We start from the raw sequence: 122,545 nt of genomic DNA, 5'->3' as shown, positions 1-122,545 counted from the left end.
TTTTTATTAATTTATTCCTTTATTTTTATTTTTGGGTTTATTGGGTCTTTGCTGCTGTGCGCGGGCTTTCTCTAGTTGCGGCGAGTGGGGGCTACTCTTCGATGCGGAGCATGGGCTCTAGGTGTGCGGCTTCTCATTGCGTTGGCTTCTCTTCTTGCAGAGCACGGCTCTAGGAGCACGGGCTTCAGTAGTTGTGGCTCTCAGGCTCTAGAGCGCGGGCCCAGTAGTTGTGGCACACGGGCTTAGTTGCTCCGCGGCATGTGGGATCTTCCCAGACCAGGGCTTGAACCCGTCTCCCCTGCATTGGCAGGCGGATTAACCTGCCTGTGTCACCAGGGAAGTCCCTTGGAACATTTTAAAGCAACATGTCTTCGTAGGCAAGAATCACATTCCAGGCTAAGTCACATTGAATCCAAAGAAAGCTTTCCACAAATCACCCATGGCCCTGGTTTTGGGTTTTATTTTGGTTTTCTTTGAGGAGAACTGAGAATCCTGCACTGCCTCCTAAATTGAGATCATGGTCATTGTTCATAATTTGTTCAACAAATATTTATGAAGTACCTGTTATGTTCTAGGCACTGTGCTAGATGCTGGAACAAGATAGGCAAAGTCTGAGCACTCCAAGGGATGCATACACAAAAGAGAATGATCATGGATATTGATGAGAATTGTCCTGGCTTGAATCTAGATATTTCTAAAAGAAATGACTAAGAATAAGATAGGGTCTAATTCTGCCTATTGTAACAAGCTTTAGCGTAGGAATAGGTTAACAGTGGTGGCAAGGTATGGGGTTAGAATACCTTGCCCATTCACATTTATTATCTTGTTCAGCTTTCAGGTGGGAATGTGGGGCAGGAATTCTCTTTGCATACACTGGAACTAAGGTCTGAGAAATGTCAGTTGACTCGCCCAATATGACACTGCCGGAAGACTACTCTGTACTGTTCTTACTCTGAGAGGCATTTTTAAAATTCTTAAAATCCTCTTCACTGGAAGCTCTTCAAGGTAGGAATCAGTTTCAAACCTTCAGGGTAATGGTTTAAAAATGCTTCTCAAAGGGAGATACCAGGGACTTTCCTGAACCTGAATTACCTGGGGCGTATTGTAAAAATGCACGTTCTTGGTGCCCATCACGGACCTCTCCAACTAAACTCACTGTGGATCCTGGGAATATGCATTTTTAAACTCTCAAGGTGATTCTTCTACACATAAAAGTTTGAGAACTACTAGAAGAGTTTGGGTGGAAAACCTCAACCTTAATGCAGGGCTAATATTTACCTTTGGGACAGATTTCGTCAGAATTCCGAAGAGTAAGCCGTGTATGTCCTTGAGCAGATGGGACTGCAACGGCTTTCTGGCCGGAACCTTCCTCTTTATTATGCAAGTATTTCTTGGAAATTGGGGGTTCTGCTGAGTAGGTGCTCGGCTGCTGGTGACTACCCGCAGCCGCAGTTCAAAGGTCTTTTGGCTCTTTTCCCGACACCTTGTTTGTCAATGTCGCTTTCCACCAGGGAGCCAGGCGTTTGCCCCGCCGACCACGGTGGGGCGCACGCGGCATGTGTTGTCTGCTTATCCCCTCCTTCTCGGGTACCCCTTGGCGCCCTTAGGAAGAGCAGTCCCTAGGAGTTCCTGCCTCTGGTGGCCAGCTGTTGCTCTCTTCTCGCGAGAATTGCTCCTCCCATCCTCTCCTCTCATCAACCCCCTCCCTTGGGCAGGTTCCATATTGGGTAAAATCTCGGCTCGCAGAGAGGCTCGGGAGCTGTTCTCGCGAGAGTACGGCGGGAGGCTCCTGTTCGCTGGCTGTGGAACGGCGACCACTGGAACCTCCGCGGGCGCTGCAGCTGGAGCCGTAGCCCCGCGGCGCAGCCGGGAGTCGGCCTGGTCTGCAGAGGGTGCAGCGAGAACGTGGCGGGCGCAGCCTTGAGCCCCTGAGCGTGCCCCTGCCCTTAGCAGGGCTCACCCCCGTCGCGGAGGAGCGTCCAGCCTCTGCGGCTGACAGGGGCCGCGCGCGCGGGAGTCGTCTGTATCGCGGCACTCACACCTGCGCGGGCGGCCAGCGCAGGGTCCCCGCCCGTCCGGCCGGGCGACGAGGTCGGGGAAGCGGGTGCGGGCGCAGGCGGGGCCCCGCAGGGCCAGCTCCTCGCCCCGCGGCCACCGCTGGAAGATGTCTCAGGAGAGGCCCACGTTCTACCGGCAGGAGCTGAACAAGACAATCTGGGAGGTGCCCGAGCGTTACCAAAACCTGTCCCCGGTGGGCTCCGGCGCCTATGGCTCCGTGTGGTGAGTGTCACCGGGCTCGGGGCCTCGGTGGGCTGGGTGGCCCTTTATGCCCCAGAGCCAGGCCTGCACCCACGGCTCAGCAATGCACCAAGCGGTAGGAATTTCCCTTGGGGGAGGGCATCCCTGCCCCTTCGACCCCTGTCCTGCCCTCCCTGTACCCCTTGTACCCCTCACCCTGCACACCCACATAGGTGGTCAGCTGTGTGTAGGACGCAGGTCCACGGTGGGCGGTGGGTGATGGTGTTGGAGCCTGGCCCTGGCTCGCACCCTGCGCATTCCCTTCTTGGGGGGTTGCTGCTTTGGGGACAGGAACAGGAGGGCCCTCTTTGGGGGTCTCCCTGCTGGCATCGAGCAGAAGGACTCTCTCCCGAGATGTGCCCCTTGGGCGCCGGAGCCTGCCCTCGGAGCAGTCAAGCCCGGGGAGCTGCCTGGAGAAACAGAAGGGCAAAGCTCGACCGGGAGACTGCCGTCATCTGAACAAAACTGAGGACGAAGGGCGTTCAGTGCGGGCTTTTTTGCAAACCTCTGTCGAAATCCCATTTTGAGAAGCGTTCTTTTTGAGTTCGCACTTGAATTAGTAGCTATCCATAGAGCTTAAAATACCGACTTTATCTCAGTGAGTCCTGTGCCAGCTTGAGTGGTGTGTTTCCGATTCAGTTGAAAGCGTATTTCCTTTTCGCAGAGTGGGGGGTGGGTGGTAGTGCCTGCAAACACACTGCAGCTTGAGAAACTGGCGGCCTCACTGATTAGTCACATACCACTGCTCGTTTAAGTATTGTTTGACAAAACAGTTTTCTCCTTTCGAGCAAGTGAGATTCAGATCCGATGCATGCCCTCAAGATCAAAAAGTTATTAACAATGCCGGGAGGTATTGTAAATATTTTTTAATTGCGATAATTCTTGTGAAATACTGTGTTTTTAAAGTCCCTTTGAGAGTTTGCAGGGAACTTACCCACACTTAGAGCCTGAGGTACACGATATGGATATGGAATATATAGCAAAGGAAGGAAGAGACACTTTGCAGCTTTAATTCACACTGTGAATGTGTTTTCAATTAAATGATACTGTAAAATGTTCAGACCTGAAATATTTCACTAAACTTTTCTAACTTTCAAGGCTTTAAACACTATATTTTAGATGTACTGAAATTTGAGAGCTCCTGATCTGAAGCTAATTCATGTAATTCCTGTGCATGCATCATTTGAAGAGAGGTCTACAAAATTATTTTTTTGTTTTGCCACAAATTCCAGGCTTTTGGACTTGTTAATCTTTAAATATAATTCCTGTGTTTCTTAAAGCCCCAGCATGAATTTCCGGTTTATAGAATCTTCTGGGTAATTGAGATTGTGCAATTGTGTCCAGCAACAGATCATATTGCATTTTCTGGTTCAGGCTGTTGGAGTTATGTTGCTGATGGCACTATGCTTGACATCTTTTTTCCATTTTTATAGTGTGCTGTTGATTTGCTAATTTTCGAAGATGCGTGTGGATCATTGCTCCTTTAATAGCTCATGAGTTTACCTCCATTTTTCATTCTTGAATTGACACATTAATTTTTGTGGTACCGAGTTTTTGTTTCCAATAATGTTTAAACCTTAAGGAGTAATACAGCAGAACAGCTCAACTATGGGGAGTTTAGTGACCTTGGAAAGAATTCCTTGCAAGGTTTCCCTACCATTGGTGTGAATAGCTCTGCCCTAGCTCTGGAGATCCAGATTTACAGCGAAGTGCCATTAAAATGAACTCCCATGTTTTTTTAGTACTATACTTTTCTGGTTTTTAGAAACCATCAATATCTGACACTTGGAAGTAACTTTGTTAAACAGGTTTTTAAAGGTAGGTGATACATTCACATTGTATAAAATTCAGAAGGTATAAAAAGATAGTGAAAAGTTGCCTTTCCTTTCTTGTTCTCCAATTGTGCTATTCCTTTCCTCAGAAACAACCACTGTTAAGTTTCTTGTGTGTCTGTCCATGGAGGCAGTTCTGCTAAGGGTATTTAAGATGTAACCTATAGCATATTGGTGGAGAAAAATAACCGATATTATGTGATAGCTGGCCATAAACAAACGTAACTGATTTTGGATTGAAAGTATCAGAATTTAGATGTACAAGTGTTATCTCATTCAAAGTAGTTATTTGAAGTTGTTCTTTCAATTAGCAACTTTCAGGTGTGGCAGAAAACTTTTTTTTTAACTTCTCTTAGAATCCACTTTGGAGCCTGTGTTATTTTTCACTATCTTCATTTTCTTGAGAGCAGATTTAATTTTAGGAAATAACAAAATCAAATTGAATCTGAAATAATTTAGAAAATTGGACTGAAGTCTGGTGAAAAAGATTAGGCAGCCAGGTTGATGATACTGTTTGAGGTCAGATAGGAGTTGTAACCATAAAGTAATGACACAGAATTTCCTGTGTGATTTGTAGAATTAGATCTGAAGTCTGTTCCAAAAAAGAATCTCTGAAAGTATTTCAGGGAATGCAATGTCACTGAAATAATCTGTGTCAGTTTCCTAATTTGATTGCTCTGAAGTGTGATACACTTTGATGTGGAACTTAAAAAAAGTTTTTTAAAATATTAAGCCAATTTTCAGTATTTTAATTTGTACTAAGTATATAGTAAAGCAAGTATGTAGCAACCTGAGTGATAACCAACTGTGAATTAAAGATCAAGGAATCAGACTAGAAATTTGGGAATTGATAGGGTTTTACAAATATGCCTTTCCTTTTTAAGGGGTAAAGGGAACTAAACTAAGTCTTGCAATTTTAAGGAACTTTGTTGCCTGTGAGGGGAAATGAAGCAAATTTTTTTAAGAATACATTGTTGCACAGCATTGATTTTGTGGTTTGGGGACAGAAGGAGGGGGAGGAGCTTTGTGGTGAGTTTAAGGAAATATAAACAGGAACTTAAATGCCTTTCCTCTGGTGTATGGGTTTTCCGGACACTTGCCTCTGATTACAGGAGGTGGGGCACTGGTACCATAAAATAGGTGAGAGTTGAGAATTATTCTTAAATCATATTCAATCATTTATTAAACAGTATTTATTGAGCACCAACTCTGGACCAGATAGCAGGCTGGGTTTCTTGAGCTAGAGTGTTAAGCAAGACAGAATAAGACAGTCCATTCCCTGATAGGGTTTATAGCCTGATGCAAATAATAACTACATTTATGGATTGTGTTCTATGTTCCAGGCATTGTGCTGTGCATTTTATGTTTATCATCAGTATATAAAGTGTATAACAAAACTTTTGGTAAAAGGATGGCAAAATTTACTAAGAAATCAAATCCAACTTCCTAAATGCTTTGTGGAACAAGATTGTGTGTAAATAACTGTAATAAAAATAAGTGAAGGACTTCCCTGGTGGCGCAGTGGTTAAGAATCCGCCTGCCAATGCAGGAGACATGGGTTCGAGCCCTGGTCCGGGAAGATCCCACATGCCACGGAGCAACTAAGCCCTTGCACCACAACTACTGAGGCTGCGCTCTAGAGCCCGCGAGCCACAACTATGGAGCCTGCGTGCTATAACTACTGAAGCCCGCGCGCCTAGAGCCCATGTTCCACAAGAGAAGCCACCGCAATGAGAAGCCCGCGCACTGCAACAAAGAGTAGCCCCCACTCACTGCAACTAGAGAGAGCCTGTGCACAGCAGTGAAGACCTAACACAGCCAAAAATAAATAGTAAAAAAGAATTTATTAGAAAAAAAAGTGAAGCTAAATTTTTTTAGTATTAATGGCCCTTCACCATTTTAAATCTTTTCCTTTTTTTAGCATGAGCCAGGGCACGAATTAATAAAAGTACATCATTATTGAGTATGCAAAGGTGACTTTCTTGACTCCTAATGAGTGAGAGGGGTGTGCCGTTTATTTTCCTAGTGGTGATAATAGGCCCATGCTGATCTTGCTTCCCATTTGCTTTCCTTTGTAACCAAAAGCAAGGTGATTGGCTGGATGTTACCAATGCCAACCAATAAATAGTTAAACACAATGGCAAATATTTGTATTATTGATACAGACTTTTAAGAAAGAGTTCAGTCAAGTTGGCTATAAAGTCATCCTTTATTTATCGGATTCCATTTTCCACTGAAACCTTTCCACTGGCTCCCATTTTAAAATAAGGATATCCTGAACCTCTGGCTTTTCAGTTCTGCCAGTTTAATTTCTCGATACTGAGGACTATGCTTTTGATTTCCCTCTAAATCAGCCTCAGAAGATCTGCATTGACTTTGCCTTTCATGGGCAATAGTGCAGGTGGTGCTGAGACCCTGGGGCTTAGGATTCAAAGGTGGAAGAAGTCACTGAGTCTAGAAGTCGCTAGATCCCTCTCACTTTAGTATTAACTGACATTTTTATGGGATTTTACACTTCATAATGTATTTGCATTTCAAAGCATTATTATTCAGTTTTCACTGGCTCTGTGAAGGCTGGTGTTATTAACCCAGTTGTTTAGATGAGGAGCTGGACTCATTAAAGGAATGGCATACTTGTCAGTGCTACTTTGGATTTGGTTCTGGGGTTTCAACACTTCAGAATTCTCCTTTCCTGTACTTGTAGACTGCTAAGATTGTGTGGTGGCACCTTCTCTTGTGCTGTTTGCCTCTCCCCTCCCTCCTTTTGTGAAGAAAGGGGTTGCTGGGTCACTTGAAATAGTAGAACTATGACTAACCAATCCCACCAATGTCAGCCTAGCTAATCTGAGGTAATGACTTATTAAAGTCACATCTCTTCCTCAGAATTGATAGACCAAAAATGGACTCATTGCCCAGATTGCATTTTTTCCCAAAGGATCATCAGTGCAACTAGTTAATTCCTGAATTTATGAATCCCCTTGGCTTGAAATTCTTCTGTGCACATTTTGGAAAGTTGAGATTCTCTGTATATGCTTCTGTTATGTAAGTATAGTATAGGATATAAATAGAAATAACTGCCTCTCTAGGCCTTTGAAAATACACTGGACTTTTGCTCTTTACTGTGAAATTTGGTATTGATTTGTTTCTATCCAAGAGATATAATTACAATAGAGCTCAAAAAAACCTCATTATAAAGTGGCTTCCCCTGACTCTGGAACCTAGGAATATCATTTCATGGTTGCCATGTACTTGGAAGTGATGCACGAGTTTCTTCAGGACAAATAAAAACAAAACCTCTTTGGGCTTCCCTGGTGGCGCAGTGGTTGGGAGTCTGCCTGCCGATGCAGGGGACGCGGGTTCGTGCCCCGGTCTGGGAAGATCCCACATGCCGCGGAGCAGCTGGGCCCGTGAGCCATGCCCGCTGAGCCTGCGCGTCCGGAGCCTGTGCTCCGCAACGGGAGAGGCCACAGCAGTGAGAGGCCCGCGTACCGCAAAAAACAAACAAACAAAAAAAAAACTATATTCGAAGGGCAGGGGAATAAAAGTAGACAATAAACAAAAAATTAAAATTTATAACATGTCAGGTGATAAATACTATCGGGGAATAAAGTAAGGAAAAGAGAGGGAATACTGGGATGGCTGTGTTGCACTTTTAAGCAGGGTAGACCTCAGTGATAAAGTGACAATTGAGCAATGACCTGAAGGAAGTGATGTAGAACACTGGTTGGGCCTGAATGGGGAGGGGAGAACAATTCCGTGTTGAGGGATCAGCACATGTCCTGAGGCAAAGGCCTCATTCTCTAGCATAGCTGAAAGACCAGTATGGCTCGAACTGAATGAACCAGGGGCCAAATAGTAGTAGGGGAAGCAGGTGGAGGGGCTACAGAGGTGCTGGGATCATAAAGGGTCTTACTTGCCTTTTTAAGAATTGTGCCTTTTACTCTGAGACGGGAGACCATGGAGGGTTATAACCAGAGGGGAGACATGATCTAACGTATGTTTTAACAGATCACTCTGCTCTGGGGTCCCTGTTTTTTCATTTCTGTTCCTTACCCATTTAGAGGTGCTAACTGTAGTTTAGGGTAGAGTGGGGGAGTCGGATGAATTGGTGTACAGCCCTGATCTGTATTCAACAACTCTCATTCCAGAAGACTCAGTGTGCCAGAGCCAGTACTTTTGGTGGGCCCTAGAAATTCAGGGTATTCCAGTCCAGCTCTTTAAATAACATGTGGAGCTTAACTTCACTTTTCAGGTTTCTCTTGCCAAAAGGAAGGGAGCAAAGAGATTAGCTCTAGACTTCTGACAAAAGAAGATTAGCCTGCTGGCAGGTTGAATGTTTTCTAACTTCTTTGGGCTTCTAGGTTTTTTCTTACTATTGGGTTATTTTTAAAAAGTAATTTTTACCTTCTTTCAACTTTTAAGATCTCATTTATTTTCTGTTTTATTTGGCCCTGTATCTGCTTTACATTCCTCTGCCTTGCCCCCATCACAATAATTTTAGGAGAGGTTGGATTATTGTTACCTGTTAATAATGTTTTGGCTAGGAGCCCCCAATGACTTCTCTGTTAACTTGAATAAATCTTATAGATTGACAGATTCTACACATGTCACCGTATAAAAAGCCATAGGATTTATTTACTTTTCTGCCTTTATAGATACAGGTTTCTCTCTTTTATGAAAGCTATCCCCCTTTTACTGCTCTGTTATCTAGTTGCAGAAAATAAGTGTTCCTAAACACAGATTCCCATGACAACATAACAAAAAGGTAATAGAACAAATGTTTATTTTGTCTAGGCCTGCTGTCTGAGTAACTTTATACCCTGAACATTTTGACTTCTGTTACTTTGAATGGTGTTACAGGTTTCCTTGTTTTCCTCAAAACCTTCTCCTCTTAGGCCTTGGTGGCATTGTCACTACGCCTGTGACACGACGGAAGGTATGTGAGTGTGTGTGTCTTACTGTCAGTCTACCCGCAAGTATGCATTGGTTGCTTTACCAAGCTTACGGTCCAGAGTGTAGGCATCACACATCATTATGCAAAAAAAAAAAAAAAAAATCTAAACCAATTTCTTCTTTGTTTTCTTAAATTCATTAATTCAGTATGGCCAGTGCTAGGCACTGTAGTAGGTATTCTGTTTATAAAGACTGAAAAAACCAAAAAAGCAGGAAGGGTTCCTGCTTTTGAAAATACCAGTCTGGAAGGGACACATTTATGTTGCTTTCTCAGAGATTGCTTTGGAAGTCCTCAGTAGCTTTTCTTTTCTGCATTCTTTCAGCTTAAGTTGCCATCTCAAATCTACCTTATATTTCTAATGCGTCCCTTGAAATCTTCTTTTAGGTTTTTCTGTGTCTCTCTTGAATCTAGTGACATACTGGTCACTTTTTACATCTAGGGCAACTTTTTGCAAGGATGTGTGTTTGAAATCTGTGTCAGAGAGACCTTTCCATCTGATTCAGAACTAGAAAGCGATGACATCAGCATGTGCCCGCAAGAGGTCAGAACTTCTTCTTTTGATCTGCCAAGGACTCAGGGAGGCTGTGGTTTAGGGGAGGAAAGGGACAATGAGAGTAAGTGTCCTGTAGATCATTAACGCAGCCCTATAATTCCACATGGGGTAGTGTCTCTGCTGTGACCGTCTTCTCACCTGCAAATTATGTGCCCCTAATAATCATGCCTTTAGTCCGTCCTGTGACACTGAACTTGAGGTGTCTGGTTTACCCAAGTATTTTCTGAACTCTTCATTCTTGTATTTCCTTATCCCTGTAGTAGATATAACTTTATTCTCAGAAATAAATGCTTTATTCTTAATCCCCAGTAGCTATTTCTTTTTTCCCCCTTCATCAAATCCTGCATCTAGGGCTTTAGGTAGCTTGAACCTTCTTGAACTTAGACTTTTGAATACTAGTTTCTATTTATGTTTTCTTCTCCAGGCTACCAAATGCTTGTAAAAATCTTAGTTATCTTTCTCACTTGGTATAATAAAACATGACTCCTTCATGATTTTAGTATTAAATTGAAGTGAAATTTTGATGTTGGTATCTACACTGATATGCTTTTAATAATTTCCTCATCTGACATTATAAGTTTGGCTTGGTTCATTTTCTGATACCTAGGTTAGTGGCCTAAATGCCTTATGCTTTGAATGATCTGCTTTGAAATTAGCAGTCTCAATGATATTGATGCTAAAGGGAGCAAAAGGGAAAAAATAGCAAATTAAGAGAACATGCAGTAAGTATTATGAGCATCTATCAAGCCATGCTTACATTCCCAAATATAGTATAACACAAGGGTTACTCCTCCTGTTGACATCTTGGGTTGATAATTTTTTTTGTTGTGAGGACTATCTTGCATTGTAGGATATTTAGCAGCAACCCCGTACCCTACCCACTAGATGCCAGTTGCGGCCTCCAGTTGTGACAACCAAAAATGTCTCTAGACATTGCCACATGTCCTCTGAGGGCAAAATCACCTTTGGTTGAGAACTGCTTATATAACCCTATATATTTGGATTGATTGGCCCTGAGTAAAAACTAGATAGGATAACTTGAACCTTCCACCTGCAAAAAGAAACACTATACTTTCTGTGCATATTCCCTTTGAATTCATTGTCTGATATAGTCTCAACAGTGTCTTGTTCATATACTGTGCATCCAAATTTATACTTCCAAACCTAATATCAAGAATGTCTAACTCTGGATTTCAAGTCTATTGAAAGGTAATGTTTCATGCTTCCCCTTGATTATTTTTCTACATACTTCTTGAGGACAATCTCAGAGATGTAACACTAACTACCCTAGGATTAGATTTATGTTATAAACTTGTATGGTTCAGCCTTAGATATGTGGAACTGATATTTGAAGGAAGCTTATCATTAGCACTGATGAATGACAGTGGTCATGAAAATTACAATCGGAATAAGCCAATAGCCTGAAGATTTCTATAACTAGGTATTAAAGCAACATAATTTTGAAAGTTTGAAATGTGTATATTTTTATATTTATGTTTTAGATTTGCTGTAGTGAAAGAAATCTGTTGGTCATGCATCTGACTGTTAAATGCCCACCAGTGTCTAAACCAGACATAAAATATTAGTGAACTATGTATATATATATAAAAGTATTGATGTATACAGAGATGTGAGGGCCCTGTCGGCTGTAGTAGTTGGCATGTTTCATGAAGGAAGGATTTGAAGATTGGTTTTTTTTTTTTTTTAATAAATTTATTTATTTATTTATTGGCTGAGTTGAGTCTTCCTTGCTGCGCTCGAGCTTTCTCTAGTTGTGGCGAGCGGGGGCTACTCTTCGTTGTGGTGCACGGGCTTCTCATTGCAGTGGTTTCTCTTGTTGAAGAGCACGGTCTCTAGGCACGCAGGCTTCAGTAGTTGTGGCTCACAGGCTCTAGAGCGCAGGATCAGTAGTTGTGGCACACGGGCTTAGTTGCTCTGCGGCATGTGGGATCTTCCCAGACCAGTGCTCGAACCTGTGTCCCCTGCATTGACAGGCGGATTCTTAACCACTGTGCCACCAGGGAAGCCCTGAAGATTGTTTTGAGGGATGGGTAGTATTTGGAGCATTTCTAGAAAGGGAACTTTTTAGGTAACAGGAGAAAACATAACTAAGAGGATTAGATATGAGATGGACTGCCCTGACAAGGGTAGTATCTCAGATAGGGTGAACCCAGTTGTGGTTTTCATTCTGGTTGTGTTTCAGAATCACTTGTGGAGCTTTTAAACATACAGGTGCTTGGGTCCTACCCCCAGAAATTAAGAATTAGGTCTGGAGTAGGGTTAAGGCAACTGCATTTTTCTAGGCAATACAGAGCTAGTTACAGTTTCTTGAGTTGTTAAAGTAGGGAGGGAAAGTATTTTAAAATTGGTTTGATTGGAGTGTTACAGAATGGATTGGAGGAAGCAAATATATTGCTTTGTAAAAGTCTCTGGTAATTTATATGTGTATCTGTTTAATCTGACTCCCCAGCTAGGTTTCTCAATTCCTTGAGGTCAGGAACTATCTGCTTTGGTAAAAATTTACTAATCTTGCATTATGTTCCTGAAGATAAACAGATAAATAAACTATAGCTTCTGCTCTCCTTCCAGGTCTAAATTGGGAAACAAATATATACAGGAATACCTTTTTTTTCAGTTTAGTGTCTAAAGAATTGGCTACATTATGTTTCTGATTGTAGTAGTTCCTAGATCCTATCCATTAACTGCTGAATAAATGTGCATTTTAACTTGAAAGGAAACGATATTTTAGTTTTCCGTAACATGACAACAAATGATCAAGGATTTGGGTCCTTGGTTATATTTTAATAACCTGCCCTATCTTACTGTTATTTCAGAAATATACTCAACCTCAAATTTGAGAGTAAGAGATCTAAAAATATATGTTGAGAATTTACTATGTGATAAACCCCATGCTGGAAGCTGATCATGAAACTATTATATAATAGCACGTTCATTTCCACTTGGAACATTTACTACTTGTCTTTTATAGTTCATAAAGTACTTATACATAATTATCTTATATGAGCCTCAAAACAGCATTGTAAGATAAGCAGAGCTAGTGACACCCCCATTTTATTGATCTGGAAACAGGCTCGTAGAAGCTTTGGCCAAGATCACTTGCTAGGAAGTTCCAGAACCAAAGCTAGACCTGAAATCTTCTCACTACTGATTTACTTTTTTCTATGTCAGACTGCCTATGTTTATGCTTAACAGAATTTTTTGAGATCAGATCATCGAAATACTGCAAACAGAGACCATTCACTAGGATGTAAAAGTAGCTTTGTTAAGTGGAATTTCAGAGGGTTTTTTTCTAGAGCAATAAAAAAAGTACTATCTAGTATTACCAAAAGTAAGCAAGATATTTTCCAGTGTTTTGATTTTTAAAAATCAAGTTGCTGGGCTTCCCTGGTGGTGCGGTGGTTGAGAGTCTGCCTGCCGATGCAGGGGATGCGGGTTCGTGCCCCGGTCCGGGAGGATCCCACGTGCCGCGGAGCAGCCGGGCCCGGGGGCCATGGCCGCTGAGCCTGCGCGTCCGGAGCCTGTGCTTCGCAACGGGAGAGGCCACAGCAGTGAGAGGCCCGCATACTGGAAAAAAAAAAAAAATCAAGTTGCTAAAAATAATGATGTGAAAATTATTTGATACTCCCCCCTTAAAGAGGTGGTGCTTTAATTCTCCTCCCCTTGAGTGAAGACTGTATTTAGTGACTCACTTCTCTAAAGTATAGACTGTGGCAGGAATGATGGAGTGTGACTTCTGCGGGTAGGTCATAAAAGACATTGTGACTCCTGCTTTGGTCTTTCTCTGAGCACAGGCTCCGGACGCGTAGGCTCAGCGGCCATGGCTCACGGGCCTAGCCGCTCCGCGGCATGTGGGATCTTCCCAGACCGGGGCACGAACCCGTTTCCCCTGCATCGGCAGGCGGACTCTCAACCACTGCGCCACCAGGGAAGCCCTGTACAAGACTTTTAATTGTAGCAGCAAGGCAAAGTTGATTGATGGTAATACTAAATAGTTACAATGTAATATATGATTAGTCTGTTCAGTATTTCAGATTTGCTTGAAAGGAGTTAAAAATTATTTAATGATAACTTCCAAAACATTTGTTATTGAAATTTTCAAACACATAAAAGTAGAGAAGGTATAAACCCGTGGTGGCAACATTCTAATGAGGCTTTGGAAAGTAATCCCCTTTAAAAGAAATGAAATAATCCATGTGTAATATTTTTGCATTCAATATGGGATAACTGTTGCTCTTGATGCAGATACATACTTCACATTTGCAATCAAAGATATATGTTAACTGACACCACTGCAGCTTTTAAAGCTTCAGTGAAGAAATTATTACAAAATAATTTCTACAAATTTCTATAAATTTCTACAAATCTTACAAAATTATTCTTACTTCAAACGGAGCTTTCAGCAAATGAAGATTAAGTGCATTTTAATCGCAAATGGTTTGGGATTTTTAGATTGTATGCCTAAGTGAATTTCTACATTGTTTGAATGTTAGTTTTCATCAGCCTAGTAAAAGTGGAAGCAGTTGTGAAAAACATTTTTGTTCCAGTAGTTTAGAAGCTTTTGCAGCAGGAATTGGATCAGATTAGTTAGGAATGGCAAGTATTAGCATATATGTTGCCATTCCCTGAGTGCCAGCCCCATGGCTAATGTCCCTAATAAATCCTATCACAAATACATTTTTCTATCTGAATGAGATTTTCATGAAAATACTGAATTTGCCTATCAGTTCTTGAACTGTAAGTTTCTGCAAGGCAAGGTAAGTGATCAATTAAATGACTCTTTTTTCCATTCCAGGCTGCTTCTCTATTGATAAGGTTTTCCGTGTGTCATTTGTGTTTTTTTTAACCTCTGAGAAGAATTTTTAGAAACTGAAAAGCTGGGGATTGGTCATATTGCGCGTACTTGTAACAACTGTATTAATAACATCTGATTTTCTTCCTATCAATATGAAAGTGTTATTGTAAGAAATTGAATTCCATTTAAAAATACTATATATAGTGCAAGTAGATCATTTTGTGATTTATTTTAAAAATGAAAGTGTAAGGTAGACATTCAAACAAGATATTTGAGAGTTAGTAAAGGTTTTTAAAGAGAGCTAACAATGTTTCAAATGGTAAGAGTTTTTAAAGTCAACTTTAAGTCCCTTGCTACTCTAAAGAATATTTTTTGAAGTTCTCAAATTAAAACTTGAGTTATTGTTTTTGCATAAAGTTGCCTTTATTTTCATGACATTGTTTCCAAAATGGAGGGGCAGAGCATAAGCATCAAAAGTACAGTGATACTTGCACATTTGTCTGAATTTAGAAGAAAGAAAAAGTAGGTTTCTGCAGTAGAGAGAGATGTGCTGAAAAATATTTCCAGTATGGTATTTGCTGATATTTTTGTCAAGTTGTTATAGGTAAAGAGAAAGTTCAAAGTTAGTCATCTGAATTACTTAGTTATTTAGAAACCCTTGAAAACTGTTATCAATTAACCTGAATTCAATTGGAAAAAAACCTCAAATTATATGGGGAAGAGATGTCATCTCTTTGCAAATTATTTATCTACATGTAGATATTTTAATGAATTCAATGTATTAATGACAATTTGTTAATTCATTGTAACTACGGATTTTAATATATTTAAATATGTCCATTGGGACTTCCCTGGTGGCACAGTGGTTAAGAATCCGCCTGCCAATGCAGGGGACATGGGTTCAAGCCCTACTCTGGGAAGCTCCCACATGCCGCGGAGGAACTAAGCCTGTGCACCACAACTACTGAGCCTGCGTGCCACAACTAATGAAGCCCACGTGCCTAGAGCCCGTGCTCTCCAACAAGAGAAGCCACTGCAATGAGAAGCCCGTGCACTGCATCTAGAGAAAGCCCACACGCAGCAGCAAAGACCCAACGCGGCCAAAAATTTAAATAAATAAATAAATAAAGTTAAAAAAAAATAAATGTTTCCATTAATTTCCAAAAATACATAAAATTGTGTTGTCTTCTTAACCATTACTGATGGTTCGTTTTTTCTTAACATCATTCAAGGATTAGAGAAGTTGTCTATGACCATTAAAAGAAATTGTAAAATCATTTATGATCCCCACAAATTACTCAGATACTTGCCAGGTGATTGCTCATTCTTCATTTTGTTGGGGAAAACCCAAATTGTTTTTTGAGGAAAAATCCTGATGCAGGCATTTATACTCTCATGCTCTGTGGACGTGGGCAGTTGTCCTGGTTAGGCAGCATCTCACCTTTCTTAAGAGGTTGTCTCTCTTGCTTTGCTCACTCAGCATGTTGATCTGCCTTTACCTTGCAACACAGACACTCTCCAAGCCAGGTTCCAGTCATGGAGCATAAATACAAAGTCCCTGTGTCTCTATATCTATCAAAAGCTCAGTTGATGGAAATCATCTTTGGAGGATTGTCTGAGGAATATGGAGCTTATTATCTATTTTTCTAGAAACACTTAAGATTTCCTCTTGGATTAAGTAAGTCTGTCAGAGAGCAGTGTGCCATGCTGTTTTGTCCTCTCCTTCCTGCCTTTGCTAATGTATTTTGGCCTTATGAAACAGTCTCCACTGATGGATGCTCTAAGTAAAGAACCATCTGAAACCCACTGTTATAATTGTGTAAGGATGCTGATTAGGACATTTTTACCACATTGTACAGTGTCTCCTTCATAAACATACACAGGAGGAACTCTTCTCAGGTTCTATTACAGGAGTAATTATGCCTCTCTTCAGTTCTCTGAGTACCTGCTTTGTTTTTATTATATGGTTCCTATGATTCATGTCTTAACTGGTTGTATTCTCTTTGTGATGGCTTCAGTGGGCTCAGAGCCAAATTTGGGGCCCACCTCTAACAGGTATTTAGAAAGGACCTCACAATAAACATTTGCACTAACCTCACCCATACATAATTTCCTATTTATCTTGTTTATTTTTCCCCTAATCATTTATTCTTATGTCAAGTTATAGGTATATAGTTCTAGGCTACTTTAAATCCATTGTGAAATAAAGCAGGGTATATGTAAGTAAATTTAGAATTACAATTAGGATATTAAGAATCTAGTAAGCCACTATTTTTTCAGGGAGAGAGGAGGCTGGTATGAATGTATAACAAAACATTTAATTTTATTTAATGAATATTATTTTGTCCTAGGCGCTGGATTTACAGTCAACAGTAGATACATGACGATGACAGTCTAATATTATAATGTTTTTAATGAATTTTATATTTCTCCCTTTACTTTTTTTTTTACCATAGCAATGTTTTTTATAAAGTATGAATTAATTTTAGAACTTTATGAGTTTACAATTGGGGGAAAAACTTATTGAGCAGTGTGTCCTGGATTTTATTCAATAGTTTGGAGAAACTGATCTTCATAAAGGTAATTCCATTTTATGATGTTGCTCATGAAAACACAGTTTAATTTGTAGTTACAGTTTTTAAAATGTGATTAAGAGGAATCTTCCCAACTGTAATACTAGTAAGTGTAATAATAAAGGCAAAGCCAGTAGCTGGGGTTGTCCTTATCTCAGGCTGCTTGGCATCCTGGAAAAAGAGCACTGAAATTAGGCAGATCTGAGTCTGAATCCCACTGCCTATGGGTTATATGCCATTCAGTGAGTTGTTAATGTTTCTGACCATTAGTTTCTTATTTTGGAAAGTAAATATAACTATCTCACAAAGTTATGAGGATTGAATGAAATGTTTCCCAAATAATATGTGGTATGATCAGGTATTCAATAACTTGAATTTCTTCTCCTCTGAGTATTCAGTTGGTTTTGTCAGATGATCTTTAAAAAATTATTAGGAATTTCTGCTTTGGGTAATTACAATGTTCAATTTAGGATGAAATATGTGGTTTCCTCTTTCTCCAAATATTGCTTTGATTACTGATAGAACAGGTTAGGTCAGAGCAAGTTAAATGCTTAAAGAGGTGGGGGAGGGGATGGATCATATATTCTTTGCTTTAGCAACTTTTGCCATAAGGATTACTAACTAACAAACAGAGCAGTTTCTCTGAACAATTCCTGTTTGCGCTCTCCTGTAAGTAAAGTATATTTTAAAAGGTGGGAATATGTGTCCTTTGAAGTAGAAATTATTAGTCTCTTCTAAGGAAATCATGCAATTATGGAAGAAGCAATGTGAGTGAAGATGTCCATTGTAGTAGTGTTAGTATTATTTGTGTATGTGAATGAATGGAATATAAGGCCCATCAATAAGAGAATGAGTAGTTTGTGGTTCAGATATTTTTGAAATTGTTGTGAATGATTGTTTAGTAAAATAGAAAATTCTTATGGCTTAGGTAAGGTGGGTACAAATTTATTTATATACTTTGAGTATAGCTATGTAAGGATCATTCAAAGGAAATATACCTGTCAGTAGTTTTATGAAAGTTAGAAAGCATGCCTCTTTTTGTTTGTTTTAGGGTAACAGAAAAGCACAGATGACTTATGCTTCTAACTTTACTAATAACCTTGTTAAAAGATATAAGCTCATTTTTTTAAAAAGTCGGGATAGAAAAATATACATTAAAAAGCAAAAGTGTTAAAAGTCCTGAGTATATTAGACGTTTATTCTCTGCTTATGTGTATATATCTGAATGAGTGTACATTTTTTTCCCCCACAGATAGGGATAATTCTTTACTTCTGAAACTTGTTCTCTTTCCCATCAGCAGTATAACAAGTACATATTAGTATGTGGAGAGTCTTGTTAATGGCTACAGTATATGGTACATGAGAATGTACCATAGTTTAAACTCTGCTGTATTGGATATTAAGGTAGTTTCTAGTTTTGTTCTTGTGAACTGGCTGCAATGAACATTTATGTATTTTGAACCCAACTTATATATTTTTAAACCCAACTTACATATTTTTGAACCCAACTTTTTAAAAAGTGTAATAGTTGCACTGTATTATTGGGCATTATTTGCTTTCATGTATGTTTCATCATCCCAGTTAGATGGTTAAGTTCTTTGATATCAGGTACTATGTTTAATGTTTCTTTTGTATCCACAAAGAATCTCATGCAGGAGATTTTTCAGTAAATGCTTAGGAAGTGATATTTTGGTATTTGTGAGATATTACATCATTGACTCCTTTAGTGTTTTAGAGTCATAGTATAACTTTAGGGCTTAAAAACTCCCCCTTGATAATGTATATTGAGTGAAAGTTATTTCTTATGAAATACTTTTCATTAATATTATCCTGAGTTCAATGTAAGATCACAGGAAAAACTTTTTCCTTATGAAATGCAATTAATTATAGTGGATGCATTTTAGAAAAGAAACAGAGTCCATACGATTAGAATCTATTTAAAATGGACTGAACTGCTGGCTAGGTTGAACTTGCTTTTCTGTTATGGTTAAAGAGTTCATGCTTGAAACACACCACTTGGATTTGAATCCCAGCTCTGCCATTTTCTGTCTGTGTGGGCACATTAGTTAACCTCTCGGTGCCTCAGTTCTCTCATCTGTAATATGGGAATAATAATAATGTCTTCTTATAAAGTTGTGATAAAGATGTTCATTCATATAAAGATTAAAGCCAATGCCTAACAATAATAAACACTCAACACACATGTAAGTTTTTAACATTAATATCAGTTTTTCGTTGGATGCTATTGAATTTATAAGAATTGAGGGCCAAATGATAAAGTTGAAGTTTTTCTTTCATATTTCATTTTATACTTTTGTAAAGCAGTTATTGAAAATGGACCACGTGCCAGGCATTAAGCTAAGACCTATGGAATACAATACTGAATAAAACAGAAGACACTTCCTGCCCTCAAGGTGCTTATGATGAGTGGAAAACACAGACATTATTATGTCTAATATTTGAGATTTACCATGGCCAGGCCCTTTGCTAAACCTACTGCAAAAATTATCACATTTAATCCTAACAAACATCGGACAGATTAGATATAAACGTTATCCTCGGGCTTCCCTGGTGGCGCAGTAGTTGAGAGTCCACCTGCCAGTGCGGGGGACACGGGTTCGTGCCCCGGTCCTGGAAGATCCCACATGCCGCGGAGCGGCTGGGCCCGTGAGCCATGGCCGCTGAACCTGCGCGTCTGGAGCCTGTGCTCCGCAACAGGAGAGGCCACAACAGTGAGAGGCCCGCGTACCGCAAAAAAGAAAAAAAAAAAGTTATCCTCATTTTATATATGAGGCCGAGAGAATTTAATTAACCCCCTCAAGGTTATATAGCTACTAACTGGCAGAACTGGAATTAAAATCCAGAGTCTAATACCAAAGCCCCAGTGCTTATTTAACCACTCTGCTGGGTGGTAAATAAACATACAGTAATAAATTGTGATTATTGGGGTCTGTAGGGTACTGATTAATCCTAGCTTGCCTTTTGCTTAATAGATACAGGAGTCAAATAGAGATAAAAATACGTACTTTATTACTGGAAAGCTAGCGCGGAGAATGACTTGGACAGGTGGCTCAAGTGGGCGTCTTCTTTCTTCTCCACTGAATTGAACTTGCACACTCAGTTGCAGGCATGTCAGCTAGAAACCCGATGGCATTCCTTGCTCCAAGAGGCCCCAACAGGCTTCCCAGCAGAGGAGAGGGGAAAATACTCAGCCTGCGGGTAGGCAGGCAGACTCTGAGATGAAGAGCTGAAGAGGATGGGTTCACACAGGAGGCCAGGAAATTGGACGTGCCCTCCACCTGGATGCTGAAGTTGCCAGGAATGATGATAGAAGTTGGGAGGGGCGAGAGACTTTAAGATAGGACTTTAAGATGGAAAATTCCAGGTCAGTGGATAACAGCAACAGAGAGGGAGAGATGTTCGTGAGCAGGAGCTTGTGTAAATCAAAGGGAAAGTTATGTTCTGGAAGTGGAAACAGTTGGCAAGGAGGACATCTACGCCACCTGCCAGCCGTGAGGTACGTGGGATATGAGAGTGAGAATCCACTCTAATGGCACGGCTATAAGAGAAGTAGTGTCTTCAAAGTACAGCCTGGTTTCAGTTAAAGCAAGGAGATGGAGGAAAGTTCAGAAGTGAAGATTTACAGGAGTTTATTACACATTGGGAGTTGAAGAGCAAGGACACAGGGTAAGGATTTGGGAGCGAAGGGAGGGGAACTTCTGGAACCAGAATCATACGGGAAAGAGAGTTTGGTGAGAATAGATGATCCAAAAGCCTTGGATGTACCCATTAGAGACTGGAGATAAACAGGATGAGACATGATAGAATTAGCCCAAACAGTCTCCAAAAATAATTAGAATACACATCATTTCTTGCTGTAGATGTCCTGTATGATCTGGCCTCTGCCTGTATCTCTGACCTCATTCTTTTCCTCGCTCCCCTTGCTCCTCGTGCTCCACCTGCACAGGCCATGTTTCTTTTGTCACTCCAGCATACCATATTTTTTATACCTCTGTTTTATTTTTCCTTTGTTTGCACTTGCTTTTCTTTTTCTTTTTCTTTTTTTTTTTTTTTTTGCAGTACACAGGCCTCTCACTGTTGTGGCCTCTCCCGTTGCGGAGCACAGCCTCCGGATGCACAGGCTCAGCGGCCATGGCTCACAGGCCCAGCCGCTCGCTCCGTGGCACGTGGGATCTTCCCGGACCGGGGCACGAACCTGTGTCCCCAGCACTTGCTTTTCTGAGAGGCAGCATAGGAAAATAGTTAATAGTGTGAGCTCTGGATCCAGACTTCCTGCACTGTCACTCTCTAGTTTTGTGACCATGGGCAATTTATTTATACTCTCTGTGCTTCCGTTTCCTTATCTGTCAACTGGGGAATGATAATAAAGACTCATTAAATGTTAATAATATTTTTTCTTCTGCTTGAGGCTCTTTTCCGCTATATCTTTATGGTTGCTACTTTCTGTTTTTGTTTGTTTGTTTTTGCTGTACTTTTTTTTTTTTTGCTGTACGCGGGCCTCTCACTGTTGTGGCCTTTCCCGTTGCGGAGCACAGGCTCCGAACGCGCAGGCTCAGCGACCATGGCTCACGGGCCCAGCCACTCCACGGCATGTGGGATCTTCCCGGACCGGGCACGAACCCGTGTCCCCTGCACTGGCAGGCGGACTCTCAACCACTGCGCCACCAGGGAAGCCCCGCTACCTTCTTATCATTCACTTCCCTCAGCTCAAATGTACTTCCTCAGACATCCTAGCTAATGTAGCATAACTCCACCAGCCTTCTGTCGCTCTTTATCCCGTTATTCTATTTTATTTATTCATAGCATTCATCACTGTTTGAAATTTATTTTATTATTCTGCTCTTCCCTTCTCCCCCCATCCCCTGAGGTCAGGGATATGTTGACTTATTCCGACTGTATCTCAGCTTCTAGAAAGTGACAAATACTTTGTAGGTGATCAAGAAATTTTTTTGCCAACTCATTGTCCTGAAAACATGGTGGTTTCCAAGGCCTCTGATCAGGCAGCATTTGGTGGCAAGGTGACACTGAGGCCTAGGCCAAAAAGACAGAATCCAGCTCTTTGTGTACCAGTCTGTTGGCTCATCTAGATCAGGTGGCTGCTGCTTTTGTGTTATGGGGACATAGCTACATTCATTTAAAAATTTACTATCTGCTGCTTTCCAGTTCCAAGCACAGAGTTGAGTAGTTGAGACAGAGACCCTAAGCCTCACAAAGTCTAAAATACTTACTATCCAGCCCTTCATGGAAAGTTTGCTGATCCTTGATTTAGATGCATAGAAAAAAAGACAAGAAGGAAACACCAAAAATAATTAATAGATTACTTTGGATAGTGGGATTATATGTCATTTTAATTTTTATCTTTATACTTTTAAAATTTGTTAGAGACCCATTTAATTTGGAAATGAAATAGCCTTATAAATACTGATTTTAATATATTTAGAGAACATTTAATGATGAGCTTTTTATGTTCTTTTTTTCCCTTAGTGCTGCTTTTGACACAAAAACTGGGTTACGTGTTGCAGTGAAGAAGCTATCCAGACCATTTCAGTCCATTATTCATGCCAAAAGGACCTACAGAGAACTGCGGTTACTTAAACATATGAAACATGAAAATGTAAGTTAATAATTCAAGGCAGGATAAATTCTGCTCTTTAATAGACTGGAAAAAATTGTGTTTTAATTACTGCGAATGGAAATGCATTAGAGTACATCAAACTTTGGACCGTCCTTCTTGTACTGGGGTATTAGTGACCACTGCATTATGTCAGGTAGATACTCAAAGCCTTGGGATGAAATTGGTGCATCTTCCTGGAGTTCCAGTTTTACCTTAAGATTTTTAGAGGGAAAGCATATAAAATTTTTTTTATAAAAATGAATATTGTGAGATAAAACACAACTCACAAGGATTTTTAACAGAAAATATTACAAAGAAGTTTCATATTCTCTACTTGGTTCACTTAAGACTATATTATCAGAATATGGGAATCCATGGTATTTTGTGTTGTTATGGGTTTCCTCAGTGGAGAAGTTTGAGGAAGAGTGCCTTAGGTTCACTGAATGTCCTATCAAAGATGGGTATTATTTTCTGGATAATTTAATATTATAATTTTTTCCTTTTAATTTTTAGAAGACAGCTTTTCTAGATTCAGGGATTTTAATAAATGTGACAAAGACATTGTTTAAGTTAAATATAATGTTTTCTTGTCTTTAAGTTTGGACATTTGAGAACAATGCTGTCCTGCAAAGGAGTGCTTAAAAATCCTAATAGCATAAATAAATGGATGCAGTTGGAATATTAACTGAAAGTGAAAAAACAATTGACTGAGGACACTTATTTTCCTGAATTTCAAAATCAAGTTAGAAAGGGTTTATGTGATTGCTGTATGAAAGGAACTGTAAAATTTGTAGCATTATAGAAACAATGGCCATAGAGATTTTAGAACTATTTGACCCTATTGGTAGTTACTGTGTAGAAAAAAAATTCAATATTTCAATTTATTACTTGGCTATTCAGATATTTTTCTGTTTCAGTAATTGAACTTTTTTTTCTTCATGGTAAGAAAAGAATGTATTAAAATACATTTGTTTCACGAAGTACAAATTTTTTCTAAACTGAGAACATTGTGACTTAAATTTGGAATTTAAGCTGTTGTAATCACAGCTGCAGCTTATTTATTTTCATATTTAAATTGCCTACTATTGAGAACATCCTGTTTTCCACAGATTATCTCCATTCCTAGGTATAATTTTTATATGAGCATCCATGTGCAAACTTGAGTTTTTAAAAAGTTCAGTGCAGAGCTGCACCCTTCCTAATCAGTGACGTGTTTATAAGAAGTTGAGATATGTGGAGAAAGCTGGCAAGAGAATCTTTATTCCGAAGTTTGCATAAAATCAAGGTGGTCTGGCAACTTAACTGATGGGTTTACATTTGGCTTTTAACACAGTTGAGTGTGTATGCTGTTTTTCATTACACGTTAATAAATGCGACAAAGATACTGTCATAGCTTTTTAAGAATACTTTGAAAATGCAATGCAAGCCAAACATTTATGGAACCCCAAAGCACCTCCAGGAGGCCCCAGGATCCCACTGATGTTGTCTATGCTAATTTAAGAACATCTACTGTAGAAGATTACCAGCACTGTAATTTATTGTTCTGCTTTATTTCGTAGTCAATTTAAGCCAGTGTTTAGGGCAAAAATTATTTTGGGTTATCTGAATCCATGCCTTGGCTTTTCTAGTGATCATTGCAACAAACCTTATTTAGTATGCTATATTTTAATTTTCTGTAATGAGATACTTTGAAATATGTCTTACGTGATATTGGGCTGGTTGCATTTGAGCCATTCTGTATTTGTAGACATGAAGAGGCCACAGTGATGGGATACAATTGTTTTAATTTAGGAAAGGCTATGCGACTTTAAAGAGGACTGACCGTATTAGGAAAACAGGATTTTAATTTATCTAAATTGTTTTATAAGCAGTTTGCTTAATAGCAGTCTTTTTTATATTAAAATGTTTAGGTTTTCACTGTATCGATGTAGAGGGTCACCTGTATTTAGATGGTGATTTGTTGTTTGAACAAAAGGAGGCAGATGGCTGAATGTTCATAGTTCTCCATTCTGTTGGCAAATGTTTGAAGAGGGACTGGGAAGGGGCCAGAAGACTTTGACTAAATGTAGAAAAATTCCGGAATTTCAGTCTGTTCTACAAAGGCTTGTTAGGTATGTACAGTGTAAAAGTATTTTTACCAGGTGAAGAACCAAGACTTCCAAGTAAGTTTAATCGAGGATTTTAAGAGGAATTCCTCTCCTTTATCTTCTCTTCCTCTTTTTCTTTCTTTTCTTTAATGACTGTTTTGGGCCACTGTCTAACTTTTAGCTAGCTGCCAAGACTCCAAAGACAGCAGCAGCAGCAACTTAAAACTCGTGAAAAACTTAAGTAAGGATTGGTAGCAAATAGAATTTTTAGGTGCCGGAATGCACATGTGATCTTTTACACAAAAATGCCTCTGACTTACAATCCGTAGTTCATTTTATTTCTTTTATTAGTGATAATGAATGACAGATATGTAATTTTCATATGGGTTATAGGAGCTAGGGGATGTTACTCTCTGAACAAATTTACCTGGCCCATTCCTGACTGAATTTTTGACCTTGATCTCATTGACACCTGGTCTAAGGAAAGATTGAAAGGAGGCAGCTGGCTAGCTGCATCCTTTTGCTGTCTGAGTAGGTACTGTACAGTTAAGGGCCTGGGGAGCTATACATTAAAAAAACTTTTAGTGATTAAGGGACTCCTTTCATAAATTTTATTTGGGGGCCTTAGATTTAATCTTACCATGATAGAACAAGTGGTTGTTTTGGTGTGCTTGTGTTAAATACATTAAATTTTGTCTTTGACTGGTTACTGACTTAAAGTGTTTTGTGAGTGTGTACCAATTTAATAAAGATATATGACTTCTGTTTGTCATTGTAGGACAGTCATCAGAGATATTTGCTGATTATTTATACTATAGCCATCTTTTCTAAATATTTAATTCCTGGGTTACTTTCTAAAGCGTCTGAAATCATATAATGGCAGATGGAGTAATGAAATAGGCTAAAATATGACAAATTAAAAATAAATTTCCATTTAAGAAATGAGAAGTGAATCGATTATGGAATGTTCCCCAAATCTATTTTAATGCTGGGAAACTTCTGTTTTACAGTATTTTCCTTATGATTAATACTCCGTAAATAGAATTAATAGAGAAGGGATATTTGTAAAAGCCCACAAAAAATTAAAAATACTTTGATGTAACATGAGTGGCTTTAATGTCATAAAATGTGTCCCTTTTAAGGAAATTAAAATTTGATAGAGTATTTGCTAATATGCTTTGTTCTATTATTTTTCTCCAAATTAGTCATTGTGCTTCTTGAAGCCATACTTTTTAATCATCTGAATAGTTGAATTTAGCTTTATATGTCATGTTTTGTTACTGGAAGTAGCTGCTTCAAATAGTTTGTTTCTGTGATTTGTATTTTACAATTCATTATAAAACTCTGAAGTTTCTGGTCACGATTTATTTTGGTAATCCACAGCAGGTCAGTCTACGTAATCTTCCCCAAAATACTATGAAAATAAGCAATGATATACACGTGTCTCTCATCTGAGGAAAATGAGGCTCAGAGAAGATACTTTTATTTCTGTAACAAATATTAATTGAACTGCTGTGTGCCCAGCAACATCCCATGTTTTGGGGTTATTGGAATGTAAAAGAAAGAAGCTCATGGGTCTAAGAAGTCACAGATTGATTGGGGGTTCAAATTTACAGCTGTTTGATTCTAAGATACCTATTGTGTTTTCAGATTGAAATGGGAGTTTTTATTTAAAATGCTTGGACTCGTTTCACTTTAGTGTGTTTGAGATAACCCTTGCATGAATAATCCTGTGTAAATTGGATCTCTAGTAGTTTAATTTTATTTTGATCTGAGGATATTTTCACAGCCACAATTCAAATAATAATGTAAAACAATGTAAATTGTTTTAAAGTTTTCTTGTTGAGAAGATGGGGCATCTCAAATAACAAGAATCAGTGATTAGAAAATATTGGAGCAGGTGAATAAAATTGGCTTCTAGATCTCAGCTATCAGAAGTACAAGAGGGTGTAGGGGGTAGTAATCAAAAGACCAGAGGTTGGGATTTCCCTGGTGTCACAGTGGTTAAGAATCTGCCTGCCAATGCAGGGGACACCGGTTCGAGCCCTGGTCCAGGAAGATCCCTACATGCCATGGAGCAGCTAAGCCCGTGTGCCACAACTACTGAGCCTGCACCCAAGAGCCCATGTGCCACAACTACTGAAGCCCATGTGCCTAGAGCCCATGCTCCACAACAAGAGAAGCCACTGCAATGAGAAGCCCACGCACCGCAACAAAGAGTAGCCCCCGCTCACTGCAACTAAAGAAAGTCCGCGCAGCAATGAGGACCCAATGCAGCCAAAAATTAATTAATTAATTAATTTTTAAAAAGACCAGAGGTCTTAAGCCAGGACTGTATCAAACTCAAGGAGAACAATTATGATTTAGATGGGAAAGGAAAAAGAAAATGATTTGACTTAATTTAAAGCACTATTCAGAGCTATTATAAGGTCATAGGTACACTATTGGTGGGATGTAAGTTGGCCTCATCTTTATGGAGGACAATTTGACAGTATTAAGATCCTTAAGCATATTGATGTCCTTTGATCTTGTTATTCTATTTCTTGAAATTTATTCTCTGGAAGAAAATACAAGATGTATATATGCACGCATGCACGCATAGGCACATATACTTGCAGTGTTCCTTAAATGTCCAAAGATAGGAAATTGGTTTTATTATGGTATATACAAGTGATAGAACATATTACTGAAAAACATTTGAGGACATGAGAATAGTCATTATTTGTTAAGTGACAAGGCAGGATATAAAACTGTATGCATAGTATAACCCTGATTTAATTTATGTACATCAGAAAAATCAAAGAAAGTATCTCAAAATGTTAATGATAGTTATAACCAGTAGTACAATTAGAGGTAATTTTCGTTTTCTTGTGTACGGTTGTCTGGATAAGGCGATGATGGATAAGTGTACCTTTCCTTTGGAATAAGATGCAAAGACTTGAAAAGCTATTCTTCTTGAATTCCAAGGCCTTTTTTTAGTTTGTTTCCCGTTTGGGTTAAGGCTGTATAATTGAAATTGCTTTTTTTTTTTTTTTTTTGGCGGTACGCGGGCCTCTCACTGTCGTGGCCTGTCCCGTTGCGGAGCACAGGCTCCGGACACACAGGCTCAGCGGCCATGGCTCACGGGCCCAGCCGCTCCACGGCACGTGGGATCTTCCCGGACCTGGGCACGAACCCGTGTCCCCTGCATTGGCAGGCGGACTCCCAACCACTGTGCCACCAGGGAAGCCCCTGAAATTACTTTTAAAAGTTGATATTTGTGTAGGGGTTTTGGGTTTTTTGTGGGGTTTTTTGGTCTTATAAATTTATTTATTTATTTATGGCTGAGTTGGGTGTTTGTTGGTGCATGCGGGCTTTCTCTAGTTGCGGCGAGTGGGAGCTACTCTTTGTTGTGGAGCACGGGGTCTAGGCGTGTGGGCTTCAGTAGTTGTGGCACACGGGCTCAGTAGTTGTGGCTCGCGGGCTCTAGAGCACAGGCTCAGTAGTTGTGGTGCACAGGCTTAGTTGCTCTGCGGCATGTGGGATCTTCGTGGACCAGGGCTCGAACTCATGTCCCCTTTGTTGACAGGTGGATTCTTAACCACTGTGCCACCAAGGAATCCCAAAAGTTGATATTTGGATGAGTGGTGTAACATTCTAATTTAAAGTGCTCTTTTTCATGATAATATATATATATATATATATATATATATATATATATATATATTTTTTTTTTTTTTTTTTTTTTTTTTTTTTTTTTTTGCGGTACGTGGGCCTCTCACTGTTGTGGCCTTTCCCGTTGTGGAGCACAGGCTCCGGACGTGCAGGCTCAGCGGCCATGGCTCACGGGCCCAGCCGCTCCGCGGCATGTGGGATCTTCCCGGACCGGGGCACAAACCCGTGTCCCCTGCATCGGCAGGCGGACTCTCAACCTCTGCGCCACCAGGGAAGCCCCCATGATAATATTTTGAGTGTTGGTATATTTTACTGAGTCCACAGTCATGGGTCAGTTTTCATGAAGCCCATTTAGCTTTTGTTTGTTTCATTTCCAGATACCCTTAAATCTTGCTGAGCATATTACACATGAATTATATGTCTTGTTTGCCTTCTTAGTGCCTAGCTTTGTGGAAATGAGTGGTCTGGGTTTTAGGAGGAACTGGGGGAGGGGGGGATGTTAAATTAATCAGTGTAAATTCATGACCAGAAAAACTGCTCAAAGACCATGGATTACTGAGTATTAAGTAGCTCTTTGCTTTATCCTTGTATAAAGATAGCTTTTTTTTTCATTTTTATAGTCTGATCTAAATACCTGATAGTGATTAATAATCTTAATATTAAGAATATTATAAGAATAATACCAAGAATATTCTGAGAAGATATATTGAGGCTTTAAAAATGTCAGTTTTGAAGACTATATAGTAATTTTTATTGAATAATAATATATTTAAAAAAGAAAAATGATACTATAACAACAGCTGTAGAAGTATGACTTTTTTCTGTTTGTTGTTCATTAGACTATCAGTGCATGTGTAAGTCAAGAGTCCTAAATCTTTTTGCTTCCTGATAAGCTAATGGCTATATGTGACCAAATTCTAAAGACATGAAGATTTTAGTAGTAAAATGGGTTATTATGAAAAGTGACATTTAATAAGTAAAAAACAAAAGCATAATTTGAGTAAAAAATAAGTTGGAGTTATTAAGTGTATGATAATGAAATGTTATTGAACTGAGAGCAGGATTTGGAATTAGTTCCTATTAAAATAACTAAGACCTGTTGGATAAGTTCAAGTGTTTATTTACTGTTTGATTTTTATGTTTTCTTATAGGTGATTGGTCTGTTGGATGTTTTCACACCTGCAAGGTCTCTGGAGGAATTCAATGATGTGTGAGTAAATCTTTTGTGTTTGCCTTCCTCTGCTAGAGGTTAAAGATTAGCAGCCCATTTCTGCTCCTGAACCACTTAGCACTATCAGACTTAGATTCTTTATTCCTGTCATCCAACTCTTCTGTGGAATGGGGAATGGATACAGAAGATGTATATTTTGGGGGGTGTAAATTTGTATTTTCATCATCTCAGGCACATTGTGCCCTATTTGGAGACACAGTGGTGGGTCCTGGCAACAGTTCCATAGAGAAGAGTATAGGGAGTTTTGACCATGATTTTTATTCTCAAATTGTCTGTCCCAGCTTTCAAAGGGACATGTTTATATCAAGAAACGTAGTGGTGGGCTTCCCTGGTGGCGCAGTGGTTAAGAATCTGCCTGCCAATGCAGGGGATACGGGTTCGAGCCCTGGTCTGGGAAGATCCCACATGCCACAGTACAACTAAGCCCGTGTGCCACAACTACTGAGCCTGCGCTCTAGAGCCCGTGAGCCACAACTACTGAGCCTGTGTGCCACAACTACTGAGCCCGCGTGCCACAACTACTGAAGCCCGCCTGCCTAGAGCCCATGCTGTGCAACAAGAGAAGCTGCTGCAATGAGAAGCCCATGCACCGCAATAAAGAGTAGCCCCCGCTCACCACAACTAGAGAAAGCCCATGCAGCAACGAAGACCCAACGCAGCCAAAAATAAATAAATAAATAAATTTATTTAAAAAAAAAAAAGAAAGAACTGTAGTGGAGTCCTGGTTCCATATAGATTCTTCCATTTCTTTTATCCTGCTTGTGTGTGGGAAATGCATGCTGATCTTTAAAGTATTGGATTTCTGTACTGGGACAAATGGTGAGCCTCATGTGTTTAGAAAGCTGATTCTTCCAGTTTTGTGACCATCTCTATTGTTTTAGCCTGGGGAACCCCCCTCTAGAAAGAGGGCCTGAGATTCTCAGGAACCAGTAGTTGAGGGCTAGGGAAAACGAAACAGAGAGGAAGAGAAAGTTGCTACGAGGATATGTTATTAAGTCTGTCACCATTGTGTGCAACTGGGCTGAAAACTGCCAGGGTCTTCAGTTTTCTAGAAGTTGTATAGAATGTACCTCAGATGGGGAGCATTTACCCACTGGCTTCTGACTCCATTGGCAAGTGTTGCCCCATGGGGCAGTAATGCCCTCACATGCCCAGGTTGCACCTGTATGAGTACAAGATAGATTCCAGCAAGTGTTGTGGATGTTGTGCAGGTGTTGTGCACGTATGAGTGCTCTACTGTAGCTTTCCCAATATCTGAATTAACATACCACCCGTCCCCAGTTCACAGGTGTACTATACCATAAGAGGGAAGGAACCCCTTAAATTTAGGGTTATACATTTTGTCCTGGTAAAATTTTGGCATTCCTAAGTGGAAAGGATGACTATTGTGAAAGTCCAAATAAAATTGCAGATCTTGGCTGTTCTTCCTTAACCTCTACTCTCCACTGTCCCCAGTGCTGAACTTAACTCCACCCTTATCCTGGGCTCAGTTTCTCCTACCCTTATCCTAGGCCAAGTGCAAGCACCATTTGCTCATTTCCCAAAGAACAAGTGGGAGGGAGTGGAGGAGATGTTTGAGCTTGTGTGTTCTGTCTAATGAAAGGGGGGGAAAATGAAAAAGAAATGTAGAATATTAAATGGAAAGAGAAGGAGGAAGGTAGCAAAAAAATCTCCCACCACTTGAACTTAGTTGGAACATGATATGACTGTGAGTCGAAGATGAAAGAAGGAGAATCTAGTCTAAGTGCAAGAACTCCCACCCACTTAGTTAACCTTGATCCTGCTAATGAAAGTTTAAGAAAAAACTTTGAACTTCCTTCAAGCAAAGGGGAATAAAAAGGCAGTAACTAAGAACAGCTGTGCTTCCTGAGCCCTGCGTGTCTCTAGAATGTGGAGGCTTCTAAAGCCTCCTTACTGGATGCCCCAGGCAGAAGCATGTGTGTTGCAAGTTGTTGAGCCCTGCTGTAGGCTATGCTTGGAAAAGAGAATATTGCCATGATGTTTTTTCCTTAACATTAATTCATTAATTTTTACTTTTTTGAGGATTTTTTTTTTAAGAGCAGCTTTAGGTTTACAACAAAATTGAGGGGTAGGTACAGAGGTTTCCTGCTTACCCTCCTGCCCCTGTACATGCATAGCTTCCCTCATTATCAACATCACTCACCAGAATGGTATATTTTTCACCAAGAATGGACCTATATTGACACATCATAATTACCGAAAGTCCATAGTTTACCATAGGATTCACTCTTAATATTGAAAAGTTTATGGATTTAGACAAATATATAATGACATATCATTATAATATCATACAGTGTATTTTCACTGCCCTAAGAATGATGGGTTTTGATATTCTGTCTAAATGTGGGAAAAAATGCTGAAGTAATATGTTTGTGAATTACTTTAGAAAACATTTGAATCAGGATTGAGCTATAGCCCAAAATTTTAGGTGTGACGAGGATTGATTTTTTTTTTTTTAAGAAAGGAATTGATAATTTGCTGACCTAGGCTAATGCTGTATTTTGCCTTAATCAGGCATATGGAACTGGATTATGAGCCTGTTTTTCCTATGTCAAAGACCTTATTTAAGGCTAGTGTCTTTGGGAGATTAAGTTTTATCCATTGTGGTGCCTATTGGCTCCTTTATCCATTTGAAGGCTCAATGACTACAAGCATACCCACTGAACTGAAATTGCATTTATTTCTTCATTCATTCATTCAACAAATACCATGGCTACTGAGCAGGAATCTATTCTTTCTTTGTAACTGTAGCTGGGTTCTGTTTGCTTATTTATTTCCAGCTTTACTGAGATATAACTGACGTACAACATTGTGTAATTTGGATTATGGTTTATAAATAAGAACTTAGTTCACCGTTTGGGAGCAAATCTCAGTACTACTTGTTGAATACTTGCTGAGCAGAGTGTTAGAACAAGGCTCAGGATAATCAGAAACACTAGTCTTTCCTTTGATGAAATAAAAATCTTGTTAGGGGAAATAAATTCAAAACACTTTTGTAGGGGCTCCCCTGGTGGCACAGTGGTTAAGAATCTGCCTGCCAATGCAGGGGACACAGGTTTGAGCCCTTGTCCAGGAATATCCCACATGTCACAGAGCAACGAAGCCCATGTGCCACAACTACTGAGCCTGTGCTCTAGAGCCCACGAGCCACAACTACTGAAGCCTGTGTGCCTAGAGCCTGTGCTCTGCAACAAGAGATACCACTGCAGTGAGAAGCCCATGTACTGCAATGAAGAGTAGCCCCAGCTCGCCGCAGCTAGAGAAAGCCCGCGTGCAGCAGCGAAGACCCAACGCAGCCAAAAAATAATAAATAAATAAAATAAGTAAATTAAAAAAAACAAAAACAACATTTTTGTAACCAAGGTATCAGTTGACTGTAAGACCTTGGACCAGGAAGTCACTTTTCCTCTCTGGGTCCCAGTTAACTTCCGTGTAAAATGATGAAAATTGGGGTGGTTCACTTCTGAAGTGTTTTCAGTCCCAGAGAATCTCTGAAAATAGAATGATGAACCTAAGGATACCTTTTGGAAAAATGTTTCATTGTTTACTTTTTTTGTTGTTTTTATTTTTTTTGCGGTACGCGGGCCTCTCACTGTTGTGGCCTCTCCCGTTGCGGAGCGCAGGCTCTGGACACGCAGGCTCAGCGACCATGGCTCACGGGCCTAGCCACTCTGCGGCATGTGGGATCTTCCTGGACCGGGGCACGAACCCGTGTCCCCTGCATCGGCAGGCGGACTCTCAACCACTGCACCAGAGAAGCCCTCATTGTTTACTTTTTTATGATGTATGTATCACTGAGAAAAAATTAGTGCTTGTCCAGGACTATGGTTATTTCAGTGTTTTCCAAAGTCATTTCAGAATTTGCATAAGAGATCAAACATCTTCACCTACAATTACAGGGTGTGCAAATTTAAATGCCTTTAGGGCCAGACATATAACATAAACTAGGCTCAGTGCTATACAACAGAATACCTGTACTTCCTAAAAGCATTCAAATTTACATTAAAACAAAATAAACAGACAAAGACCCACTGTTCTGGCCAAATCAAACAAGCTGAAGACTAGAGTGGTTCTACAGGCTGCCAGGTTTAGAGCAAACGGTAATTTTGTTTTTTGTTTCTGTTTAAAATATTTATTTATTCTTTTTTGGGGGGGTTGTTTGCTTGTTTCTTTTAATTTATTTTTTTTAAATTTTTGTTTGCGTTGGGTCTTTGTTGCTGTGCGTGGGCTTTCTCTAGTTGTGGCGAGCGGGGGCTACTCTTCATTGCAGTGCGCAGGCTTCTCATTGTGGTGGCTTCTCTTGTTGTGGAGCACGGGCTCTAGGTGCGTGAGCTTCAGTAGTTGTGGCACATGGGCTCAGTAGTGATGGCACGCAGGCTCTAGAGTGCAGGCTCAGCAGTTGTGGCGCACAGGCTTAGTTGCTCCGCGGCATGTGGGATCTTCCCAGACCAGGGCTCGAACCCGTGTTCTTAACCACTGCACCACCAGGGAAGCCCCAAACAGTAATTTGAACATAAATTTTCTGTACTAATTAACAAAATCTCTAATTACTTTTCATAGTTATAGTTGGCTTTTAATCATGTGTTATGTGTATTTGTGCCTTTATGTTTCAGTTAGCACTTTCCATTTATCATACAATTCAAGTTTTTACTGAATTTTAAATTTCTTAGTTAATAGGCATCCTACATAATTCATTAGTAAGACTATACTTTTGAGAAAGGAATAATAGGTAGTGAGTTTTGATCATTAGAAACAATGTGCAGTTACTGAATCTAACAGAGCTGGTGTTTGGAAAATGTGGAGTTAAAAGATGAGAATACAGTACCAAGTTTTCTTGACTGAGATATGATGTGGTTGTACAGCTGGAAAAATTTTATAAGATATATCTAGATCTTTTTAATGATTGGATATCATTTGGACATTTCTGTTTGCTTCTTTTTTTTATTTTTTTAAATTTTTGTCTGTGTTGGGTCTTCATTGCTGCGCAAGGGCTTTCTCTAGTTGTGGCGAGTGGGGGCTACTCTTCATTGCGGTGCGCGCACTTCTCATTGTGGTGGCTTCTCTTGTTTCAGAGCTTGAGCTCTAGGCGTGTGGGCTTCAGTAGTTGTGGCATGAAGGCTCAGTAGTTGTGGTTCGTGGGCTCTAGAACGCAGGCTCAGTAGTTGTGGTGCATGGCCCCAGTTGCTCTGCATGTGGCATGTGGGATCCTGCTGGACCAGGGATCAAACCCATGTCCCCTGCACCAGCAGGCAGATTCTTAACCACTGTGCCACCAGGGAAGTCCCGGGAAAGTGGATCCTTAACAATACAGTCAGGTCCTCACACACACACCAAGATGTAGAGCTTAGTGAAGCAGGTACCCACTAGGCAGCTCCATTGCTGACTGCTTTGATGTAATCCATACTCCTGCTAGTGTTGGAGGGTGTCCTGCAGAGGCGTGGGGTGGCCGCGGCTCACCGGGGGGACAAGGTCACCAGCAGCAGAAGTCATGGGAAGCACTCCTTGGCGTGAGCCCTCCCAGAGTCCGCCACCAGCCCCACCAAAGAGCCGGGTAGGCTGTCTGCTTGCTTCTTTATGGTAATATTTGGCAGGAGGTGGCATATATGTGCCATATGCATGCTGCAAATATTTAGTTACCAATAGGAATCCAAAATCTTGAAATAGCCAGTATTAGAACCTAACCCTAGAGTAAGCTGCAACTTCATGCTACTACAACATTGCCTTTTCTTAACTATAGTGTTTCTCTGATCAAGCTTAGTAGGCAATGAAGAGTTTTTAGACTCAGTGCAAACAACTTCCTCAAATTTCAGGAAAACTGAATTGCCATTTTCCCCCTTATTTTATAACTTCCCATTCCAGGTTTCTTATACTTAAGTTCCTTATCTCTGCTTGGTTCTTGAAGAGGGATATGGAAGTGGGGTTTTAGATTCTACCGTGATTTAGAAGAAGACCTACAACAGGGTCAGTCAGCAGCCATTGTTTTAGTGAAAGCCAATGGGCAGATAATCACCTAGCTTATTTAGCCTTCCACTAACTAAAAATAACTGTTCAACCACTAACTGTAGCCTTTTTTTATCAGTGTAAAAGCTGCTGAATGTACCAAATAGGTAAAGGAAGTTTCTAGATTTATATTTTAACCTGATTTAATTCATAAATATTTAAATACCCATCCTATGTTAAGCATAGTACTAGTCTCTGGAGAATATAATAAATTAGATAAACATGGTCCCTGATGAGAGCTTGAGACTCTTTAATTGGAGAGAAGAACAATTTAAATGACCAAACAAAATACAATGTGATAGGTTCTGGAAGATCCTACATGATTTTTATTACTGTTCACTCTCTGACCTCATCTAATACTTTTCCCACTCACTCTCTCCATTCCAGCCACTCTGGCCTCTTTATTCTTCCTTGAATACAGACATCCACATTCCCAGTAGAACCTTTGTACTGGTTTCTAATGTTGGCCTGGAACACTCTCCCCACATATCCACATGACTGGTTCCTTCATTTCCTTCAAGACCCTACCGAAAGGTCATTTCATCAGAAGCTTTTTTTTCCGTCTCCACCATAGCTGAAATACTACCCCCACTGTCAGGGTCTACTCCTTACTCTACTTTCTTCTTAGCAAATTTTATCATCATGTATTTATTGTTGTCTGTCTTCTCCCTGTGGCTTGTAAGCTCTATTAGAGCAGGGAGTTTATTTTCTTCCTTGTTGAGTCTTCTTTATTTGGCTGTGTTGGGTCTTCGTTGCTGCGTGTGGGCTTTCTCTAGTTGCAGAGAGCGGGAGCTGCTCTTCATTGCAGTGTGTGGGCTTCTCATTGTGGTGGCTTCTCTTGTTGTAGAGCATGGGCTCTAGGCTCGCGGGCTTCAATAGTTGTGGCACAGGACTCAGTAGTTGCGGCACATGGGCTTAGTTGCTCCACGGCATGTGGGATCTTCCCGGACCAGGGATCGAACCCATGTCCCCTGCATTGGCAGGCAGAATCTTAACCACTGCGCCACCAGGGAAGTCCCCTTGTTGAGTCTTTAGTAGTTAGAAATTCTCAGAAGTTGAGAGTGATGAACTGAATTGTATAATAGCACATATAAAATTGTACACATCGGGCTTCCCTGGTGGCGCAGTGGTTGAGAGTCCACCTGCCGATGCAGGGGACACGGGTTCGTGCCCTGGTCTGGGAAGATCCTACATGCTGCGGAGCGGCTAGGCCCGTGAGCCATGGCCACTGAGCCTGCGCGTCCGGAGCCTGTGCTCCGCAATGGGAGAGGCCACAATAGTGAGAGGCCTGCGTACCGCAAAAAAAAAAAAATTGTACACATCTTAGGTCTTTTTGGCTGTAAGTCTATTTCTAGTCACATTTTTCTCAATCCAGAGTTCTATTATTTGAAAGTTTGCTAACCCTTCTCATTGGGTAAATGCTGTGATAGGTTGTATGTAAGATGTCAAAACTAAAGGCCTTCAGTTGCATGTGGTCTCATTAATGAGATGAAGCGTAAATGCTTACCTAAAACAACTTAAAGGACCAAGTCAAATTTGCAGTGTCAAAGCAACATACAGGGTATTAAGTGATCTCAGAATATGAGAGAAGCTTAGTGGAGGAAAGCCTCTAAAGAAGGTAATAACTCTATCTGAAGAAACAGATAAATAAGGATTGGGTGTAGAGGTCGAAATATATTCCAGATAGTCAAAGAAATGAAGGAAATGTATAAAGTATACACAAAAGGAGATTTGTGTGGAATGGAGACCGTTAAAGGAGTAGATAACCGTTGATTTTTCTTTTGTACTTGGATAAAAATTGTGTTTTGGTAAATTCTGATTTTTTTTTTCTTTTTTTTGGTGGCAGAGGAGAGTTGTTTTCCTAATTTAGCTAAGAGGCACTATCTGCTTGTAAATAGTGCTTTCCTCTATCAATGAAAGAAATTCCCAAGCCAGCTGTTTGGACTTACAGAAATATTCTTCTTCCTTGAAAATAGGTTGAGTGCTCAAGATAGGTAATACAGAAAGAGAAGCAGTCTGGGAGAAAGATGAATGAGTTAACTGTATTAACAGTTATATTTGCAATTTTTTTCCGTATCAGAGAGGTCTGCTAAAATGAGGATAGAGAGTTGGTAAAGCATGTAGGTGTCGTCACTGACTCACATTTGAAATCTAAACAAATTACACATCCTTTAAGAAAATACCGTTCAGTTTTTGTCTGACGTGATCAGTAAGATGCCCCCTTTTTCTCAGATTAGCTGTTGTAAAAAGGTAAAGAAGCTTCAAGGTATAGTTTTGAGCTTGATTCTCTCAAGAAATTTTCCTGTAATTAACTGCTTCCTAAGTCTGGATTGGTGTCCTCCCCTGTGTGTTCTCCAGCACCTTGATGTACACTTTTATAACTCTAATTATGCTCTATTATGAGTATATGCCTTCCTCTCATCTAAATTCTGTATCTTTCTTTCCCACTGTTGTACTCCCAGTGCTCAACAGTAAATATTTGTTGATGGAGTGACTAAATGAAAGAATAACCTTGTGCTTTCTTGTTTATGACTGGTTGGCAATCTAGTTGTCTGATAGCATGCCCAGTGCATTCTCTTTAGACTAACTTTTTTGGTTTTATCTTGGAATATAGACCATATGGTAGAATATTGAATCTGGTTTATTTGATGCAGGTAATGTAGAGGGCACCTTTCAGTAATCTTTACTTTAAACGAGGAGAATAGTTTGTTGTGAAATAAGCTGGCTAAGCTGCCTACCTGGCTGCTGAATGGTGCTTTTACCCCTTACATTGGAACAGTCTGGTCTGCTTACCAGATAAGATCTTTGGCATGAGTATTCCAATAAGATATGCCCTTGCCTGGTCTTACTAGTAATACTATATGAGTTGTCCTGGGTCATTCAGTTAAATTCAGTGGTAATTGAGTGCCTGATATCTGCTACACAATGTTTTTAGGTACTTTAGATACTACAGAGGACAAAAAAGAAGCCTGTCTTCCTTGAACATTGTACAGATAGATAGCAATAAACAATGAGCATATAAAAGAGGAAATTAGCATGTTAGCAAGCAGTAATGCTATGGACAAGAAGAAAAGATAGAGCAGGGAAGTGTGAGGGTTGGGGGAGAGATGCAATTTTAAATGGGGTGGTAAGGATAGGCCTCATTGAAAAGGTGAATTTTGAGCAAAAATTTGAAGAAGTAGAAGAATTAGACTTGTGGATATCTGGAGGAAGAGCATTCCAGGCAGAAGGAACAGCCAGTGCAAAAGTCCTGAGGCAGAAGACTGCATGCTGTATTGGAATTGCATCAAGGGGACCTGTGTGGCTGCAGTAAGGAGGCCAGTGTGGAGCTAAGTGAGAGCAGGGGAGAGAAGTAGATGAAGAAATGAGAGAGATAATTGGGGACAGGATACTGGATTATGTACAGCTTTATCTGCTGCTGAAGGGATTTTTGTCTTTAAGTGAAATGGGAAGCCTTTTGGGAGGAGTGACATGGTCTATTTTTCATTCTTACAGAATCACTGCTGTGTGTTTTTTTTGTTTGTTTTTTGCGGTACGCGGGCCTCTCACTGTTGTGGCCTCTCCCGTTGCGGAGCACAGGCTCCAGACACGCAGGCTCAGCGGCCATGGCTCACGGGTCCAGCTGCTCCGCAGCATGTGGGGTCTTCCCGGACCGGGGCACGAACCCGTGTCCCCTGCATCAGCAGGCAGACCCTCAACCACTGCGCCACCAGGGAAGCCCCACTCTGCTGTTTTCAGAATAGGCTGTAGTGAGTCCCAAGGATCACTGGGTGTATTTCAGAAGCATGTGGTTACGAATTGTCAATCCCTATGATTATTTTAAATACTTTGTTTTAATATGGAAATGTTTTTTGCCCTCTTTGACAATTATTTTATCAAATAGGGCTGATGGTAGTAGAGATGCCAAACTATAGATATAGAAGAGATTTTTTTTCTACATAGGTTCTTTCTGATTGTATTATGCTTCAAAAAAAGAAAAGGCAGTAGAGTAGGAGTCTTGACAATTGGGTGTTATCCAAGAAGCGCTTAATAAATGAAGCTCTAAATGGAGTGCTGTCTTGAGTACTGAAAACCACTTATTGTAGACTTCTGCCTTTTTGCTGGTACAGTACATTTTACTTTGAGAAATGATGGTTTATGCTCTTTATAGTTTAAGTTTAAAGGAAACCATCCTCACAAGAAAAGTGGAAAACAAGATTTGTATCATCAGGCTGTGAAATCATATTTTCAGCCCTCTACCTAATAAAGTCCTACTTATTTAATTCCTTTTTAAAGATGGGGAAACTAGGTAGCTTTCCAGCTGTTGGTCAGATTTAATTATTTGAGGTGTTCTGAACACTGACAGTAATAGGCATGTCTTTACTAAAATGTAATTAATTAAGCAATTAAATATAATTGCTTTGTAGAGACTAATACTGTAGGAATTATGTGGCATCTGTTTTTTTTTAATTTATTTAATTTATTTATTTTTGGCTGCATTGGGTCCTCGTTGCTGTGCAGATTTCTCTAGTTGCAGTGAGCTGGGGCCACTCTTCGTTGCAGTGTGCAGGCTTCTCATTTCAGTGGCTTCTCTTGTTGCAGAGCACAGGCTTTAGGCGCATGGGCTTTGGTAGTTGTGGCTCACGGGCTCTAGAGCTCAGCCTCAGTACTTGTGGCATGTGGGCTTAGTTGCTCCACTGCATGTAGGATCTTCCCGGATGAGGGCTCGAACCCGTGTACCCTGCATTGGCAGGCAGATTCTTAACAACTGCGCCACAGGGAAGCCCCTATGTGGCATCTATTAATGCTCCTTTTGAGACTGGCTTATTTAAAATGTGCCCATCGACATTTTCCTCCCACTTCCTTGTTCACTACTTTTAGAAATTGGTATGTCTCCATAAGCATTCAGGAACTTTGCACAACACTTGCTTTTGTCCACTGTTGCAAAATTTATTTCGAAAACCTTTCTGTATGTGATGAGTTGGAATTTGACAATTGGTTTTCATGGATTGGTCTTTTGGGCTTCATGGAAACAACATATAGTGATTAGGTTAGTTCCTGCCAGACACATCTGCCATGAATAATGTGGTTCAGCTGATTTGATTGGAGCCTAGCAGCAATGTTTGATAGTTATCACTATATAGACTGATTAACCTTATGTACTTGTATAATGTCTTGACAGTCTCTCCCTGTGTCTGGAAACTTTAGGGATAAAATGGATGTGGTCTCTGATGGGGAGGGAACTTAAAGGGAATTACACAGGGGTAGAATATTCTTTTTTCTTTTTAAAAAAAATAAATTTATTTTATTTATTAATTTTTGGCTGCATTGGGTCTTCGTTACTGTGTGTGGACTTTCTCTAGTTGTGGCGAGTGGGGGCTCCTCTTCATTGCAGTGCGTGGGCTTCTCATTGCAGTGGCTTCTCTTGTTGTGGAGCACGGGCTCTAGGCGCGTGGGCTTCAGTAGTTGTGGCACGTGGGTTCAGTAGTTGTGGCTCACGGGCTCTAGAGCGCAGGCTCAGTAGTTGTGGCACACGGGCTTAGTTGCTCCGTGGCATGCGGGGTCTTCTTGGACCAGGGCTCAAACCCACGTCCCCTGCATTGGCAGGCGGATTCTTAACCACTGTGCCACCAGGGAAGCCCAGTGGTAGAATATTCTAACTAAAAACATGCTCGCTCTCTCAGGCTCTGCAGTTAGTGGTCTTCTGGCTGTATAGGGTTTTTTAAGTTATTGGTAACCATTTAAACACAATACTTACACTTGAAATTACTATGTTTGCTTTGGTAATACTGCTTAACATCTTTGTGAACTAGCACAGACATTAGAGAGTTAAGATTTTTAGGTTTTATATCAAGACAAATTAGGGTAGATTTCTAGGTAGAATCATGCAGAACAGTGTTTCCTTATTTTACCTTTTCTCCTTAAAAATATTTTTGAAAGTTGAAAGAATAATCCTCTTACTATTCAATGTCATAAAATGTAATTATTTGCAAAACAGTCTTATAAAACAAAAATTGGATTCCCTCTTCCTCAACCTGAGCCTTGCAAATTGTCATAATTGGTATTATGGATATGGCAACCATTATCCCAGATTTTCTGGGGGAAGTTCTGATTTCACAATATTAACCAGTTATTCACAACATTCTCGTATTTGTCGGATTTTGTATCAATTTGGGGTTAAAAAAATACAGTGACTGTGATTAGGATGGAATATTGCAACATTTATAAAACTTAAAAGAAATCATTCTCTTGACTTAAATTCTCTGTCAACTGGAAGAATTTGGAGGCAGTATGGGCTGTGATTTAAGATCATAGTCTCTGAGATCAAACAGTTTCGGATTCAGCCCCTGACATTACCACTCTTTTAACCTTGAGCAGGTTATATATACTCGTTCTGTCTTGTGTTTCCTCCTCAGCGAAATGGGAATACTAATGGAACTTAACTTACAGCGTTGTTGGGAAGAGTGTATGAGACACGGGCATAATAAATAGTACTTGACACAGAATAAGCACGAATGCCTTTGATTATGTCATGTTGAGCTTGGAGCATCTCTTAAATCAGAGCAACCTTTATGAAAACATTTCCAAAAATCTAATATAGTCTTTAAGTGACACTTAGAGTATACTCTTTCCTCAAGGCAATATAAACATGCAAGTTTTAAAAATATGAAGGGCTAAAAAATCTAACTTAAAGTTACATCTATGCTAAATCCTATTGCTCTTCATCAAATTGGGAACTGACTGTAGCAGCCCAACAGGTAAATTAGGAAACAGAAAAAAAAAATTTTAATTCTTCTTTGAGGAAAGAAAGTAATAAATGTGGTGGTGTGTGTGTGTGTGTAAAGAGAGGTTATACACATATATAGTCATGTAAGACGTTAATAGTATATTTAAATTTACTGACCTGGTTTCTTTTCTTCCAAATTTATCAAAAATAAAAATTGAAATGAAATGAAATCAGCATTTTTTATAGCTCAACTGATATACATTATTATTCAGCCTCAGGAATGGGTAATGATTCTCATACTAGATAAAACCTAACTGAATTTTTAAAAACTCTGCTTCTTTAGTACTGATTGTGGTTTTTATGTTCCCATAGCATTGTGATAGAGTAATGAGTGAGTAAGGCATTGCATCTAGAATATCTGTGGTGAACCTGTTGGACTTGAATGTAATCATTCCCTAATCTTACCATGTAAGGACAGGATACATATCCAGCAGCACACCTGTGGGGAGAAGTTCTAGAATGTCTTATCTTGCTTGCAGATAAATTGTGTTCCTCCTTCCTTTAAAGTAAATGCAGGAATATTATCAGTGAACAATATCCTTTTACCAGTCATTCCTGAAAAAGGAGAGGTATAATTTGAAAATTTAAAGATACTCCTATTTTATTTATTTATTTTTTAATTGAGGTATAGTTGATTTACAATGTTGTGTTAGTTTCTGGTGTACAGCAGAATACTGTACAGCAATATTCTGTTTATTTATATACATATATTTCTGAATCACTAATCCAAAACTCCTAATTTATCCCTCCCCCCCATGGTAATCATAAATTTGTTTTCTATGTCTGTGAGTCTGCTTCTGTTTTGTAAATAAGTTCATTTGAAGATACTCCTATTTTAGACCCTACAACTTGGAGGATATATAATGAGGTGAAAAATGTAATGGTGGATTTAAAAATATGGCCATGCATTTAGTTATACTGTGTATTTCTCATGCAATAATATCATTTTTAAGAAAAATGATACTAACACATATATCATTCTAATCTCCATTTTTGTTTCTTTTTTCTTTTCTTTAGAGAACCTAGGAAAAGATGTCAAGTAGGAACTAGTATAAAAATTTTCAGAAAAATAGACGACAGGTAGTAAAGTTAGAATAGTGATGTTGGAAACAAGCCGCACATGAGTAGCTACTAAGCTTTTAGCTGTCACTGCGGTACTTACTGAGTGGACTTCTAACAGTCTTATGAAGATCAGAGCTTTCTTAGGGTTCTGGATTATTGTGTAACTGTCCATTAATTTCTAGGTACCTGGTGACCCATCTCATGGGGGCAGATCTGAACAACATTGTGAAATGTCAGAAGCTTACGGATGACCATGTTCAGTTCCTTATCTACCAGATTCTCCGAGGTCTCAAGGTACAGACAGTATTAGTAATAATTTTGAGGAATGAATTCTCTCTCTCCCTCTCTCCCTTCTATTTAGGGCGTAAGGGAAAACAAACAAAACTTTTCTTATGGAAAATTTCAAATACAGAAATCACAAGTGCAATCATAGTATAATGAACCCCTGTGTTTACTCAGCAACCACAATTACCAACATATGGTTAATCTTGTTTCTTTTGTATTCCCCCAAACCCTGGATTATTTTAAGGCAAGTCTAGACATCATATCACTCCACCCATCAATACTTCTGTAGGCATGTCTGAGAGTTAAAGACTCCTCATTATTACATCTAAACAATAATAATAATTTCTTGATGTAATCTAATATCTGGTCAGTGTCATGTTGAAACTTTGAAAACATCCTCAAGAAGACTAATTTATTTGTGGCAGGGGCAGTTTTTAAATTAAACCACCTTTAATATTTAGCATCTTTGAGTCCTTATTGTGCTCCAGAGCACCTACCAGGAAACAGGTTGAAAGCTCTATGTCACTCATACTCCAGCTCTGTGAACAGGGTTGATGGTGTGGAAATCATAGTTATGATAAATGTACAGACTACTGATAATTACTTGTTCTGATTTCTAATCCTGCTGTTAATTCTAGCATTTCTTATTGACTCATAAAAATGTACTTCAAATATGTCATATGACAGTAGGAGGCTGGACATAACTAACTGATTTTTTGCTTTTTCACAGTATATACATTCAGCCGACATAATTCACAGGGTAGGTGTTGTCTTTTGATTAAATTATTGGGGTGCTGGTGGGTGGGGAGACTGGCAAGAACCTAATCTAAGCTTATTTTAGCCATTGAAATATTGAGTGATTGCAACTTTGCTCTAGGTTTAACTAAAGATCGAAGATGTATAGTTTTTACCTATTTAAGGCTAATGAGGACTAGATAGTGACTATGGAATGGAGATTGTTTATAGCTAGATGAAGTCTTTTTTTTTTAATTTATTTGTTTATTTTTGGCTGCGTTGGGTCTTCGTTGCTGCACGGGCTTTCTCTAGTTGTGGTGAGCGGGGGCTACTCTTTGTTGTGGTGCACGGGCTTCTCATTGTGGAGCACAGGCTCTAGGCGTGTGGGCTTCAGTAGTTGTGGCATGTGGGCTCAGTAGTTGTGGCTCGCCGGCTCTAGAGCGCAGGCTCAGTAGTTGTGGCGCACTGGCTTAGTTGCTCCGCGGCATGTGGGATCTTCCTGGACTAGGGCTTGAACCCATGTCCCCTGCATTGGCAGGCGGATTCTTAACCACTGCGCCACCAGGGAAGCCCTAGGTGAAGTCTTTTATGTTTAGCTCTTCATCATTACCTTTAGGAAGAGAATTTACCATGTGTCATAAAGTTGATCCTGTTCTCTCTTACTTGCTTCCTAGGACCTAAAACCTAGTAATCTAGCTGTGAATGAAGACTGTGAGCTGAAGGTAGGATGAAGTGACAGTGGTAATTGTTTCACCTTGTAACTATATGTTTAACTAACCAGGCAAATTTATATAGGGGATGTGTTTATAAAGCCATGACTTTTAATCTGAAAATTCTTATTGTCTTTAGGAATATCATTAGACTTTGAAATTTAAACCAGAGATTTAGTAAGCTTTAGTTTAAGTGATATTGAAGGTAGTGTCAGGTGTCTTTTTTTCATTCTAAAATAAAGTTAAATTGAAATTTAATATATTAGTTATAATAAAGGAGAATTATAGTGTGAATATCAAGTAAGCAGTCCTCTTGAAGAGTAACTATTAGATTTTATGGGTTTCTAAGAGAAAAAAATGGCAGAAACACACTTATTCAAAATAATTCAAATAAGAGATAAATAATCTATAAAGAGCAAGCAACTCTGGAATTTTTTGTTTCATTTCTTTTTTTACTCAATTTTTTGGAAACATAATTTACAATAAAATCCAACACTTTAAGTATATATTTGACAAACTTATATAGCTATGTAACCACCAACACAGTTATGATAAAGAACCTGTCCATCACTCCAGAAAGTTCCCTTGTGCCCCCTTCCTAGCCAGTCCCCACACCTCTACCCCTAACCCTCGCTTCAGACAACAACTGATCTGCTTTCTGACACTATAGAGTAGATTTATCTTTTCTGGAGTTTCATACAAGTGGAATCATACAGTATTTTTCTATGTGTGTCTGACTTTTGCTTAGTATAATATTATTGAGATCCATCTGTATTGTGTGTATCAGTAGTTCATTCCTTTTTGTTGCTGAATAGATCCATTTTATGATTATACCACAATGTATTTATCCATCCACCTATTGATAGACATGTGCTTCAATTCCATTTCAGGACTGTGTAAAGCTGCTATGAATATTCATGTGCAAGCCTTTCTGTGGCACATATATTTTCATTGCTCTTGGATAAATGCCTAGCAGTGGCATTTTTGTTTTGCTTTTTGTAATTTCATCTTTTTTAAGTTCTTGCTGTGTTCCCCATGCATTCTAAGCATGGACCAGGAAATATGTTTATGAAAGTGCTATATTCTCGCTTTTTATAAGGCACTGGAGTTTTTTCCCTCCTGCTTTACAAGCCTTAGGAGTTTGTTCCAGTGCCTGATTTCTCTTCTCTCCCTTAGATCTTGGATTTTGGACTGGCTCGACATACAGATGATGAAATGACAGGCTATGTAGCCACTAGGTGGTACAGGGCTCCTGAGATCATGCTGAACTGGATGCATTACAACCAGACAGGTACTACTTGCACTTGTATTTAGGACCTTATTAATACTATGTTGTGTGTATTTGGGGTTCTCAGAAGTGGAGATGGCAGGAGTAGGAAGAAGCATTTTTTTTCTTCCCTCAGTGATCATTTTAAGTCCACGAATAGAAAAATATTTCAGTTGCTCAGATAGAGAAAGTGGGGTTTTTCAAACTTTGTGATTTAGCAGTTGGCTTTTTATTTATTTATTTATTTATTTTTTGCGGTACGCGGGCCTCTCACTGTTGTGGCCTCTCCCATTGTGGAGCACAGGCTCCGGACACGCAGGCTCAGTGGCTGTGGCTCACGGGCCCAGCCGCTCCGCGGCGTGTGGGATCTTCCCGGACCGGGGCACGAACCCGTGTCCCCTGCATCAGCAGGCAGACTCTCAACCACTGCGCCACCAGGGAAGCCCTGGCTTTTTACTTATTTAATTTTCAGCATATTCTCTGAGTACTTCTGCCTGAAGACATTGGGTTTATAATATTAACCTCTCAATATTACTTGGGAGAATCCATCATTTCTACCAGTAAGAAACCTTTGCCCCTTTGTGAACAGCTTATTTCTCTTGCTATAACTATGTTTTGACTTAGCCCACTCATGAAGCCCTTTAATGTGGTAAAGGTCTTAGCTTATTTATTTCTATTAAAATGAGTATGATTGTTGAACCTCGGATGTCTTAAATATTAATTTGAGTATTTCGCCCCTTAACTATAGTTCCATTTATAGCCAAGTATGATAATAGTGACATTGTATTACTTTTATTTCTCTTTAATTTTGCCAGTTGATATTTGGTCAGTGGGATGCATAATGGCTGAGCTGTTGACTGGAAGAACATTGTTTCCTGGTACAGACCGTATCCTTTAAAAAGTTTTGTGTTCTTGTTTCTTGTCTGTATTTTGGTGTCCATGGTAGTATATTACTTTTACCTATCTCTAGGAAGGGCCTTCAGTTACTTGCTTTTATAGTCCAGATATGCATTGTGAGATCTGCCCTCTTGCTGAGTATCTTGCCTTGCCAAGAAAGAGGCTTCACTTTATTTTGAGAGTTGCAAAAATTCCTCATAATCTGGAAAGCCCTTTAAATCTTCCATATGTCATCTTTTTTTGCAGCAAGTTCCTTATTAATCTTCCCACAGCCCTTCTGCAACCTGAGTGTATTGGTGAGAAGTTCTAGATCTCAATGACTGGTTTAGTCTTCGTTGCACCAGTGCTCAATGAACACAAGATAACCATTTATAAATTGGAGATATCTTGCTTGTATGTTTGATTTACATATTAAAAAGGCTGTATTTGGTCCTTGTAATGATACACCTGCTGACTCGTTTTGTTTGTTGTCTAACAACAAATAATAAAAGCAAGGAGATAAGGTCACCCTGTCGTGTGCCTCTTTTTCCCCTCAGCATGACTTTATTTTTATCCCAGATTGTAGCCAAACCTTAATTTACTTCCAGAGTTATTGTCTAGTTTATGGTTTATCATGGCCTCTTTATTTTAGCCCCTTTCCTGTCTGCTGCATGCCCATTTCACAGTTTAGTAATAATACCATCAAAATGTGATTTGTTGTAACTCCCATCAGTTCCACTGGCGGAAGATGTTTAGGCAAGAAAGAATTTGGAAATATATGTCCAGAATTAGGTTTGTAGATTTTTGTAAAATTCATTTGACTAGCCCTCTGTGGGTTTGGTTGAGCTTTTAGAGATGCTGCAATTGCCTTTGTTCTATCATGGTTAGAGACCTAAAAGCTGTTTTAGCACCTCACCTAAGCAAACTCATTGAGTTTGTAAACCAGATTGTCAGTTCACTGGCTTACATTTGGGATAATACTTCTGTGGTGACTGTGATGTTCATGTTATCGATCCACATATTCTATCTTCTGCTAGAGTGTACTTTCCTAATGAACTGAAAAACCTCTTCCCTCAGCCATTTATTTCCCTCTGAATATTACTGGATTGATACAGAGTATAGTCTCCTTATATAGCTCACCTTATTCCTCCTCATCCCCAGATTCTAATTTTAATACCTAGTGTTTCTCCTTTGTCCTTTGCTTCATTTACCTTATACTTGTTTCTTAGAAATTTGATATATGCATTATAGTCCAAGCTAAGAGAATTAGGGAAAATTTGTAATTTTCCTTTTCCTCAGGTACATACCTTAGAGTCCCATTCTTTAGTCTGTCCTCCCAAGCACACTGCTCTGATGCTCTCCTCTGTTCCCCCTCTTCTTCCTCTTCTTTGTATCTGTATCTCCATCTACAGTCAGTCGTGGACACTCATACCTACATAGACACAGAAAGTGGTAGAGAGAGACAGACAGTAGAGCATACTGGTTAAGAGCACATGCTCTGGAATCAGACTTACAGGGTTGAGATCTTACTTAGCTCTTATTTACTCCCAGCTCTGTGACTTTGAGCAAGTTGTCTAACCTCTGTCTCTCGGTTTCCTTAACTATAAAATACTGATAATAGTACATACCTCATAAGGTGGTTGTGAGAATTCAGTGAGATGAAATCTGGAACGTACTTAGAACAGAGCCTGCCAACAGATGTTAGCCATCATCTTCATCAGTGATCTTTGATAAGCAGTTTCTCCCTTCATCTTCCCACTTTATTGTCTACTTGTGAATCATTTAAAGGCTAGTTTTTTGTTTTATTTAAATTCTGTAACAGGTAGTAAAGGATGGATCCCCTTGGCAGGCTACTGGTAGAAAGGTTTCAAAGCAGTTGTGTGTGTCCTATGGTCCTATCTGAAGGACAGCTGCCTACTGATGGCTTGACCCTTTTAAAATGCTAACTTTCAGCCTCTAAGAAGTCTTCTCTTTTTTAAAAAAAATAAATTTTATTTATTTATTTATTTATTTATTTTTGGCTGCATTGGGGTCTTCGTTGCTGCGGGCGGGCTTTCTGTAGTTGCGGTGAGTGGGGGGGCTACTCTTCGTTGCAGTGAGAGGGCTTCTCATTACAGTGGCTTCTCTTGTTGCAGAGCATGGGCTCTAGGCATGTGGGCTTCAGTAGTTGTGGCTCGTGGGCTCGAGTGCAGGCCCTGTAGTTGTGGCGTACAGGCTTAGTTGCTCCGCAGCATGTGGGATCTTCCTGGACAAGGGCTCAAACCCGTGTCCGCTGCACTGGTAGGCGGATTCTTAACCACTGCACCACCAGGGAAGCCCTAGAAGTCTTCCCTTTTATGCATACTTCTCTTCCTTCTATGAACTTTAGGTAGAAAACCTAGCATTTAAACTTTTTACTAGGAGATTCTCTTTTTAATATATGAGAATTCATTTCAAAATTCTTATTTTAGTAATACACTGTTTCTTTCCTACTTGACTCCTTCAGACAGATGTTCTCCTGGATCGGAACATTCAGATTCAGAGGATTGTATTTGTAATATACATAACTCCCTTCTTGTCAGTTGCCATCTATGTGGATATAGCTTTGGTTGCCTGACAAAGGGAGAGGAAAGTGTTTTCTATTACTTTTTCAAATTCCCAGTTGATTCTAGTGTGCAGCCAGGGTTGAGTACAACTAGAGTTTACCCCGGTTGGATTTTAGTTTTAATTTTTCAGGCTAACCCTGAAAAAGTTACTTAGTTAGCAGTTTTTCCTCATTTTTTTTTTAAAGTACCAATGAGATCAGAAAAATTAAGAATTTAGAATTATCCACTTGGGGACCTAGAAAGATGTTAGAAAACATCTAGTTGAATCCTCTGTTTTTATAGATAAGGAAACTAAGAACCCAGAAAAGATAGATACAAACCTCTGATCTGACTCAGGTATTAGTTTCTTTCCAATATTCTACTTGTTTGCCTGTTCTCCTAATTTCTGAAACTCATTTTCTTAAAACCTTTGCAGAATGTGCTGGCCCCACACACTCTTCTGTTGCCCAGAAAAGCATGCAGCTACTGCTTATTTATGATTTTAAGATGCAGCTGAATGCTGAGGCAACCTCTAGACTATGCTCTTTATTTGAGTGCACAGTTTTCTCCCTATTTTCCTCAATTATTTATCTTGCATTTGGAACTGATGGTTTTAGCTTCTAGTTAAGAACTATCTAATAGAACTTTCTGTAGGCTTACAAATGGTTTATGTATGTACTGTCCAATATGGCTGTTGGTAGCTACCAGCCACATGTGGATATTGAGCACTTAAAATGTGGCCAGTGAAACTTAGAAACTGAATTAAAAATATTTTTGTGGTTAAGCATATAAACATAAAATTTGCCATTTTAACTTTTTTTTATTGTGGTAAAATAAACATAACATGAAATTTACCATTTTAACCCTTTTAAAGTATACAGTCCAGTGGCACTAATTATATTCATAAAATTGTGCACCCACCACCACTATGTTCAAAACATTTTCATCACCCCAACAGAAATTGTACCCATTAAACAAAAACTCCCCATTCTTCCCTCCCACAGCCTGTGGTTATCTCTCTTCTACTTTCTGTCTCTATGAATTTGCTTATTCTAAATATTTAATATTAAGTGGAACCACACAATATTTGTCCTTTTTTGTCTGAATTATTTCACTTACCTTGTTTTCAAGGTTCATCCATATTGTAGCATGGATCATAACTTCATTCCTTTTTATGGCTGAATACTATTCCATTGTAGAGCTATACCATATTTTATTTATCCATTCATCTGTTCATAGACACTTGTGTTGTTTCCACCTTTTGGCTATTGTGAATAGTGCTTCAGTGAACACTGACATACAAGTATCTCTTTGAGTCCTTGCTTTCACTTCTGTTGGATATATATCTAGGAGTGGAATTGTTGAGTCATATGGTAATTCTGTATTTAACTTTTTGAGGAGCAGTCATTGTTTCCCAAGCAGTTTCACCATTTTACATGCCCACCAGTGATGTATGAGCAATTTCTCCACATCTTCACCAACATTTCTTCCTTCCTTTCTCCTTCCCTCCCTCCCTTCCATCCTTCCTTCTTCCCTTCCTCCCATCCTTCTTCTTTTTTAAATTATAGCCATCCTAGTGGGTATGAAGTGGTATCTTTTTGTGGTTTTGATTTGCATTTCGTTAATGACTAATAATGTTGAGTATCTCCCTGTGTTTACTGGCCGTTTGTATGTCTTCTTTGTAGAAATATCTGTTTGAGACCTTTACCCATCTTTTAATTGGGTTGTCTTTTTGTTGTTGAGTTTTAGGAGTTCTTTATATATTTTAGATATTGCGCCTTCACCATATATATGATTTGCAGATATTTTCTCCCATCTGTGGGCTGTCTATTCACTTTTTTGATAATGTCCTTTGATTTGCAAAAGTTTTAATTTTGATGAAGTTCCAATTTATCTATTTTTTTTCTTTTGTTGTTCATGCTTTTAGTGTCATTTCTAAGAATGTATTACCAAATTCAAGATTATGAAGATTTACTGTATTTTCTACTAAGAGTTTTGTGGGTGTACCTCTTATACTTAGGTCTTTGATCCATTTTGAGTTAATTTTTGTATACAATGTGAGGTAGGGGTCCAACTTTATACTTTTGCATGTGGAAATTCAGTTGTCCTAGTACCATTTATTGAAGAGACTATCCTCTCCCACTGAATGGGTTTGGCATTTCTGTCAAAGATCATTTCTATTCCATTGGTCTATATGTCTATCCTTATAGCAGTACCACACTGTTTTGATTACTCTAGCTTTATAGTAAGTTTTGAAATCAAGAAGTGTTAAGTCCTTCAACTTTGCTCTCATTTTCAAGATTTTTTTTTTCTCTTTGGGCTCCCTTATAATTCCATATGAAATTGAGGATTGGCTTTTCCATTTCTGCAAAGAAGGCTGTTGAAGTTTTGCTCGCGATTGTGTTGTATTTTTAGATCACTTTGGGTAATATTGACATCTTAACAATATTAAGTCTTCCCATTCATGAATATGAGATGTCGTTCCACTTATTTAGGTCTCCTTTCATTTCTTTCAGCAATGTTTTATAATTTTCAGTGGACAAGTTTTTCACTTTCTTGGTTAAAGTTATTCTTAGGTATTTTCCTAGCATCTTTAAGATGGTATTTTAAATAGAATTACTTTCTGAATTTCCTTTTTGGTTTGTTCATTGTTGGTGTGTAGAAACACAACTGGTTTTTGTTTGTTGATCTTGTAGCCTGCAACTTTGCATAGCTGAAAGCTGAGAGCTCTAGTAGCTTTTTTGTGGATTCTTTGGTATTTTCTATATGTAGGATCATGGCATCTGCAAATAGAGATAGTTTTACTTCTTCCTTTCCAATTTAGATGCTTTTATTTTTTTCTCGTTTCTAATTACTCTGACCAGAACTTCCAGTATAATGTTGAATAGCAGTGGTGAAAGTGGGCAGCTTTCTCTTGCTCTTATCTTTCAGCCTTGAGTATAATTTAGCTCTGCATTTTTCATAAATACTCTTTATCATGGCAAGGAGTTCTCTTCTGAATAGTTTTGTAGTTTCATAAAACTCATAGTTTTATGAGTGTATTTATCTGAATTTTAAATTTTCTTTAGATTACATTTAAATTTAATCACATGTGATTATTGGTATTGTATTGGACTATGCAGTTTTAGATCTTGACAAATCATCTTCCTATAATACCTTTTTCTCATTTTTTTTTGCGATTAGTCTTCTTGAGAGAATCTTTTGTTACTAGTTGTTAATAATTCCTGGAGTTCCCCTAAATATATAAGATATACTAATTTTTGTCTTAAAGCTAATTATGTTTTTAGGTTAGAAATTATTCTCATTTGTGACTTTGCAAAACCCTTCCAACTAGCTCAAAAATAGTACTCTTTTTTTTTTTTAAAGAATGGAGCCCTTCCTCATAAGTCTAGTTGACTGGGTATATATATATATCAAGTGGACACACCTGAGAGAACTGTATAATAGAAGAGAGTGGGGACACAGAATGTGTCTTCAGGTATTATTTCAAAAACCATTGATTCTGAAAAGAGTAAGCCAATTAGAAAATATTACTACTAATGCTTGACAGTCTGCAGCCTAAGGAAGAGAGACAATGAGTTTCCTAGCCCTGTTGCACGTCAAATACTGTTTTCTTCCAGACATCTCAGCCTTGGCTTATTGTTTTCCTTTTCTAGGTAATCAAATGAATTTCATTCATGTGTAAAACTTTTCTTTCCTTCTTTCGTTTTAATAGAAATGGTAACTAGACATTAACTAGACATTATCATTAACTTCGACATTAACTAGAAGATAATGAGGCCCCTGCCATCAGCTTGCTGCCCTACTTTATATGAATTTTATTAGTGTTTACTGGCTCCTTAATTCTGCTTTATTTATTTCTTCTTTTGATTTTTTTCAAACATTTTATGAACTACTTCAGACATACAGAAAGACAAGGAATAATAAATGAACACCTATGTTTATATGACCCAGATTATGAGATAAAACATTGCCAGTAGAGTTAAAACTTCTGGTATACCCCTTCCTGTCACATCTACCCCTTTCTTTCAGACATTGGTTTCAAACATTCTCTCATTTTAAAATAACAGTTGTACTTCAGACACTAAAAGCAAGTGTCCTAATAAATGTTGAAGAAGAAAAATATTTTATTAGGTTATTTGCCTTTTCTTCTCTAACTTAAGAATATATTTCCCCATTTGAAAAGGCTAGAACTCTCAGGCTTGTCCACAAATCTAAAGTACCTTAAAATTTTTTCCTTGTATGACAGTGAAAATGCCTATTTTGATGACCAAGAAGAGAAGGAAGTAAGCTAAGTCCCATTCTAGTCCACCTGTCTGTCACCAGGGTATTTCCACAGGTCTTTGTTCCAGCTTTGCCTCATATGGATTTTTTTTTTTTTTTGAAGACTGTAGCTCATAAGCAGCAGTAGTCTCATGTAGGTTCTGCAAATGGTCCTCTTATTCATCTTCAACTCTCCAGCCTGCAGAGGTTTCCTAGGAGTTGCCTAGAACACTTAGAAGTGAATAGAATATCCCTCTTTTACTTTCCCTCTAAATACCCCATTACCCTTAAGTTTTTTTCCTTGCCTTTTTCATTCTGGTCACCTTTTACTTTTGTTACAGAGGACCTAGTCTAAAGAGTAACCTTAAGCCTAAGTTGTTTTAGGAAAAATAAGGAGATTTATGATTTAAATTTTGACATTGTGATTATTACAATTAAAACACATTTTTGACTAACAGTAAAAATATCTGCTATCTAGGGAAAAATGGGTTAAACCTGTTAAGAAGGATGGCTTGCTGTGGAAATAATTGTCATAATGTGGTAAATTTTGCTTTGCTCTGCTTATATAGCTACTTGAAGCTCCTTCTGGCCTTAACTGCCTGGACAAATTGTAGTGGCCTTACAGTAGCTGGTATTATTGGAAGACTGACCTGTATTTCAATGGATTTGCCAGCTCTTGGAGAACCTATGGTGATTTCCTATGAGGTTTGCATGCTTTGACTTCCTTCATGCAAGTGCTTTTAGCTACTAAGTAGATTTTTATTTTGCATTGTGTGTTTACTAATCTCCTAAGTATTGGCTGTCATGCTGTACCAGCTCTTTGTCCATACCCCTTACACACTCATCGCACTGTATTTGTATACTCTTTATGGTGTAAACACTTCAGATGGGGCGTTTGCATATGAAATGAAGCAACTTTTCTGGACTTCTTTTTTGTATATAGACTTTCCATTAGAGTATGGTCATTCTAGATTTCTCAGGGCAAGGCAGAGGGGTGGAGCTGAGTTGGAAAGCATATTACAGGAAGTCTTTTCAAGTTAATATTTATTGAGCTACTCAGTGGGAAGTGCTGGAGGTAAGATGGTACCTGTCCTCCAAACCAGAATGATCGTACTCAGGAGAAAGTGAGTTATAGGAGTCACTTGAACAAATGTCTGCTCTCTGCTTATAAAACAAGGTGCAGTGATAAGAATACTATAATAGAGGTATAAATAAGTTACTGAGAAGAAGCAGAAATTAATTCAAACTCAGGATATCCAGGAAGACTTCATGGCAGAGTTCTTGTTTGAGCAGGACTTTGAAGAGTAAATAGGGAAAGAAAAGGTTTGGTAGGAGGGGAGGTTGGAGGGTATTCCTCTCTATGACTTGGAGAAGTAAGAAGTTGGAAGCTTAAAAGTGCCTGGAATATTTGGTGTGAGTTGAAGCATTGAGTGCATTAAGGAATAATAGTTTGAGGGAGAATCAGAAAAGAGTCTTGATGCCAAATCAGGGAAGGCCGTGAATTTGAGGCTGAGGAATTGGGGCTTTATTCTTCAGGCCTGAGGTTGTTTCATACTGGCTGAGGCAGAAGAACGACATGGGGTCCCCCAGGTCATTGTTGTCATAAACACTGTGACCAGTGGAAGTGGCATACTTTTCAGGTATGTTGGGGTGAAGTTAAGACACTTGAGAAACTGCCCAGAGTCTTCCTCAGAGGGAGTATAAAACTTGATTCTCATTTTCAGTAGTCAGAAGTCTTCTATATAAGAGTGTCAATCTCACTAGTATTATTTCTAGAGATCAATTTTGATGCAGTTTTTGTAAAACTACCTGTTTGAGAATTCAAGTAGTCCAGTTTTTTCTCTCATATGTGATATATTTTATCTTGTGCGATAGCTACCCTGTTAAATTTGTTCCTTAAGAATGTGAGGAAACTAAATTTTTGTAAACTGAATCATTTCAAATGAGCAAAGAGGATCCTATACTAAATTCTGTTGTAATACAGTTAATTTGATTATTTTAGAGCAAGATGGTATCTGTCCCCACTGCCTGCTCCGTCCCCATTAATGTATGCTTTAAAATTGTTTTCTTGACAACACCTTGAATTAAGAAATCAGTATTGAAATTTTAGCCTCCAGAACACATTGACTTTTGCCATTTGCAGAGGACAAAATTTTCTACTATTCTTTTTTAAATTTTTATTTTATATTGGAGTATAGTTGATTTACAGTTATTCTCTACTATTCTTTTTTTTTTTTTTTTTTCTGGTACGCGGGCCTCTCACTGTTGTGGCCTTTCCCGTTGTGGACAGGCTTCGGACGCGCAGGCTCAGCGGCCGTGGCTCACAGGCCCAGCTGCTCCACGGCATGTGGGAATCCTCCCAGACCGGGACACGAACCCACATCCCCTGCACTGGCAGGCGGACTCTCAACCACTGCGCCACCAGGGAAGCCCTATTCTCTACTATTCTTAATTCAGAAGTAACTTCTGTGAGGGGACTTGCTTTTAATTTATTTTGTATGGAACATAAATTGTTTGAGTCTACGATGGGGTTCTGCAAACCTTTTCTTAAAGGGCCACATAGTAAATATTTTAGGCTTTGGGAACCATATGGTTTCTGTTGTAACCACTCAATTCTGCTGTGTAAGTTGAAAGCAGCCACAGACAATACATAAACAATGAGCATGGCTGTGTTCCAATACAACTTTATTTTCAAAACAGACAGCAGATTGGGGTTTGCTGACTCCTGTCTAGAATTTTGTTGTGTTTAAGCCAGTTTCATATCTGGAGAAAACAAGAGAATGGGACAGGATATTATTGCGTAACCAATTCCTGTAACTCAGGCAACTATGGCTTGCAGAGGCCATTATTTTTAAGTTACACTGTACTGCCTTCATATGTATAATCATAAACAAATAGTTTCTTGCATTCTCTCTCCTCTCCATCCTGCCGTACCTTCTTAAATATTTTGAGTGCCCACAACGTAGCGGATGTTAGGCTAAGCACTGGGGATAAGTGGTGAACAGGCAGAGCAGCCCCTCTCCTCATAGATCAGTAGAGGTGACAGACAATAAGCAAACTAAGCAATTATAGATTGTGACGAGCCCTGTGACGTTATCAAGCACTGTGCTGAGATGGAGAATAACAGGGAGGGCAGTGCTTCTTCCATAGAGTGTTGGGGGAAGCCTCTCTGAGGAGGTGAAGTTCAAGCTGACAATTGAAGTTGAGAAGGATCTAATCATGCAAAAAACCTGACAGGTTTTTTTTTTTGACAGGAATCAGAAGATAGTCACCCTCTCCTCCTTTTCCCTCTGAATGTCAATATAGACTTGGATAAGCTATTCAAATTTTCATAGAGAATATTGAAAGCTATTTTATAAGATTTTTTTTTGCTCTCCTTTTAGCTTCTTAGGCAAGGCTAAAAGCAGTAAGAATAAATGGAAAGTTTCTGTCTTCTGGTCAATACATGTACATACGTAGTGAATATGCACAGAAGAGTTGGCTGCCACAATAAAGGTCTGGGCATTGTGGCCTATTATTTAGAGCTCTGGGGATGCGTGAGGTTTGTTAATGCAGTTATAAAGTTGAAGCCTCATATGCTCTATGTTATTATGGCGCTGTGCAGATGCAGTGAGGTGGAGGGGCCCTCTGCTGGCTGACTGTTGCTCACCGTTCTCTGCTTACCATAGTCAGTGTGGACAGAGAGGTTTTCTGGAGGACATCTCAAGTGGTTAGGCCCCGGGAGGTTCCCAGGCCCCTGTCGTATTACAGGCTCCTTACATCAAGCCTTAGGGGAATATTCGCAGGTAGGCTTGTACATCCCTAGCTCCTATGCTCTCTGCTTCTTTCTTCTCTGTGGCCTTCTGCTGACCGGTGCTCTTTGCTTGACTGGCTACTGGTGCTTTGGTGGACGGTAAGGAGGTAGGTGTGGGCTGAGCATATGGACTGAGTGATGCTTTTGTGTTTTCACATGCCGTCTTTGGCATCTAAGTACCCATCTATAGTTGCTTCACTTTACTGATAGGGGATGTTGACAGAAGCATAAAATGAGTATAAGTTGGATATGTGTGTGGTCGCATTTTGAATCTTTGTACAGGAGGAGCATGTTCTACTTGAAGTGACCGTCCTGCAGAAGGCTTGACCTAGATGAATTCACCATTTTGGCTTGGTTTGGGGTTTTTAATTTTTGTTATTGGGGTATTTTGTTTGTTTTGTTTTGTTTGTTGTTTGTTTTTCATTTTTATTTTGTCCCAACATTTTCCTTTATAGTCCACCATTAGATATTGATCAGTTGAAGCTCATTTTAAGACTCGTTGGAACCCCAGGGGCTGAGCTTTTGAAGAAAATCTCCTCAGAGTCTGTGAGTTGTTGCTTTGATTGTAATAATCTGCCCTGTTGGGAGCCTCTGCCACTTGCCTTCTGTCAGTCTGTACTTTGACCCGGGTATGTTTGTAAGCACATATGCCCTTTGTGTGCTGACTTCCGAGATGAAGGGTGTGTGTGTGTGTGTGTGTGTGTCTGTGTGTACATGCCTGCTCACATGCATGGGTGTGTTTTGTTTTCTCTCTGTCTGGGTATGTAATACTAGAGCATAGGAGCTTGTATTGGGCAGTAGTATGCCAGTAATGAGATCTGAGATTCTAATTCATTCCAAGAGATTAACGGAAAATTTGTTGTCTGCACTCTCCAGCCCTGACTTCATCTTTCTCAAAGTTTCACATATACTCAAGGGCTCCTTTCACTTTTTGGTTAGTGTTTATCCTCAGAGCATGAGCCTCACCATGTATTAGTCTAGCTTTATCACTAAAAGAATGAAATGTGCATTATCTGCACTCTCTTGCCCTTTTCCAGAAGTTACTTTCTTTTTATTATTTTAGAATAGACAACTCACACATCTTGTGTAAGGTGTTATCCCCCACAGGGGTCCCTCTCTACCCAGTCTCCAGACCATCAGAGGTAACAGCCCCACTCCTGACACCTCAGATACACAGGAGTAGGGTTGTAAATCCTTCTCCCACAGCCTGCCTTTGTAATTACAAGTTTGAGTAACCTGAGAAAAAGCTTTGGAGCTAATGCCTTCCTGCTTCTAAGCAGGCATTTAGAGAGAAGCCATGGGAATATGACTCTGGCTTACTTTGGCTCTCATTTCCTGCTGTTGGTCATTTTCTTGGGCCAGAGGCGTGAGAGAAATCATGAAAGCCCAGTCTTTCTCCCCTTTCCCTTCTGTCTGCTGCCAGGCAGTTGGATAAAAGGGAAAAAGAGCTGTGGAGCCAAGTTCCAGTTGTGCCTTTCTGGATTCTCCTCCCAGCGTTTCTGACTGAAGGGGTCCCTTTGCCCAATTGGAAAGACTGCTGGGTAGCCAGAGGCAGGCTTTTAATTTGTTTTCATTTGAGATGAGGAAGCAAAAGTACAGAAAGACTGTGACTTGCCCAAGTCACGCACTGAGTCACTTGACAGAGCTGAGCATACATCCCAGATGTTCTGATAATGTGTTCTAAACTTTAATCTCACGATTGCACACTGTTTTGAAAGTCGTTGTCAGAGTTATCAACCACAGTGTCAGCCTGAAGGAGTGTTTTCTTTTGCTTTATGAAATGCAGAAAGCTGGGTTGGAGTGAATCAAAGAAGATATGGGATGATGTTTAGAGAAGATGGTGCTTTTTTGTCTTACATGCATTTGCTTAGAAAGATTGGCTAATAGAGAGGACATGGGGCAAGGGGGAGTGGGGTTGGGGAGGAACTGTTTATTAATGAATAGTGCTCATGAGACTGAGATAGCAAATGCATTCCCTGTCTGAGGGTGGCCACTAGCAGCTCCTTCTCAGTCTCCTCGCCCACCCTCAGCCATCTGCCCTATAGGTATGTGCTGTTAGTCACAAGAATTTCTAAAAGAAAAAGTGTGGGTAAAATGATCGTGTTTGTCATTAATCCATCTTTTTTTTTTAAAGAAAGAAACAACACTAAGTGCCTGACCTAATAATGAAATGTCTTTATTTTATGTGATATAGGGCACATCAAACATTTCAACAGCTCTAGTATAGAGTTGGGCATAATAAAGTTGAGTATCAGAATACAGAGCTTAAGTAATATTGTATTGAGTATAGAAATAAGAAAATGTGTTTTTTTTCTCCTGCATAGTTACGGCTAGTGCATAAAAGTAATTTAAACACTGAAAAGGGTAGACAAGATGAATTTGATGTTAGTGATACTGCTCAAGTACTAGTTTATCTTAGAAGCACATGATTCGTGGAACACATGATGCATAAATAACAAAGCCAGGTGAATAAAATGGTTTAAAGCTTTTCAAAGTGAATTTAAAAAATTCATTAGTGGAGGAATGTAGTAAACAGAGAAAGCCAATGGCTATTTTCGTTACTCCTGAAAAGTAGTGAAGAAGTGATGCCATTATTTATTGATTGATGGAATTCAGTCAATAAATAATAGGACATTCTGAGTAAGAGAGTGCAGTAATAGATGGGCTGATTGAGAACAAGTTAGCACGTGCCATGAGAAGGGGGATAAATGGGTCACGATAGATGTAAGGAGAGAGAATTTTTTTTGTTGGTGACCCAATACCTATACTAATCAGTGAAAGGACAAAAAAAAAATCATATTAAGAAAGCAAAAGCCCTTTCACTGACTCACTCTCACATTTTTCTCTGGAAATATTTTCTTCCTAACTTCCTGACAAAAAGGGGATATAATAACCTATTTGACTAACGGAGACAAAAAAAAAAAACCGAAAATGTGCAGGCCAAGTTATTGTTCACAAGAAAGAAGAGAAAGGTGACAGGATTTTAACATTTAAAAGCCAGCTGGTATTCCTATTTCTGGTTTACTTATTGACCTCCTTTTGTTCTTTCTCTTGGCATGCAAAGTAGTTTGTTATGTAATTTATGTAGAGGTAAATCTAAACTTTATTGAGAATGTTAAAAGAACTTCATACCACCTTTTGAATTTGCTGGCTTCTGTCTTTGGGCCAGGGAGCATGAACGGCAGGGTGGAGCTCATGGCCCCAGCTCTTTCCTAATAGCCAGCCTTGAACATGTGTTTATAGTCATCTGAACACTAGGGAATCTGAGTTCAGAGAATGAGCTAAAGTGGAAAAATCATTGAGGGAAGCCACAAAGAAGTGAAATTACTTGATTCAGGTACTTATTGAAAATGATGCTACAACAGAAGGAGAGAATTAATAGGTAACAGCAAAGGGAATATGAAAAGGCTTTTATTGAACTGTGTTGAGGATTTTAAAAATCCCATCACTCTACTTTAATAAGCAACACATGATAAACTCACAATTCTTGTAGTGTTTGTGTTAAAATTGATGGGACAGCTAGATGAGAGAAGTTTAGAGTACAACCTACCTACGTGCGCATACATTTGGAAGGCCTCATAGTGCTGCTTTTGTCAGATACTTGCAGAGTGTTTTGCCAACTTCCTCCAGGATGTTTGTTAAGCAAAAGTCAGTCTGTTCACCTGTTAAAGAGACTTGTGGGAGAAATCATTGTGGCATGCTGTAATACTGTCAGCAGCTTGTGACTTCTGTTTTGTCTCTGTCATTAGCTTCTAACTTTCCCCCCATCTCCCTGTCACTTACCATTGTGTGTTTGTGGCATGTATTTTAAATGTATCACTAACTACTGTCTTTGAAACTTGGCACTGCTTATCAACCCACATACCACCTTGGTCTTACCTTAGGAGGGGTGGTATTTTGGAGAATCACCTGAACCTGTGCCACAAGAATTTAACCTCTACCTTAAATGGATATATTGGACATTTTATTATATCCAAAGTTGAGTCAGAATTTTCTGAATCCCCTCCATTTACCCCACAAGCAAACACGTTTTGGCCATCAGTACTTGAAAACAGTTCTCTGGCTGGCATCCTGGATCCAAGGGGCAGTCTCTTTCCAGGGAGCCTAAATATTTAATGTTAAAGATGATGCTAAAACCAAAAGAAAGTTTTTGTTCTCCGCATGGCCAGTCACTGGCCACATGCCTACTAACTCTCATGCCATTCACAGAAGCATGATTTCACATGCAGCCTTGGGCTCTGGCCTGGGGTGGGTGGGATGGGTGGAAGTAGGCTATTTGTTTGTTTGGGGGTGGCTTTTTGGCCTTTTTTAAAACTTGAGTTGAAAGTTATTTTTCGCATTGTATGCTTAACAATGCCCTTGACTAGGCATCTAAGATATTAACCAGCTTCAGCAGATTATGCGTCTGACGGGGACTCCCCCTGCTTATCTCATTAACAGGATGCCAAGCCATGAGGTGAGAACAAATAGACTGTGCAGGGATATCTAATTCAGAGGGCCGCATTCTCATTTTATTGCCACTGTATAACCAACACAGTTTTCAATGTCACTGAATGCTTGCATGTGCCTTGAGGGCTACTAAGGCAAAGACTGCCTGTGTGCTATTACAGAATGTTGACATTTGGGATAAAACGTCACCCAATCCTGTGAACTGAGAATATAATTTACAGGCTTGTACTTAGAAAATGATGTTACTTTTATATTTGAGTTTTATGAATTTAGTGCTCAAGAGGAAGTTCGTGTTTTCCTAGTATTCTATGCCTACAGTCAGGGTATGCTACCATCTAATGATTTTCAGCTGGAGGTGTATTAACTTAAGGCCATTAACATCCTTTCCTATTCATCCATTTTTTTAATGACCAAAAGAAGAGTCTTCATTTAAAAAGAAAAGACAAACAAACCTAAAAAATGTCTAATGCTAGCAAGTACTACATTTAAAAGAAGATACGCAAATAATATAAAATAAATTTGAACACTTAGATAGGGTTAGGTGCCTTTTTTACCAATGCTTAACTACTTAATCTAACTCTGGTTTTATCATCAGAGATGATTGGGGCACTTCTTTCTAAGGTGCCCTTAATCTTTTGGGGAATCAGGTTGGCAACACAGCTTTATTTATTATTATATACACAAAAGGTAGTCTTTTTATTTATCTTATAGGGAAGATTGTTCTCTGCATGAGACAGGTCTCTTAACTCTGTTTTCCCTTCATTCTTTTATCTACATGCTCAAGTAGGAAGGGATAACAGGCATGTCGATAATTCAATTCCTAGAGTTTTCTTTTCAAATCAGAAAGATTCTCAGCTGCTTTTCAAAGTGGGCCTCTCCTGCTTGCTCTGCATACAATGACTAAGAATGTGAAGTTATTAAGAGGTACAAACTACTATGTATGAAATAAGCTACAAGGATAGGTTATACAGCACAGGAAATATAGCCAATATTTTATAAATAACTCTAAATGGAATATAATCTATAAAAATTTGAATCACTGTTATATACCTGAAACTAATATAATATTGTATTATATGTATTAATATTATAGGTATAATTTATATATATATATATATATAAATTTTAAAAAGGTGAAGTTGCCCTAGCAGCTAGAACTTTTTCTAACCTTGTATGTGTGTGTATATACGTACATACATAACTATACATGCATATCTTTAAAGAAGTTTTACCTTAGCTACTCAGATGGACTGATAGTGGGATTTATTCTTTGAAACAGGGAAGGTCATAAACTTACTTTAATACCTAATATCTGAAACACACATTTATGAGTTACATTTGTGTTTATATGATTATTCTCAAGACCAGTGTTTGGTTTTGCCTTGATTAGAGCTGTCAGTCCTTGAAAGTATTTATTAGCACCTTAAGTTCCTTAGAATGAAGTCCAGAAATTGTCAAGCTTTCCTTTCTAAAGGCAACAGTGATAGCAGCTAATGTTTATTTGAGCTCTCCCTCTGAACCAAGTACCACACTAAGGAGGTACTGCTTTGTTATCGCTAGTCCTCACTCCAGCCCTGTGAGGTAGGCACTGTTACTAACCCTGTTTTATAGATGAAGAACTGAAGACTTAAAGAGAATAAGTAATTTACCCAAAGTGGTAAGGTCAAGATCCAAACTCAGGCCTGTCCCACCCCAAGGATCAAACTTATAAAACCTATATTGGTATATAAATTTTTGTGTGTCAAAATTTTAGTTGGAAGCTCTCATGAGTTTTATCTTGCTTGAGTATCACAATAACCATATGGTATAGGCAAGCCAAATACTAATATCTAATAGTAATACTAATATTTTACAGATGAGGTAATTGATATGCTAGTTAAGACTTGCCCAAGAAGATGTATCTTATAGGTGAGGGGAAGGATTTCTGCCTAGGCTGTGTAACTTATCCACTATTCTTTATTACTCTTATTAAATTGGTTTAGTATTTTTAAAATGTGTTTGAACCTCTTAGAATAATATATATAACGCTTACGTTTACTTTCTTGTCACCATGAATATTTTGTTAGCAAGGCTTAATACTGATATCCTTTTCATATACTAAGGGTACCTACTGAGATCAGCACCATCAAAAGACGGTTGATCCTAGACTTTCTTTGGGAATACCAATCCCTATGCCAACTGCAGCTTTTTTAGGAAGGCTGTCTCAGAAAGGTCTACTTCTTAGATATCTTTTTAAACTTCTGATGCTGTGACCAGAATGCTAATGAAAGGGAACTTAATTGGTTCGCATTTTTGTTCACTTGAAATTTAACTGTGAGTGATAGCAGGAGTAAATAAAGGTGCTGATCGTAAATCAGGAGGTTAGGATGGCAGTAAGAGAGAAGTATTTAAAGAATGTCAGTGACATTCATAAACATTGAAGCTAGCAGACCCTGTCAGTTAACACTCGTTCTTTGACACGACCCAGACTCTGAGAGCAGCAATAATACTGAACAAAGCCATTTTGAAAACCCTCTGTTTTACAGGCAAGAAACTACATTCAGTCTTTGACCCAGATGCCAAAGATGAACTTTGCAAATGTATTTATTGGTGCCAATCCCTTGGGTAAGTTGACCATATCCTCATCTAATGGGTTCAATATCAATATATTCAATATTGGTTATGACATAAGTTAGGGATTTGAAGAAAAGTTTTTCCTTTTGACTAAATATCGTACCATTAATTAAATCTTGGAAGGAGGTAAATAATGCCATTTATTATCCGTGTTTGTATTGTCAGGTGTTTTTTTTTTCAGTCTCATGACATGCTTATATATTTATATGATCACAGAATTTGATGGGGGAAATAGGCTGGGACAGTGAGGAAAGGAGAGGATGTAATGGGAGCACTAGGAGAACAGACTGAGGGATACAGGAAGAAAGAGGAACAGAGAAAAGCCTGTGAGTCATTCACCACTGCTGTTGGGGTTTTTTAAAAAAATAAATTTATTTATGTATTTATTTAATTTATTTTGGCTGCGTTGGCTCTTCGTTGTTGCACACGGACTTTCTCTAGTTGCAGCGAGCAGGGGCTGCTCTTCGTTGCAGAGTGCAGGCTTCTCATTGCGATGGCCTCTCTTGTTGTGGAGCATGAGCTCTAGGCCCGCGGGCTTCAGTAGTTGTGGCATGCAGCCTCAGTAGTTGTGGCGCGTGGGCTCAGTAGTTGTGGCGCACGGGCTTAGTTGCTCCGCGGCATGTGGGATCTTCCCGGACCAGGGCTCAAACCCGTGTCCCCTGCATTGGCAGGCGGATTCTTAACCACTGCACCACCAGGGAAGCCCACTGCTGTTGTTCTGCGGTGTGCCTCACTGAGGGAGAAAACAACCGAAGCACAGATGGTGGTTAGTAGACCCACCCAGGCGCTCCCTGCAGTGTGCCCTGCTCTACCTACAGGTCCCGTCATCCTCAGGTACTTTTCCCTCCCCCTCTTCTTGTTTTGCCCTTAGAGACTTAACCATTCTCTCTTTGCGAAGCTAATTTGCCACCCCAGACTTTAAGGAATGGCTCCATATTCCTTCCTGCCACCATCACTTCCAGGATCTTTGGCAAAGGGATGTAACAGTGGCAGCTGCAGGATGTGTACTGCCTTGGCTAAAAAAAAGAGTTGCTTTGTTCCTTAAAACCGGGGGCTGATGTATACTTTTTTTGGTCCCCCAAAGTGTTATTGCCTGAGGCTCTAATTCCCTGATGCTAGGAGAAGACAGGGGACAGTGCTATTTAATGACAGACACGGAAAAATCAGACCAGGACCTCCCTATGACAGGAGGGGAGCAATGCTGTGATAATAGTACAATCAACCTTCTTACTTTTCTGAAGATTGTATCTTAGTAGTATGTTTTTTTGTTGTTGTTGTTGTTTTTTAAATTTTATTTATTTATTTTTGGCTGTGTTGGGTCTTCGTTGCTGCGTGCTTGCTTTCTCTAGTTGCGGCGAGCAGGGGCTACTCTTTGTTGTGGTGTGTGGGCTTCTCATTGTGGTGGCTTCTCTTGTTGCAGGGCACGGGCTGTAGGCGTGCAGGCTTCAGTAGTTGCGGCGCACGGGCTCAGTAGTTGCAGCTCGCGGGCTCTAGAGCACAGGCTCAGTAGTTGTGGTGCATGGGCTTGGTTGCTCCCTGCGGCATGTGGGATCTTCCCAGGCCAGGGCTTGAACCCGTGTCCCCTGCATTGGCAGGCGGATTCTTCTTAACCACTGTGCCACCAGGGAAGTCCCTTAGTAGTATGTTTTTAAATCTCAGTTTTGGTCATCCCTCTGCTTAAGGGTCCCAGCAGCCGGGCTTCAGGTTTAGCTTTATCCTTCTGAGAGCTGACACCCGTACCAGCCTCTTTAGAAGTTGGAGTGAAGGCCAAGCGGCTTTACTTGTTTAAGTACTTCATCCACGGTGATTGTTTGAGGGCAGGTTAGTGTTACTGTGATAATTCTTACCATAGCAGAGTTGCTCGCACTCTGAAGTGTTAGGCAGCTATAGATGAGTCCATGTCGGCCTTGGAGATGGAGAGTATGTCAGGTCTCAGCTGGATCGCTCTCACATCTGAGAATAAATCCACAAACTCATCAGGGGTATACAGAACTCTGCCGGGGTTGGCTTGGGTTTGCATCTGCCCTGGTATGCTCTGGTTGGCTTTGTATGATTTGTTTATACTGTGTTATCTAGTTCAAGGGTCTGTGAGAAGCTCTCTCTGAGTCATAAGTACGGTAGGATGTTGGGAAATTATGTTGTATGCTGGTCGCTTCCCTGTCTGTCATTCTGTTATGAGTTCTTTCATCATATCAGCTCACGTTTTGACATGGCAATGCTTACTGTTTGACTTCCTGATGGCTGACTCAAAGAGATTTGTTAATTCATTTTTCCAAGGAAGGGGGAATATGTGTGTGTCCCAGCAGTTTATTTGGGTCACATCTACCCTGATAGGTGTCCCCCTTCTCTGGAATCATGACATTTAAGCATTCTAAAGAACTGGATACCACTTAGTATTGCAGGCTGCTAGTGAGTTGAAGGAGGCTTTGAGTCATCTACTGCTCAGCACGGCAGTTCTCAGAATTTAAACAGACCTATCAGTCCACTGCCCAGTGATGTCATATAAAGAGTCTCTTCTTGCAGGCAGAACATGGTGTTACTGACCAGGAACTTGTGCCCAGCATATTAACCGAGAAGGAATATACTAACACTGTAAATATTGACAGCTCTATTTTGTCCATTACTGACTTCATGTTTCACCATTATCCTCAAAACATGAAGTAAAACTTAAATTGCCCTTTGATGGAGTGTGTGTATTTGTATCTGTCAAGATCTTAGAGGAATCTTTTTCTTAACCTTGATCTTATTTTTTATCAAGGTATTGGTTATAAGGACATGGTTCTTTTTACCCTGGGGTGGCAAAGACTCATCATATGACCCAAACAACACCTAATAAGGTTATTTTTTCTAAGTAGAGAAGAAGAACGTATATCTAGGCAATTTTCCCAATGCTTTAAAGTGTAAACTTGTGAACTTGACACATAAATGTTCACTTTGTCCCTGTATTCCTCTGAAACCCACATTTCTCCTTTGGATTACTCTGGAATTGAGGCTGCGGGACAGGCGTCTTTCACATCCTCCAGTGTGTGCAGCATGGATCTCTTCGGGAAACAGTCCTCCCCTTCACTACCCATCCCTGCCCCCTTCCACATTTAAGGAGACATCGATAATTTGCAAAGCCTCAAATGCCTTTGTTACACCAAAGTGATAACTGTCGAAATGTCACTATTTGTCCTCCCAAGTGCCACCGTTCTGAAACTCAAAACATCCTCATTTGTAAGAGTTAGAAAAAAAAAACAAAACCCACTGTTTTGTGACCCCCTAATGAAATAGTTGCTGAGAAGGAAAAATCAATGGATGCTGAAAGCTGTAAGTGAAAGAAACTGTGTCCCACAGGGTACTTTCTTGGGGCAAAAAAGAAACATCTTAACCCAGTGATCAAATTTAGCATCATTATTAATGGGACAAATGGCTTTCATGTACCATTAAGTACATAGCATCACCTATGAAATATTCTTTCCAAAAATATTTATAACCCAGTTCTTACCAAATTTTCAGATCTAACAGGGTTCAGGAAATACAAGGAATAGAGGAAAACAAGGGTGTAAGTACACGAGAGCACAAGACAACTGGGGGTGGGTATTTTCAGGTCAAGTTAGGAAAAAATAGGGGTTAGAAGTGGGGGGATTATTTCGAGACTAAGGAAACTCAATCTAATGCATTGCATGGCCCTTAACTGGATCCTGGTTTGAACAAACTAGGTATAAAAAACAACTTTAGGGTAATTGAAATTTTAACATGTACTGGATTTTAGATGATATTTGGGAATTATATATTTGTCATATGTAATAACAGTTTTATGATTGTGTAGGAAGCTAATCTGTATGCTGAAATATTTAGAGGTAAAGTTTCACGTCTGTAATTTTATTTTAAAATGGTTTGGCAAAAAATATATGTATATATAGGTAAAGAAATACAGAAGGTTAATTGTTGGTGGTGGGCATATGACTGACTATTCACTGTCCTATTATTTTGTATACTGAAATTGCTCATAATGATTTTATCCAAATACCACGTCTCATCCACACACCCATAAAAAATCCTCAATTTGTTCATTAGACCCATTAGATGAATATTCACTTGCCTTATGTTAGTAAATAAACAGAAGGGACAAAACAGTAAGGAACCGGCCCTACTTACCTCTTGTAGATTACTTTAGTTATGGGCTTTCATTCTGACATTTTGACCATAGCGGTAGCAGTTTGACACTGACATTCCACAAAAGCTTGTTCAAACACAATCTGTTACTTTTTAAAATTCTTCTTTACTAATATATTCTTCTCTAGTTTTTTGGCGGGTTTGTTTGTTTGTTTGTTTGTTTGTTTATGGCTGCACTGGGTCTTCATTGCCGCGCGCAGGCTTTCTCTAGTTGCAGCGCGCGGGCTTCTCATTGCAGTGGCTTCTCTTGTTGCGGAGAACGGGTTCTAGGCGCACGGGCTTCAGTAGTGTGGCTCGGGGGCTCTAGAGCTCAGGCTCAGTAGTTTTGGTGCACGGGCTTCGTTGCTCCGTGGCATGTGGGATCTTCCTGGACCAGGGCTCGAACCCATGTCCCCTGCAGTGGCAGGTGGATTCTTAACCACTGCACCACCAGGGAAGTCCCAGTAATATATTCTTTTTTTTTTTTTTTCTTTTTGCGGTATGCGGGCCTCTCACTGTTGTGGCCTCTCCCGTTGCGGAGCACAGGCTCCGGATGCGCAGGCCCAGCGGCCATGGCTCACGGGCCCAGCCGCTCCGCGGCATATGGGATCCTCCCAGACCGGGGCACGAACCCGTATCCCCTGCATCGGCAGGCGGACTCTTAACCACTGCGCCACCAGGGAGGCCCAATATATTCTTAAAAAATACAAAATCCACCCACCCATCCATACACGCATGCAAGCATGCACACACATGTATATGTTTAAAGGAGGAAAGGAGTAATATATCCTAGATCAGATACTTTGGAGAATTCTTTGTTTGGGTATGAAGGGTCAAAACAGTGTGTTTGCTTAATAAGGCATAAATTTTTGGTAACGTGTTAAAAACTCTTCTTTTTTCCCTTCCAATCTGTGGTACTGATAGCTGTCGACTTGCTGGAGAAGATGCTTGTATTGGACTCAGATAAGAGAATTACAGCAGCCCAAGCCCTTGCACATGCCTACTTTGCCCAGTACCATGATCCTGACGATGAACCAGTGGCTGATCCTTACGATCAGTCTTTCGAAAGCAGGGACCTCCTTATAGATGAATGGAAAAGTAAGTCATAGCAGGATGAACATCTAGCTTGAGAACTTAGATTTAAAAATCTTTCCTAGGTGAACCACTATCCAAAAGCTGTGTTGGGGGGTGGTGGAATTTTTTCTGGTTATATCCAACTCGTTAAAACTTGTAATGAGGGTCTCTAATGCAGAATGAGTATGTTCCTCTGATGGAAACTGTCTGTTGTAGATGTCGACACTCTGGACCTTTGAGATGCTTCTGTCTGGTCTGATTTTGTGCACAGCCCCTCACGTCTGCATAGAGCTTTGAGGTTCTCAGAATTTCTGCATTTATACCATCTCTCTGAGCTAAGTAGGGAATAGGGAATTTTTACAATTGATAGAATTGGGGCGAAGAGAGTTTATATCATATCTCTTACCTTAGACATAGTTAAGGATGCAGCCAGAAATGGAACCCAGGTCTCCCATGCCCAATCTCATATTCTCTCCATAAAACACAAATTCAGAACTCGAGTTAAATCCCAAAAGCCAGGATTATCTGTTGCTGTAGCGTGTGGGATTGCTTTGCTACTCTTGAGCATCTTCTCCAGAGCTTTAAAGAGGAGGCACTAGATGGTGAAAGAAACAAGAAAAATGGTTCTTTTATATGTATCCTTGAACTTCTGTGTAATCACATGTTCCATTAGGATATTACACACAAGCAATGAGGCAATTATTTGAAGTAGCCCATCGAACCAGCGGCCTGAACAGGGAGGAAGGACCTTGAGCTTAGAAGTTAGGGTGCTTGCCAGCAAAGTGAATAGTCTAAACTCTCACACCGTACTCTTCCTTCCCAATTTCTAGGCCTGACCTACGATGAAGTCATCAGCTTTGTGCCACCACCCCTTGACCAAGAAGAGATGGAGTCTTGAGTATCTGGTTTCTGTTCCGTTGATCCCACTTCACTGTGAGGGGAAGGCCTTTTCATGGGAACTCTCCAAATATCATTCAAGTGCCTCTTGTTGCAAAGATTTCCTCCATGGTGGAAGGGGTGTGTGTGTGTGTTATGTGTGTCTGACTTCGTGGAGGGTAAGAGATTATGAGCAAACTATCACAGTGACTTTACGTGGAGTGACAGATGCTCTGTGGCAGCCTCTGCTTTGCTCTTGCTCGTGAGAGTCAGCTCGGCGGGCCAGAGCTGCCGTCTTGTAGGGTTTGTTAAATGCAAAGTGAAAGATATTAAATATCCCAGACCCCAGTCATGCTTTTGCCATTTTGGCCTCTCCTGTGGCCCCACCTTGACGGTGGAGGTTAGACTTGACCACATCCCACAGTGGCATAGAGAGAAGGCTCACACCTTCTGGTTGCTTCACACCTGGAGCTGTCCCTCAGCGATGCATCAGCCAAAAAGGACCAACTGGCTTCTGTGCACTAGTCTGTGATTAACTTGCTCAGTGTGATTCTCAGAACTCAACAGCTGTACCTGAAACTATAAATATGTCTGTGCCTTAAAAGGAGAGAAGAAAGTGTAGTTGGTTAGGAGAGTGCAGCGGATGAAGTTCTGAGCCAGGCAAGTAGTCAGGTTGTTGGACGGCCACTTGTGAACCCGAAGTGGCCAGGGAGCCTTCGGAGGCACCATGTGTGAGCGTGCGTATATGTGCTTCTCTCTTTTCCTCCCTCACGCCCACACCCCCACCCAGGTGTTGTTGCCATTTCTCTGCATACCCACCGCCTTCAGTGCAGAGGTTTCTTAAGTACTGGCCCCAGTAGTCAGAAGCTGGTTCTTGCTCTCAGTGCTCTTTATTCCTAGCAGAGTGGTGATGTGTTTTGCACGTCTTGCTATTTGAGCATGCACGGTTGCTTGTCCTGTTCTCTTCGGGAGGCCCTGGTGCCCGGCAAGTTTGCCAGTGAAGACCTTGTGGGTAGTTCAGAATCCACGTCACCTCAGCTGATGCTATGGGCAAGTGATGTCATCCTCTCTTCAGCCCCCAGTGCTATTTGGTGTTGAACACAAGTGATACTCCAGGTGTTTTTGATGTGAAAACTATGAAGAAATGGAACAGATGGATGTATAGCATTTCCATTCTTGCCATCTGGTTTTCAACAGACTATTTTGGGGGAGCCGTCAACCAGGAAAGATCAGGGCTTGTCCCAGGAATATCTCAGACTTTGGAGAACAAGTCATTCTCTTCACTCCCAATAACCAATGCTAAGAAATGCTGAAAATCAAAGTGAAAAATAAAAGCTCATGAGGCCAGAAACTCCTTTTGCTATCTTTGTCTAAATATGTCTTTTTTTTTTTTTTAAAGCAATGAGGTGTCTTTTCCACCCTTCTTTGGAAAAGGGTCTTCTTGGCAGCTTAACATTGACTTCTTGGTCTTGGTTTGTGGAGAAATAAATTTTGTTTCAGAATTTTCTATATTGCAGGAATCCATTGAGAATATGATTCCTTTTGATGGGGAGAAAGGGCAAATTATTTTAATATTTTGTATTTTCAACTTTATAAAGATGAACTATCCTCAGGGGTGGAGAAGAGTTGTTTTCATAATTTTCTGAATTTCAGGCATCTTGTGCTACATAAGGGCCCATATATTTAAACCTTTTGTGAAAGAAGAAAGTGTAGAGCCACTTCCAGTGTTGGCTGTGTGACAGAATCTTGTACTGGGGCCAAGGTGTTTCCATTTCTCTGTCACAGTGCAGTGATACCTGCACTCCAGAGGGACAGGGTAGGACCCCCAAGTGGACTGGAGCGAGAAGGAAGGAGGCAGCTGATGGTGATCACACCTCACCCGGGAGTCACCTGGGATTCGCCCCCTCTTTAAAGGAAAATGAACGCAGAGGCCTCATCTCCTTTATATGCAGTTCAAATCCTCGTGATCCACAGCAGGATGAATTTTATCAGCCATGTTTTGTTGTAAATGCTAGTGTGATTTCCTACAGAAATTCTGCTCTGAATATTTTTTTCATAGAGGTCTTTGCACATGAGACCATATACGTGTTAAGAGGCTGAATGCGCCAGGAGCCTGGACTCAGCTGGAGCCTGTGGAAGAGCTCCTTGGTTTCTGAGCATAATGCTCCCATCTCCTGATTTCTCTGAACAGAAAACGAAAGAGAGAATGAGGGAAAATTCTATTTTATTTGTACTCATGAACTTGGCTGTATTCATTTATGCCATATAGGATGTCATACAATACCACTGGTTAAAATAAAGCCTATTTTTCAAATGTAGTGAGTTTCTCAAATTTATTATATTTTTCTCTTGTTTTTATTTAATACACAATATAGCATTATATCAATTGTCTTGAAACTGTGGCCTGGCATATGTTTCTGACAGATCTTAATATTACTCCTAAAATGTAGAAAACATTTATAGAGCTCCTTGCTTGTACATTTTATGGTTAAGCAGGTCAGACTCTTTGATGTGGATGGCCAAAGCAAAGAGCAAATAAACAAGGTATAACACTACAGGCTACACTTGGGTGTCAGAGTGGCCTAGGACAGGGGTCAGCATACTATGGCCCAGGGACCAAATCCAGTCTACCACCTGTTTGTGTAGCCCACTAAAAGTGGGTTTTACCTTTTTAAATGCTTGAAGTCAAAAGAAGAATATTTTTGTAGCATGTGAAAAATAATGTAAAACTCAAATTTCAGTGCCCATAAATAAATGTTGAATCAGAACACAACCACACGTTATGTATTGTCTGTGACTGCTTTTGTGCTACAACAGAGTTGAATAGTTACAACAGAGACCATATGGCCTACAAAGTCTAAACTATTTACTCTCTGACCCTTTGCAGAAAAAGTTTGCCAACCCCTGGCCTAGGACTTCAGATTCCTCATCTGAAACATAAAGTTTGTTTAAATATGCTTGACTTCTTTTCAGCTTTGACATTCCAAGACTATCTGTAGAAAGTTATGCTTTTATTTTATAATTGTAGGGAGAAGGTTATATGTGTTCATTGTTTATAGACTTTTGAGCAAATGTATTTGATGACTCATCATATGGCCCTTGACAACAATATTCTTCAAAACTACTGGATTGCATCACAAGATTAAAGAGTCACGAGGTCTCACAGCTGTTCTCAGGGCCTGTGTTGGTGTGCTTCCTTCCTCAGTGGCCCTGGAATGCCAACTGACAGGGGTCCCAGGGTGGGTTGTGAGGCCCAGCCTGTGAGGATGTTGAGAGTGTGCAGCTGGGGGTTTTGTCCTGTGCTGTCTGGTCCCTGGCTGGCAGCTGGGAACGATGGCAGGGATAGAAGGCAAACCAAGCACAGGCTCTTGTCTTCATTCTGTCCTCAGTGACTTCTTAAGGGGGTAAGAGAAAAGAGACCCAGTTGTGACATGTGATACATCAGCCCCTGTAAGGATCAGACAATGGTAGGAAATATTTTGCCTTCCCATACCAGAATCAGCACTGTGACACAACCTTCCTCCCAGGCTCCTGAGAGCAAAGGGCCTGTTTAGCTCAGGGAAAGGGTTGACACCAGAAAAAGCTCACCTAAAAGTGAATCCACTTAAAACGGGGACCAGAATTTCATTGTATATGGTGGGGATTCGGGGAGAGAGGAAGTCTAATGGGGACTTCCATCATGAAAACCGAATGAAATTATAAAAGCTTGTAATTTTAAAAATATTCTTATAACAAAGAATCAAGTGTTTGTTTTTCAAGTGAAACTATGTTTAGTATCCTACAATATTCTTCCCATCTGATTTTTACAGCATAATCATAGAGGGAATTTTTTCAAAAATATTTGAGATCTGGGACTTCCCTGGCGGTCCAGTGGTTAAAAGTCTGAGCTCCCACTGTAGGGGGCACAGGTTCAATCACTGGTCAGGGAACTAAGATTCCACATGCCACTCCGTGGCAAAAAAAAAAAAAAAAAAAAATTGAGATCTTCCTGTTTTCCCATGAACCTCAATCTCTTGATATTCACATTGTCCTTTTTTTATAAGTGATCACCTTGGTGATCACCTTATCACCTCTCCCTTTATTGTCATCCTCTGAGTCTGCCAGATCCACATTTTTCAGTGGCTTTGCTTGAGATTTGAGTTTTCCAGCATTATTTGTCAAGTTCATCAAATCCACTCTTTTGCTAGATTTGCAATTATTGCAATTAATCTGCATTATATTTGTGTCATTTGTCATATTGCTTACAATATAATCAATTAGAGACTAAGAAGACTAGAATGGGTAGGATAGGCACTTGGTGCCTTATCTCGTGCAGCACACGCTGGGCCTCGCCCAGGTCCCAGCCCCCCTCCACTGCTTCCTTATCATCTGGTATAGAAACACACCTCCACCCTCCGGAGAGAAGCGGCCAACGAAGGGCTACAGCAGCTACCTTCTTCCCTCCCTCAGCCTCTCTTCAGCGCCTCTCTCCATAGCTTCACGTCACTTCCTCTCCTTCTCTGTGGCACTGCTCTAAATGCACACTGCTTTCTCTGTCTCCTGGTCTTTGTGCGCGATATTCCCTCTGCCTAGGACCCCCTGCCTTCTCCTGCCTCACTCCTCTGGGCCAACTTTTCCTATCACTCCCTCTAAGTCTTCCCTGAGCATCCCCAAGCTTGGATTAGGTGTGGCTTCTGTGTGCTTTTTTTTTTTTTGGTACTCATCTGCATTGATCAGTGGTGGCACTTGTCACATTGCTTTGTCATTGCCTGGTGTCTGTATCACTTGCTCAAGAGAAAAAACATGAAGCTTAAGGACACAGACTCTGGAACCAGTCTGCCTGAGTTCAAATCCCAGCCTCTCCATCTCCTATTGGTATAATCTTGGGCAAATTATTTTTCTCTCTGAACTTACCTCACAGATTCACAATCCTCATTGTGAGGATGAAATGAGTCAAGATACGTAAAGCCCTTGGCATACAGTAAGTGCTCAATAAAAGTTAGCTCAGGGCTGTATGTCCTTGAGGGCACAAACTCTCTTGTGCAGTACAGTGTCCCCATCACCTAGCATGGTACCTGACACACAGTAGGCATCTCATCTTTATTGACTGAGTCAGTGAATAACTATCATCTTTTAATCACTTGCAAATCATCTTGTCCTGTTTCCTGTTTTTCCTGTTTCACAGTCTGCAGTAGCAAAGACCATCCAAAGAAAGAAACCAAATATGTAAAGATTATCTGCCCTAAGAAACCTTGCTGTGTGCAAGTTCCCAGTTTAAGAAGAGACAACTGTTAGGATTGGTTTCTGATTCTCTTGGCTCCATCTTGCCTTGTAATTCAAGTTGGATGCACAGCGATTTAATGAATTGGAACAAGAATCAAAAGATTATTGAAGATGGCTAAGGGCCATGATCTAGATAATTTGTTTCCCCATCCATCTGCCACTTTAAAGTGAAAATATCAGGGAAAAAGAAGGGGAATTGGAAGTCATTAGGGTACCTTGCACCCTCATTCAGCCATTCCACAAAGAGCTATTGGGTAACTTTGATGTGTCAGGCACTGAGAACATGGGGAAAAAAAGGTTAGATTCCTGCCCTCCTGGAGCTGACGTTCCAATGGGGAAAGACTCGTAAACAATGACTGTACCATTTCCCTGGCACCATAGAACAAAACCTCTGGGCGTCTTTTGCTGGTGGCCATTTCTGGGCCAGATGCACCTTTGATTTCACCTCCATGGCACTCAGCAGACAGGGAGTGGGATTTTCTTGTGGGAGTCCTGGGTGTTACCGTGACCTGATCAGCTGGCTCCACTTGCAGGGCAGCCAACGCAGCCGTCTGTTGCCGGTCGTGAGGTGATGTCATTGTCTGTGCCAGTGCACGAAGGCCCGTTTCAGCCCCACCATTGCTCAGGCGTGACCCAACTTGAACCCACAGCTCTGCCTGGTGACAGAGGCATTGCCTATCTGATAATAGCTGCTGACAAAGTGCTTGTGGTAGGGAGTATCCCCATCTGGAAGCTGTTCTCTCCCCCGACAAGTCCCACCCCGCTCCACACCCCACCCAGCCTCTCCCCAGCCTCCATGGGAGCCAGGTAGCCACTCCACGTGTTTCTGTAACTTGCACCAAGCTGACTAGTGTCAAAGCACCTACCACTGTACTTTTTCTAACTACATATTATTCTTTCACAACACATGTAAAACATGTTTATTGCTGAAAATTTTTGAATGTAGCTAGGTAACATCTATTACCCCACTACCCGGAAATAAGAGCTGTTGGCAGGTTGGTGTAACTCCTAAAAAATTTCCTAAATCTGTAAAAATATATAACTTTTATAAACACAGATGCATATAATTCAGTCATCTGCATCAATAAATGGTGTTGAGACAACTGGACACCTCCTTTCCTCCCTTTAGCTACAATCACTTGCAGGCAGATCAAAGATTTAAATGGAGAAAGGCGTTTGAAGCATGTCACAAAGCCCAGAAGCCACAAGCGAAAGGCTAGTGATTTTGACTACACAAAAATTGTAAAACTTTCATACACTGGAAGCAGTCTGGCAGGATTTAGTAAAAGTGGAAGCTACACATCCCTATGACCCTGTGTTCTACTTCTAGGTAATTATTCTAGAAAAACTTTCCCATATGGGCTCAAGGAAATGAGTATGGGGACTTTTCACTAAGCATCATCTGTAATAGCAGAGAAGAAAAAAAAAAAAAAGCCTGGAACAAACTTCAAAGTCCATCAATAGGAGAATAGGAAAGGGAATTCCCTAGTGGTCCAGTGGTTTGGACTCTTGTACTTCCACTGCAGGGGGCATGGGTTCGATTCCTGGTTGGGGAACCAAGATCCTGCAAGCCCCATGGCCCGGCCAAAAAACAGAATAGAAAAATAAATTGTAGTGCATTCGTGTGATGAAAGAGTACACAGCAGTGAGAACAACTGAACTAGCATGACTTTGCCTCTGCTCTCCACCCCAGATTTCGTCTGTGTCCCAGGGACAACTGGCAATGTCTGGAGACATTTCTGTTTGTCACAGCTGGGGAGTGGAGGGTGAGCTACTGGCATCTAGTGGGAAGAGGCCAGGGACGCTGCTCTGATGCACAGGGCAGCCCCTCACCCCCGCCACACAAAGAATTATGGGGCCCCAAATGTAAATGTCACTGGTGCCAAGGCTGAGAAGTCTAAGCTAGATTAAATCAACATGGGTGGATCGCGCCAACAATCTTGAGTGAAAAAGGAAATTGCAGAATTATCTAGCTTGATATTTTTATAGATACATGCATATATAGCACAAGTAAAAAGCACATATGGGAATAATTTGCACCAGCTTTCCAAATCTGGAACAATCCATCCAGGCATTTTTTTTTCTTTATTCTTTTCTCACGATGCTGGAAACGTCTCTTTATTGATATAGAAGATAAACAATACAGTGATAGTGTGTGCCCCCTTGCCTGCTTTATGTAGACTAAATCCACCCATAATGGAATCATCAGGAAAAATGAGGTGCACGTTTTCACCCTTTTGATAGCACATGGCCAACCAGTTCTAACAGCTGGTACCACTTTACGCTCCCACCTGCAGGTGACAGTGTGTTGTCACTTCCTTGTTTGCTCTGCCTCCCTCACGAGGGTATGAGCTTCCTGAGGACGGGATCCATGACATCCATCCGTGTCTCCTCCGTGTCTTGATAGGTGCCCATTGGTGGAATGGATTAAGGCTTTACGACACATTGCTGAGTATGTACAGAGAACAGAGAAAACTAAGACACTCATGCCCTCAAGAAACTTACAGTTTCGTTTTGTTTGAAAGTTAACTGACAGTTCAAGTCTAGGCCTGCTGAGCCATGATTCTACAGGAGTCAGAGAAGGGAGAGCGCCCGCGGGCAGGAGCAGCCTGGCAAAGCCAGCCCCAGGAGGTGCTACTGAGCCAGGTCTTGAGGCACGAGGGTCTGCCCCATCTTGGGCAAAGCAGAGAAATGGCATTCCAGGCAGGCAACAGCTCAAGCCAAGGTGTGGTGACAGAGGTGAGTAAGGCATGTTTGTGAGATACTTAGAATAGAGGTCGTTTGTGCACAGATGCCGTGGAGGATCTGATTAGCAAGGCAAGGCCCAGATGGGGGCAATCCTTGTCCAACAGTCTAAGAAGTTTAAACTTTATCCCGAAGGCAATTGGGAGCTAACAGGGTGGGGAGTGACGAGGAGGCAATGCTGCTCTAACCAGGAAAATTAGTCACAGCTGGTTCGCCTGTCACACCTGCTCAGCCTGGCGCTCAAGCCGCCCAACTGGTGCACCCTCTCCAGGTGACCAGAGCTGGAGCCCCAGCCCCCTGCCTGTTAGGAAGGGCGGCCTCAGGGAAGTGTGAGGGAGGGGAGGCCTGACAGGGCCTGTGAGGCAGGGCCAGGGGTCCAGCTGGTGGTTTGTACCTGAGGAGTCCCTTACTCATCCCTGTTGCCAGACCTTTGCTTGGGCTGACACAGGTGCGCTGGAGCTGCTCGTGGTAGTTCTTGGGGGCTGATTTTATGTACCTCTTCTCAGTTCTGTGTTCACTGATGTCAGGTTGCTAGCGTGAACGTGGCCATGGTGGGGGTATTTATACCACAGAGATCGACAAACACTAGGCAGCCCCCAGCGCTGGTGGTCCCACATACCACCGGCTGTTTCCTTCTGGAAGTCACGGGGGTTCAGTTATTAGATATGAAGAATGGCAGGAAAGGAGTTTGTTTGGTTGGTTGCTTTTTTTGGCCACACTGCACAGCAGGCAGGATCTTAGTTCCCCGACCAGGGATCGAACCTGTGTCCCCTGCACTGGAAGCGCGGACTCATAACCACTGGACTGCCAGGGAACTCCCAGGAGATTCTTGTTTAGGGAAGCCAAATGGAGCCTTTAGGAAAATGAGTGTCTGCCAAATAATGGAGGCACCGTCAGGAGAAGAAATTCAGATTCCAAACAGGTAAAGGCTGGCCCTTCATAGGCACCGTCCAGTGCAGCTGAGCATAGTGGTTACTGGCACTGACTCTGCAGCGAGACTCCTGGGCTTGAATCCTGGCTCTGCTATTTATTTACTAGCTGTGTGACCTTGAGCAAGTCACTTCACCTCTCTGTGCCTCATGTTTGTCGTATGTAAAATGAAGGGTATTATTAACCCATTTCATAGGGTTCTTGAGAGAAATGAGTTATATGTACATAAGCTCTTTGAACAATTTTTGACAAGTAATTAGTGCTCTGTCAATATTTGTTAGATACATAAAATAGAAAACTAAGTATTCAGAGAGGCAGTGTGACTTACTTAAGGTCACACAGCAAGTTAGAGGCAGAGTTGGAATCATCCCTACTAGTCTTGTCTGGACTTCTTTGACCCTGACAAGTGTTGTGGGGATGATCCATGTGTCCCAGCATTGGATGTTTACATAGAAAGGGTGGAGCAGGCAGACCCAGTGGCCTCTGCCCTGGAAGAGCAGGCTGTTGAGGTGTCCTCTGGGTACACAGCCTCCTCTTCCTGGGGCAGGTCACACAGGAGCCCAGGCAGCACAGCGACCCTATTACTGAAGTTCGTTCATAAGGTCATTCAAGCCAGGACTGCACCCCAGGCATGAAGGTGAGTTCGGCCAACCTATCAGTTGCAAACAAATAAGACAGAGATGTATGGTAATAACAGCAGCTCCTGTTTATAAAGCCCCTACGACGTACCTGCCATTCAGTCAGTTAATGTATGCCAGGCATAGCTCTAGGAACTTGGGATTCAGCAACAAACAAAATAGACAAAACGCCTACCCTCGTAGGCCTGACGCATAGAAGTGTATATATAAAATAAATAAAGTCTTGAAGGAAACTGAGGCCGGGAAAGGCAGGTGGGGCATGGCTTGTGATGGGTCAGGGAGGACTCACTCTCAGAGGGGGTGACATATGGCGGTCCTGAAGGACGGAAGGGAGCACCACGCACAAGGCCTGCAACCTTGCCATCCACAGTCTCATTAAATCCTCCTTGCCAGGTGGGTGTCGCTCTCTCATTGTACTGATGAGGAAGCTCAGAGACATGCACTCACCTGCTCAAGGTCACACAGCTCTATGTGTTGGCATGAGATTCAAACCCAGCTCTGCTTCCCAGTCCTCGGCTACTCTCCACTGGCTCAGAAGAGTACAAGCCCACCCAAGAGAGTGGATGTCACAAAGCCTGGGGGTGCGTGGTGGGGAGCAGCTGGGGTCATCAGGTCAGCAGGGTATGTACAGGGGTCCTGGGGTAAGCAGGTCTGCCGTTCACTCAGGAACACCTGTTTGAAGAGGTGAGTTGAGAGCTGAACTTTGAAGACCAGGAAGGAAGGGCAATTCCAAAGGGTGGAGGGTCTGTCGTATCTAGAACCTCCGTGGGAGCAGTGAGGGCCATAGACAGGGAGAGGCCTGCTTTGGAATCAAGTTTGGTGCAAATTCTTGGGGAGAAAAGAGGTCCCCAAGTTTGGGCTGTGCACCCTGGTTTTTAATCAAGAGGTTTTTACCACCACACAGAGGTCCAGCCTTGCACACACAGCATAACATGCATGGGCCTCGCCTCAGGAAACAAGGAGAGAACAGTGAAAGCCAAATTTCCAGGACAGAAGGTGCCCAACTGACGGAGACCACTCCCCAGACGCCTCACAGTAGACGGATACCAAGAACCTTCCCCTACTGTTGCTCCCTCAGGTCCACCGTTTGGGTCCTCAAACCACATCCCCTCACTGCCTCTTGTACCCACAAGAGACACAAAAATCTTTGGTTCATTCCTTCACTAAGTCTTTACTGAGCACCTACTGTGGGCCAGCATGGTGCTGGGGGCTCAGCAGTGACCAAGACACTGTCCTTGCCCTCATGGAGCCATTTTTCCATTTGTGGAGACGGACACCTCACAGAGGACAATGCAGATTAATCAGAAGTGTGGTGAATGCTACAAAGGACAATGCAGAGATCAGAGGGAGCGGAGGCCTCGACATTGCTGGAATATTCCACTAGACGGACCCCAGGCCACGTCTTCACAGGACTGGGTCAAGGACAGGAGGGCCCGTCCAGTAGGCTGGGTGAAGGGAGGTGGCTCTTGGGTGGAGGAGAGGGGGCGTGAAGGACAGCGCGGTGTAGGGTGTGAAGAGGGGAGGTGTGCTTTCTGGGTCCCAAGAAGGCTGTGCAGGGAGCTGCCCCTCTAGCAGCGCTGTCCCTACCCCCATCTTCCACCAGGGGGTGCTAGTGCTGAGGCAGGGAGAGAGGATCAGGTCAAGGCAAGGGGTGGGGAGGCTGAGAGAACAGCTCTGCAATGGAGGGGTGCCTGTGAGCAGGGCATAGCTGATGTTCTGTTCTTGGGATGGATGTTCTGTTCTGGCCCTGAGTTCCCTAGAAGGGGAAGAGGTACTGCGGGAAGATGGCCCAGTAAGCCAGAGGCCAGTAAGCTGCCCCCAGGTGTGCTGAGCTGGAGGACTTACCAGAGACTTTTGGAGTGGGGAGGGGGGGCACAGGAGAAATGAGGCTGGAGGGCAGGTCGGATGTGGGAACAGAGCGGAAGCGTTTGGAAGGCAGGCGCCCGCTCCTCCCCCAGAGATCTGCCTGGCTCGCTCCCTTGCTCATTCAGGTGCTGCTCCAATGTCACCTCCTCATACAGACCTTCTCTGCCTCTCCCACTCCTCCCACATCTAAAAACAGTACTCACAGCCCTTCTTTATATCCTTACTTGGCAGTATTTTCTTCACAGCACTTACTGTTACCTGGCATTACATTTGACTGAGCCATATAAAATTGTCAAATATCAGCAATGCCACATGGTTCAACCCAATACTGTGTATTTGTTCACTGGTCTTTCATCTGCCTCCCCCACCAGAATGTCAGGTCCACCCGGTAGGGATTATTATCTGTTGCATTTCTTTTTTTTTTTTCTTTTTTTTTTTTGGCCATGCTGTGTGGCACGTGGAATCTTAGTTCCCCGCCCAGGGATCGAACCTCGGCCCCCTTCCGTGGAAGAGCAGAGCCCTAACCACTGGACCACCAGGGAAGTCCTATCTGTTGCATTTCTGCTACATCCTCAGCACCTAGATCAGTCCCTGGCACACAGTAAATGTTGAATGAATGGGTGTATGAATCCTTGGGCTGGGTATTTGGCAAAAAAAAAAAACTTGATATAGGAGCTGGAAGTGAGTTGGAGCTAACTAGGGAGCTGCTTCTGCAGCTGGGACTGAACAGCAAAAGGGCAGAGCAGCCGGGTACCTGGGCCAGGGAGGCAAAGCTGGACAGCACCGGGGAAGGAGCATCTGGCGAGCACCTACTATGTGCCAGGCACTGAATTAGACACTTCTGTCATCTCTTTTAGTCCTCATGACAGCCCCATGAGGTGGGTATTGTCACTTACTCTCCCATTATACAGATGAGGAAACTAAGGTTTAGCGAGGCTAACTAATTTGTCTAAGGCTCACTAATTAACTTAACAAGCCACAGAGTAGCCCCCACGTGCAGGGGGCCTTCCCTCTGCATCTACTCAACTCCCTGCAATTTTGATTGTTTTGTGGAGTTTCAAAAGGCCCTAAGGAGCACGGGACCCTCTCAGATTTGGGGCCAGAGCTCTCAGGCTGCCTTCCTGTTTCATGCTTGCGAGACCCCAGGTAGGTCATAATTTCTCTTTTTGTAGAGGCTTCATGGCCAATCATGGTGAGAATTTGAGTAGCTGGCCCTGCTGTTTGGGACCGCGAGGACTGTAGTGTTGGAGGAGCTGCCATATTTCTGAGTCAAGATGCAGGCTGGGAGGCGAGGATGGGCACCCAACCTCATAATCATGTGGGGCTTTTGTCTCAGTTTCTAAGAAGTCAGTCTGCAACCCCAAAACCATGTCCCTGCCCTCCAGAGGCTCACAGGCTCGCTAGGAAGACAGCACTACAAGAACAGGCACTTGCTGGGCACCAGGTGGCCCGGCTGGTGGTTAAGCATATAGACTCTGGAGCAGGACACCAGGTTTGAAAACCATGTCCACCACCTTCTTGGTCATGCGTGGCTTTGGGCAAATTACTTAATACCTCTGGGCCTCAGTTTCTCCATCTGTACTAGGGAAATAATGGTATCCTGACACCTGGGAGCTGCCCAGTCCCATCAGCCAGGCCCTGGCATTGCTCGGAGCTGGCCTAGCACAGCTCATCTTGATGTGCTCCTGTTGAATGCAGACAAGGCCATCTGTGACCACAACGGATCAAGACAAAAGCAAGACACTCTGTAATCACAGAGAAAACACGAGTATTGTCCAAACCACAAACGTGACCAAACACCCCATCTAGCTACCCTGAGTGAAGGCTGCTGCTTTACCAGTTACGGCTCTCTCCTCATCCTAGTTGGCCGTCCTTCCAGATAAGATTTCTTAAGACACCTAATCACAGAATCACCTCCACTTCCTGATGGCACCTCTGGAACAAAGTCCGGCTTCCTTATACCCTCTACCAAATTACCTAACGCAAGCCCCAACCTTACAATAAGTCCTTTCCAACACCCTCTCACTGAGACACACACCCCGCTCCCCCGCCCCCGGTTCCCACGTGCATGTTCTCCCCTCAATGTAGTGAGTGACAAACTCAGCTTGTTCACCCACAGGTGTGTTTCTGGGGATCTTTGGCTAGAGGCATTGACAGTCCCTACCTCATTGGGTTATTTGTTTTACTGCACTTGGAATGAAGCATTCCCAGGACCCTTTAAATATACTTATCATGTTTTAATATCATTTCCATTTTACAAGGAGGACACTGAAACTCAGAGAGGGGAAGGAACTTTGCCCAGGGTCACACAGCTGGTAGTGCAGAGGCAGGATGGAAACACAGGTCTCCATTCCAAAGTTGGTTTCCTCACCCCCCACCTCGACGTTGACAGGGCAAAACCCGACCACACTGGACCAGTGTCTGGGAGGAGGAGAGCAGAGGGGCCTCAGAACTCAAAGAGAAGAGAGCCCCGGGACTGTGGGAGGGGGCACCCAGGAGGTCCTCAGTGACCCCTCTTCTTCCTCTCCCATTTGTGACTTCCCAGACAGGATCGCCCAAGGCCATCTCTCCAAGGCTGCCTGGCTGCTGAGTAAACACAGGTCCAGCGGAGGCCCAAGGTGGGGTCAGTGTCAGCAGAGTCTGGGGCCTGAGTCACTTCCTGACCATTGCTTAAGAGGCATTCAGAGCCACAACCTGAGTGGCCAGCTCGTGCCCTTGCAGGATTGCACCCACTTGGGCAATAAGCACTTCCCTGGTATTCCTTACCTTTCTGGGCTCACCTCTGCCACACTCAGGTTTTTGAGACACACAGCACAGAGGCTCAAGGCCCATCCCTACCCTGGAGAACTGGATCCTCAATCCAGAAGGAAACCTGAGTCTCCCGGACAACTCTCTCTTGTCTGTGTCCAGCCCTAGACTCTGCCTTCCAGGATCCTGCCCCAACTTCAGAAGCAGAGTGCCTTCCACTGGCGCCACCGACCCCCAAGACCCAAAACTCCTGCAGCCCTCCCAGGCTCATAGCCCCTCACCTCCTCCCCCTATAGTGTCTCAGGGCTGGAGTAGGGGGTGGGGCAGGGGAGAGGGTGAGAAGTATGTCAGATTTCTAGGGCAGGATGTATGAGGGAGACATGGTTTGATCAGTAGACATGTCCTTATGATGGGTGAGGCAGATGATTTGAAACACAGGCCATCTCCTTTAAGAAGCAATGCCTCTCAACCCAGAGACAATGCATAGCCTTGGAGTCTCAAACCAGATGGTCTTAGCTTCTTCAACCCAGCTCTGTCCCTTACCAGCTGTGTGACCTTGGGCGAGTTACCTAACCTTTCTGTACCTCAGGTTCCTCATCTCTAAAATGAGGATAATACTACAACTGACTCATAGGCCTCTTACCGGGATTAAGGGAGGTGTGTGTGTAAAGCACTTAGAATAATGACTGGTATGTGGCAAACAAGAGGGTTCATTAAATAAATATTTTTTCACTTTTAATGGGCTGACTCTTCCATTCACTCTCCATATAGTTTAACACATCCTACTGTGTGCCAGATATGCATAAGACAAATTCCCCGTCTGCAATGCCTGTTGGGCATTTCTGTGGGATCCTTGCGTCTCCCTCCCCCAAACTCCCAATGGTCTGGGCTGTGCCCGATGCTGCAGGACTGCGTGGGAGGGGCTGTGGCGTAGGGTTTGGGTTCAGAAGACTCTCTAGGGAGGACCCCCAGCTTTCTGCAGGCCACGAGCAAGTTCCTTTCCTTCTTCTCTACTGTTGACAAAGTGAAGCAAGCGGTCCCCATCCCTTCCACAATCCCCTTCCCAGGCCAGGCATCTGGACCCGTTATAGCCATTCTCCACCCCTGACCCTGTTCCTGGGCGTTCTCGGTAATTTAATTTGAGCACAGAATCTTCTCCAGGACACACAAGCCACCAGACACAGGTGGCAGAAGGCCTTGGCTTGTCATTGCCCTCATGAGGCATTAGGAAACCAGCAAAAACTACATTCAAAACTGGAAATTTGAACCTAGACTGGATAGTTGTTATTACAGGATTACTGTTATTAATTTTAGGTGTAAAAATGATACTGTAGTTGTGTTTTTAAAATAATCCTTATCTTTTAGAGATACAAAAAATATTTATGGATGAAATGATATGATGCTTGGTTTTGCTTCAAAATGATGGGGGAGGAAGTATGTAGAGGAAACAGAACTGACTAGGAGTTGATGTAGTTGTTGAAGCTGTGGGATTGGGGCCATGCAGGGTCATTAGAACCTCCCTATCAAAGTGTGGTCCAGAGATCTTCGGAGCCTAGGAGCTAGTTAGAAATGCAGAATCTTGACTCCACCCCAGATCTACTGAATCAGAATCTGTATTTAATAAAATATAATTCCCAGGGGATTCGTGTGCACATTCAAATGTGAGAAGCACTGAGCTAGTCTGTCTACTTTTGTATATGTTTGAAACTTTCCATAATCAAAAGACGTGGGGTTTTGTTTTGCTTTGTTTTTTCCCAAAATTGTCTTCAGAATCTCCGGGGAGATCTTCCTACAGAGTCCCGCGCTGGAGGAATCTGGGAGGCTGTATCTTCCCGCCCTCCGCCATCCGTGGGAGCCCCTCGGGTCTGTCGGGCCCCCAGCCCCACCCCAGCACACGACGGGAAACACCCCTTCCCTGCAGGGCGGCTCACCTGCCTCTTCTAGCTGGTCTGTGGTCCGGGCGCCAAACTCCGGGACTGGCGGAAATCGGGCTCCCCAGCTTGCTGTCTGGCAGGCCTGGGCGTGGCTGCGGGGCGCACCTGGGCGAGCCGGCAGGTGGGACGCGGGGCCGGCCGGCCGGGGCCCCCGCCCTCGCACGGGGTGGGGAGGAGCGGGCGGCGCGGAGCGGGCGGCGCGGGGACCGCGGGCGGGGGCGGGTGCTGGGAGCCTCGCGGGCCGCGAACGTAGCCATCGCGCTGGGGCCGCTGAGATTGTGCCCAGGATGAACCTCACCTGGAAAAAGGGCTTCTACAAGCAGGACGTCAACAAGACCGCCTGGGAGCTGCCCAAGACCTACGTGTCCCTGATGCACGTAGGCAGCGGGGCGTACGGCGCCGTGTGGTGAGACCCCCGGGCCTGTGCGCCGGCGTGGGGGCACGGGGGGGCGGTGCCTGGGGCATCGGGGTGGACCTATGGTGGGCGCCCAGGCACCGGGACGCGGGTGGAGCCTCCGGAAGAGCCGGGGCCCAGCCAATGCCCCCTTCCCGGACCCGCCTCCGGTGTCGCCTCTCCTGCTGGCGCTCGAGGCTGTGCGCCCACCACCTTGATGGAGGACCCCAAGGCCCAGAGCCCTGCGGGCTTGGAAGAACTTCGCGGGTGCCTTTCCGAGGCAGAGGCCTGGAGCTGGGAGGAGGCGGCAAGCTGGGCAGTGAAGTGGAGCAGCAGCAGGGGCCTCAGGCTCTGGAGGCTGGCCTAGGGCCACTCCAGGCGCCATCTCTCTTTTCTTACCGGCTTGGTGGGAGTTTCTGTGGGTTGAATTAGGACTGGATCTGTTTCTCCAGGACTTGAACCTTACAGAGGACCCCAGAGTTCATCCGGGCAAATCCCCATTGTTACAAATGGGTACACTGAGGCCCAAACAAGAAGTGACTTGCCAAGTTGCTCAGGATCCTGTTGGCATTAACTTGTGTCTGACCCGGGGCAGTGCACCTCTCTCAGATTCTGCCTGCTCTCTCCCCCTTCTCCCAGCTCCACTGTGCTGTCAGCTGCTCACTCACATTCCAGGTGGTGGGCATCATCAGTGCCTCCCAGCTTAGACTGCTGGCCAAGAGGGATTGGGGTGAGGATGGCCATGGCTTCCTAGATGGCCTGGGAGTTACCACCCAGGATCTGGAGTCCCAGGGTTGTGATGGGGAGCCACTGCCTGCTGACCTGCCTTTGACCCTACAGCTCAGCCATCGACAAGCAGTCAGGGGAGAAGGTGGCCATCAAGAAACTGAGCCGGCCCTTCCAGTCTGAGATCTTTGCCAAGCGGGCCTATCGCGAGCTGCTGCTGCTGAAGCACATGCAGCATGAGAACGTAGGCTGGGCCTGGGGGCTGCTTCTGGGAGGCAGGGAGTGGAGGGCAGCGCCACAGATGGTCCTGACCAGGCCCCTCCGTGTGTGTGTGTGTGTGTGTGTCGCACACGGGTGATGGCCCACGAGGGTGCAGGGAACTCATAACAGGGCCAGCAGAAGGGGAATCTCCCCCCTGCTCCTTTGATCCTTGTTCCTCACCTAATTATTAAAATCAGGTGCCAGGACCCACCCTGCCTACTTCCCAGGAAGGGTGCAAAGGGAATTTTTGGCAGTGGAGCAGAACAAACTCGGTGAGGTGCGAACTTACTGTCTCACTGTTATGAGGAACTAGGCACAGAGGAACTTCGTAGTTGTTCTAGATCTAAGAGGTGGTGCCCAGAATCCTGGTTAGTGTTGTTTCCACATAATAACAACAAGAATAATAGATACTTACGAGCACTTATTATGTGCCAGGCACAGTTCTAAGAACTTTGCATAAACTAACTTGTTTAATCCTCACAATATCACATAAGTACTATTACCCCCATATACAGATGGGGAAACTGAGGCACAGAAAGACTCACAGGTTAAATGGTTTGTCGGTGGCAGAGCTAGAATTTGACCCTAGCCAACCTGGCTCCAGGCCCCAGTGCCTGACCTCTAGACTACCCTGTCTGATTGAAACAGCCAGGAAGACTAATGACCCAGTGCTGGGCCTGGAGCCCAGGCTTTTCTGTAGGATACCTAGATTGGAAGGTAAGCATTTAACATAATGATTTCAAAATATTGTTCACATTTTAAGCCCCATTCCTCTTCAGCAAACCCCTCCCCATGGCCTCTAGCCGGGGTAATCTTGCCCCCAGCTCTGAACCAGCCCTCTGGCAGGTAAGGTTGGATGTGGCGAGAGATCCTAGGTCAAGGGCAGGGAGCCTGCTGGCTGTAAGACCCCTTCTCTGTTCCCTCCTTGATTCCTTTCACCACTTGTGGTTCTCTGCTTGAGTTGAGAGTGGGTTTGTGCTGCTTGTCCTGAACACCAGACTTGGGGTCAGTGAGCACAGGAGTGTCCACCTCCCCCTCTCCCCAGCCTGACTCTCCACTGTGCACTGCAAACTCCCTCCCAATTAGAGGAATTCCTCTTCCACCTCTGCCCCTTTTACTGCTTCCCAGAAGGCTGGGAACCTGCCTCCTGCTGGAGATGGTGTTTTAGGAAAGGGCAGGTGGTCCTGTGCAGGCCTGGGGCCCCAGAGGAGGGGAGCAGAGGGCTGCAGCGGCTGCCCAGTCCTCACTGGCAACCTTCTCCCCAGGTCATCGGACTCCTGGATGCCTTCACCTCAGCCTCTTCCCTGCGCAACTTTCATGATTTGTGAGTCGGGCTGCGCTGGGTTCCAGGACATTTGCAGGCCTTAGTTGACACTGGGGAGCAAGTAAGGGGAGGGCCCAGATTCTCTCTTCTGGGTAGGGGGGCTTCCTGCCCCAGGAGTCCCTGTGCCTCTGGGCTGTGGAGAGATTCTTTCAGCCAAGGGTGGAGAGAAAGGCGGGCAGGAAGAGGTGGGAGGGGCTTTATATGGACCTTGCCTGACACAGAGCTGTCTGCTCATGTGCATTGCTTTACCCAGCTTTACCACCACAGAGACATTGTTGCCAGTCCCCACAGGGTTTGCATCAACCTACCTCACCAGTTCCTGGGGGCGCAGGTGTGGATCTGGACCTTGGGGCTCTTCCTAGCATGAAGCGAGGATCAGGAAGCCTTGGCTACCTCTGGCTGATGGGATGTTTGTCAGAGTCACACAAAATGAGAAAATTTAATTGCTAAATGCATGGCTTTGCTAGCGCAGTACCTGGTCTAAAATATAGGAACCTTTGGGAAGGTGGATTTTTTTTTTCCAGTCCTATTTCAAATGCAGCTGCAGGTCTCTGTTAGGATGCTTTCGTTTTCAGTTTAGTGCAGTGATTTTGAATGGGTTTTTTTCCCCTATAATGCCAGCTGCTGGGCTTAGCATTGGGGATTTTTTTTAAAATAAATTCATTTATTTATTTTTGGCTGCATTGGGTCTTTGTTGCCACAAGCAGCAGCTACTCTTCATTGCGTTGTGCGGGCTTCTCATTGTGGTAGCTTCTCTTGTTGTGGAGCACGGGCTCTAGGTGCACGGGCTTCAATAGTTGTGGCACATGGGCTCAGTAGTTGTGGCTCGTGGGCTCTAGAGAGCAGGCTCAGTAGTTGCGCAAGGGCTTAGTTGCTCTGCGGCATGTGGGATCTTCTCGGACCAGGGCTCGAACCCATGTCCCCTGCATTGGCAGGCGGATTCTTAACCACTGAGCCACCAGGAAAGCCCAAGCATTGGGAATTTAAAGTGGACCTCGGGGGCTGACAGTAGTGAATACTGACAGTGGAGGTCAGTACTCTAGGTCTGGATAGAGAGCCAGAAATTGCAAGCTGCCTCAGCGGGCTTCACAGAGGAGAAAACTTTGAACTCAGTCCTGAAGGATAAGTTGACATTTGCCTGAGGTAGAAGGGGCTGAAGGCAGCCCAGGTAGAAGGAACTGCATGGGCAAAGGCCATGATGCCTGAAAGAGGCTGGGCCGTTTGGGCAGTATTGACAAGTGCAGTGTGGCTAGTGGAGGCCAGAGGCTGGTTTGGTCAGGCTGAGTCCAGAATTGATCCTACAGGCATCCTCACGTCTATGGAGGTTTTGAGCAGGGAGATGCTGTGATGTGGTCAGATCAGATTTGGGGGATACCCTCTGGCGGCAGCAAGAAAGGAGCAGGGAGCAGCTCTGGGAGGTAGGAAACCTGGAGGGTAGTGTTCAAGACCCCGACCTTGATCCAAATAAAGTAGAGGTGATGGGGTCCTGAGAGCAGACTTGACACCCATCGAGAGGCAGGACTGTCAGAATGTTGTACCCCTTGGGATGCAGTGGCTGGGAGAGGTGGCATAGGTCAGGGGATGCCAGGTTCCTGCTCGGAATACAAGGTGGAGGAAAAACAGATCTTGGGAGAAAGATAATGAGCTCCATTTTGGACACTTCATTTTTGAAGAGGCTGTGAACATTCCAGTGTTTAATCAGCAGTTGCAAATAAACCTGGAGTTTAGGAAGGTCTGGGCTAGGGATGTGGATTTGAGCCAGAATAATCACCAGTGGATGATAGCCAAAGCCCAGGGACAGGCTAGTGTAGAACATGATTCGATACTGTTCATTAAGGTATCAACACTAAAGGGACTTCCCTGGTGGTCCAGTGGCTAAGACTCTGCACTTCCAATGCAGGGGGCCTGGGTTCGATCTCTGGTCGGGAAACTAGATCCTGCATGCATGCCGCAACTAAGAGCCTGCATGCTGCAACTAAGCCCGCATGCCGGAACTAAGATCCCGTGCGCCGTAACGAACATCCTGTGTGCCGAGACTAAGACCCAGAGCAGCCAAAAAAAAAAAAAAAGGTATCAACACTAAAGAAAAGGTATAAGAGGATGAACAGACAGAGCCTGACTAGAGGTAGAAGCAGCAGAGAATTTTGAGGGAGTGTCAGGCTTTGCAAAACTTTGAATATAAAGAAAGGGAGCCATGGGTGTTGTGTTGGGCTGGTGGGGTGGGAACAGATGCCAAGTTATCAGGAGACTGGACGTTAAGGCAGTGGGATCAAGAGGTGAGGACCGCTCGTTCTAGAAGTTTGATCGGGAGGGAAAGAGAGAGAAGGAGTGGTTACTTGAAGAAACAAGGTTAAGCAAGGGAAGGTGGTTGTATCACAGTGAGACTTCAGCAAGTTTGTCAGCTGCAAAGAAAGAATCAGGGTCCACACAGAGGTGAAACACAAAGGTGGGGAAGGGTCTGTGCATGAAGCAGGGTCCCCGTGCCTGGGGGGTTGTGGAGGAGGGAAGCGGGGGTGCAGTCAGGTGTGGGGAGACTTCAAAAGTCACAGGCTCAGGGAGATGGCCTCCACATCCTTTTTTTTTTTTTTTTTTTAATTCCTTCCTAAATCTTTATCCTTTTTTTGTTCTGGACTTTGCTATTACTGCCTTGAGTCACAGTTACATTTTGCTGACTTCGACATGTTTTGCAATCCCATTAAGAGGGTGTGTTGGCTCAACTACCTCCTTCTTCCTTCTTCACCCTCCTGGAAACTGTTTTATTGTTTCCTTCTTGGAAGGAGGACATTTTTGTATGTTTGAGGAGCCATGTTGGCGGGGGCATGACCCTCTGGGGGAGGAAATATTTGTACAGAAGCAGAAGGAAACACTGGCAAATGTTTCTGACTCACTGCAGTGGCTTTCTGTGGGGTGTGGAGGGCAAGCAGAGGGCACCTTTGAAGAGAGGGAGCACTGCTCCATTTGGTTTCCCTGAGCACAGCTCCAGCTGAAATACGTACCCTGAGCTCTGCCAACAGGGCAGCCACCAGGTCCAGGCTGGGAGCCAGGAGTCAGGAGGCCCACTGCATGGGGGTCTGGCTGGCTGGCTGTGGTAGGGCTGGTCCTCTGTTCTGCCCAGCCCCTTGCCCTCCTCTGAGCTCGGACCTGGAGCTGGGTGAGGCTGGGGACTGTTCAAGAAGTCCTCATGACTTGCAGCTACCTGGTGATGCCCTTCATGCAGACGGACCTGCAGAAGATCATGGGAATGGAGTTCGGTGAGGACAAGATCCAGTACCTGGTGTATCAGATGCTCAAAGGTCTTAAGGTGGGTGGGAGCCTGCAAGATGGCAGGGGAAGGGGGCTTGGTGTTGAGACCTGGGGTCTGGGGGAGGCTAGACCTTGAAGGCTGGGAGAGCACACCATGACAAGGCAGAGGAGATCTCTGAGCCAGCCTGAAACACCTGGTGCAAAAGCCGGGCACCGGATTCACCCTTCTTCTTCTCTCCCCAACACAGTACATCCACTCAGCTGGGGTCATCCACAGGGTGAGTGCTTTCTCTGCTACATCCTCAGAGGCCCCGCCCACCCCTGGGGCCTAGGGTTAGGGTTAGGGGGTTCCAGGAGGTGGAGGAAGCAGGGAGAGTGGATTCTTCAGATCTAGGTTTGGCCCAGGAAGACCTGCTCAGAAGAATTGCTGTGTTCTGGGGAACTTTCTGGGAAAATTTTGCCAAAAAAGCAAGCCCTGAGCTGGGTGTTTCAGGCTCCAAGAGGCATTTTAGAGCTGGATGGGCCCTAGAGGACACCTAGTCCAACCCTCATTCTGCACAGGAGACCAAAACCCAGAGAGAGGGGCAGGGGCCTGGCCAAGGTCGCACGCTGGCTGGCAGCCGAGTGGGGACAGCTCCCATCTCTGCCTCTGCCCAGTGCTCCATCTCTTCTCTCATCTAGGACCTGAAACCAGGCAACCTTGCTGTGAATGAGGATTGTGAGCTGAAGGTGAGTGGGCCCAGGCAGGGTCAGCCTGGGGTTGGGGTGGGCCCCTGTCCCATAGGAGCCCCCAGAAGCTGCTCGGGGAGCCTCTCTTAAGCGAGCTCCTTTTTCCTATGTGCCCCGAGCCATAGATTTTGGATTTTGGGTTGGCACGGCATGCAGATGCAGAGATGACTGGCTATGTGGTGACCCGCTGGTACCGGGCCCCTGAGGTGATCCTCAGCTGGATGCGCTACAACCAGACTGGTCAGTGGTCCGCTGCCCGGGGGAGGGGGATAGGGCTGGGGTTCTTCTCTTCCTCAAGGCTGTTTTGGTGACTCTGGGTTGACTCTTGATGACTGCCGGGTCTTGGTCAGCTGGTCCAGGTGACACTTCCTCCCCTTCCCTCTGCAGTGGACATCTGGTCTGTGGGCTGTATCATGGCAGAGATGCTGACGGGGAAAACTCTGTTCAAGGGGAAAGATTGTATCCTTTGCTGGAGAAGCCAAATGAATCCAGGGATTCATTCCTTCAACGGACACTTTATTATTTAAATCTCTCTTTTTTTCTTAATGTGAAAGTGATACATGCTCCCTGTGGAACAACTTTAAAGTACAGAGAAGCAAAGTGATGAAAACTAGTCACCTGTCATTCCAACACCATGCAGAAAATACTTGACGTTTTGGCACCACACACCTGAACTGGGCGCCTGTGTGTGCTGCACAGGGATTAAGGAGAAGATGTGGGTCTCCCTGCCAAACTCAGAGTGCGAGGGTGTGTGGGGGGGGAGTACACAAATAATGGATGGAGGTGACTGAGCGGGATGAGGCCAGGAAGGTGGCACATGCAGGAGCATTTGTGGGGAGGGACCCTTTACCCAGCCTGGCAGGTAGGAAGCCTTCCAGAGACCTGAGTCCTGAAGGATGAACCTCCCCTCCTAAAAGCAGGAGGAGGTGAGTGTCTGGAACCTGGATGGTCCACAGTGCTGGGTGGGCCTGATGGAGGGGCAGCAGGAAGGGCAGCTTCAGACCCACCCACAGGGAGTGAGGCCGAGCCTTAACCTGCTGCCAAGACCTGGACCAGCTGACGCAGATCCTGAAAGTGACGGGGGTGCCGGACGCCGAGTTTGTGCAGAAGTTGAATGACAAAGCGGTGAGTGGCAGATGGGCCCAGGCTGGCCAGGGCTGTGCGCTTGGCTGACCAGGGCCAGGTGGGCTGCAGGCTGTGCCTCCCCTCTGCCCTGGCAAGGGCTCTTGCCTTCATCTCACTTTGGATTCCGACCTGAGCCTTCAGCCCTGCTCAGGGGCTTTTCTGGGGTCCCTTCTCTATACCCCATGGCCTAAGCCCTGAGGGGCTGACAACTGGGGATTATTCAGTGCTTTTCTGTCTTCCAGGCCAAATCCTACATCCAGTCCCTGCCACAAAACCCCAAGAAGGATTTCTCTCTGCTCTTCCCGCGTGCCAGCCCCCAGGGTGAGTCTTGGGGCTTGCAGTCTGTCTCAGCGGGCGGGCTCTCCATGGCGTGTGAGGCTCACACTCTGTGACCGCAGCTGCAGACCTGCTGGAGAAGATGCTGGAGCTGGACGTACACAAGCGCCTGACTGCCTCTCAGGCCCTCACCCACCCCTTCTTTGAATCCTGCCGGGACCCTGAGGAGGAAACAGAGGCCCAGCAGCCATTTGATGATTTCTTAGAACAGGAGGAGCTCACAGTGGATGAATGGAAGCGTAAGGGCTCGGGGCCTCAGGCTGCTTCCTCTCTCTGCCTGCAGCATCCCTCTCCTCTGTCTGCTTCGTTTTCCTGCCTGCCCTCAGCCGGTCCCAACTCCCTCCTGGATACTATCACCTTTCTCTCTGAGCGAGTGTTGTCCCCTGTGTGCACTTCTTTCTCCCTGCGCCGAGCTGACTTCCTGCTCCACACTATGTCTGTTGGGAGAGGGGGGCTCTCTCTTGCCCTCAGCACCCCCTACCCCTTGAACCACCCTGTCTTTCTCAGATCACATTTACAAGGAGATTGTGAACTTCAGCCCCATCGCCCGGAAGGACTCTCGGCGCCGGAGTGGCATGAAGCTGCAGTGACCCATCTAGCCCGACCCTCGGCTGAGCCCAGGAATGGCCACATGGTACCACCTGCCAGGCACTGCCCCTGGGACCAGTATTTATTTACTGAAGTTTTAACCCGTCTTGGATTATAGCCTTCCAAGCAGAGGACAGAGGACCCTTGTCCTTGTGTAGGAAACAGGCCTAGTAGATGCAGAATTCAGAGGTGTTGGTCGGGAGAAAATAGCTATGATCATAACTGGCCATATTTAAAGCACCCATCTGGAGAATCGCCTGCGTGTGGGGTCCTTACCTTCATGGCTGTAGTGGGGCTAACTGGGGCAGGAGTCTACGGCAGTGACGGTGTATTAGTTTGCTAGGGCTGCTGTAACAAGTTATCACAAACTGGGTGGCTTAAAATGATAGAAATTTATTCTCACAGTTCTGGAGGCTGGTAGTCTGAAATCAAGGTGTTGGCAGGGCCATGTTCCCTTTGAAGGTTCTAGGGAAGAATCCTTCCTGGCCTCTTTTTAGCTTCTGATGGCTCCTGGAATCTTTGGTGTTCTTTGGCTTATAGCTGCATCACCCCTGTCTCTGCCTCTGTCTTCACATGGCCTTCTCTGCTCTGTGTATCTCTGTCTTTGGCTGATCTTGTAAGAACATCAGTCACTGAATTTAGGACCCACCCTAATCCAGTGTGATCTCATCTTAATCCTTAGTAATTACATCTGCAAATATCTCATTTTCAAATAAAGTCACATTCTGAGGTTCTGGGTGGACATGAATTTTGGGGGCACATTTTTCAACCCACTACAGATGGCCATGAGGGAGGGGCCCCATCCCAGAGCCCCTTTGTTGTGGAGCCAAATGTGTTTGGCTGCTAAATTAAGGGAGTTGCAGAGAGAGCTGCAGCTGGTGAGACATTGCATGCAGGTTATTTTGGGTGAGTGATCAGCAATCAAGATATGAAACAGCAGGCTTGTTGACTGGGAGCTGCAGAAGGCAGAAATGGGCTTTTTCCAGGAAAACGGTTCTGCTCCTTCCCCCTTTTGGGAATTGTACATCTCTCTTGAGCTTTAACCTGACAATGGATTGGATCCTTCTGTTCAGTTTTGAAAACTCTGTTCAGGTCTCAAACTTCCCTATGCACCAGGGCCTGGTTAATATGCAGATTCCTGGGCCCAGCCCCTGGGATTTTGATTTAGCAGGTCTGGGGTTGAGACCCTAGACGTTTGAATGAGGACTCCTTCACCTCAACCCAAGCCCAGTGATTCTGATGAATATCTGACCACATTTAGAGAAACATTTAGTTGATTTCAGTACCACTTAATTTGTCAAAAGGCCTAAATTAGAAACCTACAATGGGAGACTGAGGGGCTTTAGATGACTTTCACACTCTCATTTTAGAGATGTTAAAACTGAGGCTCAGTCAGGGCATTTTTAGGGCAGTGAAACTATTTTGAATGAAGTCATTGTAGATACACGACATTATGCATTTGTCAAAACTAGTGGAACTGTACAACACATTGAGTGAACCCTCAAGTGAACTATGGACTTTCTTTAATAATAATGTACCAGTATTGGTTCATCAATTGTAATAAATGTACCACATTAATGTAAGATGTTAATATTTAATATTAGGGGAAACCATGGGGGTGGGAGGGAGAGAGTATATGGAACCTTCTGTACTTTTGGCACAATTTTTCTGTAAACCTAAACCTGCGCTAAAAAATAATGTCTGTTGGGCTTCCCTGGTGGTGCAGTGGTTGAGAGTCCGCCTGCTGATGCAGGGGATATGGGTTCGTGCCCCGGTCCGGGAAGATCCCACACGCCGCGGAGCGGCTGGGCCTGTGAGCTATGGCTGCTGAGCCTAAGCGTCTGGAGCCTGTGCTCCGCGACGGGAGAGGCCACAACAGTTAGAGGCCCACATATCGCCCAAAAAAAAAAAAAAAAAAAAAAAAAAGTCTATTTTAAAAAAGAAGAAGAAAAAGCTTGAGGCTCCAGAGAGATACCCACTGGGAGAAAGTGGTAAAGTCAGGATTTGAACCACAGCAGCCTCGAACACGGTGCCAAAGGCTGTCAACCCAAGCTTGGAATCAAGGGTTGCCAGCCTCCCCACCCTTCTAGCCTGTCTCTGAGCTTCTTCACTGCTGCCTGTGTCCAAGGACCCTGTTTTCTCTCCCAAGGAGTGGCCCTCCTATCCAGGAGGGAGGAGTGGATCGAGGGAGGGGCTCTGACCTTGCTGGTGACTAAACTGCCCCCGGTCCCCTTAATCTAAATCCTTCAGTGAACTGTCTTCTGAGACTCCTCAGTAGCCCCAAGGAAAGTCTAGGCTTCTTGGCCTGGTATTCAAAGTCCCCTGCATTCTCTAAACTCATCTACTCCTGCTGCCTCCCGTTTTCCTTATGCCAGCACGGCCTGCCAAGCAACACCAGCCCTGGGATACAACACCATGAGGCTCATTAACAGGTTAAAGGTTCTGACAAGTCCTACAGTGAGGAGAACTGTTCAACATTGTTTAATCCAGAACTTGCCAAGTGTGCTTAACTGCAGGACCCCCTTTCTCCTGACGGCCAGCACGCACAGAAGCCTCTTTGCCTAGAGCAGCCCAGTATGCAGGTCCCAATACTGCTTTTCCCCAAGCAGGCCTGGAGCTTGGGCTTCTTTCAAAGCCTCTGCAGAGAAGTCCCTCCCTCTTCCTCCTCCTTATTCCCTCAAGACTTTGCCTCAGGCCTCCCTCCAGGAAGTCATTCTCCATCACCCTCCATCAGAGAATGGGCAGCTTCCTCCCTCTGCCCCTGGCCCGCTATGGACAGCATTTACAGTGTGTATGGTTCTGCTTCCCCTCCCCATTGCCCACTGTGAGCCCCTGATTGAAACAAACATCTATGAATGAATGATGTCCCAGGGGCCTGTTGGTCGTTCCTCTGCCCAGATCAGACCAGCATGGTATCCAGGGCAGCAGAGAACCCAGCAGGAAGCAGAAGTGGGTGCCTTGGCCTGTACCTTAGAGTTTTTCCTCTGAAAATCTCAGGCTCTCAGACTCCCAGGCCTCTCCCCATCATCCCTCAGTGTCCTCCAGTCCATCCCCCACCCAGAATTAAACATGTGTGTGTCACCTCAGCCCCTTCTCTACAATTATCTCAAACTTGGGAAGTTTCTCCAGAGGGAGGTGAAGGTGCTGAGCAGTGTGAAGGGGTTCGTGGGTTCTGCCTTACCCTGTGGGCACCTGGCCAGAGTGACAGGAAATGAGTCCATTCTCAGGCTGGGTGGGGGAAAGGGGCTGAGCTTGGGGTTCTGGGCTCAGTTACTCTCACAGTTGGCCTGCAGGTCTTTTGCCCCTGGCCCTTGGTGGACAGGGTTGAGCTTTGCCCTGCCAGTGGGGCAGCTGAAAAGGTCTTGACAGAGATAAGGAAGCCAGACTCAGGAACTAGAGAGAGGTCAGTAACAGCAATCATGCCCTTGATTCCCTCCTTTGTGAAATGAAGGGTGTCTTTGCACAAAGGCACAGCTCCTCTCCCAAGGCAGCCTGGACCTATCGCTGGGGCCTGGCAATTTGTGTCACTTGGGGAAGGGCTAGCCTGGCATGAAATGGGGGTGGCACTGCTCCCAGTGAGGGGCAGCACATGGAAAGGCAGAGATGGAGGAACTGCCCTTGCAAGGAGAGTGCGGTGTGCACAGATGTCCCAGTGCCTGCAAGGGTGGAGGCTTGCTTGAAAGAGGGCTTGGCTCAACTTGCACCTGGCACATTGAAATAGCTTTTGTTCTCTAGGAGGGTGTGGGACAGTCATGTCCCTGAGCTGAGATACAACCACAGCTGGGGAGAGAGGAATCTCTTCCTCTTTTCCCCACATTTTCTGTCCTCATTCTCCCTAAACCCCCTGTGATTTAAGGTAAGAGGCTGGTGATTTTCCCCTTATTCACAATGGGCAGCAGAGGCACAAGGCTACTCTACCAAGCTAAAGAAGATGTCGCTGTCATGCCTCACACCCCTCCCCCAAGATTTCCTGGAGCCGGAGCAGTGCCTGCTGGGATTCTGACCTGGTTCCTCCTGTGCGAGCCTGTGCTCAGCGGGGCAGCCATGCTCACTCTGGGCCAGAGTGTCAACAAGGCCCCACCCCGCCCCGTCTGGGGGCTCCTGACCTTTTTTGTGCCATGGATCCCTTCTCAAAATATTTTCCTATGCATAAAATAAAATACACAGGATCACAAAGGAAGCTAGTTATGTTGAAATACAGTTGTGAAAATATTTAAGGGTGTGATGTTTGGTGTACATGAGTTTCTTTATTAACACATTAAATAACAGGATCGAGGGGGTGAGCCCAACAAACTACTGCAAACTTGAAGTAGAAATGAGTTTAAACGATGTTTCAAGATATCTGCAGCAACTGTAAAGGGAAATGAAAAGTACTGCTTTCTACTGGCCCTGCTAATGCAACTGTAGTTTGCTGCCTTTAAAAGTTGTAATATTTTCCAATATTTCCAATACTTTCCAATCCAAATTCATGGACCTCTGAATTCCAGTGTACAGTCTATGGTTTGTGGACCCCAGTTAAAAACGCTTGTCCCAGATACTAAAATGTGACTTTTGGAATCCTCTGCTACGTCTTAGCCAACCCCGCTATTGTACCGCCGTCTGTGCCCCCACATGCCTTGCATGATCATGGAGCCAGACTGGAAATGCCCAGATCTGCACCTGGATGCCTACAACCATTCCCCTGTGTTTCCCAACCTTACTGTCCAGGTAGGAAGAGGTCTGACTGGGGCATTTCGCTAGGGAATTTGCTGAGGCCTCTATTTCTAGTTTTCAACTAGGTGGAATCCTCCCATCCCCACCCCACAGCGTTCCTTCTAAACAATTTTACTAATGAAGACATTTGGGCCCAGAGTAGAGACTGGGGCCCAGGTCTCCTATTTACCACTGCACTGTTCTTTCCACTGCAACGGTGGCACAAGCACATATTGAGGTCAATGCGTGCTCTTCTCTCCCTGCATTACTGTCCCTGTTCCCCCAACCATCACGGACACAAAAGTAGCAGGGCTTTGAGACAGGTTTGTGTTAACTGGCCAAGGGAAGAAACTCCCAGAAGCACACTTGTTTCTCTCTGTTTTCTTAAAGGTCTCACCCTTGAGAATATTTTGGTAGGACTCTGGGAGGGGAAAAGGTGAGGGAGTGAGGAAGGGAAGTGCATTTGAGAAGTGGTGTGGCTTAGCTAGGCAGTTTCTCCTGACCGGAAGGAGGTAGAAGCCCATTAATGCCCACATTCTTTTGGGACTATGTCCAGTTCCCTGTTAACACCCTGGCAAAACTCAGGAGGAAGCTGCTGGGTATGCTCAGGGAGGCTGGACCCTAAGCAAATTCTCCTGGTCTTGGCTGAAATTATTCAGGGTTTCTCCTATGGATAGCCCACCATTCTTAATTGATGCAGCAGCTCAGTGTTTTTAAGTACAGACTGATGATCAGAGGGACTTTCCTCGTATTGTGGGGTCCATAAGATCCCAGAACTTTCGTATAATTCCAAGGAGGAACCCCAATAAAGACTGTGGGTGGATTTCCTCCAGCCAAGCAGGATACAGCCTTGGCTTTAGCTTAATCCAGCCTCTCCTTTTTATCTTCTGTCAGAAGAGTGGCACCTCTGTCTTACCCTCTTTTTTCCCTATGTGGTTTACTAAGGTGGTTAAGTGTTGAGCTCTGGAGGCATACTGCCTGCTGCTCTACCACTTATCAGCCGTGTGACCTTGGGCCTCAGTTTCCTCATCTATAAGGATAATAATACTACAGGAATTAACATAAGGGAAGCACTCAGAACAGTACCTGGCACATGGGAAGTGCTCACCAAGCATTAACTATTATTTTTAATTATTTTCTCTGCCACATCCTCTTCCCTCCCTGATTACCCCATCTTCCAGACATTGTCATTTCCTCTTTCTCAACAGCAGTTTTCTCCACTCACCTGGTCTCCTTCATGTTAAATCTTCCCTCATAGGTCCTCAAGAGACCTGGCCCCAGTCACTTATACTACAGCTTATATTATGACCCTGGTATCTGCAGCTTCTCATGCAGAGTCTGGGAGGCAGCAGAGTGTGGAGGTGAGAATGTGAGCTTTCCGTCTGAAAAGACCTGGGGTTGAGAGAGAAGGGGCATGGATTTAAGGAACTGGCTCAGTGACTGGGTGGGGAGTGGTTGGCAAGTCTGAAATCTGTAGGGCAGGCTAGTAAGCTGAAAATTCAGGCTGAATTTCCATACATATGACAATCTTGAGGCAGATTTCTTCTTTTCTAAGAAACCTCAGTTTTTGCTCTTAAGGCCTTCAACTAATTGGATGAGGTCCACGTACATTATAGAGGGTGATCTGCTTTACTTAAAGTCAACTGATTGTAAATGTTAATCACATCTACAAAATTTCTTTCCAGCATCATCTAGACTAGTGTTTAAGGATACAACTGGCCACACAGCCTATCCAAATGGACACATAAAACTAACCATCACACCATGTGTTTGAGGGCAGGGTATTTACTCCTCTGAGCTTCATTTTCTTTCTCTAAAATGGAGTAATAGAAGGGTCTACCTCACAGGACTGGTGAGGGGTAAGTGCATAGAGAGTGCACAGTAAATGTTAGTTCTTGTACCAGGAGGTGCTCAAAAACACACTGATGATGGCAATCCTCTTGGAAGTACTGGGAAATACACGCCATGGCCCATGGCCGCGGCTCTCAAGCTTTCGGCTGAGTCATGCAGGGATGCCCTGTGCTACTCCCAACTGCTCCCACACAACAGACTGGCTCAGAACCTTTAGTTCACGTGAAAAACTCCCAAAGAAATGAACCTTCACTCTCTTTTTTATGGGGAGAGGAGGAAAGTTTCTCCACTGGGTTTCTTTATATTTGAGACAGTGGAGGGCTTGGAGCAATACGTCAGAGAGAATTATATTTCACTGCTTCAGCAGCCATTTCACATTTTGTGAGAACTGCATATTCATGTCGGTAAACAGCCAAGTAGGAACCAGATGACAGCTCAGTTTTCCTGGAAATCAGGAAATCAATCAAGCTGCCAAAATGAGATGACTGCATTGTGAAATACTGCTAACATTCCAGAAAGTTGTTTTAAGATGAATTTTTTAAAATGGAAATTGTTTCTCTTCCTCTTTCTCTTCCTCCCTCCCTCCTACTCTCCCTCCTATCCCTTCTCCCTCCCTTCCTTTTCTTCCCTCTCTCCCTCCCTCTCTTCCTTCCCCCCTCCCTCCCTTCCTTCCTTCTTACCTACCTTCTTTTCACTCCTTTTTTTAAGCCAATGCTCAACTACTTCTTCTAATATGTTCAGCTCAGCCTAGGTATGAGTTTTCAAAAATAGGTGAGATGATATATGGGTCTCTTTGCCTGTCTCTGAGACTTTTCCATTGTTCCAATGGCACCCTTCTCTACCTGTCCAGGAGTCTGCTTGCCTTTATCCACACCTGTCTCTCCTGTTTCCCTTTTTTTTTTTTTTTAATTTATTTGGCTGTGTCAGGGTCTTACCTGCAGCATGTGGGATCTTCATTGTGGCATGCGGGATCTTTCATTGCAGCACACAGCCTCTTCAATGCAGTGCATGGGCTTCTCTCTGGTTGTGGGACTTGGGCTCCAGAGCACATGGGCTCTTTAGTTGCGGCGTGTGGTCTCTCTAGTTGTGGCGCATGAGCTCAGTAGTTGCGGTGTGTGGACTCAGTAGTTGAGGCGCACAGGATCAGTAGTTGCGGTGCATGGGCTCTCTAGTTGTGGCACGCGGGCTCAGTAGCTGCAGCACATGGGCTCAGTAGCTGCGGCACGTGGGCTCAGTAGCTGCAGCACGTGGGCTTAGTTGCCCCTCGGCACGTGGGATCTTAGTTCCCCAACCAGGGATGGAACCCACGTCCCCTGCATTGGAAGGCGGATTCTTAACCACTGGACCACCAAGGAAGTCCCTCTTTCCTATCCTTTTTTTACAATGAAACCATGACTTCAGCCATCTCCTTAAGAATTAGGAATAAAATGATTCCAAAAAACCTTCTCTGTGTCTACTGTCAAGCTGTACCTTAACATTTATTTGTTTAAATATATAAAATAAACTTTTAGTTTTAGATTTATAGAAAAGCTGCAAAGATAAAACAGAGAACTTCCATGTACTCCACACCCAGTTTCCCTATTATTAATACCTAACATTAGTATGCTACCTTTATCCAACTAATAAATCAATATTGATATATTATTAACTAAAATCCATACTTTCATATTTCCTTAATTTTTACCTATTCTTTGCTGCTCCAGGATCCCACCAGGATGCCACATGTTTTCTTAAGCTCCTCTTGGCTGTGACAGTTTCTAAGACTTTCCTTATTTTCAGTAACTTTAACAATTTTGAAGAGTTACTGGTCAGGTATTTTGTAAAATGTCTCCAGTTAGGGTTTGTCTGATGTTTTTTCATGATAAGACTGGGATAATGTGTTTTGTGGACTAAGACCACATGGGTAAAATGTCATTCTGATCACATTGTATCAAGAGTATATAGCATCAGGGACTTCCCTGGTGGTGCAGTGGTTAAGAATCCACCTGCCAATGCAGGGGACAGGAGTTTGAGCCCTGGTCTGGGAATATCCCACATGCCATGGAGCAACTAAGCCTGTGCACCACAACTACTGAGCTTGCCCTCTAGAGCCCGTGAGCCACAACTACTGAAGCCCACATGTTCTAGGGCCCGCGTGCTGCAACTACTGAAATCCGCGTGCCTAGAGCCCATGCTCTGCAACAAGGGAAGCCACCACAATGAGAAGCCCGCGCACCACAATGAAGAGTAGCTCCCGCTTGCCACAACTAGAGAAAGCCTGCGCACAGCAACGAAGACCCAAAGACCCAATGCAGCCAAAAAAAATAAAGAGTATATAGTATCAAAATGATTTATCACTGTCAGTGTTAACCTTGATTACCTAGGTAAGGTTATGTTAGCCAGATTTCTCCACTATAAAGTTACTTCTTCCCCCTTTTCATTCCCCTTTTTCACTGCCATTCCTTGAGAAGGGAATATCTACAAAAATTATTTGGAGTTCCCCTGTATGGGAGATTTATTCAGCAATTTATACCAGAATGGACTCGTGGATATTTATTTTATACTTTGGGTTATAATCTAATAAATAACAGAATAAAATAAAAATAATAAGAGCTTTACCTTTTGACTTAATCTGTAGGTTTTCTTCCTTTTGTGTAGATTGAGCCCATATCCCTGAAAGGACCTGGAGGTACTGCCCACAGCCAGACGGAGAGTCCACTCATCAATCTTGCAGACACACAGGGTCCTAGGGGTAGTGGGAAACAGTTTCCACTTCTCCCATTTGGATGCTGGTCAATCCAGAGTCCACTTTGGATAACCATCCTGAAGGCCCTTCCCTCTCTTGTCTGTCTTTTTCCTTATTGATCCTCTCCGTCTTTTCCATCCCTATGTCCACCTACTCCTGGTAAGGAATTTGGGGGAAACTTCATTCTATTTGCATGAAATAATAAAGCTAAATACAACAAATAAAACATTTATAGGCATTATAGCTATCCTCTAGTTGCATGTTTCCTAGATGCACTGTTTTGGGTACTTTACATATATCGTTTCTAATCCTCACACTAATGACAAAGTAATTGCTATTCCCATTTTACAGATGTGGAAACTGGGACTCTTGAGAGTTTAAAATATTCACCCAAGGTTTTTCTGCTACTGTACAGTTTGCTCCTTCTCAATAGTCTCCTTCACTCCTTCTTCTTCTCATCCACCTCCTATGTGACTACCGGCAAACCACTTCCGTCTGAGCCTTAATTTCTTGTCTGGTGATACTGTTGGATGAATTCAATGAGAAATGCATAAAATGCATAGAAAGTCTTCTGCACAGGGGACTTTCCTGGTGGCTCAGTGGTTAAGAATCCACCTGCCAATGCAGGGGACATGGGTTCGATCCCTGGTCCGGGAAGATCCCACATGCTGTGGAGCAACTAAGCCCGTGTGCCACAACTACTGAAGCCCGTGCGCCTAGAGCCTGTGCTCCGCAACAAGAGAAGCCACCGCAGTGAGAAGCCCGCACACCACAACAAAGAGTAGCCCCAGCTCGCCTCAACCACAGAAAGCCTGTGCGCAGCAACGAAGACCCAACGCAGCCAAAAATAAATAAATCAAAAGATTAAAAAAAAAGTCTTCTGCATAATTCAATAAATAGCATCTGTTATTACTTTTAATTTCATGAGGATTAAATTAATTAAAAAAAACTCTATTCTTGTTTCTTTTTTCTATTTATGCTCATCTCTTAATGGTCTCATCTATTCTCATGGCTTTAAGTACCATCTGTATGTCAATGAATAGCAAATGTATATATCTACCTTGGATCTTTCCTTTAAATTTCAGACAAGTCAACATCTTCATTTGAGTGTTCTGAAACAAAAGTTGGAGGTTCTGCTTCTAGTAGTGATGGAGTAGCCTGTATTGTATTATAATAATAATGGACTCTGGATAAAATAAAAGAATACAATGATTTGAAGGGACTGGAGAGAATAAAAGCAGGAATAAACTGGAAGGAAGTCAACCATTGATAGAAGGGAGGTGCAGTGGATACGACTTGTGATTATAAGGATTTTTGCCTAAAGGCACTACCCAGAAAACACAGCATAGAATGGCCAGAATTCAAGCGTACAGTTGCTAGTTTGACAAGTCAGAGAATCAAGTTTAGAAAGGAAATCCAAGAAAGGAAGAAGGCACAGAGCCTTCTTAAAAATGCATATAAAATTTGACCAAAACCTTGGCTGACTCCTGACCTGTGCATGTGCAGGGGATACTCCAAGGAGCCCAGCAGAAAACAATGAGAAAAAGACAAATGGAAAATAAATGAACTGAGCAGAAATTTTAGCTGCTGCCTATCTCAAGGGACACAGAATTTGGAATTTTATGCCTGCCAAGTTAACTGCCTAATAAAAATAAATAGTCTCTAGAGGAAGATAACAGAATCTAGATTTTCTACAATGTATCTGCTACAATGCCCTGTATTAAAATATTTTTTTAAATGCTGAAATTGCAAATAAGCACGGAAATGTGAACCATAGCCAAAAGAAAGGCAGTCAATAAAAATCAATTCTGAAATAACTCAGATATTTAATTAGTGGGTGAAGATTTCAAAGTGGCTATAATAAATATGTTCAAGAACCTTAAAAAAATGTACTCATAATGAATAAGTAAGCAGGCAAATTTATCAGAGAACTAGAAACTATAAAAAAAGTGGCAATTCTAGAATTAAAAACCATACATGAAAAATTGACTAGATAGGCTTAATACAGTAATACATGATCCGTGGTGGGCTGAGGCCGTGGAGGCAGAGCCGTGGATACTAAGCAACTGCGCATATGGAGGGCTGACTATAAGTTTTATGCAGATTTTTGACGGCACAGAGGGTCTGTGCCCCAACCCCTGCGTTGTTCAAAGGTCAACTGTATATTCTTCTCAGTTTCTTTAAAAGAGATGAATATTTAAAGTGAAGAATATACCACTACATTGTAGAGTTTATAATATATGTATATTTAATAAATATGAAGACAATAGCACAAAAGATAAGTTGGGGGAAATGGAACTTTACTGTTGTAAGATTCTTACATTTCATGTGATGTAAGACAATATAAAATCCAAGTAGAGGACTCCCCTGGCAGTCCAGTGGTTAAGACTCCATGCTTACACTGCAGGGGGCACAGCTTCAATCACTGGTTGGGGAACTAAGATCCCACATGCCGCATTGCATGGCCAAAAAATTTAAAAGAAAAAATTAAAACCCAAGTAGAGGGGGCTTCCCTGGTGGCGCAGTGGTTGAAAGTCTGCCTGCCGATGCAGGGGACACGGGTTCGTGCCCCGGTCTGGGAAGATCCCACATGCCGCGGAGCGGCTGGGAGCGGCTGGGAGCGGCTGGGCCTGTGAGCCATGGCCGCTGAGCCTGCGTGTCCGGAGCCTGTGCTCCACAATGGGAGGGGCCACAGCAGTGAGAGGCCCGCATACCGCAAAAAAAAAAAAAAAAAAAAATCCAAGTAGACTACAATAAGTTTAGGATGCATGTTGTAATCCCTAGAGCAACCACTGAAAAATAATGCAAAACAAGAATTAAAACAAAATGAGTAAAACATTCAATTAACCCAAACAAAGGCAAGGAAAAAGCAGATGGAACAAACAGAAGTAACAAATAGTAGACCTAAATCCTACCATATTTATGGTTGCATTAATGTAAATGACCTAAACACTTCAAATGAAAAGCAGAGAGATACACCAGAAATACAACTACATGTGGAACAACTCCTATAGAACACCTACTGAATGCTGGCAGAAGATCTCAGACCTCCCAAAAGGCAAGAAACTCCCCACGTACCTGGGTAGGGCAAAGGGGAGAGATTCCCGCACAGAGGATCGGTGCCAACCGGCACGCACCAGCCCGAGAGGCTTGTCTGCTCGCCCGCCGGGGTGGGCGGCGCTGGGAGCTGAGGCTCGGGCTTCAGTCGGAGCGCAGGGAGAGGACTGAGGCTGGCGGCGTGAGCACAGCCTGAAGGGGCTAATGCGCCACAGCTAGCCGGGAGGGAGTACGGGAAAAAGTCTGGACCTGCCGAAGAGGCAAGAGACTTTTTCTTCCCTCTTTGTTTCCTGGTGCACGAGGAGAGGGGATTAAGAGCGCTGCTTAAAGGAGCTCCAGAGACGGGCAACAGCCGCGGCTGAAAGCGTGGACCCCAGAGGCGGGCTTGGGACGCTGCGGCTGCTGCCGCCACCACGAGGCCTGTGTGCGAGCACAGGTCACTGTCTACGCCCCCCTTCCGGGGAGCCTGTGCAGCCCGTCACTGCCGGGGTCCCGGGATCCAGGGACGGCTTCCCTGGGAGAACGCACGGCGCGCCTCGGGCTGGTGCAACGTCACGCCGTCCTCTGCCGCCGCAGGCTCACCCCGCACTCCGTGCCCCTCCCTCCCCCCCGGCCTGAGTGAGCCAGAGTCCCCGAAGCGGCTGCTCCTTTAACCCTGTCCTGTCTGAGCGAAGAACAGACGCCCTCCGGTGACCTACAAGGAGAGGCGGGACCAAATCCAAAGCTGAAACCCGGGAGCTGTGAGAACAAAGAAGAGAAAGGGAAGTGTCTCCCAGCAGCCTCAGAAGCAGCAGATTAAAGCTCCACAATCAACTTGATGTACCCTGCATCTGTGGAATACATGAATAGACAACAAATCATCCCAAATTGAGGAGCCAAGAGTCAGTGCTGTGCCTCTGAGGTGGGAGAGCCAACTTCAGGACACTGATCCACAAGAGACCTCCCAGCTCCACATAATATCAAACGGCGAAAATCTTCCAGAGATCTCCATCTCAACACCAGCACCCAGCTTCACTCAACGACCAGCAAGCTACAGTGCTGGACACCCTATGCCAAACAACTAGCAAGACAGGAACACAATGCCACCCATTAGCAGAGAGGCAGCCTAAAATCATAAAAAGTCCACAGACACCCCAAAACACACCACCAGATGTGGACCTGCCCACCAGAAAGACAAGATCCAGCCTCATCCACCAGAACACAGGCACTAGTCCCCTCCACCAGGAAGCCTACACAACCCACTGAACCAACCTTAGCCACTGGGGACAGACACCAAAAACAACGGGAACTACGAACCTGCAGCCTGCAAAAAGGAGACCCCAAACACAGTAAGATAAGCAAAATGAGAAGACAGAAAAACACACAGCAGGAGAAGGAGCAAGATAAAAACCCACCAGACCTAACAAATGAAGAGGTAATAGGCAGTCTATCTGAAAAAGAATTCAGAATAATGATGGTAAAGATGATCCAAGATTCTATTTCCCAGATCCAAAATCTTGGAAATAGAATAGACAAAATGCAAGAAACAGTTAACAAGGACCTAGAAGAACTAAAGATGAATCAAGCATCGATTAAAAACACAATAAATGAAATGAAAAATACTCTAGATGGGATCAATAGCAGAATAACTGAGGCAGAAGAACGGATAAGTGAGGTGGAAGATAAAATAGTGGAAATAACTGATGCAGAGCAAAATAAAGAAAAAAGAATGAAAAGAACAGAGGACAGTCTCAGAGACCTCTGGGACAACATTAAACGCACCAACATTCGAATTATAGGGGTTCCAGAAGAAGAAGAGAAAAAGAAAGGGACTGAGAAAATATTTGAAGAGATTGTAGTTGAAAACTTCCCTAATATGGGAAAGGAAATAGTTAATCAAGTCCAAGAGGCACAGAGAGTCCCATACAGAATAAATCCAAGGAGAAATACGCCAAGACACATATTAATCAAACTGTCAAAAATTAAACACAAAGAAATCAGGGCCTCCCTGGTGGCGCAGTGGTTAAGAGTCCGCCTGCCGATGCAGGGGATACGGGTTCGTGCCCCGGTCTGGGAGGATCCCATATGCCGCGGAGCGGCTGGGCCCGTGAGCCATGGCCGCTGGGCCTGCGCATCCGGAGCCTGTGCTCCGCAACGGGAGAGGCCACAACAGTGAGAGGACCGCATACCACATACCGCAAAAAAAAAAAAAAAAAAACACAAAGAAATCATATTAAAAGCAGCAAGGCAAAAACAACAAATAACACACAAGGGAATCCCCATCAGGATAACAGCTGATCTCTCAGCAGAAACTCTACAAGCCAGAAGGGAGTGGCAGGACATAATTAAAGTGATGAAGGAGAAAAACCTGCAACCAAGATTACTCTACCCAGCAAGGATCTCATTCAGATTTGATGGAGAAATTAAAACGTTTACAGACAAGCAAAAGCTGAGAGAGTTCAGCACCACCAAACCAGCTTTACAACAAATGCTAAAGGAACTTCTCTAGGCAAGAAACACAACAGAAGGAAAAGACCTACAATATCGCACCCAAAACAATTAAGAAAATGGGAATAGGAACATACATATCGATAATTACCTTAAATGTAAATGGACTAAATGCTCCCACCAAAAGACACAGATTGGCTGGATGGATACAAAAACAAGACCCATATATATGCTGTCTACAAGAGACCCACTTCAGACCTAGAGACACAGACTGAAAGTAAGGGGATGGAAAAAGATATTCCATGCAAATGGAAACCAAAAGAAAGCTGGAGTAGCAATTCTCATATCAGACAAAATAGACTTTAAAATAAAGACTAGTAGAAGAGACAAAGAAGGACACTACATAATGATCAAGGGATCGATCCAAGAAGAAGATATAACAATTGTAAATATTTATGCACCCAACATAGGAGCACCTCAATACATAAGGCAAATACTAACAGCCATAAAAGGGGAAATCGACAGTAACACATTCATAGTAGGGGACTTTAACACCCCACTTTCACCAATGGACAGATCATCCAAAATGAAAATAAATAAGGAAACACAAGCTTTAAATGATACATTAAACAAGATGGACTTAATTGATATTTATAGGACACTGCATCCAAAAACAACAGAATACACATTTTTCTCAAGTGCTCATGGAACATTCTCCAGGATAGATCATATCTTGGGTCACAAATCAAGCCTTGGTAAATTTAAGAAAACTGAAATTGTATCAAGTATCTTTTCCGACCACAACGCTATGAGACTAGATATCAATTACAGGAAAAGATCTGTAAAAAATACAAACACATGGAGGCTAAACAATACACTACTCAATAACGAAGTGATCACTGAAGAAATCAAAGAGGAAATTAAAAAATACCTAGAAACAAATGACAATGGAGACACGATGACCCAAAACCTATGGGATGCAGCAAAAGCAGTTCTAAAGGGGAAGTTTATAGCAATACAATCCCACCTTAAGAAACAGGAAACATCTCGAATAAACAACCTAACCTTGCACCTAAAGCAATTAGAGAAAGAAGAACAAAAACATCCCAAAGTTAGCAGAAGGAAAGAAATCATAAAAATCAGATCAGAAATAAATGAAAAAGAAATGAAGGAAATGATAGCAAAGATCAATAAAACTAAAAGCTGGTTCTTTGAGAAGATAAACAAAATTGATAAACCATTAGCCAGACTCATCAAGAAAAAAAGGAAGAAGACTCAAATCAACAGAATTAGAAATGAAAAAGGAGAAGTAACAACTGACACTGTAGAAATACAAAAGATCATGAGAGATTACTACAAGCAACCCTATGCCAATAAAATGGACAACCTGGAAGAAATGGACAAATTCTTAGAAATGCACAACCTGCCAAGACTGAACCAGGAAGAAACAGAAAATATGAACAGACCAATCACAAGCACTGAAATTGAAACTGTGATAAAAAATCTTCCAACAAACAAAAGCCCAGGACCAGATGGCTTCACAGGTGAATTCTATCAAACATTTAGAGAAGAGCTAACACCTATCCTTCTCAAACTCTTCCAAAATATAGCAGAGGGAGGAATACTCCCAAACTCATTCTACGAGGCCACCATCACCTTGATACCAAAACCAGACAAGGATGTCACAAAGAAAGAAAACTACAGACCAATATCACTGATGAACATAGATGCAAAAATCCTCAACAAAATACTAGCAAACAGAATCCAACAGCACATTAAAAGGATCATACACCATGATCAAGTGGGGTTTATTCCAGGAATGCAAGGATTCTTCAATATACGCAAATCAATCAACGTGATACACCATATTAACAAATTGAAGGAGAAAAACCATATGATCATCTCAATAGATGCAGAGAAAGCTTTCAACAAAATTCAACACCCATTTATGATAAAAACCCTGCAGAAAGTAGGCATAGAGGGAACTTTCCTCAACATAATAAAGGCCATATATGACAAACCCACTGCCAGCATTGTCCTCAATGGTGAAAAACTGAAACCATTTCCACTAAGATCAGGAACAAGACAAGGTTGCCCACTCTCACCACTCTTATTCAACACAGTTTTGGAAGTTTTAGCCACAGCAATCAGAGAAGAAAAGGAAATAAAAGGAATCCAAATGGGAAAAGAAGAAGTAAAGCTGTCACTGTTTGCAGATGCCATGATACTATACATAGAGAATCCTAAAGATGCTACCAGAAAACTACTAGAGCTAATCCATGAATTTGGTAAAGTAGCAGGATACAAAATTAATGCACAGAAATCTCTGGCATTCCTATACACTAATGATGAAAAATCTGAAAGTGAAATCAAGGAAACACTCCAATTTACCACTGCAACAAAAAGAATAAAATATCTAGGAATAAACCTACCTAAGGAGACAAAAGACCTGTATGCAGAAAATTATAAGACACTGATGAAAGAAATTAAAGATGATACAAATAGATGGAGAGATATACCATGTTCTTGGATTGGAAGAATCAACATTGTGAAAATGACTCTACTACCCAAAGCAATCTACAGATTCAATGTAATCCCTATCAAACGACCACTGGCATTTTTCACAGAACTAGAACAAAAAATTTCACAATTTGAATGGAAACACAAAAGACCCCGAATAGCCAAAGCAATCTTGAGAATGAAAAATGGAGCTGGAGGAATCAGGCTCCCTGACTTCAGACTATACTACAAAGCTACAGTAATCAAGACAGTATGGTACTGGCACAAAAACAGAAAGATAGATCATTGGAACAGGATAGAAAGCCCAGAGATAAACCACGCACATATGGTCACCTTATTTTTGATAAAGGAGGCAGGAATGTACAGTGGAGAAAGGACAGTCACTTCAATAAGTGGTGCTGCGAAAACTGGACAGGTACATGTAAAAGTATGAGATTAGATCACTCCCTAACACCATACACAAAAATAAGCTCAAAATGGATGAAAGACCTACATGTAAGGCCAGAAACTATCAAACTCTTAGAGGAAAACATAGGCAGAACACTCTATGACATAAATCACAGTAAGATCCTTTTTGACCCACCTCCTAGAGAAGTGGAAATAAAGACAAAAATAAACAAATGGGACCTAATGAAACAGCAAAGCTTTTGCACAGCAAAGGAAACCATAAATAAGACCAAAAGACAAACCTTAGAATGGGAGAAAATATTTGTAAATGAAGCAACGGACAAAGGATTAATCTCCAAAATTTATAAGCAGCTCATGCAGCTCAATAACAAAAAAACAAACAACCCAATCCAAAAATGGGCAGAAGACCTAAATAGACATTGCTCCACAGAAGATATACAGACTGCCAACAAACACATGAAAGGATGCTCAACATCTTTACTCATTAGAGAAATGCAAATCAAAACTACAATGAGATATCATCTCACACCAATCAGAATGGCCATCATCAAAATATCTAGAAACAATAAATGCTGGAGAGGGTGTGGAAAAAAGGGAACACTCTTGCACTGCTGGTGGGAATGTGAATTGGTACAGCCACTATGGAGAACAGTATGGAGGTTCCTTAAAAAACTACAAATAGAACTACTATATGACCCAGCAATCCCACTACTGGGAATATACCATGAGAAAACCATAATTCAAAGAGTCATGTACCAAAATGTTCATAGCAGCCCTATTTACAATAGCCCGGAGATGGAAACAACCTAAGTGTCCATCATCGGATGAATGGATAAAGAAGATGTGGCACATATATACAATGGAATATTACTCAGCCATAAAAGAAACGAAATTGAGCTATTTGTAACGAGGTGGATGGACCTAGAGTCTGTCATACAGAGTGAAGTAAGTCAGAAAGAGAAAGACAAATACTGTATGCTGACACATATATATGGAATTTAAGGGAAAAAATGTCACGAAAAACATAGGGGTAAGACAGGAATAAAGACACTGACCTATTAGAGAATGGACTTGAGGATATGGGGAGGGGGAAGGGTAAGCTGTGACAAAGCGAAAGAGAGGCAAAAAAAAAAAAAAAAAAGAAAAGCAGAGATTGTCAGAAAGGATAAAAAAGTAAGACCCAACAACATGCTGTCTACATGAGAAGTACTTTAAATATAAAGGCACAGGTAGATTGAAAGTAAAAGGATGAAAAATCATAGACTATGAAAACACTAAGCATAAGACAGCTTGAGTGGCTACAGTATAGGAGACAAAAAAGATTTCAGGACAAAGTTATTGGAGACAAAGAGGGACATTTATAAAATGAAAAGGTCAGTTTTCATCAGAAAGACATAACAATCATAAACGTGTGTGTGCCTAATAACAGAGCTTCAAAACGCATGCATACTGACAGAACATACCCAATATATCTATTTCATTATTTTGTATTTCATACCACTAACATCTTCCCTTAGCTTTTTTTTTTTTTTTTTTTTTTTTCTGGTACGTGGGCCTCTCACTGTTGTGGCCTCTCCCGTTGTGGAGCACAGGCTCCAGATGCGCAGGCTCAGCAGCCATGGCTCACGGGCCTAGCCACTCTGCGGCATGTGGGATCTTCCGGGACCAGGGCACGAACCCGTGTCCCCTGCATCGGCAGGCGGACTCTCAACCACTGCGCCACCAGGGAAGCCCTTCCCTTAGCTATTTTAATGTCTATTATGCTTGTTGTAAACTTTTGGTTCATCTGTTGAATACCTCTACTTCTGAAGGTAGTGCTCCTTAGGATGTCTTTTTATTTTGGCTCCTCTGTCTAATAATGAGCACTGGGGAAGGGCAGAGGTCATACCTAGTCTGTACAACAATAAGATAGTGGGCAACTTTGCCTTGTTTCAAAGGAAGTGCTTCTAAAATACTTAATGTTGTGATTAAGTATGAATGTTTACTGGGTTTTGGTGGATACATTTAATCAGGTTAAGGAAGTTGACTTTTTCTAATTTGCTAGTGTTTTTAAAAAAAGTTGCATGACTGTTAAATTGTACTGAATGCCTTTTCTATGACAATTATCATGTTTTCCCCTTTAAATCTCTTTCTATAATGAATCTACTAATAGATTTTCTAATGTTAAACTATCCTTAGTTTCCAATGGTAAATCCTTCTTGCTTATAATACATAGGCACACATCTATTATTAACATCTTGTGGTATATTGGTTACAATCTATGAATCAATACTGATATACTCATGAACTAAAGTTCATAGTTTACATTAGGGTTCACTCTGTGTGTTGTATAGTTGTTATAGCTTTGATAAATGCACCATGTCATGTATCCACAATTATAGTATCATACAGAATAATTTCACTGCCCTGAGTGCTCTATTAATCCCACCCCCACCCCCTGCCCGCTGCAGCCCTGGCAACCAGTAATCTTTTTACTGTTTCTATAGTCTTGCCTTTTCCAGAATGTCATATAGTTGGACTCATAGAGTAGGTAGCCTTTTCACATCGTTTTTTTCATTAGGCAATATGCATTTAAAGTTCCTCCATGTCTTTTCGTGACTTGATAACACTTCTTTTTCTCACTGAATAGCATTCCATTGTCTGGATGCACCACAATTTATTCATCCATTCACCTCTTGAAGGATATCTTGGTTGCTTCCAGTTTGGGGCAATCATGAATAAAGCTGCTATAAATCCATGTGCAGGTTTTTGTGTGAGCATACGTTTTTTATCTAAGTTCAGTAAATACCTAAGAGCACAACTGCTGGATTGCATGGTAAGCCTTTGTTTAACCTCATAAGAAACTTCCAAACTGTTTTCCAAAGTGGCTGCATCATTTTGCATTCCCACCAGCCAAGAATGAGAGTTCCTGTTGCTCCACATCCTCATCAGCCTTTAGTGTTGTATTTCGGATTTTAGCCAATCCAATAGTTGTGTAGGGGTATCTCATTGTTGTTTTAATTTGTAATTCCCTAATGACATATTCTGTTGATCATCTTTTCATGTGCTTATTTCCCATCTGGACATCTTTGGTGAGGTGACTGTTCAGATTTTTTTTCCCCATTAAAAAAAAATTAGGTTGTTTGGGGAATTCCCTGGTGGTCCAGTGGTTAAGACTCCACACTTTCACTGCTGAGAGCCTGGGTTCAATCCCTGGTCTGGGAACTAAGACCCTGCAAGCCACGCGGTGAGAGCCAAAAAAAAAAAAAAAAAAAAAAAAAATTAGGTTGGTTGTTTTCTTATTGTTGAATTTTGAGTTCTTTGTATATTTTAGATACATGTCCTCTATCAGATATATGCTTTGCAAATATTTTCTCCCAGTCTGTGACTTATCTTTTCATTCTCCCAACAGTATCTTCTGCAGAGCAGAAGTTTTCAATTTTAATGTAATTCAACTTATGTATCTGTTCTTTGATGGATCATGCTTTTGGTGTTGTATCTAAAAACTCATCACTAAACCCAAGGTCACCTAGATTTTCTCCTATATTATATACTCACCTGACTTGAAATGTTTGGCTTTTTCATTCTTCTTCACAGTACAACCCTCTTCTGACTTCATCTCAGAAGTTTCTGTGCTATTTTCTAGTTTTCCCTATTTCAGCAGTCACATTTCTGAATCCTTTATTTCTCAGATACTAGTTTTCTTCCCTCTTGGGCAATCATCTCCCCAAGTCAGTAAAAGGCAATTACTTTTTCAGTTTTCTAGTGTCTCTGATCTCATAGCTGTGTTCTCTTTTGGACAACCATCACTGCACTCTTTAATCCTCAAAACACTGCCATAGAGGTCTAAAAGGAAAGAAAGCAAATGATATGGAGGTAGCATTTGCTAGTTCCCAGAACCAATCTCAGATGAAAGAGCAAACACTTCCCAAACTTTGTAATTCCAGCCTGTTTGATCTAAATTCATATCCAGTGCTCACTTGTTAATTAACAGCCTTCTTTGTTGATTTCCCTTGCACACTTAGCAAGGAAACCTCTATAAGAAAAAATTTCAGTTACAGAATTTAAACTGACAATATCTCTTATATCAAAAAGGAAAAACATATTGGTTTCTTCCCATTTGTCTTTTCTTTTTGTAATTGAGTAATTTAAGTTCCTAAAGGTTCTAATAATCATATTTTATTTCATTAGAAAACAATAGCAGTAAGAAATGTGTTTGATGGACTTGTTAGGTAATTTTTATAAATGACTGCTCTGATTAAGTATGCTTTTACAAAGATAAACCACTAAATCATTCACATAATTTGTCTGACATGTTTAACTTAAACAAGCTGAGGCAGACAGTGTGTATTAGTTTCCTAGGGCTGTTGTAACAAACTTCTACAAACTGGGTGACTTTAGACGATAGAAATTTATTCTCTCACAGTTCTGGAGGCCAGAGGTCTGAAATCAAGATGTTGGCAGGGCCATGCTCCCTCTGAAGGCTATAGGGAGAAGAAGACTCCTTCCTGGACTCTTTCTAGCTTCTAGTGGTTACCGGCAATCCTTGTCATTCCTTGGATTATAGCTATATCACTCCAGCTTCCGCTTCCGTCTTCACATGACCATCTTCCCTTTGAGTGTTTGTGTCTTCAAATCTCCGTCTTCCTTATAAGGACACCAGTCATTGGATTTAGGGTCCACCCTATTCCAGCATGACATCATCTCACTAACTACATCTGCAAAGACCCTCCTCCAAATAAGGTCACAGTCACAGGTATCAGGGGTTAGGACTTCAACATATCATTTTGGGGAACATGAGAGTGCATGCTAGAGGCCTAGGGCATCAAATTCAAAGTTGATATGCTAAAGAAAGAAAAACACAGGACAAAATGTGCTTTAGGAAGAATAAATGGGGTGGTGGTGGTGTGGTATGTGGTTATAGCTGTGAAGAAGGGCTGCTTCAGATGGAGTGTCTATTCTAAACCTTCAAAGAGAAGCAGGGTCTAAATATGCTTGTCTTCAGTCCCCCGAAAAGAATGAGGAAAACAAAGATCCCAATTCCCCAATATTAACTAAAGGAAATTGTCAAAGTGACTGAGTAAAAGTTAAAAGCAAGATAATCACAGCTGGGCTTCCCTGGTGGCGCAGTGGTTGGGAGTTCGCCTGCCAATGCAGGGGACACAGGTTCGTGCCCCGGTCCGGGAAGATCCCACATGCCGCGGAGCGGCTGGGCCCGTGAGCCATGGCCGCTGAGCCTGCGTGTCCAGAGCCTGTGCTCCGCAACGGGAGAGGCCACGACAGTGAGAGGCCCACGTACCGCAAAAAAAAAAAAAAAAAAAAAGATAATCACAGCTGAACGTGAGCAGGATGTATTGGACTAGCTCTCATAATTGGTCACCAGCCAAGTTATAGAAGGCTACGCACTCGCTATACCTTTAATTTTTGCTTCTTTTTCTGTTTGTTTGTTTTGCTTCGTTATTGGCTAATCAAGTGTCTGGTAAACATTTCTCATCTATATTATCAATTGGCATTTCCCTCAACCATTTGCTCAAATCTCAAAAAGCACTGGCTGTTCTATCGTGTCACATAAGAGCCCTGGGAGTCCAAGGTGGGAAAGACCTCAGAGTCCCTTGAGTCTCTCTGGAGGGAGTGAGCGAGCCACTGGGCTGCGAATCTTTTGCTCCAGCTCAGGGACACTTGAGGAAAGTTTGACCCTGAGTGGAACTTATACTAGGCAAGTGAAGTGATGTACCCGTTAGAGAGAAATGAGGCTCTTGTTGGGGTGGCCACGTACTGGCTACTGATCTGAGGATGTCCTAGGAATGCTCTCCCTGCTTGTTGGAATTGCTTTATATCTAAAATCCTTTAAAAAATCTTTTTCTGCACTTTATCTTAAAATTTTCTTTCTTTTCACTTTGTATTTCTCTTAAGGTATCATCTGTTGTGTTTTCCCACTCTTGTGCTTCTTTTAATTAGGTCTTCATTTATGGAATGACCTTTCATTTCTAATTACTTTCTGAATTCCATCACCTCAGAATTTCTAATTCTGATTTAGGGTTATTTTTCATGCCATGTATTATTTTATTTTAATGTCTTTTAGCTTGTTTTAAAATAATAGGTTACAGCTTTGATCTACTGTTTGAGCTTGTCCTGGCATGTGTTCATTAGCCGAAGGAATGTTATTCTGTATATTATTCCTTTTTATTATAATAATTTTGTATAGGATTAATATTGATATTTTTCTGTTGCTTTTTTTCCAGTTTTTTTTTTTAATTATGGTAAAATACACACTAAACGATGACTGTCCATTCCCTCCAGACCCTGGCAACTTTCTATCTCTATGGTTTTGACTACTCTAAGTATCTCATACAAGTGGAATCATAGAGTATTCGTCTTTTTGTGACTGGCTTATTTTGCTCACCATAATGTCCTCAAGGTTCTTCCATGTTGTCGCATATTGCAGAATTCCCTTCCTTTTAAAATCTGAATAACATGTATGTACCACATTTTGCTTATCCATTCATCTACTGATGGACACTTGGGCTGCTTCCACATTTTAGCCATTGTGAATAATGCTGCTATGCATATATGGGTGCACAAATATCACTTTGAGACCCTGTTTTCAATTATTTTCAGTATATACCCAGACTTGGAATCACTGAATCATATGGTAATTTTATTTTTTATGTTTTGAGGAATTACCATAATATTTTCCCCAGAGGCTATACCATTTTACATTGCCACCAACAGTGCACAAGGGTTCCATTTTCTCCACATCCTCACCAACACTTGTTGCTTGTTTTTTTTTTTTTGATAGTGCCCATCCTAATGAGTGTGAAGTGGTATCTCATACTTTCTCCATGCCTCAACCAGCAGCTTGCCTTATAGCACAGCAGAGTGGCCTTTTGAGGATCCAGGTGAACCTCCAACTGAGACAACACCTATGAAGTGTTGGATGCTGGCCTGCAGGATGTACTATATGTTTGAAATCATGAACCAATGTATCTGCACACATTGCTTCTCCTAATTGCGGGTATGGAAACGATGAGGTGGAAGTGGGATAGCGCCTTTCAATATTAAGTGAAATGACTTGCCAAATAATTGCTTATCTCCATGACTTGGGACTCTGCTGATTTGGGATTGGGGATACAAGAGCTTACTCAAGGGGAAAAAACAATGTTTCCATTGTTGGTCATTTTGGACTTTTATACCACAAATAATTAGGCAAAAGAGGGGTCATGGTGTTAACTGGGGTGACTGATCCTGAATAATACTGACAATCAAGATAGAAATGTTGAAGCTTCAAAGTGGGCATGAGAGAATCTTAATTCAGATCTGTTGTTCTAGAGCAGGTCTTATACTACCACATCCAATGGAAAAAGTTAATGGAAGACCACCACACCCCCAAAGGACAGAATTATCGAGGGCTAGATCTCTTGTGAAGGTAAATTTACTAAGAAACCCCAGCTCACTGAGTGCCTGTGTGAAGGCAAAGGGAATGTGGCATAAATTACAGAAGGGGAAAGTCATACATACCAACTGCATCTTCATTAGCAATTACAGAATAAAGACTGTCACCTCTAGCCATATTTCTTTCATTGTTGTGTATATATTTATACATTTTAATGAATTTTTTTCTTCCTCTACCCCACTTCCACTATTTGTATTTGGCATGTAAGTTGTAGTTAATTATCCAATTTTTAAAAATCAGGTTTATTGAGGTATAATTTAGTATAGTAAAATTCATCCTTTTTAGGTGTACAGCTCAATGAATTTTGACAGGTGTACAGTCATATAACCACCACCACAATCAAGATATAAAATATTTCCTTTACCTCCAAGACTCCCTCAAGCCCCTTTGAAGTCAATTTGCTCCCCCCAGTTCCCAGTCGTTGGCAACCACTGATCTGAATTTTGACCCTATGCTTTTGCCTTTTACAGAATGTCATTTATATGGACTTGTACACTATGTACCCCTTTGTGTCTGGCATCTTTCGCTTGGCATAGAATCTTTTATTTATTTATTAATTTTTTAAAAAATTTATTATTTATTTTTGGCTGTGTTGGGTCTTCGTTGCTGTGCATGGGCTTTCTCTAGTTGCAGCGAGCGGGGGCTACTCTTTGTTGTGGTGCACAGGCTTCTCATTGCGGGGGCTTCTCTTGTTGGAGAGCATGAGCTCTAGGCTCACGGGCTTCAGTAGTTGCAGCGTGCGGGCTCAGTAGTTGTGGCTCATGGGTGCTAGAGCGCAGGCTCAATAGTTGTGGTACACGGGCTTAGCTGCTCCACGGCACGTAGGATCTTCCCGGATCAGGGCTTGAACCCACGTCCCGTGCATTGGCAGGCAGATTCTTAACCACTGCGACGCCAGGGAAGACCTTGAATCTTTTTTAATGTATGAAATGTTTAAAGAAATAAAAATGCCATCATACTATGAGTGAAAAAACAAGACCCAAATTGGAATACAAAGAGATAAGAAGGTGAAAAGCTCTGAAAGAGGGTTTAAGGGATATGGGGGATAGAACAAGAAGGTCTAATGTAATCTAATCAGTCACGGCAGAAGAAAACAAAGAGACTGGAGAGAAGCAATGTTTGGAATAGCAATTACTGAGAATTTTCCAGACTTGAATCCTCTGATAAGAATGCGGAATGTACACCAAGCAAGATAAAAAAAGAACCACATCTAAGCACAATATAGTAAAACTCAGGATATCAAAGACAAAGAGTAGGCTTCAAAAGCAGCTAAAGAAAAAAGGCAGATCACCTACAAAGGAACAACAAACTGACTAACAGCAGACTTCTCAACAGCAACAGTAAATTCTGGACTACTGGAATATTGCCCCAAGTGCTGAGAGAAAGTAGCTATCAACCTAAACTTATAACCAGAAAATTATCTTTCAAGAAAAATTATGAACTAAAGATATTTTCAGATAAAC

At 42.5% G+C, this 122,545-nt stretch overlaps 2 protein-coding genes across 5 annotated transcripts; both read left to right on the top strand.

The window, feature by feature from the left end:
- Window positions 1-1,763: 1,763 nt before the first annotated feature.
- On the top strand, window positions 1,764-73,439 carry MAPK14 (mitogen-activated protein kinase 14). 4 transcript variants are annotated; one of them, XR_009533636.1, is made up of 13 exons: window positions 1,765-2,280; window positions 22,529-22,658; window positions 29,551-29,609; window positions 43,662-43,773; window positions 44,495-44,524; window positions 45,174-45,221; window positions 46,386-46,500; window positions 47,292-47,363; window positions 58,439-58,518; window positions 64,947-65,025; window positions 70,096-70,269; window positions 70,462-70,543; window positions 71,076-71,161. XR_009533636.1 is itself a non-coding variant. In XM_060111268.1 (12 exons), the coding sequence occupies exons 1-12, from the start codon at window positions 2,165-2,167 to the stop codon at window positions 71,141-71,143; spliced, it is 1,083 nt and encodes a 360-aa protein (XP_059967251.1). In that variant the 5' UTR covers window positions 1,765-2,164; the 3' UTR covers window positions 71,144-73,439. The 4 variants fall into 4 exon arrangements, 3 of the variants coding, with proteins under 3 accessions (XP_059967252.1, XP_059967251.1, XP_059967250.1); XM_060111268.1 differs by lacking the exons at window positions 58,439-58,518; window positions 70,462-70,543 and adding an exon at window positions 62,349-62,428 and having other exon boundaries at window positions 71,076-73,439; XM_060111267.1 differs by lacking the exon at window positions 70,462-70,543 and having other exon boundaries at window positions 71,076-73,439.
- Window positions 73,440-87,531: 14,092 nt separating this feature from the next.
- On the top strand, window positions 87,532-95,972 carry MAPK13 (mitogen-activated protein kinase 13). Its single transcript, XM_060111271.1, has 12 exons — window positions 87,532-87,650; window positions 88,479-88,608; window positions 89,891-89,949; window positions 93,142-93,250; window positions 93,441-93,470; window positions 93,874-93,921; window positions 94,047-94,161; window positions 94,309-94,380; window positions 94,967-95,046; window positions 95,289-95,367; window positions 95,445-95,621; window positions 95,890-95,972. The coding sequence occupies exons 1-12, from the start codon at window positions 87,532-87,534 to the stop codon at window positions 95,970-95,972; spliced, it is 1,101 nt and encodes a 366-aa protein (XP_059967254.1).
- The last annotated feature ends 26,573 nt before the right edge of the window (window positions 95,973-122,545 follow it).

Source organism: Mesoplodon densirostris, chromosome 10 (assembly GCF_025265405.1).
Source record: "Mesoplodon densirostris isolate mMesDen1 chromosome 10, mMesDen1 primary haplotype, whole genome shotgun sequence".
NCBI lineage: Eukaryota > Metazoa > Chordata > Mammalia > Artiodactyla > Ziphiidae > Mesoplodon > Mesoplodon densirostris.
This window is presented reverse-complemented; position numbering and strand designations above follow the sequence as displayed.

Coding starts and splice junctions, on each gene's coding strand:
- MAPK14 (XM_060111268.1), top strand. CDS start 2,165: ATGTCTCAGGAGAGGCCCACGTTCTACCGGCAGGAGCTGAACAAGACA. Junction 2,281..22,528: donor GGCGCCTATGGCTCCGTGTG/GTGAGTGTCACC, acceptor TTTTTCCCTTAG/TGCTGCTTTTGACACAAAAA. Junction 29,610..43,661: donor CTGGAGGAATTCAATGATGT/GTGAGTAAATCT, acceptor ATTAATTTCTAG/GTACCTGGTGACCCATCTCA.
- MAPK13 (XM_060111271.1), top strand. CDS start 87,532: ATGAACCTCACCTGGAAAAAGGGCTTCTACAAGCAGGACGTCAACAAG. Junction 89,950..93,141: donor CTGCGCAACTTTCATGATTT/GTGAGTCGGGCT, acceptor CATGACTTGCAG/CTACCTGGTGATGCCCTTCA. Junction 93,471..93,873: donor CAGCTGGGGTCATCCACAGG/GTGAGTGCTTTC, acceptor TCTCTCATCTAG/GACCTGAAACCAGGCAACCT.